Source organism: Schistocerca gregaria, unplaced genomic scaffold (assembly GCF_023897955.1).
Source record: "Schistocerca gregaria isolate iqSchGreg1 unplaced genomic scaffold, iqSchGreg1.2 ptg000240l, whole genome shotgun sequence".
Lineage (NCBI taxonomy): Eukaryota > Metazoa > Arthropoda > Insecta > Orthoptera > Acrididae > Schistocerca > Schistocerca gregaria.
The window spans coordinates 1692604-1836782 of NW_026061752.1; the positions used below are offsets into that span (position 1 = coordinate 1692604).

At 30.6% G+C, this 144179-nt stretch overlaps 3 long non-coding RNA genes across 3 annotated transcripts; 2 read left to right on the forward strand and 1 right to left on the reverse strand.

The window, feature by feature from the left end:
• Nucleotides 1-38353: 38353 nt before the first annotated feature.
• Nucleotides 38354-94498, forward strand: LOC126305058 (uncharacterized). Its single transcript, XR_007553299.1, has 2 exons — nucleotides 38354-39497; nucleotides 94348-94498. It is a non-coding gene; the product is annotated as an uncharacterized LOC126305058 (long non-coding RNA).
• LOC126305059 (uncharacterized) lies at nucleotides 59873-76987 on the forward strand. The gene is made up of 2 exons (XR_007553300.1): nucleotides 59873-60665; nucleotides 76262-76987. It is a non-coding gene; the product is annotated as an uncharacterized LOC126305059 (long non-coding RNA).
• A 23884-nt stretch (nucleotides 94499-118382) lies between the features above and the next one.
• Nucleotides 118383-134167, reverse strand: LOC126305056 (uncharacterized). The gene is made up of 2 exons (XR_007553297.1): nucleotides 134034-134167; nucleotides 118383-118428 (listed from the first exon to the last, which is right to left on the reverse strand). It is a non-coding gene; the product is annotated as an uncharacterized LOC126305056 (long non-coding RNA).
• Nucleotides 134168-144179: the final 10012 nt, after the last annotated feature.

Here is a 144179-nt window from a genome sequence, read left to right on the forward strand (position 1 = left end):
TACAGTCTACGCTTTGATCGTTCCCTGGAAGACCAGTTTTAGTTACCGATGCACATCTGGAGGCATTCTGTAATCTGTGGACTATCAGAGTGTTGATGAAACACAGAAATTGCATCGGGATTCAATACAATAGTCACCATGTGCACCTTCCTCCATGGGAGTAATGTCTCAAACAGTCTACGCTTTGATCGTTGCCTGGAACACCAGTAGTAGTTTCCGATGCACACCTGGAGGCATTCTGTAATCTGTAGAGTATCAGAGTGTTGATGAAAAACAGAAATTCCATCGGGATTCAATACAACAGTCACCATCCGCAATTTCCTCCATGGGAGTAACGTCTGAAACAGTCGACGCTTTGATCGTTCCAAGGAAGACCAGTAGTAGTTTCCGATGCACATCTGGAGGCATTCTGTAATCTGTGGAATTTCAAAGTGTTGATGAAACACAGAAATTGCATCGGGAGTGAATACAACTGTCACAATCCGCACTTTCCTCAATGGGAGTATTGTCTGGTACAGTCTACGCTTTGATCGTTCCCAGGAAGACCAGTGGTAGTTTCCGATGCACATCTGGAGACAATATATATTCTGTGGACTATCAGAGTATTGATGAAACACAGAAATTGCATCGGGATTGAATACAACAGTCACCATGCGCACTTCCCTCCATGGGAATAATGTCTCAAACAGTCTACGCTTTGATCGTTCCCTGGAAGACCAGTAGTAGTTTCCGATGCACATCTGGTATGATTCTGTAATCTGTGGACAATCAGAGTGTTGATGAAACACAGAAATTGCATCGGGATTGAATACAACAGTCACCATGCACACTTTCCTCCAAGGTAGTAATGTCTCTAACAGTCTACGTTTTGTTCGTTCCCCCGAAGGCCAGTAGTAGTTACCGATGCACATCTGGAGACATTCTGTAATCTGTGGACTATCAGAGTGTTGATGAAACACAGAAATTGCATCGGGATTCAATACAATATTCACCATGTGCACCTTCCTCCATGGGAGTAATGTCTCAAACAGTCTACGCTTTGATCGTTCCCTGGAACACCAGTGGTAGTTTCCGATGCACATCTGGAGGCATTCTGTAATCTGTGGACTAACAGAGTGTTGATGAAACACAGAAATTGCACTGGGATTGAATACAACAGTCACCATCCGCACTTTCCACCACGGGAGTAATGCCTCAAACAGTCTACGCTTTGATCGTTCCCTGGAAGACCAGTAGTAGTTTCCGATGCACATCTAGTGGTATTCTGTAATCTGTGGACTATAAGAGTGTTGATAAAACACAGAAATTGCATCGGGATTGAATACAACAGTCACCATGCGCACTTCCCTCCATGGGAGTAATGTCTCAAACAGTCTACGCTTTGATCGTTCCCTGGATGACCAGTAGTAGTTTCCGATGCACATCTGCAGGCATTCTGTAATCTGTGGACTAACAGAGTGTTGATGAAACGCAGAAGTTGCACTGGGATTGAATACAACAGTCACCATCCGCATTTTCCACCACAGGAGTAATGCCTCAAACAGTCTACGCTTTGATCGTTCCCTGGAAGACCAGTAGTAGTTTCCGATGCACATCTGGAGGCATTCTGTAATCTGTTGACCTTCAAAGTGCTGATGAAACACAGAAATTAGTTCGCGATTGAATACAACAGTCAGCATGCACACTTTCCTCCACGGAAGTAATGTCTCAAACAGTCTACGCTTTGGTCGTTCCCTGGAAGACCAGTAGTTGTTTCCGATGCACATCTGGTGGCATTCTGTAATATGCGGACTATCAGAGTGTTGATGAAACACAGAAATTGCATCGGGATTGAATACAACAGTCACCATGCGCACTTGGCTCCATTTGAGTAATGTCTCATACAGTTTACGCTTTAATCGTTCCCTGGAATACCAGTAGTAGTTTCCGATGCACATCTGGAGGCAATCTGTAATCTGTGGACTATCAGAGTGTTGATGAAACATAGAAATTGCATCGGGATTGAATACAACGTTCACCATGCCCACTTTCCTCCATGGGAATAATGTCTCAAACAGTCTGAGATTTGATCGTCCCCAGGAAGACCAGTAGTAGTTTTCGATGCACTTCTGGAGGCAATCTGTAATCTGTGGACTATCAGAGTGTTGATGAAACACAGAAATTGCATCGGGATTGAATACAACAGTCACCATGCACACTTTCCTCCAATCGAGTAATGTCTCATACAGTCTACGCTTTGATCGTTCCCTGGAAGACCAGTAGTAGTTACCGATGCACACCTGGAGGCATTCTGTAATCTGTGGACTATCAGAGTGTTGATGAAACACAGAAATTGCATCGGGATTCAATACAATAGTCACCATGTGCACCTTCCTCCATGGGAGTAATGTCTCAAACAGTCTACGCTTTGATCGTTCCCTGGAACACCAGTAGTAGTTTCCGATGCACATCTGGAGGCATTCTGCAATCTGTAGAGTATCAGAGTGTTGATGAAACACAGAAATTGCATCGGGATTGAATACAACAGTCACCATCCGCAATTTCCTCCATGGGAGTAACGTCTGAAACAGTCGACGCTTTGGTCGTTCCCAGGAAGACCAGTAGTAGTTTCCGATGCACATCTGGAGGCATTCTGTAATCTGTGGAATTTCAAAGTGTTGATGAAACACAGAAATTGCATCGGGAGTGAATACAACTGTCACAATCCGTAATTTCCTCAATGGGAGTTTTGTCTGGTACAGTCTACGCTTTGATCGTTCCCAGGAAGACCAGTAGTAGTTCCCGATGCACATCTGGAGACAATCTGTATTCTGTGGACTATCAGAGTGTTGATGAAACACAGATATTGCATCGGGATTGAATACAACAGTCACCATCCGCAATTTCCTCCATGGGAGTAACGACTGATACAGTCTAAGCTTTGATCGTTCCCAGGAAGACCACTAGTAGTTTCCGATGCACATCTGGTGGCATACTGTAATCTGTGGACTATCAGATTGTTGATGAAACACGGAAATTGCACTGGGATTGAATACAACAGTCACCTTCCGCATTTTCCACCATGGGAGTAATGGCTCAAACAGTCTACGCTTTGATCGTTCCCTGGAAGACCAGTAGTAGTTTCCGATGCACATCTGAAGGCATTCTGTAATCTGTTGACCTTCAAAGTGTTGATGAAACACAGAAATTGCATCTGGATTGAATACAACAGTCACCATGCGCATTTTGCTCCACGGTAGTAATGTCCCAAACAGTCTACGCTTTGATCGTTCCCTGGAAGACCAGTAGTAGTTTTCGATGCACATCTGGTATGATTCTGTAATCTGTGGACTATCAGAGTGTTGATGAAACACAGAAATTGCATCGGGATTGAATACAACAGTCACCATCCGCACTTTCTGCCATGGGAGTAATGTCAGAAGCAGTCCTCGCTTTAATCGTTATCTGGAATACCAGTAGTAGTTTCCGTTGCACATCTGGTGGCATTCTGTAACCTGTGAGCTATCAGAGTGTTGATGAAACACAGAAATTGCATCGGGATTGAATACAACAGTCACCATGCGCACTTTCCTCCATGGGAGTAATGTCTCAAACAGTCTACGCTTTTGATCGTTCCCTGGAGGACCAGTAGTAGTTTCTCATGCACATCTGGAAGCATTCTGTAATCTGTGGACTTTCAGAGTGTTGATGAAACACAGAAATTGCATCGGGATTGAATACAACAGTCACCATGCACACTTTCCTCCAAGGGAGTAATGTCTCTAACAGTCTACGCTTTGTTCGTTCCCCCGAAGGCCAGTAGTAGTTACCGATGCACATCTGGAGGCATTCTGTAATCTGTGGACTATCAGAGTGTTGATGAAACTTAGAAATTGCATCGGGATTGAATACAACAGTCACCATCCGCACATTCCTTCATGGGAGTAATGTCTGAAACAGTCTACTCTTTGATGGTACCCTGGCAGACCAGTAGTAGTTTCCGATGCCCATCTGGAGGCATTCTGTAATCTGTGACCTTCAAAGTGTTGAAGAAACACAGAAATTGCATCGGGAGTGAATACAACAGTCACAAGCCGCACTTCCCTCCATGGGAGTAATGTCTGAAACAGTCTACGCTTTAATCGGTCCCAGGAAGACCAGTAGTAGTTTCCGATGCACATCTAAGGACAATCTGTAATCTGTGGACTATCAGAGTGTTGATGAATCACAGAAATTGCATCGGGATTGAATACAACAGTCACCATCCACACTTTCCTCCATGGGAGTAACGTCTTAACCAGTCTACCCTTTGATCGTTCCCTGGAAGACCAGTAGTAGTTTCCGATGTATATCTGGAGGCATTCTGTAATCTGTGGACCTTCAAAGTGTTGATAAAACACAGAAATTGCATCGGGATTCAATACAACAGTCACCATGCACACTTTCCTCCATGGGAATAATGTCTCAAACAGTCTAAGCTTTGATCGTTCCCAGGAAGACCAGTAGTAGTTTCCGATGCACTTCTGGAGGCAATCAGTAATCTGTGGACTATCAGAGTGTTGATGAAACACAGAAATTGTATCGGCATTGAATACAACAGTCACCATGCACACTTTCCTCCAAGGGAGTAATGTCTCTAACAGTCTACGCTTTGATCGTTCCCTGGAAGACCAGCAGTAGTTACCGATGCACATCTGGAGGCATTCTGTAATCTGTGGACTATCAGAGTGTTGATGAAACACAGAAATTGCATCGGGATTCAATACAATAGTCACCATGTGCACCTTCCTCCATGGGAGTAATGTCTAATTCAGTCTACGCTTTGATCGTTCCCTGGAACACCAGTAGTAGTTTCCGATGCATATCTGTAGGCATTCTGTAATCTGTGGACTATCAGAGTGTTGTTGAAACACTGAAATTGCATCGGGATTGAATACAACAGTCACAATGTGCACTTTCCTTCATGGGAGTAATGTCTCAAACAGTCTACGCGTTTGATCGTTCCCTGGAAGACCAGTAGTAGTTTCCGATGCACAACTGGAGGCATTCTGTAATCTGTGGACTATCAGAGTGTTGTTGAAACACTGAAATTGCATCGGGATTGAATACAATAGTCACCATGCGCACTTTCCTAAACGGGAGTAGTGTGTCAAAAAGTCTACGCTTTGATCGTTCCCTGGAAGACCAGTAGTAGTTTCCGATTCACATCTGGAGGCATTCTGTAATCTGTGGACTATCAGAGTGTTGATGAAACACAGAAATTGCATCGGGATTGAATACTACAGGCACCATGCGTACATTTCTCCATGGGAGTAATGGCTCAAACTGTCATCGCTAAGATCGTTCCCTGTTACACCAGTAGTAGTTTCCGATGCACATCTGGAGGCATTCTGCAATCTGTGGACTATCAGAGTGTTGATGAAACACAGAAATTACATCGGGATTGAATACAACAGTCACCATCCGCATTTTCCACCACAGGAGTAATGCCTCAAACAGTCTACGCTTTGATCGTTCCCTGGAAGACCAGTAGTAGTTTCCGATGCACATCTGGAGGCATTCTGTAATCTGTTGACCTTCAAAGTGCTGATGAAACACAGAAATTAGTTCGCGATTGAATACAACAGTCAGCATGCACACTTTCCTCCACGGAAGTAATGTCTCAAACAGTCTACGCTTTGGTCGTTCCCTGGAAGACCAGTAGTTGTTTCCGATGCACATCTGGTGGCATTCTGTAATATGCGGACTATCAGAGTGTTGATGAAACACAGAAATTGCATCGGGATTGAATACAACAGTCACCATGCGCACTTGGCTCCATTTGAGTAATGTCTCATACAGTTTACGCTTTAATCGTTCCCTGGAATACCAGTAGTAGTTTCCGATGCACATCTGGAGGCAATCTGTAATCTGTGGACTATCAGAGTGTTGATGAAACATAGAAATTGCATCGGGATTGAATACAACAGTCAGAATGCCCACTTTCCTCCATGGGAATAATGTCTCAAACAGTCTGAGATTTGATCGTTCCCAGGAAGACCAATAGTAGTTTTCGATGCACTTCTGGAGGCAATCTGTAATCTGTGGACTATCAGAGTGTTGATGAAACACAGAAATTGCATCGGGATTGAATACTACAGTCACCATGCACACTTTCCTCCAATCGAGTAATGTCACATACAGTCTACGCTTTGATCGTTCCCTGGAAGACCAGTAGTAGTTACCGATGCACACCTGGAGGCATTCTGTAATCTGTGGACTATCAGAGTGTTGATGAAACACAGAAATTGCATCGGGATTCAATACAATAGTCACCATGTGCACCTTCCTCCATGGGAGTAATGTCTCAAACAGTCTACGCTTTGATCGTTCACTGGAACACCAGTAGTAGTTTCCGATGCACATCTGGAGGCATTCTGCAATCTGTAGAGTATCAGAGTGTTGATGAAACACAGAAATTGCATCGGGATTGAATAAAACAATCACCATCCGCAATTTCCTCCATGGGAGTAACGTCTGAAACAGTCGACGCTTTGATCGTTCCCAGGAAGACCAGTAGTAGTTTCCGATGCACATCTGGAGGCATTCTGTAATCTGTGGAATTTCAAAGTGTTGATGAAACACAGAAATTGCATCGGGAGTGAATACAACTGTCACAATCCGTAATTTCCTCAATGGGAGTATTGTCTGGTACAGTCTACGCTTTGATCGTTCCCAGGAAGACCAGTAGTAGTTTCCGATGCACATCTGGAGACAATCTGTATTCTGTGGACTATCAGAGTGTTGATGAAACACAGATATTGCATCGGGATTGAATACAACAGTCACCATCCGCAATTTCCTCCATGGGAGTAACGACTGATACAGTCTAAGCTTTGATCGTTCCCAGGAAGACCACTAGTAGTTTCCGATGCACATCTGGTGGCATACTGTAATCTGTGGACTATCAGATTGTTGATGAAACACGGAAATTGCACTGGGATTGAATACAACAGTCACCATCCGCATTTTCCACCATGGGAGTAATGCCTCAAACAGTCTACGCTTTGATCGGTCCCTGGAAGACCAGTAGTAGTTTCCGATGCACATCTGAAGGCATTCTGTAATCTGTTGACCTTCAAAGTGTTGATGAAACACAGAAATTGCATCGGGATTGAATACAACAGTCACCATGCGCATTTTGCTCCACGGGAGTAATGTCCCAAACAGTCTACGCTTTGATCGTTCCCTGGAAGACCAGTAGTAGTTTCCGATGCACATCTAGTGGTATTCTGTAATCTGTGAACTATCAGAGTGTTGATGAAACACAGAAATTGCATCGGGATTGAATACAACAGTCACCATGCGCACTTCCCTCCATGGGAGTAATGTCTCAAACAGTCTACGCTTTGATCGTTCCCTGGAAGACCAGTAGTAGTTTTCGATGCACATCTGGTATGATTCTGTAATCTGTGGACTATCAGAGTGTTGATGAAACACAGAAATTGCATCGGGATTGAATACAACAGTCACCATCCGCCCTTTCCGCCATGGGAGTAATGTCAGAAGCAGTCCTCGCTTTAATCGTTATCTGGAATACCAGTAGTAGTTTCCGTTGCACATCTGGTGGCATTCTGTAACCTGTGAGCTATCAGAGTGTTGATGAAACACAGAAATTGCATCGGGATTGAATACAACAGTCACCATCCGCACTTTCCTCCATGGGAGTAATGTCTCAAACAGTCTACGCTTTTGATCGTTCCCTGGAAGACCAGTAGTAGTTTCTCATGCACATCTGGAAGCATTTTGTAATCTGTGGACTTTCAGAGTGTTGATGAAACACAGAAATTGCATCGGGATTGAATACAACAGTCACCATGCACACTTTCCTCCAAGGGAGTAATGTCTCTAACAGTCTACGCTTTGTTCGTTCCCCCGAAGGCCAGTAGTAGTTACCGATGCACATCTGGAGGCATTCTGTAATCTGTGGACTATCAGAGTGTTGATGAAACACAGAAATTGCATCGGGATTCAATACAATAGTCACCATGTGCACCTTCCTCCATGGGAGTAATGTCTCAATCAGTCTACGCTTTGATCGTTCCCTGAAACACCAGTGGTAGTTTCCGATGCACATCTGGAGGCATTCTGTAATCTGTGAACTATCAGAGTGTTGATGAAACTTAGAAATTGCATCGGGATTGAATACAACAGTCACCATCCGCACATTCCTTCATGGGAGTAATGTCTGAAACAGTCTACTCTTTGATGGTACCCTGGCAGACCAGTAGTAGTTTCCGATGCCCATCTGGAGGCATTCTGTAATCTGTGACCTTCAAAGTGTTGAAGAAACACAGAAATTGCATCGGGAGTGAATACAACAGTCACAAGCCGCACTTCCCTCCATGGGAGTAATGTCTGAAACAGTCTACGCTTTAATCGGTCCCACTAAGACCAGTAGTAGTTTCCGATGCACATCTGGGGACAATCTGTAATCTGTGGACTATCAGAGTGTTGATGAATCACAGAAATTGCATCGGGATTGAATACAACAGTCACCATCCACACTTTCCTCCTTGGGAGTAACGTCTTAACCAGTCTACCCTTTGATCGTTCCCTGGAAGACCAGTAGTAGTTTCCGATGTATATCTGGAGGCATTCTGTAATCTGTGGACCTTCAAAGTGTTGATAAAACACAGAAATTGCATCGGGATTCAATACAACAGTCACCATGCACACATTCCTCCATGGGAATAATGTCTCAAACAGTCTAAGCTTTGATCGTTCCCAGGAAGACCAGTAGTAGTTTCCGATGCACTTCTGGAGGCAATCAGTAATCTGTGGACTATCAGAGTGTTGATGAAACACAGAAATTGTATCGGCATTGAATACAACAGTCACCATGCACACTTTCCTCCAAGGGAGTAATGTCTCTAACAGTCTACGCTTTGATCGTTCCCTGGAAGACCAGCAGTAGTTACCGATGCACATCTGGAGGCATTCTGTAATCTGTGGACTATCAGAGTGTTGATGAAACACAGAAATTGCATCGGGATTCAATACAATAGTCACCATGTGCACCTTCCTTTATGGGAGTAATGTCTAATTCAGTCTACGCTTTGATCGTTCCCTGGAACACCAGTAGTAGTTTCCGATGCATATCTGTCGGCATTCTGTAATCTGTGGACTATCAGAGTGTTGTTGAAACACTGAAATTGCATCGGGATTGAATACAACAGTCACAATGTGCACTTTCCTTCATGGGAGTAATGTCTCAAACAGTCTACGCGTTTGATCGTTCCCTGGAAGACCAGTAGTAGTTTCCGATGCACAACTGGAGGCATTCTGTAATCTGTGGACTATCAGAGTGTTGATGAAACACAGAAATTGCATCGGGATTGAATACTACAGGCACCATGCGTACATTTCTCCATTGGAGTAATGGCTCAAACTGTCATCGCTAAGATCGTTCCCTGTTACACCAGTAGTAGCTTCCGATGCACATCTGGAGGCATTCTGCAATCTGTGGACTATCAGAGTGTTGATGAAACACAGAAATTACATCGGGATTGAATACAACAGTCACCATGCGCACTTTCCTCCAAGGGAGTAATGTCTCTAACAGTCTACGCTTTGTTCGTTCCCCCGAAGGCCAGTAGCAGTTACCGATGCACATCTGGAGGCATTCTGTAATCTGTGGACTATCAGAGTGTTGATGAAAAACAGAAATTGCATCGGGATTCAATACAATAGTTACCATGTCCACCTCCCTCCATGGGAGTAATGTCTCAAACAGTCTACGCTTTGATCGTTCCCTGGAACACCAGTGGTAGTTTCCGATGCACATCTGGAGGCATTCTGTAATCTGTGAACTATCAGAGTGTTGATGAAACACTAAAATTGCATCGGGATTGAATACAACAGTCACCATGCGCACTTTCCTCCATGGGAGTAATATCTCAAACAGTCTACGCTTTTGATCGTTCCCTGGAATACCAGTAGTAGTTTCCGATGCACAACTGGAAGCATTCTGTAATATGTGGACTATCAGAGAGTTGATGAAACACAGAAATTACATCAGGATTGAATACTACAGTCACCATGACCATTTTCCTACATGGGAGTAATGTCTCAAACAGTCTACGCTTTGATCGTTCTCTGGAAGACCAGTAGTAGTTTCCGATGCACATCTTGAGGTATTCTGTAATCTGAGGCCTATCCGGGTGTTGATAAAAGACAGAAATTGCACCGGGATTGAATACAACAGGCACCAAGCGTACATATCTCCATGGGAGTAATGTCTCAAACTGTCATCGCTTTGATCTTTCCCTGAAGACCATTAGTAGTTTCCGATGCACATGTGGAGGCATTCAGTAATCTGTGGACTATCAGAGTGTTGTTGAAACACAGAAATTGCATAAGGATTGAATACAACAGTAACCATGCGCACTTTCCTCCATGGGAGTTATATCTCAGTCTACGCTTTGATCGTTCCCTGGAACACCAATAGTAGTTTCCAATGAACATCTTGAGGAATTCTGTAATCTGTGGACCTTCAAAGTGTTGATGAAACACAGAAATTACCACGGGATTGAATACAACATTCACAATACGCACTTTTCTCCATGGGAATAATGTCTAAAACAGTCTACGCTTTGATCGTTCCCTGGAAGACCAGTAGTAGTTTCCGATGCACATCTGGAGGCATTCTGTAATCTGTGGAGCTTCAAAGTGTTGATGAAACACAGAAATTGCATCGGGAGTGAATACAACTGTCACAGTCCGAACTTTCCTCAATGGGAGTAATGTCTGGTACAGTCTACGCTTTGATCGTTCCCTGGAAGAACAGTAGTAGTTTCCGATGCACATCTCTAGGCCTTCTGTAAGCTGTGGACTATCAGAGTGTTGATGAAACACAAAAAATTGCATCGGGATTGAATACAACAGTCACCATCCGCACATTCCTCCATTGGAGTAACGTCTGAAACAGTCTGCCCTTTGATCGTTCCCTGGAAGACCAGTAGTAGTTTCCAATGCACATCTTTAGGTACTCTAAAATCTGTGGTCTATCCGGGTATTGATAAAAGACAGAAATTGAATCGGGATTGAATACAACAGGCACCATGCGTACATTTCTTTATGGGAGTAATGTCTCAAACTGTCATCGCTAAGATCGTTCCCTGTTAGACCAGTAGTAGTTTCCGATGCACATCTGGAGGCATTCTGTAATCTGTGGACTATCAGAGTGTTGATGAAACACAGATTTTACATCGGGATTGAATACAACAGTCACCATGACCACTTTGCCCTATGGGAGTAATGTCTCAAACAGTCTACGCTTTGATCGTTCCCTGGAAGTCCAGTAGTAGTTTCCGATGCACATCTGGAGGTATTCTGTAATCTGTGGTCTATCCGGGTGTTGATAAGAGACAGAAATTGCATCGGGATTCAATACAACAGGCACCATGCGTACATTTCTCCATGTTAGTAATGTCTCAAACTGTCATCGACTTGATCGTTCCCTGAAGACCAGTAGTAGTTTCCGATGCACATCTCGAAGCATTCTGCAATCTGTGGACTATCAGAGAGTTGAAGAACATAGAAATTGCATCGTGATTGAATACAACAGTCACCATACGCACTCTCCTCCATGGGAGTAATGTCTCAAAAAGTCTACGCTTTGATCGTTCCGTGGAAGACCAGTAGTAGTTTCCGATGCACATCTGGAGGTATTCTGTAATCTGTGGTCTATCCGGTTGTTGACAAAAGACAGAAATTGCATCGGGATTGAATACAACAGTCATCATGCGCACTTTCCTCCTTGGGAGTAATGTCTCAAACAGTCTAATCTCTGATCGTTCCCTGGATGACCAGTAGTACTTTCGATTCACATCTGGAGGCATTCTGTAATCTGTGGTTCTTCAAAGTATTGATGAAACACAGAAACTGCATCGGGATTGAATACAACAATCACCATGGGCACTTTACTCCATGGGAGTAATGTCTCTAACAGTCTACGCTTTGATCGTTCCCTGGAAGACCAGTAGTAGTTTCCGATGCACATCTGGAGGTATTCTGTAATCTGTGGTCTATCCGGGTGTTGATAAGAGACAGAAATTGCATCGGGATTGAATAGAACAGGCACCATGCGTACATTTCTCCATGTTAGTAATTTCTCAAACTGTCATCGCCTTGATCGTTCCCTGAAGACCAGTAGTAGTTTCCGATGCACATCTGGAGGCATTCTGCTATCTGTGGACTATCAAAGAGTTGATGAACATAGAAATTGCATCGGAATTGAATACAACAGGCGCCATGCGTACATTTCTCCATGTTAGTAATGTCTCAAACTGTCATCGCCTTGATCGTTCCCTGAAGACCAGTAGTAGTTTCCGATGCACATCTGGAGGTATTCTGTAATCTGTGGTCTATCCTTTTGTTGATAAAAGACAAAAAATGCATCGGGATTGAATACAACAGTCACCATGCGCACTTTCCTCCATGGGAGTAATGTCTCAAACAGTCTAATCTCTGATCGTTCCCTGGAAGACCAGTAGCAGTTTCGATTCACATTTGGAGGCATTCTGTAATCTGTGGTTCTTCAATGTATTGATGAAACACATAATCTGCATCGGGATTGAATACAACAATCACCATGGGCACTTTCCTCCATGGGAGTAATGTCTCAAACAGTCTACTCTTTTATCGTTCCCTTTAAGACCAGTAGTAGTTTCCGATGCACATCTGGAGGCATTCTGTAATCTGTGGAATATCAGAGTGTTGTTGAAACACAGAACTTGCATCAGGATTGAATACAACAGTAACCATGCACACTTTCCTAAATGGGAGTTGTATCTCAGTCTACGCTATGATCGTTCGCTGGAACACCAATAGTAGATTCCAGTGAACATCTTGAGGCATTCTGTAATCTGTGGACCTTCAAAGTGTTGATGAAACACAGAAATTGCATCGGGAGTGAATACAACTGTCACAATCCGCACTTTCCTCAATGGGAGTAATGTCTGGTACAGTCTACGCTTTGATCGTACCCAGGAAGACCAGTAGTAGTTTCCGATGCACATCTGGAGACAATCTGTATTCTGTGGACTATCAGAGTGTTGGTGAAACACAGAAATTGCATCGGGATTGAATACAACAGTCACCATCCGCAATTTCCTCCAACGGAGTAACGTCTGAAACAGTCTACGCTTTGATCGTTCCCTGGAAGACCAGTAGTAGTTTCCGATGCACATCTGGTGGCATTCTGTATTCTGTGGCCTGTCAGAGTGTTCATGAAACACAGAAATTGCATCGGGATTGAATACAACAGGCACCATGCTCACTTTCCTCCACAGGATTAATGTCTCAAACAGTCTACGCTTTGATCGTTCCCTGGAAGACCAGTAGTAGTTTCCGATGCACATCTGGTGGCATTCTGTTACCTGTGGACTATCAGAGTGTTGATGAAACACAGAAATTGCATCGGAATTGAATACAACAGTCACCATCCACACTTTCCGCCGTGGGAGTAATGTCTGAAACAGTCCTTGCTTTAATCGTTTCCTGGAAGACCAGTAGTAGTTTCCGATGCACATCTGGTGGCATTCTGTAATCTGTGGTCTATCAGAGTTTTGATGAAATACAGAAATTGCATCGGGATTGAGTACAACAGTCACCATGCGCACTTTCTTCCAAGGGAGTAATGTCTCAAACAGTCTACGCTTTGATCGTTCCCTGGAAGACCAGTAGTAGTTTCCGATGCACATCTGGTTTCATTCTGTAATATGTGGACTGTCAGAGTGTTGATGAAACACAGAAATTGCATCGGGATTGAATACAATAGTCACCATGCGCACTTTCCTAAACGGTAGTAGTGTGTCAAACAGTCTACGTTTTGATCATTCCCTGGAAGACCAGTAGTAGTTCCCGATGTACATCTGGTGGGATTCTGTAATCTGTGGACTATCAGATTGTTGATGAAACACAGAAATTGCATCGGGTTTGAATACAACAGACACGATGCGCACTTTCCTCCATGGGAGTAATGTCTCAAACAGTCTACGATTTGATCGTTCCCTGGAAGACCAGTAGTAGTTTCCGATGCACATCTTAGGGCATTCTGTTATCTGGGGACTATCAGAGTGTTGATGAAACACAGAAATTGCATCATGATTGAATACAACAGTCACCATCCACACTTCCCGCCATGGGAGTAATATCTGAAACAGTCCTCGCTTTAATCGTTTCCTGGAAGACCAGTAGTAGTTTCCGATGCACATCTGGTGGCATTCTGTAATCTGTGGTCTATCAGAGTTTTGATGAAATACAGAAATTGCATCGGGATTGAGTACAACAGTCACCATGCGCACTTTCCTCCAAGGGAGTAATGTCTCAAACAGTCTACGCTTTGATCGTTCCCTGGAAGACCAGTAGTAGTTTCCGATGCACATCTGGTTTCATTCTGTAATATGTGGACTGTCAGAGTGTTGATGAAACACAGAAATTGCATCGGGATTGAATACAACAGTCACCATCCGCACTTTCCTCCATGGGAGGAATGTCTCAAACGGTCTACGCGTTGATCGGTCCCAGGAAGACCAGTAGTAGTTTTCGATGCACATCTGGAGGTATTCGGTAATCTGTGGTCTATCCGGGCGTTGATAAAAGACTGAAATTGCATCGGGATTGAATACAACAGGCACCATGCGTACATTCCTCCATGGGAGTAATGTCTCAAACTGTCATCGCTGTGATCGTTCCCTGGAAGACCAGTAGTAGTTTCCAATGCACATATGGTGGCATTCTGTAATCTGTGGACTATCAAGTGTTGATGAAACACAGAAATTGCATCGGGATTGAATACAACAGTAACAATCCGCACTTTTCTCCATGGGAATAATGTCTAAAACAGTCTACGCTTTGATCGTTCCCTGGAAGACCAGTAGTAGTTTCCAATGCACATCTGGAGACAATCTGTATTCTGTGGACTATCAGAGTGTTGATGAAACTCAGAAATTGCATCGGGATTGAATACAACAGTCACCATCCGCAATTTCATCCATGGAGTAACGTCTGAATCAGTCTACGCTTTTGATCCTTCCCAGGAAGACCAGTAGTAGTTTCCGATGCACATCTGGTGGCATTCTGTAACCTGTGGGCTATCAGATTGTTGATGAAGCACAGAAATGGCATCGGGTTTGAATACAACAGACACGATGCGCACTTTCCTCCATGGGAGTAATGTCTCAAACAGTCTACGATTTGATCGTTCCCTGGAAGACCAGTAGTAGTTTCCGATGCACATCTTAGGGCATTCTGTTATCTGGGGACTATCAGAGTGTTGATGAAACACAGAAATTGCATCATGATTGAATACAACAGTCACCATCCACACTTCCCGCCATGGGAGTAATATCTGAAACAGTCCTCGCTTTAATCGTTTCCTGGAAGACCAGTAGTAGTTTCCGATGCACATCTGGTGGCATTCTGTAATCTGTGGGCTATCAGAGTGTTGATGAACCACAGAAATTGCGTCGGGATTGAATACAACAGTTACCATGCGCACTTTCCTCCAAGGGGGTAATGTCTCAAACAGTTTACGCTTTGATCGTTCCCTGGAAGACCAGTAGTAGTTTCCGATGCACATCTGGTTTCATTCTGTAATATGTGGTCTGTCAGAGTGTTGATGAAACACAGAAATTGCATCGGGATTGAATACAATAGTCACCATCCGCACATTCCTCCATGGTAGTAACGTCTGAAACAGTCTACCCTTTGATCGTTCCCTGGAAGACCAGTAGTAGTTTCCGATGAACATCTGGAGGCATTCTGTAATCTGTGGACCTTCAAAGTGTTGATGAAACACAGAAATTGCATCGGGATTGAATACAACAGTCACCATCCGCAATTTCCGCCATGGGAGTAATGTCTGAAACAGTCCTCGCTTTAATCGTTCCCTGGAAGACCAGTAGTTGTTTCCGATGCACATCTGGTGGCATTCTGTAACCCGTGAGCTATCAGAGTGTTGATGAAACACAGAAATTACATCGGGATTGAATACAACTGTCACCATGCGCACTTTCCTCCACGGGAGTAATGTCTCAAATACTCTACGCTTTGATCGTTCCCTGGAAGACCAGTAGTAGTTCCCCATGTACATCTGGTGGCATTCTGTATTCTGTGGACTATCAGAGTGTTGATGAAACATAGAAATTGCATCGGGATTGAATACAACTTTCACCATGTGCGCTTTAGTACATGGGAGTAATGGCTCGAACAGTCTATGCTTCGATCGTTCCCAGGAAGACCAGTAGTAGTTTCCGATGCATATCTGGAGGCAATCTGTAATCTGTGGACTATCACAGTGTTGATGAAACACAGAAATTGCATTGGGATTGAATACAACAGTCACCATCCGCACTTTCCAAAACGGGAGTAATGTCTCAAAAAGTCAACGCTTTGATCGTTCTGTGGAAGACCAGTAGTAGTTTCCGATGCACATCTGGAGCCATTCTGTAATCTGCTGACCTTCAAAGTGTTGATGAAATACAGAAATTGCTTCGGGATTGAATACAACAGTCACCATCCACACTTTCCTCCACGGGAGTAATGTCTCAAACGGTCTACGATTTGATCGTTCCCTGAAGACCAGTAGTAGTTTCCGATGCACATCTGGTGGCATTCTGTATTCTGTGGACTATCAGAGTGTTGATGAAACACAGAAATTGCATCGGGATTGAATACAACAGACACCATGCTCACTTTCTTCCACAGGATTAATGTCTCAAACAGTCTACGCTTTGATCGTTCCCTGGAAGACCAGTAGTAGATTCCGATGCACATCTGGTGGCATTCTGATATCTGTGGACTATCAGAGTGTTGATGAAACACAGAAATTGCATCGGGATTGAATACAACAGTCACCATCCACACTTTCCGCCATGGGAGTAATGTCTGAAACAGTCCTCGCTTTAATCGTTTCCTGGAAGACCAGTAGTAGTTTCCGACGCACATCTGGTGGCATTCTGTAATCTGTGGGCTATCAGAGTGTTGATGAAACATAGAAATTGCATCGGGATTGAATACAACAGTCACCATGCGCACTTTCCTCCAAGGGAGTAATGTCTCAAACAGTTTACGCTTTGATCGTTCCCTGGGAGACCAGTAGTAGTTTCCGATGCACATCTGGTTTCATTCTGTAATATGTGGTCTGTCAGAGTGTTGATGAAACACAGAAATTGCATCGGGATTGAATACAATAGTCACCATCCGCACATTCCTCCATGGTAGTAACGTCTGAAACAGTCTACCCTTTGATCGTTCCCTGGAAGACCAGTAGTAGTTTCCGATGAACATCTGGAGGCATTCTGTAATCTGTGGACCTTCAAAGTGTTGATGAAACACAGAAATTGCATCGGGATTGAATACAACGTTCACCATGCACACTTTCCTCCATGGGAATAATGTCTCAAACAGTCTAAGCTTTGATCGTTCCCAGGAAGACCAGTAGTAGTTTTCGATGCACTTCTGGAGGCAATCTGTTATCTGTGGACTATCAGAGTGTTGTTGAAACACAGAAATTGCATCGGGATTGAATACAACAGTCACCATGCACACTTTCCTCCATGGGAGTAATGTGTCTAACAGTCTACGATTTGATCGTTCCCTTTAAAGCCAGTAGTAGTTTCCGATGCACATCTGGAGGCATTCTGTAATCTGTGGACCATCAGAGTGTTGATGAAACACAGAAATTGCATCGGGATTCAATACAACAGTCACCATGTGCACCTTCCTCCATGGGAGTAATGTCTCAAACAGTCTACGCTTTGACAGTTCACTGGAAGACCAGTAGTAGTTTCCGATGCACATCCGGTGGCATTCTGTAATCTGTGGACTATCAGAATGTTGTTGAAACACTGAAATTGCATCGGGATTGAATACAACAGTCACCATGCGCACTTTTCTCCATGGGAGTAATGTCTCAAACAGTCTACATTTTGATCGTCCCCTGGAAGACCAGTAGTAGTTTCCGATGCACATCTGGAGGCATTCTTTAATCTGTGGACTTTGAGAGTGTTATTGAAACACAGAAATTGCATCGGGATTGAATACAACAGTCACCATGCGCACTTTCCTACATAGTAGTAATGTCTCAAACAGTCTACGCTTTGATCGTTCCCTGGAGGACCAGTAGTAGTTTCCGATGCACATCTGGAGGTATTCGGTAATCTGTGGTCTATCCGGGTGTTGATAAATGAGAGAAATTGCATCGGGATTGAATACAACAGGCACCATGCGTACATTTCTCCATGGGAGAAATGTCTCAAACTGTCATCGCTTTGATCGTTCCCTGAAAGACCAGTAGTAGTTTCTGAAGCACATATGGTGGCATTCTGTAATCTGTGGACTATCAAGTGTTGATGAAACACAGAAATTGCATCGAGATTGAATACAACAGTCACAATCCGCACTTTTCTCCATGGGCATAATGTCTAAAACAGTCTACGCTTTGATCGTTCCCTGGAAGACCAGTAGTAGTTTCCGATGCACATCTGGTGGCATTCTGTATTCTGTGGACTATCAGAGTGTTGATGAAACACAGGAATTGCATCGGGATTGAATACAACAGTCACCATGCGCACTCTCCTCCACGGGAGTAATGTCTCAAACAGTTTACGCTTTGATCGTTCCCTGGAAGACCAGTAGTAGTTTCCGATGCACATCTGGTGGCATTCTGTAATCTGTGGACTATCAGAGTGTTGATGAAACACAGAAATTGCATCGGGATTGAATACAACAGTCACCATCCACACTTTCCTCCACGGGAGTAATGTCTCAAACGGTCTACGATTTGATCGTTCCCTGAAGACCAGTAGTAGTTTCCGATGCACATCTGGTGGCATTCTGTATTCTGTGGACTATCAGAGTGTTGATGAAACACAGAAATTGCATCGGGATTGAATACAACAGACACCATGCTCACTTTCTTCCACAGGATTAATGTCTCAAACAGTCTACATATTGATCGTTCCCTGGAAGACCAGTAGTAGATTCCGATGCACATCTGGTGGCATTCTGATATCTGTGGACTATCAGAGTGTTGATGAAACACAGAAATTGCATCGGGATTGAATACAACAGTCACCATCCACACTTTCCGCCATGGGAGTAATGTCTGAAACAGTCCTCGCTTTAATCGTTTCCTGGAAGACCAGTAGTAGTTTCCGACGCACATCTGGTGGCATTCTGTAATCTGTGGGCTATCAGAGTGTTGATGAAACATAGAAATTGCATCGGGATTGAATACAACAGTCACCATGCGCACTTTCCTCCAAGGGAGTAATGTCTCAAACAGTTTACGCTTTGATCGTTCCCTGGGAGACCAGTAGTAGTTTCCGATGCACATCTGGTTTCATTCTGTAATATGTGGTCTGTCAGAGTGTTGATGAAACACAGAAATTGCATCGGGATTGAATACAATAGTCACCATCCGCACATTCCTCCATGGTAGTAACGTCTGAAACAGTCTACCCTTTGATCGTTCCCTGGAAGACCTGTAGTAGTTTCCGATGAACATCTGGAGGCATTCTGTAATCTGTGGACCTTCAAAGTGTTGATGAAACACAGAAATTGCATCGGGATTGAATACAACGTTCGCCATGCACACTTTCCTCCATGGGAATAATGTCTCAAACAGTCTAAGCTTTGATCGTTCCCAGGAAGACCAGTAGTAGTTTTCGATGCACTTCTGGAGGCAATCTGTTATCTGTGGACTATCAGAGTGTTGATGAAACACAGAAATTTCATCGGGATTGAATACAACAGTCACCATGCACACTTTCCTCTATGGGAGTAATGTGTCTAACAGTCTACGATTTGATCGTTCCCTTTAAAGCCAGTAGTAGTTTCCGATGCACATCTGGAGGCATTCTGTAATCTGTGGCCCATCAGAGTGTTGATGAAACACAGAAATTGCATCGGGATTCAATTCAACAGTCACCATGTGCACCTTCCTCCATGGGAGTAATGTCTCAAACAGTCTACGCTTTGATAGTTCACTGGAAGACCAGTAGTAGTTTCCGAAGCACATCCGGTGGCATTCTGTAATCTGTGGACTATCAGAATGTTGTTGAAACACTGAAATTGCATCGGGATTGAATACAACAGTCACCATGCGCACTTTTCTCCATGGGAGTAATGTCTCAAACAGTCTACATTTTGATCGTCCCCTGGAAGACCAGTAGTTGTTTCCGATGCACATCTGGTGGCATTCTGTAATCTGTGGACTATCAGAGTGATGATAAAACACAGAAATTGCATCGAGATTGAATAAAACAGTCACCATCCGCACTTTCCTCCATGGGAGTAAAGTCTCAAGCAGTCTACACTTTGATCGCTCACTGGAAGACAAGTAGTAGTTTTCGATGCACATCTGGAGGCATTCTGTAATCTGTGGACCTTCAAAGTGTTGATGAAACACAGAAATTGCATCGGGTTTGATTACAACAGTGACCATGCGCACTTTCCTCCATTTGAGTAATGTCTCATACAGTCTACGCTCTAATCCTTCCCAGGAACACCAGTAGTAGTATCCGATGCACATCTGGAGGCAATCTGTAAATTGTGGACTATCAGAGTGTTGATGAAACATAGAAATTGCATCGGGATTGAATACAACAGACACCATGCTCACTTTCCTCCACAGGATTAATGTCTCAAACAGTCTACGCTTTGATCGTTCCCTGGAAGACCAGTAGTAGTTTCCGATGCACATCTGGTGGCATTCTGATATCTGTGGACTATCAGAGTGTTGATGAAACACAGATATTTCATCGGGATTGAATACAACAGTCACCATGCACACTTTCCTCCATAGGAATAATGTTTCAAACAGTCTAAGTTTTGATCGTTCCCTGGAAGACCAGTAGTAGTTTCCGATGCATTTCTGGAGGCAATCTGTAATCTGTGGACCTTCAAAGTGTTGATGAAACACAGAAATTGACTCGGGATTGAATACAACAGTCACCATGCGCACTTTCCTCCATGGAAATAATGTCTCAAACAGTCTGGAAGAAAAGTAGTAGTTTCCGATGCACATCTGGAGGCATTCTGTAAGCTGTGGACTATCAGAGTGTTGATGAAACACAGAAATTCCATCTGGATTGAATACAACAGTCACCATCCGCACATTCCTCCATGGGAGTAACGTCTGAAACAGTCTACACTTTGATCGTTCCCTGGAAGACCAGTAGTAGTTTCCGATGCTCATCTGGAGGAATTCTGTAATCTGTGGACCCTCAAAGTGTTGATGAAACACAGAAATTGCATCGGGATTGAATACAACAGTCACCATGCACACTTTCCTCCATGTGAATAATGTCTCTAACAGTCTAAGATTTGATCGTTCCCAGGAAGACCAGTAGTTGTTTTCGATGCACTTCTGGAGGCAATCTGTTATCTGTGGACTATCAGAGTGTTGATGAAACACAGAAATTGCATCGAGGTTGAATACAACAGTCACCATGCACACTTTCCTCCATGGGAGTAATGTCTCTAACAGTCTACGCTTTGATCGTTCCCTGGAAGACCAGTAGTAGTTTCCGATGCACATTTGGAGGCATTCTGTAAACTGTGGACTATCAGAGTGTTGATGAAACACAGAAATTGCATAGGGATTCAATACAACAGACACCATGTGTGCCTTCCTCCATGGGAGTAATGTCTCAAACAGTCTACGCTTTGATCGTTCGCTGGAAGACCAGCAGTAGTTTCCAATGCACATCTTTAGGCATTCTGTTATCTGTGGACTATCAGAATGTTGTTGAAAAACTGAAATTGCATCGGGATTGAATACAACAGTCACCATGCGCACTTACCTCCATGGGAGTAATGTCTCAAACAGTCTACGCTTTGATCGTTCCCTGGAAGACCAGTAGTAGTTTCCGATGCACATCTGGAGGCATTCTGTAATCTGTGGACCTTCAAAGTGTTGACGAAACACAGAAATTGCATCGGGAGTGAGTACAACTGTCACAATCCACACTTTCCTCATTGGAAGTAATGTCTGGTACAGTCTACGCTTTGATCGTACCCAAGAATACCAGTAGTAGTTTCCGCAGCACATCTGGAGACAATCTGTATTCAGTGGACTATCAGAGTGTTGATGAAACACAGAAATTGCATCGGGATTGAATACAACAGTCACCATCCGCAATTTCCTCCATGGGAGTAACGTCTGAAACACTCTACGCTTTGATCGTTATCTGCAAGACCAGTAGTAGTTTCCGATGCACATCTGGTGGCATTCTGTATTCTGTGGACTATCAGAGTGTTGATGAAACACAGAAATTGCATCGGTATTGAATACAACAGGCACCATGCTCACTTTCCTCCACAGGATTAATGTCTCAAACAGTCTACGCTTTGATCGTTCCCTGGAAGACCAGTAGTAGTTTCCGATGCACATCTGGTGGCATTCTGTTATCTGTGGACTATCTGAGTGTTGATGAAACACAGAAATTGCATCGGGATTGAATACAACAGTCACCATCCACACTTTCCGCCATGGGAGTAATGTCTGAAACAGTCCTCGCTTTAATCGTTTCCTGGAAGACCAGTAGTAGTTTCCGATGCACATCTGGTGGCATTCTGTAATCTGTGGGCTATCAGAGTGTTGATGAAACACAGAAATTGCATCGGGATTGAATACAACGTTCGCCATGCACACTTTCCTCCATGGGAATAATGTCTCAAACAGTCTAAGCTTTGATCGTTCCCAGGAAGACCAGTAGTAGTTTTCGATGCACATCTGGAGGCAATCTGTTATCTGTGGACTATCAGAGTGTTGATGAAACACAGAAATTGCATCGGGATTGAATACAACAGTCACCATGCACACTTTCCTCCATGGGAGTAATGTGTCTAACAGTCTACGATTTGATCGTTCCCTTTAAAGCCAGTAGTAGTTTCCGATGCACATCTGGAGGCATTCTGTAATCTGTGGCCCATCAGAGTGTTGATGAAACACAGAAATTGCATCGGGATTCAATTCAACAGTCACCATGTGCACCTTCCTCCATGGGAGTAATGTCTCAAACAGTCTACGCTTTGATAGTTCACTGGAAGACCAGTAGTAGTTTCCGATGCACATCCGGTGGCATTCTGTAATCTGTGGACTATCAGAATGTTGTTGAAACACTGAAATTGCATCGGGATTGAATACAACAGTCACCATGCGCACTTTTCTCCATGGGAGTAATGTCTCAAACAGTCTACATTTTGATCGTCCCCTGGAAGACCAGTAGTAGTTTCCGATGCACATCTGGAGGCATTCTGTAATCTGTGGACTATGAGAGTGTTATTGAAACACATAAATTGCATCGGGATTGAATACAACAGTCACCATGCGCACTTTCCTACATAGTAGTAATGTCTCAAACAGTCTACGCTTTGATCGTTCCCTGGAAGACCAGTAGTAGTTTCCGATGCACATCTGGAGGTATTCGGTAATCTGTGGTCTATCCGGGTGTTGATAAAAGACAGAAATTGCATCGGGATTGAATACAACAGGCACCATGCGTACATTTCTCCATGGGAGAAATGTCTCAAACTGTCATCGCTTTGATCGTTCCCTGGAAGACCAGTAGTAGTTTCCGATGCACATCTGGTATGATTCTGTAATCTGCGGACGATCAGAGTGTTGATGAAACACAGAAATTGCATCGGGATTGAATACAACAGTCACCATCCGCAATTTCCGCCATGGGAGTAATGTCTGAAACAGTCCTCGCTTTAATCGTTCCCTGGAAGACCAGTAGTAGTTTCTGATGCACATATGGTGGCATTCTGTAATCTGTGGACTATCAAGTGTTGATGAAACACAGAAATTGCATCGAGATTGAATACAACAGTCACAATCCGCACTTTTCTCCATGGGCATAATGTCTAAAACAGTCTACGCTTTGATCGTTCCCTGGAAGACCAGTAGTAGTTTCCGATGCCCATCTGGTGGCATTCTGTATTCTGTGGACTATCAGAGTGTTGATGAAACACAGAAATTGCATCGGGATTGAATACAACATTCACCATGCGCTCTTTGCTCCACAGGAGTAATGTCTCAAAGAGTCTACGCTTTGATCGTTCCCTGGAAGACCAGTAGTAGTTTTCGATGCACATCTGGTGGCATTCTGTAATCTCTGGACTATCAGAGTGTCGATGAAACACAGAAATTGCATCGGGATTGAATACAACAGTCACCATGCGCACTTCCCTCCATGGGAGTAATGTCTCAAACAGTCTACGCTTTGATCATTCCCTGGAAGACCAGTAGTAGTTTCCGATGCACATCTGGTATGATTCTGTAATCTGCGGACGATCAGAGTGTTGATGAAACACAGAAATTGCATCGGGATTGAATACAACAGTCACCATCCGTAATTTCCGCCATGGGAGTAATGTCTGAAACAGTCCTCGCTTTAATCGTTCCCTGGAAGACCAGTAGTTGTTTCCGATGCACATCTGGTGGCATTCTGTAACCTGTGAGCTATCAGAGTGTTGATGAAACACAGAAATTACATCGGGATTGAATACAACTGTCACCATGCGCCCTTTCCTCCACGGGAGTAATGTCTCAAATACTCTACGCTTTGATCGTTCCCTGGAAGTCCAGTAGTAGTTACCGATGTACATCTGGTGGCATTCTGTAATCTGTGGACTATCAGAGTGATGATAAAACACAGAAATTGCATCGAGATTGAATAAAACAGTCACCATCCGCACTTTCCTCCATGGGAGTAAAGTCTCAAGCAGTCTACACTTTGATCGCTCACTGGAAGACAAGTAGTAGTTTTCGATGCACATCTGGAGGCATTCTGTAATCTGTGGACCTTCAAAGTGTTGATGAAACACAGAAATTGCATCGGGTTTGATTACAACAGTCACCATGCGCACTTTCCTCCATTTGAGTAATGTCTCATACAGTCTACGCTCTAATCCTTCCCAGGAACACCAGTAGTAGTTTCCGATGCACATCTGGAGGCAATCTGTAAATGGTGGACTATCAGAGTGTTGATGAAACATAGAAATTGCATCGGGATTGAATACAACAGTCACCATGCGCGCTTTAGTACATGGGAGTAATGTATCGAACAGTCTATGCTTCGATCGTTCCCAGGAAGACCAGTAGTAGTTTCCGATGCATATCTGGAGGCAATCTGTAATCTGTGGACTATCACAGTGTTGATGAAACACAGAAATTGCATTGGGATTGAATACAACAGTCACCATCCGCACTTTCCACCACGGGAGTAATGTCTCAAAAAGTCAACGCTTTGATCGTTCTGTGGAAGACCAGTAGTAGTTTCCGATGCACATCTGGAGGCATTCTGTAATCTGTTGACCTTCAAAGTGTTGATGAAATACAGAAATTGCTTCGGCATTGAATACAACAGTCACCATGCACACTTTCCACCACGGGAGTAATGTCTCAAACGGTCTACGATTTGATCGTTCCCTGGAAGACCAGTAGTAGTTTCCGATGCACATCTGGTGGCATTCCGTATTCTGTGGACTATCAGAGTGTTGATGAAACACAGAAATTGCATCGGGATTGAATACAACAGACACCATGCTCACTTTCCTAGACAGGATTAATGTCTCAAACAGTCTACGCTTTGATCGTTCCCTGGAAGACCAGTAGTAGTTTCCGATGCACATCTGGTGGCATTCTGATATCTGTGGACTATCAGAGTGTTGATGAAACACAGATATTTCATCGGGATTGAATACAACAGTCACCATGCACACTTTCCTCCATAGGAATAATGTTTCAAACAGTCTAAGTTTTGATCGTTCCCTGGAAGACCAGTAGTAGTTTCCGATGCACTTCTGGAGGCAATCTGTAATCTGTGGACCTTCAAAGTGTTGATGAAACACAGAAATTGCCTCGGGATTGAATACAACAGTCACCATGCGCACTTTCCTCCATGGAAATAATGTCTCAAACAGTCTGGAAGAAAAGTAGTAGTTTCCGATGCACATCTGGAGGCATTCTGTAAGCTGTGGACTATCAGAGTGTTGATGAAACACAGAAATTCCATCTGGATTGAATACAACAGTCACCATCCGCACATTCCTCCATGGGAGTAACGTCTGAAACAGTCTACACTTTGATCGTTCCCTGGAAGACCAGTAGTAGTTTCCGATGCTCATCTGGAGGAATTCTGTAATCTGTGGACCCTCAAAGTGTTGATGAAACACAGAAATTGCATCGGGATTGAATACAACAGTCACCATGCACACTTTCCTCCATGTGAATAATGTCTCTAACAGTCTAAGATTTGATCGTTCCCAGGAAGACCAGTAGTTGTTTTCGATGCACTTCTGGAGGCAATCTGTTATCTGTGGACTATCAGAGTGTTGATGAAACACAGAAATTGCATCGAGGTTGAATACAACAGTCACCATGCACACTTTCCTCCATGGGAGTAATGTCTCTAACAGTCTACGCTTTGATCGTTCCCTGGAAGACCAGTAGTAGTTTCCGATGCACATTTGGAGGCATTCTGTAAACTGTGGACTATCAGAGTGTTGATGAAACACAGAAATTGCATAGGGATTCAATACAACAGACACCATGTGTGCCTTCCTCCATGGGAGTAATGTCTCAAACAGTCTACGCTTTGATCGTTCGCTGGAAGACCAGCAGTAGTTTCCAATGCACATCTTTAGGCATTCTGTTATCTGTGGACTATCAGAATGTTGTTGAAAAACTGAAATTGCATCGGGATTGAATACAACAGTCACCATGCGCACTTACCTCCATGGGAGTAATGTCTCAAACAGTCTACGCTTTGATCGTTCCCTGGAAGACCAGTAGTAGTTTCCGATGCAAATCTGGAGGCATTCTGTAATCTGTGGACCTTCAAAGTGTTGACGAAACACAGAAATTGCATCGGGAGTGAGTACAACTGTCACAATCCACACTTTCCTCATTGGAGGTAATGTCTGGTACAGTCTACGCTTTGATCGTACCCAAGAATACCAGTAGTAGTTTCCGATGCACATCTGGAGACAATCTGTATTCAGTGGACTATCAGAGTGTTGATGAAACACAGAAATTGCATCGGGATTGAATACAACAGTCACCATCCGCAATTTCCTCCATGGGAGTAACGTCTGAAACACTCTACGCTTTGATCGTTATCTGCAAGACCAGTAGTAGTTTCCGATGCACATCTGGTGGCATTCTGTATTCTGTGGACTATCAGAGTGTTGATGAAACACAGAAATTGCATCGGTATTGAATACAACAGGCACCATGCTCACTTTCCTCCACAAGATTAATGTCTCAAACGGTCTACGCTTTGATCGTTCCCTGGAAGACCAGTAGTAGTTTCCGATGCACATCTGGTGGCATTCTGTTATCTGTGGACTATCTGAGTGTTGATGAAACACAGAAATTGCATCGGGATTGAATACAACAGTCACCATCCACACTTTCCGCCATGGGAGTAATGTCTGAAACAGTCCTCGCTTTAATCGTTTCCTGGAAGACCAGTAGTAGTTTCCGATGCACATCTGGTGGCATTCTGTAATCTGTGGGCTATCAGAGTGTTGATGAAACACAGAAATTGCATCGGGATTGAAAACAACAGTCACCATGAGCACTTTCCTCCAAGGGAGTAATGTCTCAAACAATTTACGCTTTGATCGTTCCCTGGAAGACCAGTAGTAGTTTCCGATGCACATCTGGTTTCATTCTGTAATATGTGGACTGTCAGAGTGTTGATGAAACACAGAAATTGCATCGGGATTGAAAACAGTCGCCATCCGCACTTTCCTACATGGGAGGAATGTCTCAAACGGTCTACGCGTTGATCGGTCCCAGGAAGACCAGTAGTACATACCGATGCACATCTGGAGACAATCTGTAATCTGTGGACTATCTGAGTGTTGATGAAACACAGAAATTGCATCGGGATTGAATACAACAATTACCATGGTCACTTTCGTCAATGCGAGTAATGTCTCAAACAGTCTACTCTTTTTTCGATCCCTGGAAGACCTGTAGTAGTTTCCGATGCACATCTGGAGGCATTCTGTAATCTGTGGACTATCAGAGTGTTGTTGAAACACAGAAATTGCATCAGGATTGAATACAACAGTCACCATCCGCACATTCCTCCATGGGAGTAACGTCTGAAACAGTCTACCCTTTGATCGTTCCCTGGAAGACCAGTAGTAGTTACTGATGCTCATCTGGAGGCATTCTGTAATCTGTGGACCCTCAAAGTGTTGATGAAACACAGAAATTGCATCGGGATTGAATACAACAGTCACCATGCACACTTTCCTCCACGTGAATAATGTCTCAAACATTCTAAGATTTGATCGTTCCCAGGAAGACCAGTACTAGTTTTCGAAGCACTTATGGAGGCAATCTGTTATCTGTTTACTATCAGAGTGTTGATGAAACACAGAAATTGCATCGAGGTTGAATACAACAGTCACCATGCACACTCTCCTCCATGGGAGTAATGTCTCTAACAGTCTACGCTTTGATCGTTCCCTGGAAGACCAGTAGTAGTTTCCGATGCACATCTGGAGGCATTCTGTAATCTGTGGACTATCAGAGTGTTGATGAAACACAGAAATTGCATAGGGATTCAATACAACAGTCACCATGTGCGCCTTCCTCCATGGGAGTAATGTCTCAAACAGTCTACGCTTTGATCGTTCGCTGGAAGACCAGCAGTAGTTTCCAATGTACATCTTTAGACATTCTGTTAACTGTGGTCTATCAGAATGTTGTTGAAACACTGAAATTGCATCGGGATTTAATACAACAGTCACCATGCGCACTTTCCTCCATGGGAGTAATGTCTCAAACAGTCTACGCTTTGATCGTTCCCTGGAAGACCAGTAGTAGTTTCGATTCACATCTGGAGGCATTCTGTAATCTGTGGTTCTTCAAAGTGTTGATGAAACACAGAAATTGCATCGGGATTGAATACAATAGTCACCATGGGCACTTTCCTCCATGGGAGTAATGTCTGAAACAGTCTACACTTTTATCGTTCCCTGGAAGACCAGTAGTAGTTTCCATTGCACATCTGGTGGCATTCTGTAATCTGTGGACTATCAGAGAGTTGATGAAACACAGAAATTGCATCGGGATTAAATACAACAGTCACATCCCGCACTTTTCTCCATGGGAATAATGTCTAAAACAGTCTACGCTTTGATCGTTCCCTGGAAGACCAGTAGTAGTTTCCGATGCACATCTGGAGGCATTCTGTAATCTGTGGACCTTCAAAGTGTTGATGAAACACAGAAATTGCATCGGGAGTGAATACAACTGTCACAATCCGCACTTTCCTCAATGGGAGTAATGTCTGGTACAGTCTACGCTTTGATCGTACCCAAGAAGACCAGTAGTAGTTTCCGATGCACATCTGGAGACAATCTGTATTCTGTGGACTATCAGAGTGTTGATGAAACACAGAAATTGCATCGGGATTGAATACAACAGTCACCATCCGCACTTTCCTCCATGGGAGGAATGTCTCAAACGGTCTACGCGTTGATCGGTCCCAGGAAGACCAGTAGTACATTCCGATGCACATCTGGAGACAATCTGTAATCTGTGGACTATCAGAGTGTTGATGAAACACAGAAATTGCATCGGGATTGAATACAACAGTCATCATCCGCACATTCCTCCATGGGAGTAATGTCTCAAACAGTCAACGCTTTGATCGTTCCCAGGAAGGCCAAGAGTAGTTTTCGATGCACTTCTGGAGGCAATCTGTTATCTGTGGACTATCAGAGTGTTGATGAAACACAGAAATTGCATCGGGCTTGAATACAACAGTCACCATGCACACTTTCTTCCATGGGAGTAATGTCTCTAACAGTCTACGCTTTGATAGTTCGCTTTAACACCAGTAGTAGTTTCCGATGCACATCTGGAGGCATTCTGTAATCTGTGGACTATCAGAGTGTTGATGAAACACAGAAATTGCATCGGGATTCAATACAACTGTCACCATGTGCACCTTCCTCCATGGGAATAATGTCTCAAACAGTCTACGCTTTGATCGTTCCCTGGAAGACCAGTAGTAGTTTCGATTCGCATCTGGAGGCATTCTGTAATCTGTGGTTCTTCAAAGTGTTGATGGAACACAGAAATTGCATCGGGATTAAATACAACAGTCACCATGGGCACTTTCCTCCATGGGAGTTATGTCTCAAACAGTGTACTCTTTTATCGTTCCCTGGAAGACCAGTAGCAGTTTCCGATGCACATCTGGAGGCATTCTGTAATCTGTGGACTATCAGAGAGTTGATGAAACACAGAAATTGCATCGGGATTAAATACAACAGTCACAATCCGCACTTTTCTCCATGGGAATAATGTCTAAAACAGTCTACGCTTTGATCGTTCCCTGGAAGACCAGTAGTAGTTTCCGATGCACATCTGGAGGCATTCCGTAATCTGTGGACCTTCAAAGTGTTGATGAAACACAGAAATTGCATCGGGAGTGAATACAACTGTCACAATCCGCACTTTTCTCAATTGGAGTAATGTCTGGTACAGTCTACGCTTTGATCGTACCCAAGAAGACCAGTAGTAGTTTCCGATGCACATCTGGAGACAATCTGTATTCTGTGGACTATCAGAGTGTTGATGAAACACAGAAATTGCATCGGGATTGAATACAACAGTCACCATCCGCAATTTCCTCCATGGGAGTAACGTCTGAAACAGTCTACGCTTTGATCGTTCCATGGAAGACCAGTAGTAGTTTCCGATGCACATCTGGAGGCATTCTGTAATCTGTGGACTATCAGAGTGTTGATGAAACACAGAAATTGCATCGGGAATGAATACAACAGTCACCATGCGCACTTTGCTCCACGGGAGTAATGTCTCAAACAGTCAATGCTTTGATCGTTCCCTGGAAGACCAGTAGTAGTTTCCGATGCACATCAGGTGGCATTCTGTTATCTGTGGACTATCTGAGTGTTGATGAAATACAGAAATTGCATCGGGATTGAATACAACAGTCACCATCCACAATTTCCGCCATGGGAGTAATGTCTGAAACAGTCCTCGCTTTAATCGTTTCCTGGAAGACCAGTAGTAGTTTCCGATGCACATCTGGTGGCATTCTGTAATCTGTGGGCTATCAGAGTGTTGATGAAACACACAAATTGCATCGGGATTGAATACAACAGTCACCATGAGCACTTTCCTCCAAGGGAGTAATGTCTCAAACAGTCTACGCTTTGATCGTTCCCTGGATGACCAGTAGTAGTTTCCGATCCACATCTGGAGACAATCTGTATTCTGTGGACAATCAGAGTGTTGATGAAACACAGAAATTGCATCGGGATTGAATACAACAGTCACCATCAGCAATTTCCTCCATGGGAGTAACGTCTGAATAATCTACGCTTTGATCGTTCCCTGCATGACCAGTAGTAGTTTCCGATGCACATCTGGAGGCATTCTGTAATCTGTGGATCATCAGAGTGTTGTTGAAACACAGAAATTGCATCTGGATTGAATACAACAGTCACCATGCGCACTTTCCTACATGGGAGTAATGTCTCAAACAGTCTATGCTTTGACCGTTCATAGGAAGACCAGTAGTAGTTTCCGATGCATATCTGGAGGAAATCTGTAATCTGTGGACTATCAGAGTGTTGATGAAACACAGAAATTGCATTGGGATTGAATACAACAGTCACCATCCGCAGTTTCCACCACGGGAGTAATGTCACAAACAGTCTACGCTTTGATCGTTCCCTGGAAGACCAGTAGTAGTTTCCGATGCACATCTGGAGGCATTCTGTAATCTGTTGACCTTCAAAGTGTTGATGAAACGCAGAAATTGCATAGGGATTGAATACAACAGTCACCATCCGCAATTTCCGCCATGGGAGTAATGTCTAAAGCAATTAATATAGTAATGAGCTTTATTTCAAAAGAATTAGAAATAAAATCATAATAATAAATATAATTTCAACCACCAAAATTTAACATTCATGCAATAGAAATTAAAATAGCAACATCACCAATACGATTAGAAAGTGCAGTTAATATACCAGCACTATAAGATTTTACATTTTGATAATAAATAACTAAACAATAAGAAACTAAACCTAAACCATCTCAACCTAATAAAATTCTAATTAAATTAGGACTAATAATTAAAGGGGATATTTGAGGGATTTGGATATAATTTCCCCATCAGAAGTAGTCGTTAATTTACTATTATTTGGTTTAAGAGACCATTACTTACTTTCAGTCATCTGATGAATTTCAAGGTGTACTAATTTTTTTTAGTTACTTTAGATTGACACTCTAATGTTATTTATTTTAACTAACTCCTTAAATTATCTTAGATAATCACTTAATAAATAAATTTACTGAAGTTCTTTCAATTACAATTGGTATAAATCTGTGGTTTGCTCCACAGATTTCTGAGCATTGTCCAAAGAATAATCCAGGTCGATTTATTGTGAATGTTCCTTGATTTAACCGACCTGGCGTTGCATCAATTTTAACCCCTAATGCAGGAACTGCTCATGAGTGTAGAACATCTGATGCTCTTGTTAATACTCGTACTTCTGTATTTATTGGTAGGATTGTTCGGTTATCTACATCTAGTAGTCGGAATCCATCATTTTCTAGGTCTTGTTCTGGTGTTATATAAGTGTCAAATTCTACGTCTATGAAGTCTGAATATTCATATCTTCAATATCATTGTCGTCCAATGGTTTTAATTGTAATTATTGCATCTACTGAATCATCAAGTAAATATAATAGTCGTAATGATGGAAGGGCAATAAAAATTAATGTAATTGCTGGTAAAGCTGTTCAGATTGTTTCAATTAAATGTCCATGAAGTATATTACGGTTAGTATAGGCAATAAATAATATATAACTTAGGGCATAACCTACAATTACTGTAATTAATAATAATACGACCATAGTATGATCATGAAAGAATGATAATTGCTCCTTTTAATGGTGAAGCTCCATCTTGAAGAGATAAATTTGATCATGTTGCCATTAATAAATATTTTCTAATAAAAGGTCAAACCTTTATTTGTAGAGCTTAAATCTACTGCACTAATCTGCCATATTAGAATCTAGAGATTAATGGTAATTCTGAGTAACTATGTTCTGCAGGAGGGTTATTTTGTAGTCATTCTGTTGATCTTCTTATGTTAGCTCTAAATATAATTGCTCGGTTTGTAATCATTCTTTCTCATATAATTACAATGAATATAATGATTCCTACAATAGAAATTGTAGACCCAATTCTTGATACTACGTTTCATGATGTATATGCGTCTGGGTAGTCAGAGTATCGTCGAGGTATTCCTGCTAATCCTAGGAAGTGTTGAGGAAAGAATGTTAAATTTACTCCAATGAATATAATTGTAAATTGGATTTTTAATCATGTATTATTTATAGTTAATCCTGTAAATAGTGGATATCATTGAATGACACCTCCTATAATTGCAAATACTGCTCCTATAGATAATACATAATGAAAGTGGGCTACTACATAATATGTATCATGTAATACAATATCAAGTGATGAATTTGCTAATACTAATCCTGTTAATCCACCAATTGTAAATAGGAAAATAAATCCTAGAGCTCATAATAATGGTGGATTGAACTTGAATTTAGTTCCATATAATGTAGCTAATCATCTAAATACCTTAAGTCCTGTAGGTACAGCAATAAATATTGTTGCTGATGTAAAATATGCTCGTGTGTCAACATCCATTCCTACTGTAAATATATGATGTGCTCATACAATAAATCCTATTAGTCCAATTGATAGTATAGCATAAATTATACCTAATGTTCCAAATGATTCAATTTTTCCTCTTTCTTGACATACAATATGTGAAATAATTCCGAACCCCGGTAGAATTAAAATATAAACTTCTGGGTGTCCAAAGAATCAAAATAGATGTTGATATAGAATTGGGTCACCCCCTCCTGCAGGGTCAATGAATGATGTATTTAAATTTCGATCTGTTAATAATATAGTAATAGCTCCTGCTAAAACTGGAAGTGAAAGAAGGAGAAGTAATGCTGTAATAGCTACAGATCATACAAATAAAGGTGTTTGATCTAAAGTTATACTTTCTGATCGTATATTAATTGCTGTTGTAATGAAATTCACTGCACCAAGAATAGATGATACACCTGCTAAGTGCAGTGAAAAAATAGCTAGATCTACAGATGCACCCCCGTGTGCAATAGCTCCTGCTAGAGGAGGGTAAACTGTTCATCCTGTACCAGCACCATTATCTACTATAGAAGATGTAAGAAGAAGGGTTAGTGAAGGTGGTAGTAATCAAAAACTTATATTATTTATTCGTGGAAATGCTATATCTGGTGCACCAATTATTAGTGGAACAAGTCAATTACCAAATCCACCAATTATAATAGGTATTACTATAAAGAAAATTATTACGAATGCGTGAGCTGTAATTATAACATTATAAATCTGGTCATCCCCAATTAGAGATCCGGGTTGGCCAAGTTCAGCACGAATAAGTATTCTTATTGATGTTCCTACTATTCCTGCTCATGCTCCAAATATGAAGTATAAAGTACCAATGTCCTTATGGTTTGTTGAGAATAATCATTTTTGCGGTAAGATGGCTGAATTTTAGGTGGTAGACTGTAAATCTACTTATGAGATGTTTTCTCTCTTATCATATTTAGGTCTTATATTCAATTATGATTCTAGACTGCAATTCTAGAGGTGTAAAATTTTACTAAGGCCTAAAAGATTATTCTTTTAATTATAACTTTGAAGGTTATTAGTTTGATTAACTTAAGTCCTTAGTATAATGAAATTAAGGTTGATGTTGAAATCAATCCTATTGTTGAAATTATTACTGTTATAGGAAGAATGATTCTTGATTTTTGGGACTTTATCTTTATAGATCACGAATTTTCTGTGTATGATATAATTAGAGCTGAGAATCTAATACGTATATAGTAGTAGAGTGTAATTGTCGTTAATACAACTATAATAGTTATAATAGTTGTTATATTGTTTTCTATTAATGATTGTATTACATTTCATTTTGGTAAGAATCTAAAAGAAGATCAAGATATAATTCTATTTAATAATCTAATTTCACCTACCAAATTTAAAGATGGAGGAGCAGCCATATTTGATGATCTTAAAAGAAATCATCATAAAGCCATTCTTGGCATCAAATTAATTATACCCTTGTTAATTAATAATCTTCGTCTACCTAAACGTTCATAAATAATATTAGATAAACAAAATAAACCAGAAGAACATAAACCATGACCAACCATTAGAGAAAGAGAACCTACACAACCTCATCAATTCATAGTCATCAATCCACCAATAACCATTCTTATATGAGCAACAGAAGAATATGCAATTAAAGACTTTAAATCAACCTGACGAAAACAAATAAATCTTACAATAACACCCCCAGATAAACCTAAAGACAATCAAAAATAATTAAACTTTAAACCCAAATAAGAAATAACCTTTATAAAACGAAAAATACCATAACCACCTAACTTTAATAAAACACCAGCAAGAATTATTCTACCTGAATCTAATACGTATATAGTAGTAGAGTGTAATTGTAGTTAATACAACTATAATAGTTATAATAGTTGTTATATTGTTTTCTATTAATGATTGTATTACAATTCATTTTGGTAAGAATCCAAGGAATGGTGGTAGTCCACCTAAAGATAATAAAGATAAGAATATTATGAATTTAATTTCGGTTTTTATATTTCTGGCTGAATAAATTTGATTTATGAAAAATAAAGTTATTTGCTTAAATAATAAAACTATTATTAATCTTAATAGTGAGTAAATAATGAAGTATAGTTCTCAGATGTTTTCTCTGACTGTTAATGATCTAATTATTCAACCTAGATGTCTGATTGATGAATATGCTAAAAGTTGTCGTAAGGATGTTTGATTTAAACCTCCTATTGCCCCAATAATAATTCTTAAGATAATAATTGTTCAAATAAAAGTTCTTAATTGAATACAATAAGATAAGACCATTATTGGGGCGATTTTTTGTCATGTTATTAATGTTAAACAATTATTTCATCTTCATGCTCCTATAACTTCTGGAAATCAGAAATGGAAAGGTGCAGCTCCAATCTTTAATAATAGTCTAGATCTAATTATTATTGAAGGGATAAATACTGTTTCCCATCCCATGGGATATTTTATTTGAATCAGCAAAATTGAAAATAATAATATTGTCGATGCTATTGCTTGGACAATAAAATATTTAATTGATGATTCATTTATTATTATATTTTTATTTCTTGTTAGGAGCGGAATAAATGAAAGTAAGTTGATCTCAAGTCCTATTCAAACCCCAAATCAGGAATTTGATGAAATGGACAGGATCGTTCCTATCATTAATGTTGATAGGAAGAGAAGTTTTGTAGAGTTGTTGGTCATTAAAAAGGAGAGGATTGATACCTCTATAAATGGGGTATGAACCCATTAGCTTGTTTAGCTTACCTTTTTACATTAAGGTGTATGATGCACGTTAGTTTTTGATACTAAAGGAGGTAGTTTAATTGTATCTTATGTAATTTTAATGAAGGTAATTTTATTTACTTTATTTACCCTATCAAGGTAACCCTTTAATCAGGCACTTCATTTATTTAATATATAAATCGAAAGTTTTTTTTTGAAATTCTTTTATGTATTATTTTGTTTAATTAGGATTAATTTATCCTGCTCATTTTATTTTTATATATATATATATATATATATATAATAAATAATTTATATTAATATATTACATTTAATTGAAATTAAAGTATTATAAGTTCATCTTACCATTATCAATTGATTATTTTAATGCAATTATTTACCTAGGATTATAGCTACTTATGTTTTTAGCTTAAAATAGGTTATTATAATATAATATATATAATAATATGTAATTTAATATTTAATATTATTATAATTGGATATAATAAATAAAATTATTAATTTAAATATAAAATATTATAATTAATATAAATAATTATATTAATTATAAAAATATAATTATGTAAATTATCTATAATTAGATTATTTAACTAATATATATGAAAGTTAACTTAATATAAAAAAAGAATTCATATTAATAACATATTATATTAAATTACATAATTGTATAAAATATATTTATTATATTATTTAATCTTTCTTTATTTATTAGTGAAAAGAAAGATTAAATAAGAAAGAATATAATACATTTATTGCTATACATGTTCCATATTAATCTTTAATTATATATAATAGAGAAGTTGTTGTGGTCATACATAGGGGCGTTTCTTTTTTTTTTGTTAATGTTTGTGGTTTTTTTCTTTTTTTTCTTTAAATATTTGAATCTTTTATTTTTTCCTGAATTAATAGATTTAAAATTTTCTTATTTTTTATTTTTAAAAATTTTATTCTTGCTTGTTTATTCACTTTTTCTTTGTATTATATGTAAGTTTTGTTAGACTAAATGTTCTTTTTGCAGTAATTTGATTTAATTATCAAGTGATTTTGGATTTAGCAATTGATTTAGTATCGGCATAATTCGTGCCAGCAGCCGCGGTTATACGATTGATACCAGTGAATATTATTGGTTAAAACAGTTATTTATATTATTAGGGTTGAAATATAAATTTGTAAGGTGAAATGTTAAAATTTATTTGTGGCCCTTTTTATGAATCTGTGAAATTTAAATAATAAACTAGGATTAGATACCCTATCATTTTAAATGTTAATTATATTTACCAGGGTACTATTAGTTAAGGTCTTTAAACCCAAAGAATTTGGCGGTATCTCATTCCATTCAGAGGAACCTACCCCATGATTGATAATACACGATTTACTCCACTTAATTTATTTGTTTGTATATCTCCGTTATCAGAGAATCTTTTTAGAGTTATAATTCTCAAGATTTATAATTATAAAATATTTCAGGTCAAGGTGCAGCTTATAGTTAAGAGGAGGTGGGTTACAATAGATTTTTGTTTATAACGGATTTGATAGTGAAATACTGTTAATGAAGGTGGATTTGATAGTAATTTAATTTATTTAATTTAACTGATATTGGCTCTGAGATGTGTACACATCGCCCGTCGCTCTCATTATTGATTATTCTATTTTATTTTAAAGTAGCTTCAATTTAGATGAGATAAGTCGTAACATAGTAGATGTACTGGAAAGTGTATCTAGGAAGAGTTTCAAGATATAACTTATTAGTAAAGTGTTTCATTTACACTGAAAATTTTTCTGTGCAAATCAGGATATCTTGATTATTTATTTTATTATATTTATTTTTTGTTTATTTAATTATTTAATATAAATAATTTTATTGTATTTTTGTCTTAGTATATTTTATAGAATTGATTTTTTAAATTATAGTTTATTGGTAATGTAAGTGTTTTATGAAATATTATTTTAAATTTTTTTAAGTAGATTTTATTTATTGTACCTTTTGTATCAGGGTTTATCAAAATTTTAGTATTTATTTTACTTGTCTCGATTTGGGTTGATTTATAAATAATTTATAGTTAATGTATCATAATTATTATTAAATTATTTATAGAAATGAGATGTTAATCGTTTCCCAAGATATCTAGTTTCTTAAGAAAAAATTTAATTTTTTAAAGTTATTTGTTTTTATTTAATTTTTTAAGTAAAAATATTAACTTATTTATTCTTTAAGGGATAAGCTTTGAAGTTAATAACCTATAATTTATTTTATAGAAATATAATAGTAAGCTTTAAACCAGCTATCTTTAAGATTACGTTTTAGTTCATTATTTTTTATTTTGATTTTTAAATATTTTAGGTTTTTTATTAAGATTATTAATTTAATTTTAAAATTTTTGTAATAATGACAGAATTAGTATATTTATTTGTATGAAATTTTTACCTTGTGAACTTATTATAAGGAACTAGGCAAAATTGATTTCCGCCTGTTTATCAAAAACATGTCCTCTTGTTTATATTTTGAGGTCTGGCCTGCTCACTGAGCGTATTTTTAAAGAGCCGCGGTATTTTGACCGTGCAAAGGTAGCATAATCATTAGTCTCTTAATTAGTGGCTGGAATGAATGGCTTGACGAGAAATCAACTGTCTCTTAATAAATTTTTGAATTTAACTTTTGAGTCAAAAGGCTTAAATTCTTACTTAGGACGAGAAGACCCTATAGAGCTTGACATTTTACTTTTATATAGTTTTTTGTTTGTCTTTCTATATTTAATGATGATGTTTTGTTGGGGTGACATGAAGAATAGATAAACTCTTCATTATTATATCATTTATTTATGTTTGTTATTTTGATCCATAATTTATGATCATAAGATTAAGTTACCTTAGGGATTACAGCGTAATTGTTTTTGAGAGCTCATATCGACAAAGCAGATTGCGACCTCGATGTTGGATTAAGAAAAATTTTGGGTGCAGGAGCCCAATGATTAGGTCTGTTCGACCTTTAAATTCTTACATGAACTGACTTCAGACCGGCGTGAGCCAGGTCGGTTTCTATCCTAAGATTGTTAATCCATATTAGTACGAAAGGACGATATGGTTAAAATATTTTTTGTTATATTGATTAATATTAATTTATTTACTATTTTGACAGATTAATGTGTTGAATTTAGAATTCATTTATGTAGATTTTTTCTACAAATAGTATTGATACTTTATGATTTATTTATATTTATTTTGAATTTTCTTTTATTGGTTATTTGTGTTTTAATTAGTGTTGCCTTTTTAACTTTATTAGAGCGTAAGGTTTTAGGTTATATTCAGATTCGAAAGGGTCCAAATAAGGTAGGTTTTGTTGGAATTCCTCAGCCATTTAGAGATGCTATTAAGTTAATTTGTAAGGAGCAGCCAATTCCTATTATATTTAATTACCTACTTTATTATTTTCCCCTGTTTTTAATTTAATGATTTCTTTAGCCGTTTGAGTAATTTTTCCTTATTTAACTTATATGTGTTCTTTTTCTTATGGATTTTTATTTTTTTATGTTGTACTAGATTAGGTGTTTATACTGTTATAATTGCTGGTTGATCTTCTAATTCAAATTATTCATTATTAGGTTCTCTTCGTTCTGTTGCTCAAACAATTTCTTATGAAGTTAGTTTAGCTTTAATTTTATTGTCTTTAATTATTTTAATTGGTAGTTTTAATATGTTTGATTTTATAAACTATCAGCTTTATTGTTGATTTATTATTATTTCTTTTCCTTTAGCTTTAGCTTGTTTTGCTTCTTGCTTAGCTGAAACTAATCGTACTCCTTTTGATTTTGCTGAAGGGGAATCTGAGTTAGTTTCAGGATTTAATATTGAGTATGGTGCGGGTGGTTTTACTTTAATTTTTTTAGCTGAATATACTAGAATTGTCTTCATAAGAATGTTATTGGCTTTAATTTTTTTGGGCGGTGATTTTTATTCTTTTATATTTTTTATTAAGCTTGCTATTATATCTTTTGGTTTTATTTGGGTTCGTGGAACATTACCATGGTTCCGTTATGATAAATTAATGTACTTAGCTTGAAAAAGTTTTTTACCTTTATCTTTGAATTTTTTTATTTTCTTTGTTGGTTTAAAGATTTTATTTATCTCATTTGTTTAGTGAAATTTTTTGAGAAAAGTTAATAGAAGATTTAAACTTCTAATTTTATGTTTTCAAAACATATGCTTTTCCTAAGCTAATTAACTTTATTCCTTAATTAATTTATCTCATGCGTTTGCGACATGGACATTAATTAAGAAATATGTGAAGTAAATAATTGTTAAGATTTGACCTGTTATAATATAAGGTTCTTCAACAGGTCGTTTACCAATTCACGTTAGTAAGCATACAACAACTACTATAATTCAGAATAAAATTTGATTAATAGGGAAAATTGAATGCCTCGGAATGGTGTTTTATTATAAAATGGTAAAATTATTAAGTTCTAATTGATAAAAATAATGCAATAACACCTCCTAACTTATTAGGGATAGATCGTAGAATTGCATATGCAAATAGGAAATATCATTCTGGTTGAATGTGAACTGGTGTTACTAATGGGTTGGCAGGTACAAAGTTATCTGGATCTCCTAATAGGTAAGGATTAATTAAACATAGTATAATTAATAATGATGTTATTATTACAAATGTAATAGAATCCTTAAAGGTAAAGTATGGATGGAATGGAATTTTTTCAATATCTCCATTTAGTCCAAGAGGATTATTAGATCCTGTTTGGTGAAGAAAAAATAAATGAATTGCTGCTATAGCAGCAATAATAAATGGTAATACAAAATGGAATGTGAAGAATCGATTTAATGTTGCATTATCAACAGCGAATCCTCCTCATACTCATTGGACTAAATCTGTTCCTAAGTATGGGATTGCTGATAATAAATTAGTAATTACTGTTGTACCTCAAAAAGATATTTGGCCTCAAGGTAAGACATATCCTATAAATGCAGTTGCTATAACTAAAAATAAAATCACTGTACCAATTATTCAGGTATGTATATATATATATATAAGATCCATAGTAAATTCCCCGTCCTACATGTAAGTAAATACAAATAAAAAATATAGATGCTCCATTTGCGTGTAAGGTTCGGATAATTCAACCATTATTTACGTCTCGGCAGATGTGTACTACACTACTGAATGCTATTTCAATATTTGATGTATAATGTATAGCTAAAAATAGTCCAGTTACGATTTGAATTACCAAACATAACCCTAATAGGGATCCAAAATTTCATCAAAATGAAATATTTGTTGGGGCAGGTAAGTCAATTAAAGAGTTATTAATAATTTTAATTAAAGGATGTCTTAATCGTAAGGGTTTATTCATTAGTAATTATCTTATTTTACGAATAGGTCCCTGATTAATATTGGTGATTTTAACAACTGCTAGTAGTGCTAAAAATAAATAAGTTATTATTATTATTGTAATAATGAATGTTGGTCTATTAAATAATTTTTCTAAAGATATTGTTATTTCTTGATAATTGATTGAATTATCAATATTTATAGTTTCGGTGTTTTTGAAAAAGTCTATAAATATAGATATATCTAGAATAATTAATATTAATATGATAAATACTCACATTATTAATGTAATAATTATAGTGATTGATTTAGGCTGAAATATTTCGTTTGATGCAATTCTTGTAATGTAAATAAATAATACTAGTATACCACCAAGAAATGTTAAAAATGAAATATATGATAATCAATATCTTTCTATTATTGTTCCTGTTATTAATCCAACTAGGAAGGTTTGAAGGATAATAAAAAGCATTATTGATATTGGGTGTCGTAATTTAATAAAATTAATATTTATTACATTTGATAATGATAATAATTATTGTTTTGATCATTTCAGGGGTTAGTTTATTTAAAATACCGGTTTTGGGGACCGATGATGGAAGCTTTTCCACCTCTGAAGTTTTAAAAGTGGGGGCTGGACTTATTTCCGGTTTACAAGACCGGCGTTTTTTTTAAACTATTAAAACTAATGTTTATATTCTCTATTTTTACTTCTTTATTGATTTATTTTGCTGGTGTTTATGTTTTTTCTTCTAAACGTAAACATTTATTAATGGTTCTTTTGAGATTAGAATATATTGTTCTTTCTTTATTTATGTTAGTTATTGTTTTTCTTATTGAGTTTGATTATGATTATTTTTTTCCTGTTATTTTTTTAGTTTTTTCTGTTTGTGAGGGTGCTTTAGGTCTTTCTATTTTAGTTTCAATAATTCGTTCTCATGGTAATGATTTTTTTAATTCTTTTGGTTTATCTTTATGTTAAAGTATTTATTTATAACTATTTTTTGATCCCTCTTTGTTTATTAAATAATTGTTGATGGTTGGTTCATTCTTTAATGTTTCTGTCGGGTTTTGTTTTTATAATTTGTGTTTATTCATATGCTGATTTGAATATAATTAGATATTATTTTGGTATTGATTATTTTTCTTTTAGTTTAATTTTACTTAGTTTTTGGATTTGTTCTTTAATAATCACTGCTAGAGGTTCAGTTTATTTAAGTTCATATCATTCTAATTTTTTTGTTTTTATGGTTTTGATTTTAATAATTATGCTTTATTGTTCATTTGCTAGATTAAGTCTTCTTTCTTTTTATATTTTTTTTGAGGCTAGATTAGTTCCTACTTTACTTTTAATTTTGGGTTGGGGTTATCAACCTGAGCGTTTGCAGGCTGGTGTTTATTTAATTTTTTATACTTTGGTTGCTAGATTACCTTTATTATTAGTTTTATTTAAGGTTTATGATTTTTCTAATACTTTATATTTTCCTTTATTGGTTGATTTTGGTTCTTATTATTTTATGTTTTATGTATTTATAATTTTGGCTTTTTTAGTTAAGATAATATGTTTTTGGTTCATTTATGACTTCCTAAGGCTCATGTAGAGGCCCCTATTTCAGGTAGAATAATTCTTGCTGGTGTTTTATTAAAGTTAGGTGGTTATGGTATTTTTCGTGTTATAAAGGTTATTTCTTATTTGGGTTTAAAGTTTAATTATTTTTGATTGTCTTTAGGTTTATCTGGGGGTGTTATTGTAAGATTTATTTGTTTTCGTCAGGTTGATTTAAAGTCTTTAATTGCATATTCTTCTGTTGCTCATATAAGAATGGTTATTGGTGGATTGATGACTATGAATTGATGAGGTTGTGTAGGTTCTCTTTCTCTAATGGTTGGTCATGGTTTATGTTCTTCTGGTTTATTTTGTTTATCTAATATTATTTATGAACGTATAGGTAGACAAAGAATATTAATTAACAAGGGTATAATTAATTTGATGCCAAGAATGGCTTTATGATGATTTCTTTTAAGATCATCAAATATGGCTGCTCCTCCTTCTTTAAATTTGGTAGGTGAAATTAGATTATTAAATAGAATTATATCTTGATCTTCTTTTAGATTCTTTGCTTTGATTTTTTTATCTTTTTTTAGAGCTGTTTATACTTTGTATATATATTCTTATTCTCAGCATGGGAATTATTATTCTGGTGTTTATACTTGTTCTCTTGGTTATTTTCGTGAATATCATCTTTTACTTTTACATTGATTGCCTTTAAATATTCTCTGTTTAAAGGGTGAATATTTCTTTGTTTAGTTTGCTTAAGTATTTTAATTAAAAATATTGTTTTGTGGAATCAATGATATGAAGTGTTTCATCTTAGGCCGTGAATTTATTTTCTATTTGTTCTTTGAGTTTTTTTTCTTTGTTTATTTCGAGAACTATAATTTTTATTTTAGGTATTTATTATTTAATAATTGATTATAGAGTTTTTGTTGAGTGAGAGCTTTTCAATTTAAATGGTTCTATAGTTGTTATAACTTTAATTTTGGATTGAATATCTCTTATTTTTATATCTTTTGTTATATATATTTCTTCTTTGGTTATTTATTATAGAGAGGATTATATATCTGGTGAAAAGAATATAAATCGTTTTATTATTATTGTTTTAATATTTATTCTTTCTATAGGTTTTTTAATTATTAGTCCTAATTTAATTAGAATTTTATTAGGTTGAGATGGTTTAGGTTTAGTTTCTTATTGTTTAGTTATTTATTATCAAAATGTAAAATCTTATAGTGCTGGTATATTAACTGCACTTTCTAATCGTGTTGGTGATGTTGCTATTTTAATTTCTATTGCATGAATGTTAAATTTTGGTGGTTGAAATTATATTCATTATTATGATTTTATTTCTAATTCTTTTGAAATAAAGCTCATTACTGTATTAATTGGTTGTATAACTATATTTATATAACTATATTTATGGCTGGATTGGGCGCTAATTTTGAGTTTGATTTAAAGAAGATTATTGCTCTTTCTACTTTAAGACAACTTGGTTTAATAATAAGAAATTCGGCTATAGGTTATCCAAAGCTTGCATTTTTTCATTTATTGGCTCATGCTTTATTTAAGGCATTATTATTTATATGTGCAGGTTCAATAATTCATAATTTGAAGGATTCTCAGGATATTCGTTTTATAGGATCAATTGTTAATTTCATACCTTTAACTTCAGTTTGTTTTAATGTTTCTAGTTTATCTTTGTGTGGAATACCTTTTTTAGCGGGATTTTATTCAAAGGATTTAATTCTTGAGATGGTTTGTTTAAGATGAATTAATTGTTTAATTTTTTTTCTTTATTTTTTTTCTACTGGTTTAACTGCTTCTTATTCTTTTCGTTTGTTTTATTATTCAATATCTGGTGATAATAATTTTTATTCTAGATTTTCTTTTGATGATAAGGGTTATTATATTTCATTTGGAATAATTGGTCTATTGTTTGTTGCTGTTTTTGGTGGTAGTCTTTTATCTTGATTAATTTTTCCTATTCCTCATGTGATTGCTTTACCTTATTATTTAAAGTTTTTAACTATTACAGTTGTTATTTTAGGTGCTTATTTAGGTTATCTTATTTCTAATTTTGATTTTTCTCATAATTTATTTTCTTTAAGTATACTTTCTTTTGTTAGATTTGCTGGTTCTATATGATTTATACCTTTTCTTTCAACTAAGTTTATTAGATATATTCCTTTAAAAATAGGTTATTATTCATCTAAGTCATTTGATTATGGTTGAGGTGAATTACTTGGTGGTCAAGGTTTATATAGATTATTTATTTATTTAATTGGTTATATTCAAGGTTGATATGATTCTAATTTCAAGATTTATCTTTTAACTTTTATTTTTTGAATATTTATTTTGGTAATATTGTTTTTCGTTTACTTAAATAGCTTATAATTAGAGCGTGACACTGAAGATGTTAAGGAAGTATTTTTACTTTTAAGTATTTATAAATATAGATATATTATTTTTACAGTGAAAATGTAATGTTTTATTTAAACTATATAAATTTTAGAAATGTTAACGGAGTTTAACCGCTAATATAAAAAGTTAGCAGCTTTCATATTGGCTTTACATTTCCTTAATTGGAACTATTATAGTTCAATTATATTATTAACAGTAATACGCCTCTTTTTGGCTTCAATTAATAAGAATAAGGGTAGTACATACCAATCTTCCAGGTCGAAACTGACTGCAATATTTCGCTTCTTATTCTATTTAAGGTTGATTGATAATATCAATACTTTTTGAATGCAACCCAAATGTTATATTTAACTACAACCCTTTATTCTGCTCATTGTAATGCTCCTTGGTTTCATTCATGGTATAGTCCTCCTAATAGAACTAGAATAAAAAATATTGTTGATACTGTTCAGATTATAATGTCTGAAGTTTTAAAAATAATTACAATTGGTAGAATTAGTGCAATTTCTACATCAAAAATTAAAAAGATTACTGCGATTAGGAAGAATCGTATTGAGAATGGTATTCGTGCTGATCTTTTTGGATCAAACCCACATTCAAATGGTGTTTTTTTTCTCTATCATTAATTAATTTTTTTGATAGTGTTGTTGCCAGGATTATAACAATTATTGGAATAATAAATCTAATGAAAACTCTTGTTGATAGAATTAGAATTGTTTTTCTTGATTTATATCAAGCTTTCTGATTGGAAGTCAAATGTACTATTTATACTAGAAAAACAATTATCTACCTCATCAATAAATAGAGATATATAAGAATAATCATACTACGTCTACGAAGTGTCAGTATCATGCTGCTGCTTCAAATCCAAAGTGATGTCTTGGTGAAAATTGATTTATTGAGTGTCGAAGTAGACATGTTGATAAAAAGATTGTTCCAATAATTACGTGTAAACCATGGAATCCTGTTGCAACAAAGAATGTTGATCCATAAACTGCATCTGCAATGGTAAAAGGTGCTTCTCAATATTCATATGCTTGAAGTGTTGTAAAGTATAGTCCTAATAACACTGTGAAGAATAATCCTTGTAGTGCTTGAGTATGATTAGATTCCATTAAACTATGATGTGCTCATGTTACTGTTACTCCTGATGCTAAAAGAATAGCTGTATTAAGTAATGGAATTTGTATAGGGTTAAAGGGTTGAATTCCTATTGGAGGTCATAGTATTCCTAGTTCAATTGTTGGTGCTAATCTTCTTCTAAAGAATGCTCAAAAAAAAGAAACGAAAAATAATACCTCTGATGCAATTAATAAAATTATTCCTCATCGTAATCCAATTGATACAAATCCTGTATGTAATCCTTGATATGTTCCTTCTCGTACTACATCTCGTCATCATTGAATTATAGTTAGTAGGGTAATTCCAAATCCAATTATGAATAAGTTAATATTAAATAGGTGGAATCATTTTGCTAGTCCTGATACTAGGACTATTGCTCCAATTGCTCCTGTTAATGGTCAAGGTCTATAGTCTACTAAGTGGAATGGGTGGTTTGAGTGAGTTGTTAACATAGGTTTAATATACTTCTCTAGAATATAGAGTTCTTAGAATTGAGAAAACATAGGCTTGAATTATTGCTACTGCTGATTCTAGAATTAATAGAAGTATTTGTCCAATAATTAGTAATGAGATTAAGTTTATTGCTATAGATGGTCCTGTGTTTCCTAATAAGGTTAATAATAAGTGTCCTGCAATTATATTTGCTGCCAACCGTACTGCTAATGTACCTGGTCGAATAACATTACTAATTGTTTCAATTAGTACTATAAATGATATTAATGCAGGCGGTGTACCTTGTGGTACAAGGTGTGTAAATATATGATTAGTACGGTTAATTCATCCAAATAATATAAATCTTAGCCATATAGGTAGGGCAATTGCAAATGTTAATGCTAAATGTCTTGTTCTAGTAAAAATATAAGGGAATAATCCTATGAAATTGTTAAATAATATTATAATAAAAATTGAGATGAAAATGAATGTTGTTCCATTAAATGATTTTGGTCCAAGAAGTGTTTTAAATTCATTATGTAAGGTTAAATTTAGTTTATTTCAGATAATGTTAATTCGTGATGGTGTAAGTCAAAATAGTGATGGGATTAATAATAGTCCTAGAAATGTTCTAGTTCAATTTAATGATAAATTAAAGATGTTAGTTGATGGGTCAAATGTTGAGAATAGATTTGTTATCATTTTCAATTTAAGTTTTTTATTTCAATTGTTCCTTTTTCTGCTCTTTTAATAAGGTTAGGTTTAAATGAGAAGAAGTTTATTTGATTAAACAAGATTAATGTAGCTGAAAATATAATGAATAGTGAGAATCATATAAGAGGGGATATTTGAGGGATTTGGATATAATTTCCCCATCAGAAGTAGTCGTTAATTTACTATTATTTGGTTTAAGAGACCATTACTTACTTTCAGTCATCTGATGAATTTCAAGGTGTACTAATTTTTTTTAGTTACTTTAGATTGACACTCTAATGTTATTTATTTTAACTAACTCCTTAAATTATCTTAGATAATCACTTAATAAATAAATTTACTGAAGTTCTTTCAATTACAATTGGTATAAATCTGTGGTTTGCTCCACAGATTTCTGAGCATTGTCCAAAGAATAATCCAGGTCGATTTATTGTGAATGTTCCTTGATTTAACCGACCTGGCGTTGCATCAATTTTAACCCCTAATGCAGGAACTGCTCATGAGTGTAGAACATCTGATGCTCTTGTTAATACTCGTACTTCTGTATTTATTGGTAGGATTGTTCGGTTATCTACATCTAGTAGTCGGACCCATCATTTTCTAGGTCTTGTTCTGGTGTTATATAAGTGTCAAATTCTACGTCTATGAAGTCTGAATATTCATATCTTCAATATCATTGTCGTCCAATGGTTTTAATTGTAATTATTGCATCTACTGAATCATCAAGTAAATATAATAGTCTTAATGATGGAAGGGCAATAAAAATTAATGTAATTGCTGGTAAAGATGTTCAGATTGTTTCAATTAAATGTCCAAGAAGTATATTACGGTTAGTATAGGCAATAAATAATATATAACTTAGGGCATAACCTACAATTACTGTAATTAATAATAATACGACCATAGTATAATCATGAAAGAATGATAATTGCTCCATTAATGGTGAAGCTCCATCTTGAAGAGATAAATTTGATCATGTTGCCATTAATAAAAATATTCTAATAAAAGGTCAAACCTTTATTTGTAGAGCTTAAATCTACTGCACTAATCTGCCATATTAGAATCTAGAGATTAATGGTAATTCTGAGTAACTATGTTCTGCAGGAGGGTTATTTTGTAGTCATTGTGTTGATCTTCTTATGTTAGCTCTAAATATAATTGCTCGGTTTGTAATCATTCTTTCTCATATAATTACAATGAATATAATGATTCCTACAATAGAAATTGTAGACCCAATTCTTGATACTACGTTTCATGATGTATATGCGTCTGGGTAGTCAGAGTATCGTCGAGGTATTCCTGCTAATCCTAGGAAGTGTTGAGGAAAGAATGTTAAATTTACTCCAATGAATATAATTGTAAATTGGATTTTTAATCATGTATTATTTATAGTTAATCCTGTAAATAGTGGATATCATTGAATGACACCTCCTATAATTGCAAATACTGCTCCTATAGATAATACATAATGAAAGTGGGCTACTACATAATATGTATCATGTAATACAATATCAAGTGATGAATTTGCTAATACTAATCCTGTTAATCCACCAATTGTAAATAGGAAAATAAATCCTAGAGCTCATAATAATGGTGGATTGAACTTGAATTTAGTTCCATATAATGTAGCTAATCATCTAAATACCTTAATTCCTGTAGGTACAGCAATAATTATTGTTGCTGATGTAAAATATGCTCGTGTGTCAACATCCATTCCTACTGTAAATATATGATGTGCTCATACAATAAATCCTATTAGTCCAATTGATAGTATAGCATAAATTATACCTAATGTTCCAAATGATTCAATTTTTCCTCTTTCTTGACATACAATATGTGAAATAATTCCGAACCCTGGTAGAATTAAAATATAAACTTCTGGGTGTCCAAAGAATCAAAATAGATGTTGATATAGAATTGGGTCACCCCCTCCTGCAGGGTCAAAGAATGATGTATTTAAATTTCGATCTGTTAATAATATAGTAATAGCTCCTGCTAAAACTGGAAGTGAAAGAAGGAGAAGTAATGCTGTAATAGCTACAGATCATACAAATAAAGGTGTTTGATCTAAAGTTATACTTTCTGATCGTATATTAATTGCTGTTGTAATGAAATTCACTGCACCAAGAATAGATGATACACCTGCTAAGTGCAGTGAAAAAATAGCTAGATCTACAGATGCACCCCCGTGTGCAATAGCTCCTGCTAGAGGAGGGTAAACTGTTCATCCTGTACCAGCACCATTATCTACTATAGAAGATGTAAGAAGAAGGGTTAGTGAAGGTGGTAGTAATCAAAAACTTATATTATTTATTCGTGGAAATGCTATATCTGGTGCACCAATTATTAGTGGAACAAGTCAATTACCAAATCCACCAATTATAATAGGTATTACTATAAAGAAAATTATTACGAATGCATGAGCTGTAATTATAACATTATAAATCTGGTCATCCCCAATTAGAGATCCGGGTTGGCCAAGTTCAGCACGAATAAGTATTCTTATTGATGTTCCTACTATTCCTGCTCATGCTCCAAATATGAAGTATAAAGTACCAATGTCCTTATGGTTTGTTGAGAATAATCATTTTTGCGGTAAGATGGCTGAATTTTAGGTGGTAGACTGTAAATCTACTTATGAGATGTTTTCTCTCTTATCATATTTAGGTCTTATATTCAATTATGATTCTAGACTGCAATTCTAGAGGTGTAAAATTTTACTAAGGCCTAAAAGATTATTCTTTTAATTATAACTTTGAAGGTTATTAGTTTGATTAACTTAAGTCCTTAGTATAATGAAATTAAGGTTGATGTTGAAATCAATCCTATTGTTGAAATTATTACTGTTATAGGAAGAATGATTCTTGATTTTTGGGACTTTATCTTTATAGATCACGAATTTTCTGTGTATGATATAATTAGAGCTGAGAATCTAATACATATATAGTAGTAGAGTGTAATTGTCGTTAATACAACTATAATAGTTATAATAGTTGTTATATTGTTTTCTATCAATGATTGTATTACAATTCATTTTGGTAAGAATCTAAAAGAAGATCAAGATATAATTCTATTTAATAATCTAATTTCACCTACCAAATTTAAAGAAGGAGGAGCAGCCATATTTGATGACCTTAAAAGAAATCATCATAAAGCCATTCTTGGCATCAAATTAATTATACCCTTGTTAATTAATAATCTTCGTCTACCTAAACGTTCATAAATAATATTAGATAAACAAAATAAACCAGAAGAACATAAACCATGACCAACCATTAGAGAAAGAGAACCTACACAACCTCATCAATTCATAGTCATCAATCCACCAATAACCATTCTTATATGAGCAACAGAAGAATATGCAATTAAAGACTTTAAATCAACCTGACGAAAACAAATAAATCTTACAATAACACCCCCAGATAAACCTAAAGACAATCAAAAATAATTAAACTTTAAACCCAAATAAGAAATAACCTTTATAACACGAAAAATACCATAACCACCTAACTTTAATAAAACACCAGCAAGAATTATTCTACCTGAAATAGGGGCCTCTACATGAGCCTTAGGAAGTTATAAATGAACCAAAAACATAGGTATCTTAACTAAAAAAGCCAAAATTATAAATACATAAAACATAAAATAATAAGAACCAAAATCAACCAATAAAGGAAAATATAAAGTATTAGAAAAATCATAAACCTTAAATAAAACTAATAATAAAGGTAATCTAGCAACCAAAGTATAAAAAATTAAATAAACACCAGCCTGCACACGCTCAGGTTTATAACCCCAACCCAAAATTAAAAGTAAAGTAGGAACTAATCTAGCCTCAAAAAAAATATAAAAAGAAAGAAGACTTAATCTAGCAAATGAACAATAAAGCATAATTATTAAAATCAAAACCATAAAAACAAAAAAATTAGAATGATATGAACTTAAATAAACTGAACCTCTAGCAGTGATTATTAAAGAACAAATCCAAAAACTAAGTAAAATTAAACTAAAAGAAGAATAATCAATACCAAAATAATATCTAATTATATTCAAATCAGCATATGAATAAACACAAATTATAAAAACAAAACCCGACAGAAACATTAAAGAATGAACCAACCATCAACAATTATTTAATAAACAAAGAGGGATCAAAAAAATAGTTATAAATAAATACTTTAACATAAAGATAAACCAAAAGAATTAAAAAAATCATTACCATGAGAACGAATTATTGAAACTAAAATAGAAAGATCTAAAGCACCCTCACAAACAGAAAAAACTAAAAAAATAACAGGTAAAAAATAATCATAATCAAACTCAATAAGAAAAACAATAACTAACATAAATAAAGAAAGAACAATATATTCTAATCTCAAAAGAACCATTAATAAATGTTTACGTTTAGAAGAAAAAACATAAACACCAGCAAAATAAATCAATAAAGAAGTAAAAATAGAGAATATAAACATTAGTTTTAATAGTTTAAAAAAAACGCCGGTCTTGTAAACCGGAAATAAGTCCAGCCCCCACTTTTAAAACTTCAGAGGTGGAAAAGCTTCCATCATCGGTCTCCAAAACCGGTATTTTAAATAAACTAACCCCTGAAATGATCAAAATAATAATTATATCATTATCAAATGTAATAAATATTAATTTTATTAAATTAAGACACCCAATATCAATAATGCTTTTTATTATCCTTCAAACCTTCCTAGTTGGATTAATAACAGGAACAATAATAGAAAGATATTGATTATCATATATTTTATTTTTAACATTTCTTGGTGGTATACTAGTATTATTTATTTACATTACAAGAATTGCATCAAACGAAATATTTCAGCCTAAATCAATCACTATAATTATTACATTAATAATGTGAGTATTTATCATATTAATATTAATTATTCTAGATATATCTATATTTATAGACTTTTTCAAAAACACCGAAACTATAAATATTGATAATTCAATCAATTATCAAGAAATAACAATATCTTTAGAAAAATTATTTAATAGACCAACATTCATTATTACAATAATAATAATAATTTATTTATTTTTAGCACTACTAGCAGTTGTTAAAATCACCAATATTAATCAGGGACCTATTCGTAAAATAAGATAATTACTAATGTATAAACCCTTACGATTAAGACATCCTTTAATTAAAATTATTAATAACTCTTTAATTGACTTACCTGCCCCAACAAATATTTCATTTTGATGAAATTTTGGATCCCTATTAGGGTTATGTTTGGTAATTCAAATCGTAACTGGACTATTTTTAGCTATACATTATACATCAAATATTGAAATAGCATTCAGTAGTGTAGTACACATCTGCCGAGACGTAAATAATGGTTGAATTATCCGAACCTTACACGCAAATGGAGCATCTATATTTTTTATTTGTATTTACTTACATGTAGGACGGGGAATTTACTATGGATCTTATATATATATACATACCTGAATAATTGGTACAGTGATTTTATTTTTAGTTATAGCAACTGCATTTATAGGATATGTCTTACCCTGAGGCCAAATATCTTTTTGAGGTGCAACAGTAATTACTAATTTATTATCAGCAATCCCATACTTAAGAACAGATTTAGTCCAATGAGTATGAGGAGGATTCGCTGTTGATAATGCAACATTAAATCGATTCTTCACATTCCATTTTGTATTACCATTTATTATTGCTGCTATAGCAGCAATTCATTTATTTTTTCTTCACCAAACAGGATCTAATAATCCTCTTGGACTAAATGGAGATATTGAAAAAATTCCATTCCATCCATACTTTACCTTTAAGGATTCTATTACATTTGTAATAATAACATCATTATTAGTTCTACTATGTTTAATTAATCCTTACCTATTAGGAGATCCAGATAACTTTGTACCTGCCAACCCATTAGTAACACCAGTTCACATTCAACCAGAATGATATTTCCTATTTGCATATGCAATTCTACGATCTATCCCTAATAAGTTAGGAGGTGTTATTGCATTATTTTTATCAATTAGAATCTTAATAATTTTACCATTTTATAATAAAACACCATTCCGAGGGATTCAATTTTACCCTATTAATCAAATTTTATTCTGAATTATAGTAGTTGTTGTATGCTTACTAACGTGAATTGGTAAACGACCTGTTGAAGAACCTTATATTATAACAGGTCAAATCTTAACAATTATTTACTTCACATATTTCTTAATTAATGTCCATGTCGCAAACACATGAGATATTTTAATTAAGGAATAAAGTTAATTAGCTTAGGAAAAGCATATGTTTTGAAAACATAAAATTAGAAGTTTACCTCTTCTATTAACTTTTCTCAAAAAATTTCACTAAACAAATGAGATAAATAAAATCTTTAAACCAACAAAGAAAATAAAAAAATTCAAAGATAAAGGTAAAAAACTTTTTCAAGCTAAGTACATTAATTTATCATAACGGAACCGTGGTAATGTTCCACGAACCCAAATAAAACCAAAAGATATAATAGCAAGCTTATTAAAAAATATAAAAGAATAAAAATCACCGCCCAAAAAAATTAAAGCCAATAACATTCTTATGAAGACAATTCTAGTATATTCAGCTAAAAAAATTAAAGTAAAACCACCCGCACCATACTCAATATTAAATCCTGAAACTAACTCAGATTCCCCTTCAGCAAAATCAAAAGGAGTACGATTAGTTTCAGCTAAGCAAGAAGCAAAACAAGCTAAAGCTAAAGGAAAAGAAATAATAATAAATCAACAATAAAGCTGATAGTTTATAAAATCAAACATATTAAAACTACCAATTAAAATAATTAAAGACAATAAAATTAAAGCTAAACTAACTTCATAAGAAATTGTTTGAGCAACAGAACGAAGAGAACCTAATAATGAATAATTTGAATTAGAAGATCAACCAGCAATTATAACAGTATAAACACCTAATCTAGTACAACATAAAAAAAATAAAAATCCATAAGAAAAAGAACACATATAAGTTAAATAAGGAAAAATTACTCAAACGGCTAAAGAAATCATTAAATTAAAAACAGGGGAAAAATAATAAAGTAGGTAATTAGATATAATAGGAATTGGCTGCTCCTTACAAATTAACTTAATAGCATCTCTAAATGGCTGAGGAATTCCAACAAAACCTACCTTATTTGGCCCTTTCGAATCTGAATATAACCTAAAACCTTACGCTCTAATAAAGTTAAAAAGGCAACACTAATTAAAACACAAATAACCAATAAAAGAAAATTCAAAATAAATATAAATAAATCATAAAGTATCAATACTATTTGTAGAAAAAATCTACATAAATGAATTCTAAATTCAACACATTAATCTGTCAAAATAGTAAATAAATTAATATTAATCAATATAACAAAAGATATTTTAACCATATGGTCCTTTCGTACTAATATGGATTAACAACCTTAGGATAGAAACCGACCTGGCTCACGCCGGTCTGAACTCAGATCATGTAAGAATTTAAAGGTCGAACAGACCTAATCATTGGGCTCCTGCACCCAAAATTTTTCTTAATCCAACATCGAGGTCGCAATCTGCTTTGTCGATATGAGCTCTCAAAAACAATTACGCTGTTATCCCTAAGGTAACTTAATCTTATGATCATAAATTATGGATCAAAATAACAAACATAAATAAATGATATAATAATGAAGAGTTTATCTATTCTTCATGTCACCCCAACAAAACATCATCATTAAATATAGAAAGACAAACAAAAAACTATATAAAAGTAAAATGTCAAGCTCTATAGGGTCTTCTCGTCCTAAAGAAGAATTTAAGCCTTTTGACTCAAAAGTTAAATTCAAAAATTTATTAAGAGACAGTTGATTTCTCGTCAAGCCATTCATTCCAGCCACTAATTAAGAGACTAATGATTATGCTACCTTTGCACGGTCAAAATACCGCGGCTCTTTAAAAATACGCTCAGTGAGCAGGCCAGACCTCAAAATATAAACAAGAGGACATGTTTTTGATAAACAGGCGGAAATCAATTTTGCCTAGTTCCTTATAATAAGTTCACAAGGTAAAAATTTCATACAAATAAATATACTAATTCTATCATTATTACAAAAATTTTAAAATTAAATTAATAATCTTAATAAAAAACCTAAAATATTTATAAAATCAAAATAAAAAATAATGAACTAAAACGTAATCTTAAAGATAGCTGGTTTAAAGCTTACTATTATATTTCTATAAAATAAATTATAGGTTATTAACTTCAAAGCTTATCCCTTAAAGAATAAATAAGTTAATATTTTTACTTAAAAAATTAAATAAAAACAAATAACTTTAAAAAATTAAATTTTTTCTTAAGAAACTAGATATCTTGGGAAACGATTAACATCTCATTTCTATAAATAATTTAATAATAATTATGATACATTAACTATAAATTATTTATAAATCAACCCAAATCGAGACAAGTAAAATAAATACTAAAATTTTGATAAACCCTGATACAAAAGGTACAATAAATAAAATCTACTTAAAAAAATTTAAAATAATATTTCATAAAACACTTACATTACCAATAAACTATAATTTAAAAAATCAATTCTATAAAATATACTAAGACAAAAATACAATAAAATTATTTATATTAAATAATTAAATAAACAAAAAATAAATATAATAAAATAAATAATCAAGATATCCTGATTTGCACAGAAAAATTTTCAGTGTAAATGAAACACTTTACTAATAAGTTATATCTTGAAACTCTTCCTAGATACACTTTCCAGTACATCTACTATGTTACGACTTATCTCATCTAAATTGAAGCTACTTTAAAATAAAATAGAATAATCAATAATGAGAGCGACGGGCGATGTGTACACATCTCAGAGCCAATATCAGTTAAATTAAATAAATTAAATTACTATCAAATCCACCTTCATTAACAGTATTTCACTATCAAATCCGTTATAAACAAAAATCTATTGTAACCCACCTCTTAACTATAAGCTGCACCTTGACGTGAAATATTTTATAATTATAAATCTTGAGAATTATAACTCTAAAAAGATTCTCTGATAACGGAGATATACAAACAAATAAATTAAGTAGAGTAAATCGTGTATTATCAATCATGGGGTAGGTTCCTCTGAATGGAATGAGATACCGCCAAATTCTTTGGGTTTAAAGACCTTAACTAATAGTACCCTGGTAAATATAATTAACATTTCAAATAATAGGGTATCTAATCCTAGTTTATTATTTAAATTTCACAGATTCATAAAAAGGGCCACAAATAAATTTTAACATTTCACCTTACAAATTTATATTTCAACCCTAATAATATAAACAACTGTTTTAACCAATAATATTCACTTGTATCAATCGTATAACCGCGGCTGCTGGCACGAATTATGCCGATACTAAATCAATTGCTAAATCCAAAATCACCTGATAATTAAATCAAATTACTGCAAAAAGAACATTTAGTCTAACAAAACTTACATATAATACAAAGAAAAAGTGAATAAACAAGCAAGAATAAAACTTTTAAAAATAAAAAATAAGAAAATTTTAAATCTATTAATTCAGGAAAAAATAAAAGATTCAAATATTTAAAGAAAAAAAAGAAAAAAACCACAAACATTAACAAAAAAAAAAGAAACGCCCCTATGTATGACCACAACAACTTCTCTATTATATATAATTAAAGATTAATATGGAACATGTATAGCAATAAATGTATTATATTCTTTCTTATTTAATCTTTCTTTTCACTAATAAATAAAGAAAGATTAAATAATATAATAAATATATTTTATACAATTATGTAATTTAATATAATATGTTATTAATATGAATTCTTTTTTTATATTAAGTTAACTTTCATATATATTAGTTAAATAATCTAATTATAGATAATTTACATAATTATATTATTATAATTAATATAATTATATATATTAATTATAATATTTTATATTTAAATTAATAATTTTATTTATTATATCCAATTATAATAATATTAAATATTAAATTACATATTATTATATATATTATATTATAATAACCTATTTTAAGCTAAAAACATAAGTAGCTATAATCCTAGGTAAATAATTGCATTAAAATAATCAATTGATAATGGTAAGATGAACTTATAATACTTTAATTTCAATTAAATGTAATATATTAATATAAATTATTTATTATATATATATATAAAAAAAAATAAAATGAGCAGGATAAATTAATCCTAATTAAACAAAATAATACATAAAAGAATTTCAAAAAAAAACTTTCGATTTATATATTAAATAAATGAAGTGCCTGATTAAAGGGTTACCTTGATAGGGTAAATAAAGTAAATAAAATTACCTTAATTAAAATTACATAAGATAGAATTAAACTACCTCCTTTAGTATCAAAAACTAACGTGCATCATACACCTTAATGTAAAAAGGTAAGCTAAACAAGCTAATGGGTTCATACCCCATTTATAGAGGTATCAATCCTCTCCTTTTTAATGACCAACAATTCTACAAAACTTCTCTTCCTATCAACATTAATGATAGGAACGATCCTGTCCATTTCATCAAATTCCTGATTTGGGGTTTGAATAGGACTTGATATCAACTTACTTTCATTTATTCCGCTCCTAACAAGAAATAAAAATATAATAATAAATCAATCATCAATTAAATATTTTATTGTCCAAGCAATAGCATTGACAATATTATTATTTTCAATTTTGCTGATTCAAATAAAATATCCCATGGGATGGGAAACAGAATTTATCCCATCAATAATAATTAGATCTAGACTATTATTAAAGATTGGAGCTGCACCTTTCCATTTCTGATTTCCAGAAGTTATAGGAGCATCAAGATGAAATAATTGTTTAACATTAATAACATGACAAAAAATCGCCCCAATAATGGTCTTATCTTATTGTATTCAATTAAGAACTTTTATTTGAACAATTATTATCTTAAGAATTATTATTGGGGCAATAGGAGGTTTAAATCAAACATCCTTACGACAACTTTTAGCATATTCATCAATCAGACATCTAGGTTGAATAATTAGATCATTAACAGTCAGAGAAAACATCTGAGAACTATACTTCATTATTTACTCACTATTAAGATTAATTATAGTTTTATTATTTAAGCAAATAAATTTATTTTTCATAAATCAAATTTATTCAGCCAGAAATATAAAAACCGAAATTAAATTCATAATATTCTTATCTTTATTATCTTTAGGTGGACTACCACCATTCCTTGGATTCTTACCAAAATGAATTGTAATACAATCATTAATAGAAAACAATATAACAACTATTATAACTATTATAGTTGTATTAACTACAATTACACTCTACTACTTTATACGTATTAGATTCTCAGCTCTAATTATATCATACACAGAAAATTCGTGATCTATAAAGATAAAGTCCCAAAAATCAAGAATCATTCTTCCTATAACAGTAATAATTTCAACAATAGGATTGATTTCAACATCAACCTTAATTTCATTATACTAAGGACTTAAGTTAATCAAACTAATAACCTTCAAAGTTATAATTAAAAGAATAATCTTTTAGGCCTTAGTAAAATTTTACACCTCTAGAATTGCAGTCTAGAATCATAATTGAATATAAGACCTAAATATGATAAGAGAGAAAACATCTCATAAGTAGATTTACAGTCTACCACCTAAAATTCAGCCATCTTACCGCAAAAATGATTATTCTCAACAAACCATAAGGACATTGGTACTTTATACTTCATATTTGGAGCATGAGCAGGAATAGTAGGAACATCAATAAGAATACTTATTCGTGCTGAACTTGGCCAACCCGGATCTCTAATTGGGGATGACCAGATTTATAATGTTATTATTACAGCTCACGCATTCGTAATAATTTTCTTTATAGTAATACCTATTATAATTGGTGGATTTGGTAATTGACTTGTTCCACTAATAATTGGTGCACCAGATATAGCATTTCCACGAATAAATAATATAAGTTTTTGATTACTACCACCTTCACTAACCCTTCTTCTTACATCTTCTATAGTAGATAATGGTGCTGGTACAGGATGAACAGTTTACCCTCCTCTAGCAGGAGCTATTGCACACGGGGGTGCATCTGTAGATCTAGCTATTTTTTCACTGCACTTAGCAGGTGTATCATCTATTCTTGGTGCAGTGAATTTCATTACAACAGCAATTAATATACGATCAGAAAGTATAACTTTAGATCAAACACCTTTATTTGTATGATCTGTAGCTATTACAGCATTACTTCTCCTTCTTTCACTTCCAGTTTTAGCAGGAGCTATTACTATATTATTAACAGATCGAAATTTAAATACATCATTCTTTGACCCTGCAGGAGGGGGTGACCCAATTCTATATCAACATCTATTTTGATTCTTTGGACACCCAGAAGTTTATATTTTAATTCTACCGGGGTTCGGAATTATTTCACATATTGTATGTCAAGAAAGAGGAAAAATTGAATCATTTGGAACATTAGGTATAATTTATGCTATACTATCAATTGGACTAATAGGATTTATTGTATGAGCACATCATATATTTACAGTAGGAATGGATGTTGACACACGAGCATATTTTACATCAGCAACAATAATTATTGCTGTACCTACAGGAATTAAGGTATTTAGATGATTAGCTACATTATATGGAACTAAATTCAAGTTCAATCCACCATTATTATGAGCTCTAGGATTTATTTTCCTATTTACAATTGGTGGATTAACAGGATTAGTATTAGCAAATTCATCACTTGATATTGTATTACATGATACATATTATGTAGTAGCCCACTTTCATTATGTATTATCTATAGGAGCAGTATTTGCAATTATAGGAGGTGTCATTCAATGATATCCACTATTTACAGGATTAACTATAAATAATACATGATTAAAAATCCAATTTACAATTATATTCATTGGAGTAAATTTAACATTCTTTCCTCAACACTTCCTAGGATTAGCAGGAATACCTCGACGATACTCTGACTACCCAGACGCATATACATCATGAAACGTAGTATCAAGAATTGGGTCTACAATTTCTATTGTAGGAATCATTATATTCATTGTAATTATATGAGAAAGAATGATTACAAACCGAGCAATTATATTTAGAGCTAACATAAGAAGATCAACAGAATGACTACAAAATAACCCTCCTGCAGAACATAGTTACTCAGAATTACCATTAATCTCTAGATTCTAATATGGCAGATTAGTGCAGTAGATTTAAGCTCTACAAATAAAGGTTTGACCTTTTATTAGAAAATATTTATTAATGGCAACATGATCAAATTTATCTCTTCAAGATGGAGCTTCACCATTAATGGAGCAATTATCATTCTTTCATGATCATACTATGGTCGTATTATTATTAATTACAGTAATTGTAGGTTATGCCCTAAGTTATATATTATTTATTGCCTATACTAACCGTAATATACTTCATGGACATTTAATTGAAACAATCTGAACAGCTTTACCAGCAATTACATTAATTTTTATTGCCCTTCCATCATTACGACTATTATATTTACTTGATGATTCAGTAGATGCAATAATTACAATTAAAACCATTGGACGACAATGATATTGAAGATATGAATATTCAGACTTCATAGACGTAGAATTTGACACTTATATAACACCAGAACAAGACCTAGAAAATGATGGATTCCAACTACTAGATGTAGATAACCGAACAATCCTACCAATAAATACAGAAGTACGAGTATTAACAAGAGCATCAGATGTTCTACACTCATGAGCAGTTCCTGCATTAGGGGTTAAAATTGATGCAACGCCAGGTCGGTTAAATCAAGGAACATTCACAATAAAACGACCTGGATTATTCTTTGGACAATGCTCAGAAATCTGTGGAGCAAACCACAGATTTATACCAATTGTAATTGAAAGAACTTCAGTAAATTTATTTATTAAGTGATTACCTAAGATAATTTAAGGAGTTAGTTAAAATAAATAACATTAGAGTGTCAATCTAAAGTAACTAAAAAAAATTAGTACACCTTGAAATTCATCAGATGACTGAAAGTAAGTAATGGTCTCTTAAACCAAATAATAGTAAATTAACGACTACTTCTGATGGGGAAATTATATCCAAATCCCTCAAATATCCCCTCTTATATGATTCTCACTATTCATTATATTTTCAGCTACATTAATCTTGTTTAATCAAATAAACTTCTTCTCATTTAAACCTAACCTTATTAAAGGAGCAGAAAAAGGAACAATTGAAATAAAAAACTTAAATTGAAAATGATAACAAATCTATTCTCAACATTTGACCCATCAACTAACATCTTTAATTTATCATTAAATTGAACTAGAACATTTCTAGGACTATTATTAATCCCATCACTATTTTGACTTACACCATCACGAATTAACATTATCTGAAATAAACTAAATTTAACCTTACATAATGAATTTAAAACACTTCTTGGACCAAAATCATTTAATGGAACAACATTCATTTTCATCTCAACTTTTATTATAATATTATTTAACAATTTCATAGGATTATTCCCTTATATTTTTACTAGAACAAGACATTTAGCATTAACATTTGCAATTGCCCTACCTATATGGCTAAGATTTATATTATTTGGATGAATTAACCATACTAATCATATATTTACACACTTTGTACCACAAGGTACACCGCCTGCATTAATATCATTTATAGTACTAATTGAAACAGTTAGTAATGTTATTCGACCAGGTACATTAGCAGTACGGTTGGCAGCAAATATAATTGCAGGACACTTATTATTAACCTTATTAGGAAACACAGGACCATCTATAGCAATAAACTTAATCTCATTACTAATTATTGGACAAATACTTCTATTAATTCTAGAATCAGCAGTAGCAATAATTCAAGCCTATGTTTTCTCAATTCTAAGAACTCTATATTCTAGAGAAGTATATTAAACCTATGTTAACAACTCACTCAAACCACCCATTCCACTTAGTAGACTATAGACCTTGACCATTAACAGGAGCAATTGGAGCAATAGTCCTAGTATCAGGACTAGCAAAATGATTCCACCTATTTAATATTAACTTATTCATAATTGGATTTGGAATTACCCTACTAACTATAATTCAATGATGACGAGATGTAGTACGAGAAGGAACATATCAAGGATTACATACAGGATTTGTATCAATTGGATTACGATGAGGAATAATTTTATTTATTGCATCAGAGGTATTATTTTTCGTTTCTTTTTTTGAGCATTCTTTAGAAGAAGATTAGCACCAACAATTGAACTAGGAATACTATGACCTCCAATAGGAATTCAACCCTTTAACCCTATACAAATTCCATTACTTAATACAGCTATTCTTTTAGCATCAGGAGTAACAGTAACATGAGCACATCATAGTTTAATGGAATCTAATCATACTCAAGCACTACAAGGATTATTCTTCACAGTGTTATTAGGACTATACTTTACAATACTTCAAGCATATGAATATTGAGAAGCACCTTTTACCATTGCAGATGCAGTTTATGGATCAACATTCTTTGTTGCAACAGGATTCCATGGTTTACACGTAATTATTGGAACAATCTTTTTATCAACATGTCTACTTCGACACTCAATAAATCAATTTTCACCAAGACATCACTTTGGATTTGAAGCAGCAGCATGATACTGACACTTCGTAGACGTAGTATGATTATTCTTATATATCTCTATTTATTGATGAGGTAGATAATTGTTTTTCTAGTATAAATAGTACATTTGACTTCCAATCAGAAAGCTTGATATAAATCAAGAAAAACAATTCTAATTCTATCAACAAGAGTTTTCATTAGATTTATTATTCCAATAATTGTTATAATCCTGGCAACAACACTATCAAAAAAATTAATTAATGATCGAGAAAAAAGATCACCATTTGAATGTGGGTTTGATCCAAAAAGATCAGCACGAATACCATTCTCAATACGATTCTTCCTAATCGCAGTAATCTTTTTAATTTTTGATGTAGAAATTGCACTAATTCTACCAATTGTAATTATTTTTAAAACTTCAGACATTATAATCTGAACAGTATCAACAATATTTTTTATTCTAGTTCTATTAGGAGGACTATACCATGAATGAAACCAAGGAGCATTACAATGAGCAGAATGAAGGGTTGTAGTTAAATATAACATTTGGGTTGCATTCAAAAAGTATTGATATTATCAATCAACCTTAAATAGAATAAGAAGCGAAATATTGCAGTCAGTTTCGACCTGGAAGATTGGTATGTACTACCCTTATTCATATTAATTGAAGCCAAAAAGAGGCGTATTACTGTTAATAATATAATTGAACTATAATAGTTCCAATTAAGGAAATGTAAAGCCAATATGAAAGCTGCTAACTTTTTATATTAGCGGTTAAACTCCGTTAACATTTCTAAAATCTATATAGTTTAAATAAAACATTACATTTTCACTGTAAAAATAATATATCTATATTTAAAAATACTTAAAAGTAAAAATACTTCCTTAACATCTTCAGTGTCACGCTCTAATTATAAGCTATTTAAGTAAACGAAAAACAATATTACCAAAATAAATATTCAAAAAATAAAAGTTAAAAGATAAATCTTGAAATTAGAATCATATCAACCTTGAATATAACCAATTAAATAAATAAATAATCTATATAAACCTTGACCACCAAGTAATTCACCTCAACCATAATCAAATGACTTAGATGAATAATAACCTATTTTTAAAGGAATATATCTAATAAACTTAGTTGAAAGAAAAGGTATAAATCATATAGAACCAGCAAATCTAACAAAAGAAAGTATACTTAAAGAAAATAAATTATGAGAAAAATCAAAATTAGAAATAAGATAACCTAAATAAGCACCTAAAATAACAACTGTAATAGTTAAAAACTTTAAATAATAAGGTAAAGCAATCACATGAGGAATAGGAAAAATTAATCAAGATAAAAGACTACCACCAAAAACAGCAACAAACAATAGACCAATTATTCCAAATGAAATATAATAACCCTTATCATCAAAAGAAAATCTAGAATAAAAATTATTATCACCAGATATTGAATAATAAAACAAACGAAAAGAATAAGAAGCAGTTAAACCAGTAGAAAAAAATAAAGAAAAAAAATTAAACAATTAATTCATCTTAAACAAACCATCTCAAGAATTAAATCCTTTGAATAAAATCCCGCTAAAAAAGGTATTCCACACAAAGATAAACTAGAAACATTAAAACAAACTGAAGTTAAAGGTATGAAATTAACAATTGATCCTATAAAACGAATATCCTGAGAATCCTTCAATTATGAATTATTGAACCTGCACATATAAATAATAATGCCTTAAATAAAGCATGAGCCAATAAATGAAAAAATGCAAGCTTTGGATAACCTATAGCCAAAATTCTTATTATTAAACCAAGTTGTCTTAAAGTAGAAAGAGCAATAATCTTCTTTAAATCAAACTCAAAATTAGCGCCCAATCCAGCCATAAATATAGTTATACAACCAATTAAAAGTAAAAATCAACCACAATTATAAGTATCCAATATTGGTCTAAAACGAATTAATAAATAAACACCAGCAGTAACAAGAGTAGAAGAATGAACTAAAGCAGAAACAGGAGTAGGAGCTGCTATAGCAGCAGGAAGTCATGAAGAGAAAGGAATCTGAGCTCTCTTAGTTATAGCTGCTAAAGCAATTAATATAGTAATGAGCTTTATTTCAAAAGAATTAGAAATAAAATCATAATAATAAATATAATTTCAACCACCAAAATTTAACATTCATGCAATAGAAATTAAAATAGCAACATCACCAATACGAATAGAAAGTGCAGTTATTATACCAGCACTATAAGATTTTACATTTTGATAATAAATAACTAAACAATAAGAAACTAAACCTAAACCATCTCAACCTAATAAAATTCTAATTAAATTAGGACTAATAATTAAAAAACCTATAGAAAGAATAAATATTAAAACAATAATAATAAAACGATTTATATTCTTTTCACCAGATATATAATCCTCTCTATAATAAATAACCAAAGAAGAAATATATATAACAAAAGATATAAAAATAAGAGATATTCAATCCAAAATTAAAGTTATAACAACTATAGAACCATTTAAATTGAAAAGCTCTCACTCAACAAAAACTCTATAATCAATTATTGAATAATAAATACCTAAAATAAAAATTATAGTTCTCGAAATAAACAAAGAAAAAAAACTCAAAGAACAAATAGAAAATAAATTCACGGCCTAAGATGAAAAACTTCATATCATTGATTCCACAAAACAATATTTTTAATTAAAATACTGAAGCAAACTAAACGAAGAAATATTCACCCTTTAAACAGAGAATATTTAAAGGCAATCAATGTAAAAGTAAAAGATGATATTCACGAAAATAACCAAGAGAACAAGTATAAACACCAGAATAATAATTCCCATGCTGAGAATAAGAATATATATACAAAGTATAAACAGCTCTAAAAAAAGATAAAAAAATCAAAGCAAAGAATCTAAAAGAAGATCAAGATATAATTCTATTTAATAATCTAATTTCACCTACCAAATTTAAAGAAGGAGGAGCAGCCATATTTGATGATCTTAAAAGAAATCATCATAAAGCCATTCTTGGCATCAAATTAATTATACCCTTGTTAATTAATAATCTTCGTCTACCTAAACGTTCATAAATAATATTAGATAAACAAAATAAACCAGAAGAACATAAACCATGACCAACCATTAGAGAAAGAGAACCTACACAACCTCATCAATTCATAGTCATCAATCCACCAATAACCATTCTTATAGGAGCAACAGAAGAATATGCAATTAAAGACTTTAAATCAACCTGACGAAAACAAATAAATCTTACAATAACACCCCCAGATAAACCTAAAGACAATCAAAAATAATTAAACTTTAAACCCAAATAAGAAATAACCTTTATAACACGAAAAATACCATAACCACCTAACTTTAATAAAACACCAGCAAGAATTATTCTACCTGAAATAGGGGCCTCTACATGAGCCTTAGGAAGTCATAAATGAACCAAAAACATATTATCTTAACTAAAAAAGCCAAAATTATAAATACATAAAACATAAAATAATAAGAACCAAAATCAACCAATAAAGGAAAATATAAATTATTAGAAAAATCATAAACCTTAAATAAAACTAATAATAAAGGTAATCTAGCAACCAAAGTATAAAAAATTAAATAAACACCAGCCTGCAAACGCTCAGGTTGATAACCCCAACCCAAAATTAAAAGTAAAGTAGGAACTAATCTAGCCTCAAAAAAATATAAAAAGAAAGAAGACTTAATCTAGCAAATGAACAATAAAGCATAATTATTAAAATCAAAACCATAAAAACAAAAAAATTAGAATGATATGAACTTAAATAACCTGAACCTCTAGCAGTGATTATTAAAGAACAAATCCAAAAACTAAGTAAAATTAAACTAAAAGAAAAATAATCAATACCAAAATAATATCTAATTATATTCAAATCAGCATATGAATAAACACAAATTATAAAAACAAAACCCGACAGAAACATTAAAGAATGAACCAACCATCAACAATTATTTAATAAACAAAGAGGGATCAAAAAAATAGTTATAAATAAATACTTTAACATAAAGATAAACCAAAAGAATTAAAAAAATCATTACCATGAGAACGAATTATTGAAACTAAAATAGAAAGACCTAAAGCCCCCTCACAAACAGAAAAAACTAAAAAAATAACAGGAAAAAAATAATCATAATCAAACTCAATAAGAAAAACAATAACTAACATAAATAAAGAAAGAACAATATATTCTAATCTCAAAAGAACCATTAATAAATGTTTACATTTAGAAGAAAAAACATAAACACCAGCAAAATAAATCAATAAAGAAGTAAAAATAAAGAATATAAACATTAGTTTTAATAGTTTAAATCGGTCTTGTAAACCGGAAATAAGTCCAGCCCCCACTTTTAAAACTTCAGAGGTGGAAAAGCTTCCATAATCGGTCCCCGAAACCGGTATTTTAAATAAACTAACCCCTGAAATGATCAAAATAATAATTATATCATTATCAAATGTAATAAATATTAATTTTATTAAATTAAGACACCCAATACCAATAATGCTTTTTATTATCCTTCAAACCTTCCTAGTTGGATTAATAACAGGAACAATAATAGAAAGATATTGATTATCATATATTTTATTTTTAACATTTCTTGGTGGTATACTAGTATTATTTATTTACATTACAAGAATTGCATCAAACGAAATATTTCAGCCTAAATCAATCACTATAATTATTACATTAATAATGTGAGTATTTATCATATTAATATTAATTATTCTAGATATATCTATATTTATAGACTTTTTCAAAAACACCGAAACTATAAATATTGATAATTCAATCAATTATCAAGAAATAACAATATCTTTAGAAAAATTATATAATAGACCAACATTCATTACTACAATAATAATAATAATTTATTTATTTTTAGCACTACTAGCAGTTGTTAAAATCACCAATATTAATCAGGGACCTATTCGTAAAATAAGATAATTACTAATGAATAAACCCTTACGATTAAGACATCCTTTAATTAAAATTATTAATAACTCTTTAATTGACTTACCTGCCCCAACAAATATTTCATTTTGATGAAATTTTGGATCCCTATTAGGGTTATGTTTGGTAATTCAAATCGTAACTGGACTATTTTTAGCTATACATCATACATCGAATATTGAAATAGCATTCAGTAGTGTAGTACACATCTGCCGAGACGTAAATAATGGTTGAATTATCCGAACCTTACACGCAAATGGAGCATCTATATTTTTTATTTGTATTTACTTACATGTAGGACGGGGAATTTACTATGGATCTTATATATATATACATACCTGAATAATTGGTACAGTGATTTTATTTTTAGTTATAGCAACTGCATTTATAGGATATGTCTTACCCTGAGGCCAAATATCTTTTTGAGGTACAACAGTAATTACTAATTTATTATCAGCAATCCCATACTTAGGAACAGATTTAGTCCAATGAGTATGAGGAGGATTCGCTGTTGATAATGCAACATTAAATCGATTCTTCACATTCCATTTTGTATTACCATTTATTATTGCTGCTATAGCAGCAATTCATTTATTTTTTCTTCACCAAACAGGATCTAATAATCCTCTTGGACTAAATGGAGATATTGAAAAAATTCCATTCCATCCATACTTTACCTTTAAGGATTCTATTACATTTGTAATAATAACATCATTATTAATTATACTATGTTTAATTAATCCTTACCTATTAGGAGATCCAGATAACTTTGTACCTGCCAACCCATTAGTAACACCAGTTCACATTCAACCAGAATGATATTTCCTATTTGCATATGCAATTCTACGATCTATCCCTAATAAGTTAGGAGGTGTTATTGCATTATTTTTATCAATTAGAATCTTAATAATTTTACCATTTTATAATAAAACACCATTCCGAGGCATTCAATTTTACCCTATTAATCAAATTTTATTCTGAATTATAGTAGTTGTTGTATGCTTACTAACGTGAATTGGTAAACGACCTGTTGAAGAACCTTATATTATAACAGGTCAAATCTTAACAATTATTTACTTCACATATTTCTTAATTAATGTCCATGTCGCAAACGCATGAGATAAATTAATTAAGGAATAAAGTTAATTAGCTTAGGAAAAGCATATGTTTTGAAAACATAAAATTAGAAGGTTAACTCTTCTATTAACTTTTCTCAAAAAATTTCACTAAACAAATGAGATAAATAAAATCTTTAAACCAACAAAGAAAATAAAAAAATTCAAAGATAAAGGTAAAAAACTTTTTCAAGCTAAGTACATTAATTTATCATAACGGAACCGTGGTAATGTTCCACGAACCCAAATAAAACCAAAAGATATAATAGCAAGCTTAATAAAAAATATAAAAGAATAAAAATCACCGCCCAAAAAAATTAAAGCCAATAACATTCTTATGAAGACAATTCTAGTATATTCAGCTAAAAAATTAAAGTAAAACCACCCGCACCATACTCAATATTAAATCCTGAAACTAACTCAGATTCCCCTTCAGCAAAATCAAAAGGAGTACGATTAGTTTCAGCTAAGCAAGAAGCAAAACAAGCTAAAGCTAAAGGAAAAGAAATAATAATAAATCAACAATAAAGCTGATAGTTTATAAAATCAAACATATTAAAACTACCAATTAAAATAATTAAAGACAATAAAATTAAAGCTAAACTAACTTCATAAGAAATTGTTTGAGCAACAGAACGAAGAGAACCTAATAATGAATAATTTGAATTAGAAGATCAACCAGCAATTATAACAGTATAAACACCTAATCTAGTACAACATAAAAAAATAAAAATCCATAAGAAAAAGAACACATATAAGTTAAATAAGGAAAAATTACTCAAACGGCTAAAGAAATCATTAAATTAAAAACAGGGGAAAAATAATAAAGTAGGTAATTAGATATAATAGGAATTGGCTGCTCCTTAAAAATTAACTTAATAGCATCTCTAAATGGCTGAGGAATTCCAACAAAACCTACCTTATTTGGACCCTTTCGAATCTGAATATAACCTAAAACCTTACGCTCTAATAAAGTTAAAAAGGCAACACTAATTAAAACACAAATAACCAATAAAAGAAAATTCAAAATAAATATAAATAAATCATAAAGTATCAATTCTATTTGTAGAAAAAATCTACATAAATGAATTCTAAATTCAACACATTAATCTGTCAAAATAGTAAATAAATTAATATTAATCAATATAACAAAAAATATTTTAACCATATGGTCCTTTCGTACTAATATGGATTAACAATCTTAGGATAGAAACCGACCTGGCTCACGCCGGTCTGAACTCAGATCATGTAAGAATTTAAAGGTCGAACAGACCTAATCATTGGGCTCCTGCACCCAAAATTTTTCTTAATCCAACATCGAGGTCGCAATCTGCTTTGTCGATATGAGCTCTCAAAAACAATTACGCTGTTATCCCTAAGGTAACTTCATCTTATGATCATAAATTATGGATCAAAATAACAAACATAAATAAATGATATAATAATGAAGAGTTTATCTATTCTTCATGTCACCCCAACAAAACATCATCATTAAATATAGAAAGACAAACAAAAAACTATATAAAAGTAAAATGTCAAGCTCTATAGGGTCTTCTCGTCCTAAAGAAGAATTTAAGCCTTTTGACTCAAAAGTTAAATTCAAAAATTTATTAAGAGACAGTTGATTTCTCGTCAAGCCATTCATTCCAGCCACTAATTAAGAGACTAATGATTATGCTACCTTTGCACGGTCAAAATACCGCGGCTCTTTAAAAATACGCTCAGTGAGCAGGCCAGACCTCAAAATATAAACAAGAGGACATGTTTTTGATAAACAGGCGGAAATCAATTTTGCCTAGTTCCTTATAATAAGTTCACAAGGTAAAAATTTCATACAAATAAATATACTAATTCTATCATTATTACAAAAATTTTAAAATTAAATTAATAATCTTAATAAAAAACCAAAAATATTTATAAAATCAAAATAAAAAATAATGAACTAAAACGTAATCTTAAAGATAGCTGGTTTAAAGCTTACTATTATATTTCTATAAAATAAATTATAGGTTATTAACTTCAAAGCTTATCCCTTAAAGAATAAATAAGTTAATATTTTTACTTAAAAAATTAAATAAAAACAAATAACTTTAAAAAATTAAATTTTTTCTTAAGAAACTAGATATCTTGGGAAACGATTAACATCTCATTTCTATAAATAATTTAATAATAATTATGATACATTAACTATAAATTATTTATAAATCAACCCAAATCGAGACAAGTAAAATAAATACTAAAATTTTGATAAACCCTGATACAAAAGGTACAATAAATAAAATCTACTTAAAAAAATTTAAAATAATATTTCATAAAACACTTACATTACCAATAAACTATAATTTAAAAAATCAATTCTGTAAAATATACTAAGACAAAAATACAATAAAATTATTTATATTAAATAATTAAATAAACAAAAAATAAATATAATAAAATAAATAATCAAGATATCCTGATTTGCACAGAAAAATTTTCAGTGTAAATGAAACACTTTACTAATAAGTTATATCTTGAAACTCTTCCTAGATACACTTTCCAGTACATCTACTATGTTACGACTTATCTCATCTAAATTGAAGCTACTTTAAAATAAAATAGAATAATCAATAATGAGAGCGACGGGCGATGTGTACACATCTCAGAGCCAATATCAGTTAAATTAAATAAATTAAATTACTATCAAATCCACCTTCATTAACAGTATTTCACTATCAAATCCGTTATAAACAAAAATCTATTGTAACCCACCTCTTAACTATAAGCTGCACCTTGACGTGAAATATTTTATAATTATAAATCTTGAGAATTATAACTCTAAAAAGATTCTCTGATAACGGAGATATACAAACAAATAAATTAAGTAGAGTAAATCGTGTATTATCAATCATGGGGTAGGTTCCTCTGAATGGAATGAGATACCGCCAAATTCTTTGGGTTTAAAGACCTTAACTAATAGTACCCTGGTAAATATAATTAACATTTAAAATAATAGGGTATCTAATCCTAGTTTATTATTTAAATTTCACAGATTCATAAAAAGGGCCACAAATAAATTTTAACATTTCACCTTACAAATTTATATTTCAACCCTAATAATATAAACGACTGTTTTAACCAATAATATTCACTTGTATCAATCGTATAACCGCGGCTGCTGGCACGAATTATGCCGATACTAAATCAATTGCTAAATCCAAAATCACTTGATAATTAAATCAAATTACTGCAAAAAGAACATTTAGTCTAACAAAACTTACATATAATACAAAGAAAAAGTGAATAAACAAGCAAGAATAAAACTTTTAAAAATAAAAAATAAGAAAATTTTAAATCTATTAATTCAGGAAAAAATAAAAGATTCAAATATTTAAAGAAAAAAAAAGAAAAAAACCACAAACATTAACAAAAAAAAAAGAAACGCCCCTATGTATGACCACAACAACTTCTCTATTATATATAATTAAAGATTAATATGGAACATGTATAGCAATAAATGTATTATATTCTTTCTTATTTAATCTTTCTTTTCACTAATAAATAAAGAAAGATTAAATAATATAATAAATATATTTTATACAATTATGTAATTTAATATAATATGTTATTAATATGAATTCTTTTTTTATATTAAGTTAACTTTCATATATATTAGTTAAATAATCTAATTATAGATAATTTACATAATTATATTATTATAATTAATATAATTATATATATTAATTATAATATTTTATATTTAAATTAATAATTTTATTTATTATATCCAATTATAATAATATTAAATATTAAATTACATATTATTATATATATTATATTATAATAACCTATTTTAAGCTAAAAACATAAGTAGCTATAATCCTAGGTAAATAATTGCATTAAAATAATCAATTGATAATGGTAAGATGAACTTATAATACTTTAATTTCAATTAAATGTAATATATTAATATAAATTATTTATTATATATATATATATAAAAAAAATAAAATGAGCAGGATAAATTAATCCTAATTAAACAAAATAATACATAAAAGAATTTCAAAAAAAAACTTTCGATTTATATATTAAATAAATGAAGTGCCTGATTAAAGGGTTACCTTGATAGGGTAAATAAAGTAAATAAAATTACCTTAATTAAAATTACATAAGATAGAATTAAACTACCTCCTTTAGTATCAAAAACTAACGTGCATCATACACCTTAATGTAAAAAGGTAAGCTAAACAAGCTAATGGGTTCATACCCCATTTATAGAGGTATCAATCCTCTCCTTTTTAATGACCAACAATTCTACAAAACTTCTCTTCCTATCAACATTAATGATAGGAACGATCCTGTCCATTTCATCAAATTCCTGATTTGGGGTTTGAATAGGACTTGATATCAACTTACTTTCATTTATTCCGCTCCTAACAAGAAATAAAAATATAATAATAAATCAATCATCAATTAAATATTTTATTGTCCAAGCAATAGCATTGACAATATTATTATTTTCAATTTTGCTGATTCAAATAAAATATCCCATGGGATGGGAAACAGAATTTATCCCATCAATAATAATTAGATCTAGACTATTATTAAAGATTGGAGCTGCACCTTTCCATTTCTGATTTCCAGAAGTTATAGGAGCATCAAGATGAAATAATTGTTTAACATTAATAACATGACAAAAAATCGCCCCAATAATGGTCTTATCTTATTGTATTCAATTAAGAACTTTTATTTGAACAATTATTATCTTAAGAATTATTATTGGGGCAATAGGAGGTTTAAATCAAACATCCTTACGACAACTTTTAGCATATTCATCAATCAGACATCTAGGTTGAATAATTAGATCATTAACAGTCAGAGAAAACATCTGAGAACTATACTTCATTATTTACTCACTATTAAGATTAATTATAGTTTTATTATTTAAGCAAATAAATTTATTTTTCATAAATCAAATTTATTCAGCCAGAAATATAAAAACCGAAATTAAATTCATAATATTCTTATCTTTATTATCTTTAGGTGGACTACCACCATTCCTTGGATTCTTACCAAAATGAATTGTAATACAATCATTAATAGAAAACAATATAACAACTATTATAACTATTATAGTTGTATTAACTACAATTACACTCTACTACTTTATACGTATTAGATTCTCAGCTCTAATTATATCATACACAGAAAATTCGTGATCTATAAAGATAAAGTCCCAAAAATCAAGAATCATTCTTCCTATAACAGTAATAATTTCAACAATAGGATTGATTTCAACATCAACCTTAATTTCATTATACTAAGGACTTAAGTTAATCAAACTAATAACCTTCAAAGTTATAATTAAAAGAATAATCTTTTAGGCCTTAGTAAAATTTTACACCTCTAGAATTGCAGTCTAGAATCATAATTGAATATAAGACCTAAATATGATAAGAGAGAAAACATCTCATAAGTAGATTTACAGTCTACCACCTAAAATTCAGCCATCTTACCGCAAAAATGATTATTCTCAACAAACCATAAGGACATTGGTACTTTATACTTCATATTTGGAGCATGAGCAGGAATAGTAGGAACATCAATAAGAATACTTATTCGTGCTGAACTTGGCCAACCCGGATCTCTAATTGGGGATGACCAGATTTATAATGTTATAATTACAGCTCACGCATTCGTAATAATTTTCTTTATAGTAATACCTATTATAATTGGTGGATTTGGTAATTGACTTGTTCCACTAATAATTGGTGCACCAGATATAGCATTTCCACGAATAAATAATATAAGTTTTTGATTACTACCACCTTCACTAACCCTTCTTCTTACATCTTCTATAGTAGATAATGGTGCTGGTACAGGATGAACAGTTTACCCTCCTCTAGCAGGAGCTATTGCACACGGGGGTGCATCTGTAGATCTAGCTATTTTTTCACTGCACTTAGCAGGTGTATCATCTATTCTTGGTGCAGTGAATTTCATTACAACAGCAATTAATATACGATCAGAAAGTATAACTTTAGATCAAACACCTTTATTTGTATGATCTGTAGCTATTACAGCATTACTTCTCCTTCTTTCACTTCCAGTTTTAGCAGGAGCTATTACTATATTATTAACAGATCGAAATTTAAATACATCATTCTTTGACCCTGCAGGAGGGGGTGACCCAATTCTATATCAACATCTATTTTGATTCTTTGGACACCCAGAAGTTTATATTTTAATTCTACCGGGGTTCGGAATTATTTCACATATTGTATTTCAAGAAAGAGGAAAAATTGAATCATTTGGAACATTAGGTATAATTTATGCTATACTATCAATTGGACTAATAGGATTTACTGTATGAGCACATCATATGTTTACAGTAGGAATGGATGTTGACACACGAGCATATTTTACATCAGCAACAATAATTATTGCTGTACCTACAGGAATTAAGGTATTTAGATGATTAGCTACATTATATGGAACTAAATTCAAGTTCAATCCACCATTATTATGAGCTCTAGGATTTATTTTCCTATTTACAATTGGTGGATTAACAGGATTAGTATTAGCAAATTCATCACTTGATATTGTATTACATGATACATATTATGTAGTAGCCCACTTTCATTATGTATTATCTATAGGAGCAGTATTTGCAATTATAGGAGGTGTCATTCAATGATATCCACTATTTACAGGATTAACTATAAATAATACATGATTAAAAATCCAATTTACAATTATATTCATTGGAGTAAATTTAACATTCTTTCCTCAACACTTCCTAGGATTAGCAGGAATACCTCGACGATACTCTGACTACCCAGACGCATATACATCATGAAACGTAGTATCAAGAATTGGGTCTACAATTTCTATTGTAGGAATCATTATATTCATTGTAATTATATGAGAAAGAATGATTACAAACCGAGCAATTATATTTAGAGCTAACATAAGAAGATCAACAGAATGACTACAAAATAACCCTCCTGCAGAACATAGTTACTCAGAATTACCATTAATCTCTAGATTCTAATATGGCAGATTAGTGCAGTAGATTTAAGCTCTACAAATAAAGGTTTGACCTTTTATTAGAAAATATTTATTAATGGCAACATGATCAAATTTATCTCTTCAAGATGGAGCTTCACCATTAATGGAGCAATTATCATTCTTTCATGATCATACTATGGTCGTATTATTATTAATTACAGTAATTGTAGGTTATGCCCTAAGTTATATATTATTTATTGCCTATACTAACCGTAATATACTTCATGGACATTTAATTGAAACAATCTGAACAGCTTTACCAGCAATTACATTAATTTTTATTGCCCTTCCATCATTACGACTATTATATTTACTTGATGATTCAGTAGATGCAATAATTACAATTAAAACCATTGGACGACAATGATATTGAAGATATGAATATTCAGACTTCATAGACGTAGAATTTGACACTTATATAACACCAGAACAAGACCTAGAAAATGATGGATTCCGACTACTAGATGTAGATAACCGAACAATCCTACCAATAAATACAGATGTACGAGTATTAACAAGAGCATCAGATGTTCTACACTCATGAGCAGTTCCTGCATTAGGGGTTAAAATTGATGCAACGCCAGGTCGGTTAAATCAAGGAACATTCACAATAAATCGACCTGGATTATTCTTTGGACAATGCTCAGAAATCTGTGGAGCAAACCACAGATTTATACCAATTGTAATTGAAAGAACTTCAGTAAATTTATTTATTAAGTGATTATCTAAGATAATTTAAGGAGTTAGTTAAAATAAATAACATTAGAGTGTCAATCTAAAGTAACTAAAAAAAATTAGTACACCTTGAAATTCATCAGATGACTGAAAGTAAGTAATGGTCTCTTAAACCAAATAATAGTAAATTAACGACTACTTCTGATGGGGAAATTATATCCAAATCCCTCAAATATCCCCTCTTATATGATTCTCACTATTCATTATATTTTCAGCTACATTAATCTTGTTTAATCAAATAAATTTCTTCTCATTTAAACCTAACCTTATTAAAAGAGCAGAAAAAGGAACAATTGTTATTGTTATTGTTTAGTTATTTATTATCAAAATGTAAAATCTTATAGTGCTGGTATATTAACTGCACTTTCTAATCGTATTGGTGATGTTGCTATTTTAATTTCTATTGCATGAATTTTAATCATGATTTTTAATCATGTATAGTTGAAATCAATCCTATTGTTGAAATTATTACTGTTATAGGAAGAATGATTCTTGATTTTTGGGACTTTATCTTTATAGATCCCGAATTTTCTGTGTATGATATAATTAGAGCTGAGAATCTAATACGTATATAGTAGTAGAGTGTAATTGTAGTTAATACAACTATAATAGTTATTGTTTTTATTTAATTTTTTAAGTAAAAATATTAACTTATTTATTCTTTAAGGGATAAGCTTTGAAGTTAATAACCTATAATTTATTTTATAGAAATATTCTTTAGGACGAGAAGACCCTATAGAGCTTGACATTTTACTTTTATATAGTTTTTTGTTTGTCTTTCTATATTTAATGATGATGTTTTGTTGGGGTGACATGAAGAATAGATAAACTCTTCATTATTATATCATTTATTTATGTTTGTTATTTTGATCCATAATTTATGATCATAAGATTAAGTTACCTTAGGGATAACAGCGTAATTGTTTTTGAGAGCTCATATCGACAAAGCAGATTGCGACCTCGATGTTGGATTAAGAAAAATTTTGGGTGCAGGAGCCCAATGATTAGGTCTGTTCGACCTTTAAATTCTTACATGATCTGAGTTCAGACCGGCGTGAGCCAGGTCGGTTTCTATCCAAAGATTGTTAATCCATATTAGTACGAAAGGACCATATGGTTAAAATATTTTTTGTTATATTGATTAATATTAATTTATTTACTATTTTGACAGATTAATGTGTTGAATATAGAATTCATTTATGTAGATTTTTTCTACAAATAGTATTGATACTTTATGATTTATTTATATTTATTTTGAAATTTCTTTTATTGGTTATTTGTGTTTTAATTAGTGTTGCCTTTTTAACTTTATTAGAGCATAAGGTTTTAGGTTATATTCAGATTCGAAAGGGTCCAAATAAGGTAGGTTTTGTTGGAATTCCTCAGCCATTTAGAGATGCTATTAAGTTAATTTGTAAGGAGCAGCCAATTCCTATTATATCTAATTACCTACTTTATTATTTTTCCCCTGTTTTTAATTTAATGATTTCTTTAGCCGTTTGAGTAATTTTTCCATATTTAACTTATATGTGTTCTTTTTCTTATGGATTTTTATTTTTTTTATGTTGTACTAGATTAGGTGTTTATACTGTTATAATTGCTGGTTGATCTTCTAATTCAAATTATTCATTATTAGGTTCTCTTCGTTCTGTTGCTCAAACAATTTCTTATGAAGTTAGTTTAGCTTTAATTTTATTGTCTTTAATTATTTTAATTGGTAGTTTTAATATGTTTGATTTTATAAACTATCAGCTTTATTGTTGATTTACTATTATTTCTTTTCCTTTAGCTTTAGCTTGTTTTGCTTCTTGCTTAGCTGAAACTAATCGTACTCCTTTTGATTTTGCTGAAGGGGAATCTGAGTTAGTTTCAGGATTTAATATTGAGTATGGTGCGGGTGGTTTTACTTTAATTTTTTTAGCTGAATATACTAGAATTGTCTTCATAAGAATGTTATTGGCTTTAATTTTTTTGGGCGGTGATTTTTATTCTTTTATACTTTTTATTAAGCTTGCTATTATATCTTTTGGTTTTTTTGGGTTCGTGGAACATTACCACGGTTCCGTTATGATAAATTAATGTACTTAGCTTGAAAAAGTTTTTTACCTTTATCTTTGAATTTTTTTGTTTTCTTTGTTGGTTTAAAGATTTTATTTATCTCATTTGTTTAGTGAAATTTTTTGAGAAAAGTTAATAGAAGAGTTAAACTTCTAATTTTATGTTTTCAAAACATATGCTTTTCCTAAGCTAATTAACTTTATTCCTTAATTAATTTATCTCATGCGTTTGCGACATGGACATTAATTAAGAAATATGTGAAGTAAATAATTGTTAAGATTTGACCTGTTATAATATATGGTTCTTCAACAGGTCGTTTACCAATTCACGTTAGTAAGCATACAACAACTACTATAATTCAGAATAAAATTTGATTAATAGGGTAAAATTGAATGCCTCGGAATGGTGTTTTATTATAAAATGGTAAAATTATTAAGTTCTAATTGATAAAAATAATGCAATAACACCTCCTAACTAATTAGGGATAGATCGTAGAATTGCATATGCAAATAGGAAATATCATTCTGGTTGAATGTGAACTGGTGTTACTAATGGGTTGGCAGGTACAAAGTTATCTGGATCTCCTAATAGGTAAGGATTAATTAAACATAGTATAATTAATAATGATGTTATTATTACAAATGTAATAGAATCCTTAAAGGTAAAGTATGGATGGAATGGAATTTTTTCAATATCTCCATTTAGTCCAAGAGGATTATTAGATCCTGTTTGGTGAAGAAAAAATAAATGAATTGCTGCTATAGCAGCAATAATAAATGGTAATACAAAATGGAATGTGAAGAATCGATTTAATGTTGCATTATCAACAGCGAATCCTCCTCATACTCATTGGACTAAATCTGTTCCTAAGTATGGGATTGCTGATAATAAATTAGTAATTACTGTTGCACCTCAAAAAGATATTTGGCCTCAGGGTAAGACATATCCTATAAATGCAGTTGCTATAACTAAAAATAAAATCACTGTACCAATTATTCAGGTATGTATATATATATAAGATCCATAGTAAATTCCCCGTCCTACATGTAAGTAAATACAAATAAAAAATATAGATGCTCCATTTGCGTGTAAGGTTCGGATAATTCAACCATTATTTACGTCTCGGCAGATGTGTACTACACTACTGAATGCTATTTCAATATTCGATGTATAATGTATAGCTAAAAATAGTCCAGTTACGATTTGAATTACCAAACATAACCCTAATAGGGATCCAAAATTTCATCAAAATGAAATATTTGTTGGGGCAGGTAAGTCAATTAAAGAGTTATTAATAATTTTAATTAAAGGATGTCTTAATCGTAAGGGTTTATTCATTAGTAATTATCTTATTTTACGAATAGGTCCCTGATTAATATAGGTGATTTTAACAACTGCTAGTAGTGCTAAAAATAAATAAATTATTATTATTATTGTAATAATGAATGTTGGTCTATTATATAATTTTTCTAAAGATATTGTTATTTCTTGATAATTGATTGAATTATCAATATTTATAGTTTCGGTGTTTTTGAAAAAGTCTATAAATATAGATATATCTAGAATAATTAATATTAATATGATAAATACTCACATTATTAATGTAATAATTATAGTGATTGATTTAGGCTGAAATATTTCATTTGATGCAATTCTTGTAATGTAAATAAATAATACTAGTATACCACCAAGAAATGTTAAAAATAAAATATATGATAATCAATATCTTTCTATTATTGTTCCTGTTATTAATCCAACTAGGAAGGTTTGAAGGATAATAAAAAGCATTATTGATATTGGGTGTCTTAATTTAATAAAATTAATATTTATTACATTTGATAATGATATAATTATTATTTTGATCATTTCAGGGGTTAGTTTATTTAAAATACCGGTTTTGGGGACCGATGATGGAAGCTTTTCCACCTCTGAAGTTTTAAAAGTGGGGGCTGGACTTATTTCCGGTTTACAAGACCGGCGTTTTTTTTAAACTATTAAAACTAATGTTTATATTCTCTATTTTTACTTCTTTATTGATTTATTTTGCTGGTGTTTATGTTTTTTCTTCTAAACGTAAACATTTATTAATGGTTCATTTGAGATTAGAATATATTGTTCTTTCTTTATTTATGTTAGTTATTGTTTTTCTTATTGAGTTTGATTATGATTATTTTTTTCCTGTTATTTTTTTAGTTTTTTCTGTTTGTGAGGGTGCTTTAGGTCTTTCTATTTTAGTTTCAATAATTCGTTCTCATGGTAATGATTTTTTTAATTCTTTTGGTTTATCTTTATGTTAAAGTATTTATTTATAACTATTTTTTTGATCCCTCTTTGTTTATTAAATAATTGTTGATGGTTGGTTCATTCTTTAATGTTTCTGTCGGGTTTTGTTTTTATAATTTGTGTTTATTCATATGCTGATTTGAATAGATATTATTTTGGTATTGATTATTTTTCTTTTAGTTTAATTTTACTTAGTTTTTGGATTTGTTCTTTAATAATCACTGCTAGAGGTTCAGGTTATTTAAGTTCATATCATTCTAATTTTTTTGTTTTTATGGTTTTGATTTTAATAATTATGCTTTATTGTTCATTTGCTAGATTAAGTCTTCTTTCTTTTTATATTTTTTTTGAGGCTAGATTAGTTCCTACTTTACTTTTAATTTTGGGTTGGGGTTATCAACCTGAGCGTTTGCAGGCTGGTGTTTATTTAATTTTTTATACTTTGGTTGCTAGATTACCTTTATTATTAGTTTTATTTAAGGTTAATGATTTTTCTAATACTTTATATTTTCCTTTATTGGTTGATTTTGGTTCTTATTATTTTATGTTTTATGTATTTATAATTTTGGCTTTTTTAGTTAAGATACCTATGTTTTTGGTTCATTTATGACTTCCTAAGGCTCATGTAGAGGCCCCTATTTCAGGTAGAATAATTCTTGCTGGTGTTTTATTAAAGTTAGGTGGTTATGGTATTTTTCGTGTTATAAAGGTTATTTCTTATTTGGGTTTAAAGTTTAATTATTTTTGATTGTCTTTAGGTTTATCTGGGGGTGTTATTGTAAGATTTATTTGTTTTCGTCAGGTTGATTTAAAGTCTTTAATTGCATATTCTTCTGTTGCTCATATAAGAATGGTTATTGGTGGATTGATGACTATGAATTGATGAGGTTGTGTAGGTTCTCTTTCTCTAATGGTTGGTCATGGTTTATGTTCTTCTGGTTTATTTTGTTTATCTAATATTATTTATGAACGTTTAGGTAGACGAAGATTATTAATTAACAAGGGTATAATTAATTTGATGCCAGGAATGGCTTTATGATGATTTCTTTTAAGATCATCAAATATGGCTGCTCCTCCTTCTTTAAATTTGGTAGGTGAAATTAGATTATTAAATAGAATTATATCTTGATCTTCTTTTAGATTCTTTGCTTTGATTTTTTTATCTTTTTTTTAGAGCTGTTTATACTTTGTATATATATTCTTATTCTCAGCATGGGAATTATTATTCTGGTGTTTATACTTGTTCTCTTGGTTATTTTCGTGAATATCATCTTTTACTTTTACATTGATTGCCTTTAAATATTCTCTGTTTAAAGGGTGAATATTTCTTTGTTTAGTTTGCTTAAGTATTTTAATTAAAAATATTGTTTTGTGGAATCAATGATATGAAGTTTTTCATCTTAGGCCGTGAATTTATTTTCTATTTGTTCTTTGAGTTTTTTTTCTTTGTTTATTTCGAGAACTATAATTTTTATTTTAGGTATTTATTATTTAATAATTGATTATAGAGTTTTTGTTGAGTGAGAGCTTTTCAATTTAAATGGTTCTATAGTTGTTATAACTTTAATTTTGGATTCAATATCTCTTATTTTTATATCTTTTGTTATATATATTTCTTCTTTGGTTATTTATTATAGAGAGGATTATATATCTGGTGAAAAGAATATAAATCGTTTTATTATTATTGTTTTAATATTTATTCTTTCTATAGGTTTTTTAATTATTAGTCCTAATTTAATTAGAATTTTATTAGGTTGAGATGGTTTAGGTTTAGTTTCTTATTGTTTAGTTATTTATTATCAAAATGTAAAATCTTATAGTGCTGGTATATTAACTGCACTTTCTAATCGTATTGGTGATGTTGCTATTTTAATTTCTATTGCATGAATGTTAAATTTTGGTGGTTGAAATTATATTTATTATTATGATTTTATTTCTAATTCTTTTGAAATAAAGCTCATTACTATAATAATTGTTTTAGCAGCTATAACTAAGAGAGCTCAGATTCCTTTCTCTTCATGACTTCCTGCTGCTATAGCAGCTCCTACTCCTGTTTCTGCTTTAGTTCATTCTTCTACTCTTGTTACTGCTGGTGTTTATTTATTAATTCGTTTTAGACCAATATTGGATACTTATAATTGTGGTTGATTTTTACTTTTAATTGGTTGTATATCTATATTTATGGCTGGATTGGGCGCTAATTTTGAGTTTGATTTAAAGAGGATTATTGCTCTTTCTACTATAAGACAACTTGGTTTAATAATAAGAATTTTGGCTATAGGTTATCCAAAGCTTGCATTTTTTCATTTATTGGCTCATGCTTTATTTAAGGCATTATTATTTATATGTGCAGGTTCAATAATTCATAATTTGAAGGATTCTCAGGATATTCGTTTTATAGGATCAATTGTTAATTTCATACCTTTAACTTCAGTTTGTTTTAATGTTTCTAGTTTATCTTTGTGTGGAATACCTTTTTTAGCGGGATTTTATTCAAAGGATTTAATTCTTGAGATGGTTTGTTTAAGATGAATTAATTGTTTAATTTTTTTTCTTTATTTTTTTTCTACTGGTTTAACTGCTTCTTATTCTTTTCGTTTGTTTTATTATTCAATATCTGGTGATAATAATTTTTATTCTAGATTTTCTTTTGATGATAAGGGTTATTATATTTCATTTGGAATAATTGGTCTATTGTTTGTTGCTGTTTTTGGTGGTAGTCTTTTATCTTGATTAATTTTTCCTATTCCTCATGTGATTGCTTTACCTTATTATTTAAAGTTTTTAACTATTACAGTTGTTATTTTAGGTGCTTATTTAGGTTATCTTATTTCTAATTTTGATTTTTCTCATAATTTATTTTCTTTAAGTATACTTTCTTTTGTTAGATTTGCTGGTTCTATATGATTTATACCTTTTCTTTCAACTAAGTTTATTAGATATATTCCTTTAAAAATAGGTTATTATTCATCTAAGTCATTTGATTATGGTTGAGGCGAATTACTTGGTGGTCAAGGATTATATAGATTATTTATTTATTTAATTGGTTATATTCAAGGTTGATATGATTCTAATTTCAAGATTTATCTTTTAACTTTTATTTTTTGAATATTTATTTTGGTAATATAGTTTTTCGTTTACTTAAATAGCTTATAATTAGAGCGTGACACTGAAGATGTTAAGGAAGTATTTTTACTTTTAAGTATTTATAAATATAGATATATTATTTTTACAGTGAAAATGTAATGTTTTATTTAAACTATATAAATTTTAGAAATGTTAACGGAGTTTAACCGCTAATATAAAAAGTTAGCAGCTTTCATATTGGCTTTACATTTCCTTAATTGGAACTATTATAGTTCAATTATATTATTAACAGTAATACGCCTCTTTTTGGCTTCAATTAATAAGAATAAGGGTAGTACATACCAATCTTCCAGGTCGAAACTGACTGCAATATTTCGCTTCTTATTCTATTTAAGGTTGATTGATAATATCAATACTTTTTGAATGCAACCCAAATGTTATATTTAACTACAACCCTTCATTCTGCTCATTGTAATGCTCCTTGGTTTCATTCATGGTATAGTCCTCCTAATAGAACTAGAATAAAAAATATTGTTGATACTGTTCAGATTATAATGTCTGAAGTTTTAAAAATAATTACAATTGGTAGAATTAGTGCAATTTCTACATCAAAAATTAAAAAGATTACTGCGATTAGGAAGAATCGTATTGAGAATGGTATTCGTGCTGATCTTTTTGGATCAAACCCACATTCAAATGGTGATCTTTTTTCTCGATCATTAATTAATTTTTTTGATAGTGTTGTTGCCAGGATTATAACAATTATTGGAATAATAAATCTAATGAAAACTCTTGTTGATAGAATTAGAATTGTTTTTCTTGATTTATATCAAGCTTTCTGATTGGAAGTCAAATGTACTATTTATACTAGAAAAACAATTATCTACCTCATCAATAAATAGAGATATATAAGAATAATCATACTACATCTACGAAGTGTCAGTATCATGCTGCTGCTTCAAATCCAAAGTGATGTCTTGGTGAAAATTGATTTATTGAGTGTCGAAGTAGACATGTTGATAAAAAGATTGTTCCAATAATTACGTGTAAACCATGGAATCCTGTTGCAACAAAGAATGTTGATCCATAAACTGCATCTGCAATGGTAAAAGGTGCTTCTCAGTATTCATATGCTTGAAGTATTGTAAAGTATAGTCCTAATAACACTGTGAAGAATAATCCTTGTAGTGCTTGAGTATGATTAGATTCCATTAAACTATGATGTGCTCAAGTTACTGTTACTCCTGATGCTAAAAGAATAGCTGTATTAAGTAATGGAATTTGTATAGGGTTAAAGGGTTGAATTCCTATTGGAGGTCATAGTATTCCTAGTTCAATTGTTGGTGCTAATCTTCTTCTAAAGAATGCTCAAAAAAAAGAAACGAAAAATAATACCTCTGATGCAATAAATAAAATTATTCCTCATCGTAATCCAATTGATACAAATCCTGTATGTAATCCTTGATATGTTCCTTCTCGTACTACATCTCGTCATCATTGAATTATAGTTAGTAGGGTAATTCCAAATCCAATTATGAATAAGTTAATATTAAATAGGTGGAATCATTTTGCTAGTCCTGATACTAGGACTATTGCTCCAATTGCTCCTGTTAATGGTCAAGGTCTATAGTCTACTAAGTGGAATGGGTGGTTTGAGTGAGTTGTTAACATAGGTTTAATATACTTCTCTAGAATATAGAGTTCTTAGAATTGAGAAAACATAGGCTTGAATTATTGCTACTGCTGATTCTAGAATTAATAGAAGTATTTGTCCAATAATTAGTAATGAGATTAAGTTTATTGCTATAGATGGTCCTGTGTTTCCTAATAAGGTTAATAATAAGTGTCCTGCAATTATATTTGCTGCCAACCGTACTGCTAATGTACCTGGTCGAATAACATTACTAATTGTTTCAATTAGTACTATAAATGATATTAATGCAGGCGGTGTACCTTGTGGTACAAGGTGTGTAAATATATGATTAGTATGGTTAATTCATCCAAATAATATAAATCTTAGCCATATAGGTAGGGCAATTGCAAATGTTAATGCTAAATGTCTTGTTCTAGTAAAAATATAAGGGAATAATCCTATGAAATTGTTAAATAATATTATAATAAAAATTGAGATGAAAATGAATGTTGTTCCATTAAATGATTTTGGTCCAAGAAGTGTTTTAAATTCATTATGTAAGGTTAAATTTAGTTTATTTCAGATAATGTTAATTCGTGATGGTGTAAGTCAAAATAGTGATGGGATTAATAATAGTCCTAGAAATGTTCTAGTTCAATTTAATGATAAATTAAAGATGTTAGTTGATGGGTCAAATGTTGAGAATAGATTTGTTATCATTTTCAATTTAAGTTTTTTATTTCAATTGTTCCTTTTTCTGCTCTTTTAATAAGGTTAGGTTTAAATGAGAAGAAGTTTATTTGATTAAACAAGATTAATGTAGCTGAAAATATAATGAATAGTGAGAATCATATAAGAGGGGATATTTGAGGGATTTGGATATAATTTCCCCATCAGAAGTAGTCGTTAATTTACTATTATTTGGTTTAAGAGACCATTACTTACTTTCAGTCATCTGATGAATTTCAAGGTGTACTAATTTTTTTAGTTACTTTAGATTGACACTCTAATGTTATTTATTTTAACTAACTCCTTAAATTATCTTAGATAATCACTTAATAAATAAATTTACTGAAGTTCTTTCAATTACAATTGGTATAAATCTGTGGTTTGCTCCACAGATTTCTGAGCATTGTCCAAAGAATAATCCAGGTCGATTTATTGTGAATGTTCCTTGATTTAACCGACCTGGCGTTGCATCAATTTTAACCCCTAATGCAGGAACTGCTCATGAGTGTAGAACATCTGATGCTCTTGTTAATACTCGTACTTCTGTATTTATTGGTAGGATTGTTCGGTTATCTACATCTAGTAGTCGGAATCCATCATTTTCTAGGTCTTGTTCTGGTGTTATATAAGTGTCAAATTCTACGTCTATGAAGTCTGAATATTCATATCTTCAATATCATTGTCGTCCAATGGTTTTAATTGTAATTATTGCATCTACTGAATCATCAAGTAAATATAATAGTCGTAATGATGGAAGGGCAATAAAAATTAATGCAATTGCTGGTAAAGCTGTTCAGATTGTTTCAATTAAATGTCCATGAAGTATATTACGGTTAGTATAGGCAATAAATAATATATAACTTAGGGCATAACCTACAATTACTGTAATTAATAATAATACGGCCATAGTATGATCATGAAAGAATGATAATTGCTCCATTAATGGTGAAGCTCCATCTTGAAGAGATAAATTTGATCATGTTGCCATTAATAAATATTTTCTAATAAAAGGTCAAACCTTTATTTGTAGAGCTTAAATCTACTGCACTAATCTGCCATATTAGAATCTAGAGATTAATGGTAATTCTGAGTAACTATGTTCTGCAGGAGGGTTATTTTGTAGTCATTCTGTTGATCTTCTTATGTTAGCTCTAAATATAATTGCTCGGTTTGTAATCATTCTTTCTCATATAATTACAATGAATATAATGATTCCTACAATAGAAATTGTAGACCCAATTCTTGATACTACGTTTCATGATGTATATGCGTCTGGGTAGTCAGAGTATCGTCGAGGTATTCCTGCTAATCCTAGGAAGTGTTGAGGAAAGAATGTTAAATTTACTCCAATGAATATAATTGTAAATTGGATTTTTAATCATGTATTATTTATAGTTAATCCTGTAAATAGTGGATATCATTGAATGACACCTCCTATAATTGCAAATACTGCTCCTATAGATAATACATAATGAAAGTGGGCTACTACATAATATGTATCATGTAATACAATATCAAGTGATGAATTTGCTAATACTAATCCTGTTAATCCACCAATTGTAAATAGGAAAATAAATCCTAGAGCTCATAATAATGGTGGATTGAACTTGAATTTAGTTCCATATAATGTAGCTAATCATCTAAATACCTTAATTCCTGTAGGTACAGCAATAATTATTGTTGCTGATGTAAAATATGCTCGTGTGTCAACATCCATTCCTACTGTAAATATATGATGTGCTCATACAATAAATCCTATTAGTCCAATTGATAGTATAGCATAAATTATACCTAATGTTCCAAATGATTCAATTTTTCCTCTTTCTTGAAATACAATATGTGAAATAATTCCGAACCCTGGTAGAATTAAAATATAAACTTCTGGGTGTCCAAAGAATCAAAATAGATGTTGATATAGAATTGGGTCACCCCCTCCTGCAGGGTCAAAGAATGATGTATTTAAATTTCGATCTGTTAATAATATAGTAATAGCTCCTGCTAAAACTGGAAGTGAAAGAAGGAGAAGTAATGCTGTAATAGCTACAGATCATACAAATAAAGGTGTTTGATCTAAAGTTATACTTTCTGATCGTATATTAATTGCTGTTGTAATGAAATTCACTGCACCAAGAATAGATGATAACCTGCTAAGTGCAGTGAAAAAATAGCTAGATCTACAGATGCACCCCGTGTGCAATAGCTCCTGCTAGAGGAGGGTAAACTGTTCATCCTGTACCAGCACCATTATCTACTATAGAAGATGTAAGAAGAAGGGTTAGTGAAGGTGGTAGTAATCAAAAACTTATATTATTTATTCGTGGAAATGCTATATCTGGTGCACCAATTATTAGTGGAACAAGTCAATTACCAAATCCACCAATTATAATAGGTATTACTATAAAGAAAATTATTACGAATGCGTGAGCTGTAATAATAACATTATAAATCTGGTCATCCCCAATTAGAGATCCGGGTTGGCCAAGTTCAGCACGAATAAGTATTCTTATTGATGTTCCTACTATTCCTGCTCATGCTCCAAATATGAAGTATAAAGTACCAATGTCCTTATGGTTTGTTGAGAATAATCATTTTTGCGGTAAGATGGTTGAATTTTAGGTGATAGACTGTAAATCTACTTATGAGATGTTTTCTCTCTTATCATATTTAGGTCTTATATTCAATTATGATTCGAGACTGAAATTCTAGAGGTGTAAAATTTTACTAAGGCCTAAAAGATTATTCTTTTAATTATAACTTTGAAAGTTATTAGTTTGATTAACTTAAGTCCTTAGTATAATGAAATTAAGGTTGATGTTGAAATCAATCCTATTGTTGAAATTATTACTGTTATAGGAAGAATGATTCTTGATTTTTGGGACTTTATCTTTATAGATCACGAATTTTCTGTGTATGATATAATTAGAGCTGAGAATCTAATACGTATATAGTAGTAGAGTGTAATTGTAGTTAATACAACTATAATAGTTATAATAGTTGTTATATTGTTTTCTATTAATGATTGTATTACAATTAATTTGGTAAGAATCCAAGGAATGGTGGTAGTCCACCTAAAGATAATAAAGATAAGAATATTATGAATTTAATTTCGGTTTTTATATTTCTGGCTGAATAAATTTGATTTATGAAAAATAAATTTATTTGCTTAAATAATAAAACTATAATTAATCTTAATAGTGAGTAAATAATGAAGTATAGTTCTCAGATGTTTTCTCTGACTGTTAATGATCTAATTATTCAACCTAGATGTCTGATTGATGAATATGCTAAAAGTTGTCGTAAGGATGTTTGATTTAAACCTCCTATTGCCCCAATAATAATTCTTAAGATAATAATTGTTCAAATAAAAGTTCTTAATTGAATACAATAAGATAAGACCATTATTGGGGCGATTTTTTGTCATGTTATTAATGTTAAACAATTATTTCATCTTGATGCTCCTATAACTTCTGGAAATCAGAAATGGAAAGGTGCAGCTCCAATCTTTAATAATAGTCTAGATCTAATTATTATTGATGGGATAAATTCTGTTTCCCATCCCATGGGATATTTTATTTGAATCAGCAAAATTGAAAATAATAATATTGTCGATGCTATTGCTTGGACAATAAAATATTTAATTGATGATTCATTTATTATTATATTTTTATTTCTTGTTAGGAGCAGAATAAATGAAAGTAAGTTGATCTCAAGTCCTATTCAAACCCCAAATCAGGAATTTGATGAAATGGACAGGATCGTTCCTATCATTAATGTTGATAGGAAGAGAAGTTTTGTAGAGTTGTTGGTCATTAAAAAGGAGAGGATTGATACCTCTATAAATGGGGTATGAACCCATTAGCTTGTTTAGCTTACCTTTTTACATTAAGGTGTATGATGCACGTTAGTTTTTGATACTAAAGGAGGTAGTTTAATTCTATCTTATGTAATTTTAATTAAGGTAATTTTATTTACTTTATTTACCCTCTCAAGGTAACCCTTTAATCAGGCACTTCATTTATTTAATATATAAATCGAAAGTTTTTTTTTGAAATTCTTTTATGTATTATTTTGTTTAATTAGGATTAATTTATCCTGCTCATTTTATTTTATATATATATATATATATATATAATAAATAATTTATATTAATATATTACATTTAATTGAAATTAAAGTATTATAAGTTCATCTTACCATTATCAATTGATTATTTTAATGCAATTATTTACCTAGGATTATAGCTACTTATGTTTTTAGCTTAAAATAGGTTATTATAATATAATATATATAATAATATGTAATTTAATATTTAATATTATTATAATTGGATATAATAAATAAAATTATTAATTTAAATATAAAATATTATAATTAATATAAATAATTATATTAATTATAAAAATATAATTATGTAAATTATCTATAATTAGATTATTTAACTAATATATATGAAAGTTAACTTAATATAAAAAAAGAATTCATATTAATAACATATTATATTAAATTACATAATTGTATAAAATATATTTATTATATTATTTAATCTTTCTTTATTTATTAGTGAAAAGAAAGATTAAATAAGAAAGAATATAATACATTTATTGCTATACATGTTCCATATTAATCTTTAATTATATATAATAGAGAAGTTGTTGTGGTCATACATAGGGGCGTTTCTTTTTTTTTTGTTAATGTTTGTGGTTTTTTTCTTTTTTTTTCTTTAAATATTTGAATCTTTTATTTTTTCCTGAATTAATAGATTTAAAATTTTCTTATTTTTTATTTTTAAAAGTTTTATTCTTGCTTGTTTATTCACTTTTTCTTTGTATTATATGTAAGTTTTGTTAGACTAAATGTTCTTTTTGCAGTAATTTGATTTAATTATCAAGTGATTTTGGATTTAGCAATTGATTTAGTATTGGCATAATTCGTGCCAGCAGCCGCGGTTATACGATTGATACAAGTGAATATTATTGGTTAAAACAGTTGTTTATATTATTAGGGTTGAAATATAAATTTGTAAGGTGAAATGTTAAAATTTATTTGTGGCCCTTTTTATGAATCTGTGAAATTTAAATAATAAACTAGGATTAGATACCCTATTATTTTAAATGTTAATTATATTTACCAGGGTACTATTAGTTAAGGTCTTTAAACCCAAAGAATTTGGCGGTATCTCATTCCATTCAGAGGAACCTACCCCATGATTGATAATACACGATTTACTCTACTTAATTTATTTGTTTGTATATCTCCGTTATCAGAGAATCTTTTTAGAGTTATAATTCTCAAGATTTATAATTATAAAATATTTCAGGTCAAGGTGCAGCTTATAGTTAAGAGGAGGTGGGTTACAATAGATTTTTGTTTATAACGGATTTGATAGTGAAATACTGTTAATGAAGGTGGATTTGATAGTAATTTAATTTATTTAATTTAACTGATATTGGCTCTGAGATGTGTACACATCGCCCGTCGCTCTCATTATTGATTATTCTATTTTATTTTAAAGTAGCTTCAATTTAGATGAGATAAGTCGTAACATAGTAGATGTACTGGAAAGTGTATCTAGGAAGAGTTTCAAGATATAACTTATTAGTAAAGTGTTTCATTTACACTGAAAATTTTTCTGTGCAAATCAGGATATCTTGATTATTTATTTTATTATATTTATTTTTTGTTTATTTAATTATTTAATATAAATAATTATATTGTATTTTTGTCTTATTATATTTTATAGAATTGATTTTTTAAATTATAGTTTATTGGTAATGTAAGTGTTTTATGAAATATTATTTTAAATTTTTTTAAGTAGATTTTATTTATTGTACCTTTTGTATCAGGGTTTATCAAAATTTTAGTATTTATTTTACTTGTCTCGATTTGGGTTGATTTATAAATAATTTATAGTTAATGTATCATAATTATTATTAAATTATTTATAGAAATGAGATGTTAATCGTTTCCCAAGATATCTAGTTTCTTAAGAAAAAATTTAATTTTTTAAAGTTATTTGTTTTTATTTAATTTTTTAAGTAAAAATATTAACTTATTTATTCTTTAAGGGATAAGCTTTGAAGTTAATAACCTATAATTTATTTTATAGAAATATAATAGTAAGCTTTAAACCAGCTATCTTTAAGATTACGTTTTAGTTCATTATTTTTTATTTTGATTTTATAAATATTTTTGGTTTTTTATTAAGATTATTAATTTAATTTTAAAATTTTTGTAATAATGATAGAATTAGTATATTTATTTGTATGAAATTTTTACCTTGTGAACTTATTATAAGGAACTAGGCAAAATTGATTTCCGCCTGTTTATCAAAAACATGTCCTCTTGTTTATATTTTGAGGTCTGGCCTGCTCACTGAGCGTATTTTTAAAGAGCCGCGGTATTTTGACCGTGCAAAGGTAGCATAATCATTAGTCTCTTAATTAGTGGCTGGAATGAATGGCTTGACGAGAAATCAACTGTCTCTTAATAAATTTTTGAATTTAACTTTTGAGTCAAAAGGCTTAAATTCTTCTTTAGGACGAGAAGACCCTATAGAGCTTGACATTTTACTTTTATATAGTTTTTTGTTTGTCTTTCTATATTTAATGATGATGTTTTGTTGGGGTGACATGAACTCTTCATTATTATATCATTTATTTATGTTTGTTATTTTGATCCATAATTTATGATCATAAGATTAAGTTACCTTAGGGATAACAGCGTAATTGTTTTTGAGAGCTCATATCGACAAAGTAGATTGCGACCTCGATGTTGGATTATGAAAAATTTTGGGTGCAGGAGCCCAATGATTAGGTCTGTTCGACCTTTAAATTCTTACATGATCTGAGTTCAGACCGGCGTGAGCCAGGTCGGTTTCTATCCTAAGATTGTTAATCCATATTAGTACTAAAGGACCATATGGTTAAAATATTTTTTGTTATATTGATTAATATTAATTTATTTACTATTTTGACAGATTAATGTGTTGAATTTAGAATTCATTTATGTAGATTTTTTCTACAAATAGTATTGATACTTTATGATTTATTTATATTTATTTTGAATTTTCTTTTATTGGTTATTTGTGTTTTAATTAGTGTTCCTTTTTAACTTTATTAGAGCGTAAGGTTTTAGGTTATATTCAGATTCGAAAGGGTCCAAATAAGGTAGGTTTTGTTGGAATTCCTCAGCCATTTAGAGATGCTATTAAGTTAATTTGTAAGGAGCAGACAATTCCTATTATATCTAATTACCTACTTTATTATTTTTCCCCTGTTTTTAATTTAATGATTTCTTTAGCCGTTTGAGTAATTTTTCCTTATTTAACTTATATGTGTTCTTTTTCTTATGGATTTTTATTTTTTTTATGTTGTGCTAGATTAGGTGTTTATACTGTTATAATTGCTGGTTGATCTTCTAATTCAAATTATTCATTATTAGGTTCTCTTCGTTCTGTTGCTCAAACAATTTCTTATGAAGTTAGTTTAGCTTTAATTTTATTGTCTTTAATTATTTTAATTGGTAGTTTTAATATGTTTGATTTTATAAACTATCAGCTTTATTGTTGATTTATTATTATTTCTTTTCCTTTAGCTTTAGCTTGTTTTGCTTCTTGCTTAGCTGAAACTAATCGTACTCCTTTTGATTTTGCTGAAGGGGAATCTGAGTTAGTTTCAGGATTTAATATTGAGTATGGTGCGGGTGGTTTTACTTTAATTTTTTTAGCTGAATATACTAGAATTGTCTTCATAAGAATGTTATTGGCTTTAATTTTTTTGGGCGGTGATTTTTATTCTTTTATATTTTTTATTAAGCTTGCTATTATATCTTTTGGTTTTATTTGGGTTCGTGGAACATTACCACGGTTCCGTTATGATAAATTAATGTACTTAGCTTGAAAAAGTGTTTTACCTTTATCTTTGAATTTTTTTATTATCTTTGTTGGTTTAAAGATTTTATTTATCTCATTTGTTTATAGAAATTTTTTGAGAAAAGTTAATAGAAGAGTTAAACTTCTAATTTTATGTTTTCAAAACATATGCTTTTCCTAAGCTAATTAACTTTATTCCTTAATTAATTTATCTCGTGCGTTTGCGACATGGACATTAATTAAGAAATATGTGAAGTAAATAATTGTTAAGATTTGACCTGTTATAATATAAGGTTCTTCAACAGGTCGTTTACCAATTCACGTTAGTAAGCATACAACAACTACTATAATTCAGAATAAAATTTGATTAATAGGGTAAAATTGAATGCCTCGGAATGGTGTTTTATTATAAAATGGTAAAATTATTAAGATTCTAATTGATAAAAATAATGCAATAACACCTCCTAACTTATTAGGGATAGATCGTAGAATTGCATATGCAAATAGGAAATATCATTCTGGTTGAATGTGAACTGGTGTTACTAATGGGTTGGCAGGTACAAAGTTATCTGGATCTCCTAATAGGTAAGGATTAATTAAACATAGTATAATTAATAATGATGTTATTATTACAAATGTAATAGAATCCTTAAAGGTAAAGTATGGATGGAATGGAATTTTTTCAAAATCTCCATTTAGTCCAAGAGGATTATTAGATCCTGTTTGGTGAAGAAAAAATAAATGAATTGCTTCTATAGCAGCAATAATAAATGGTAATACAAAATGGAATGTGAAGAATCGATTTAATGTTGCATTATCAACAGCGAATCCTCCTCATACTCATTGGACTAAATCTGTTCCTAAGTATGGGATTGCTGATAATAAATTAGTAATTACTGTTGCACCTCAAAAAGATATTTGGCCTCAGGGTAAGACATATCCTATAAATGCAGTTGCTATAACTAAAAATAAAATCACTGTACCAATTATTCAGGTATGTATATATATATATAAGGTCCATAGTAAATTCCCCGTCCTACATGTAAGTAAATACAAATAAAAAATATATATGCTCCATTTGCGTGTAAGGTTCGGATAATTCAACCATTATTTACGTCTCGGCAGATGTGTACTACACTACTGAATGCTATTTCAATATTTGATGTATAATGTATAGCTAAAAATAGTCCAGTTACAATTTGAATTACCAAACATAACCCTAATAGGGATCCAAAATTTCATCAAAATGAAATATTTGTTGGGGCAGTTAAGTCAATTAAAGAGTTATTAATAATTTTAATTAAAGGATGTCTTAATCGTAAGTGTTTATTCATTAGTAATTATCTTATTTTACGAATAGGTCCCTGATTAATATTGGTGATTTTAACAACTGCTAGTAGTGCTAAAAATAAATAAATTATTATTATTATTGTAATAATGAATGTTGGTCTATTATATAATTTTTCTAAAGATATTGTTATTTCTTGATAATTGATTGAATTATCAATATTTATAGTTTCGGTGTTTTTGAAAAAGTCTATAAATATAGATATATCTAGAATAATTAATATTAATATGATAAATACTCACATTATTAATGTAATAATTATAGTGATTGATTTAGGCTGAAATATTTCATTTGATGCAATTCTTGTAATGTAAATAAATAATACTAGTATACCACCAAGAAATGTTAAAAATAAAATATATGATAATCAATATCTTTCTATTATTGTTCCTGTTATTAATCCAACTAGGAAGGTTTGAAGGATAATAAAAAGCATTATTGATATTGGGTGTCTTAATTTAATAAAATTAATATTTATTACATTTGATAATGATATAATTATTATTTTGATCATTTCAGGGGTTAGTTTATTTAAAATACCGGTTTTGGGGACCGATGATGGAAGCTTTTCCACCTCTGAAGTTTTAAAAGTGGGGGCTGGACTTATTTCCGGTTTACAAGACCGGCGTTTTTTTTAAACTATTAAAACTAATGTTTATATTCTCTATTTTTACTTCTTTATTGATTTATTTTGCTGGTGTTTATGTTTTTTCTTCTAAACGTAAACATTTATTAATGGTTCTTTTGAGATTAGAATATATTGTTCTTTCTTTATTTATGTTAGTTATTGTTTTTCTTATTGAGTTTGATTATGATTATTTTTTTCCTGTTATTTTTTTAGTTTTTTCTGTTTGTGAGGGTGCTTTAGGTCTTTCTATTTTAGTTTCAATAATTCGTTCTCATGGTAATGATTTTTTAAATTCTTTTGGTTTATCTTTATGTTAAAGTATTTATTTATAACTATTTTTTTGATCCCTCTTTGTTTATTAAATAATTGTTGATGGTTGGTTCATTCTTTAATGTTTCTGTCGGGTTTTGTTTTTATAATTTGTGTTTATTCATATGCTGATTTGAATATAATTAGATATTATTTTGGTATTGATTATTTTTCTTTTAGTTTAATTTTACTTAGTTTTTGGATTTGTTCTTTAATAATCACTGCTAGAGGTTCAGTTTATTTAAGTTCATATCATTCAAATTTTTTTGTTTTTATGGTTTTGATTTTAATAATTATGCTTTATTGTTCATTTGCTAGATTAAGTCTTCTTTCTTTTTATATTTTTTTTTGAGGCTAGATTAGTTCCTACTTTACTTTTAATTTTGGGTTGGGGTTATCAACCTGAGCGTTTGCAGGCTGGTGTTTATTTAATTTTTTATACTTTGGTTGCTAGATTACCTTTATTATTAGTTTTATTTAAGGTTTATGATTTTTCTAATACTTTATATTTTCCTTTATTGGTTGATTTTGGTTCTTATTATTTTATGTTTTATGTATTTATAATTTTGGCTTTTTTAGTTAAGATACCTATGTTTTTGGTTCATTTATGACTTCCTAAGGCTCATGTAGAGGCCCCTATTTCAGGTAGAATAATTCTTGCTGGTGTTTTATTAAAGTTAGGTGGTTATGGTATTTTTCGTGTTATAAAGGTTATTTCTTATTTGGGTTTAAAGTTTAATTATTTTTGATTGTCTTTAGGTTTATCTGGGGGTGTTATTGTAAGATTTATTTGTTTTCGTCAGGTTGATTTGAAGTCTTTAATTGCATATTCTTCTGTTGCTCATATAAGAATGGTTATTGGTGGATTGATGACTATGAATTGATGAGGTTGTGTAGGTTCTCTTTCTCTAATGGTTGGTCATGGTTTATGTTCTTCTGGTTTATTTTGTTTATGTAATATTATTTATGAACGTATAGGTAGACAAAGAATATTAATTAACAAGGGTATAATTAATTTGATGCCAAGAATGGCTTTATGATGATTTCTTTTAAGATCATCAAATATGGCTGCTCCTCCTTCTTTAAATTTGGTAGGTGAAATTAGATTATTAAATAGAATTATATCTTGATCTTCTTTTAGATTCTTTGCTTTGATTTTTTTATCTTTTTTTAGAGCTGTTTATACTTTGTATATATATTCTTATTCTCAGCATGGGAATTATTATTCTGGTGTTTATACTTGTTCTCTTGGTTATTTTCGTGAATATCATCTTTTACTTTTACATTGATTGCCTTTAAATATTCTCTGTTTAAAGGGTGAATATTTCTTTGTTTAGTTTGCTTAAGTATTTTAATTAAAAATATTGTTTTGTGGAATCAATGATATGAAGTTTTTCATCTTAGGCCGTGAATTTATTTTCTATTTGTTCTTTGAGTTTTTTTCTTTGTTTATTTCGAGAACTATAATTTTTATTTTAGGTATTTATTATTTAATAATTGATTATAGAGTTTTTGTTGAGTGAGAGCTTTTCAATTTAAATGGTTCTATAGTTGTTATAACTTTAATTTTGGATTGAATATCTCTTATTTTTATATCTTTTGTTATATATATTTCTTCTTTGGTTATTTATTATAAAGAGGATTATATATCTGGTGAAAAGAATATAAATCGTTTTATTATTATTGTTTTAATATTTATTCTTTCTATAGGTTTTTTAATTATTAGTCCTAATTTAATTAGAATTTAATTAGGTTGAGATGGTTTAGGTTTAGTTTCTTATTGTTTAGTTATTTATTATCAAAATGTAAAATCTTATAGTGCTGGTATATTAACTGCACTTTCTAATCGTATTGGTGATGTTGCTATTTTAATTTCTATTGCATGAATGTTAAATTTTGGTGGTTGAAATTATATTTATTATTATGATTTTATTTCTAATTCCTTTGAAATAAAGCTCATTACTATATTAATTGTTTTAGCAGCTATAACTAAGAGAGCTCAGATTCCTTTCTCTTCATGACTTCCTGCTGCTATAGCAGCTCCTACTCCTGTTTCTGCTTTAGTTCATTCTTCTACTCTTGTTACTGCTGGTGTTTATTTATTAATTCGTTTTAGACCAATATTGGATACTTATAATTGTGGTTGATTTTTTCTTTTAATTGGTTGTATAACTATATTTATGGCTGGATTGGGCGCTAATTTTGAGTTTGATTTAAAGAAGATTATTGCTCTTTCTACTTTAAGACAACTTGGTTTAATAATAAGAATTTTGGCTATAGGTTATCCAAAGCTTGCATTTTTTCATTTATTGGCTCATGCTTTATTTAAGGCATTATTATTTATATGTGCAGGTTCAATAATTCATAATTTGAAGGATTCTCAGGATATTCGTTTTATAGGATCAATTGTTAATTTCATACCTTTAACTTCAGTTTGTTTTAATGTTTCTAGTTTATCTTTGTGTGGAATACCTTTTTTAGCGGGATTTTATTCAAAGGATTTAATTCTTGAGATGGTTTGTTTAAGATGAATTAATTGTTTAATTTTTTTTCTTTATTTTTTTTCTACTGGTTTAACTGCTTCTTATTCTTTTCGTTTGTTTTATTATTCAATATCTGGTGATAATAATTTTTATTCTAGATTTTCTTTTGATGATAAGGGTTATTATATTTCAATTGGAATAATTGGTCTATTGTTTGTTGCTGTTTTTGGTGGTAGTCTTTTATCTTGATTAATTTTTCCAATTCCTCATGTGATTGCTTTACCTTATTATTTAAAGTTTTTAACTATTACAGTTGTTATTTTAGGTGCTTATTTAGGTTATCTTATTTCTAATTTTGATTTTTCTCATAATTTATTTTCTTTAAGTATACTTTCTTTTGTTAGATTTGCTGGTTCTATATGATTTATACCTTTTCTTTCAACTAAGTTTATTAGATATATTCCTTTAAAAATAGGTTATTATTCATCTAAGTCATTTGATTATGGTTGAGGTGAATTACTTGGTGGTCAAGGTTTATATAGATTATTTATTTATTTAATTGGTTATATTCAAGGTTGATATGATTCTAATTTCAAGATTTATCTTTTAACTTTTATTTTTTGAATATTTATTTTGGTAATATTGTTTTTCGTTTACTTAAATAGCTTATAATTAGAGCGTGACACTGAAGATGTTAAGGAAGTATTTTTACTTTTAAGTATTTATAAATATAGATATATTATTTTTACAGTGAAAATGTAATGTTTTATTTAAACTATATAGATTTTAGAAATGTTAACGGAGTTTAACCGCTAATATAAAAAGTTAGCAGCTTTCATATTGGCTTTACATTTCCTTAATAGGAACTATTATAGTTCAATTATATTATTAACAGTAATACGCCTCTTTTTGGCTTCAATTAATATGAATAAGGGTAGTACATACCAATCTTCCAGGTCGAAACTGACTGCAATATTTCGCTTCTTATTCTATTTAAGGTTGATTGATAATATCAATACTTTTTGAATGCAACCCAAATGTTATATTTAACTACAACCCTTCATTCTGCTCATTGTAATGCTCCTTGGTTTCATTCATGGTATAGTCCTCCTAATAGAACTAGAATAAAAAATATTGTTGATACTGTTCAGATTATAATGTCTGAAGTTTTAAAAATAATTACAATTGGTAGAATTAGTGCAATTTCTACATCAAAAATTAAAAAGATTACTGCGATTAGGAAGAATCGTATTGAGAATGGTATTCGTGCTGATCTTTTTGGATCAAACCCACATTCAAATGGTGATCTTTTTTCTCGATCATTAATTAATTTTTTTGATAGTGTTGTTGCCAGGATTATAACAATTATTGGAATAATAAATCTAATGAAAACTCTTGTTGATAGAATTAGAATTGTTTTTCTTGATTTATATCAAGCTTTCTGATTGGAAGTCAAATGTACTATTTATACTAGAAAAACAATTATCTACCTCATAATAAATAGAGATATATAAGAATAATCATACTACGTCTACGAAGTGTCAGTATCATGCTGCTGCTTCAAATCCAAAGTGATGTCTTGGTGAAAATTGATTTATTGAGTGTCGAAGTAGACATGTTGATAAAAAGATTGTTCCAATAATTACGTGTAAACCATGGAATCCTGTTGCAACAAAGAATGTTGATCCATAAACTGCATCTGCAATGGTAAAAGGTGCTTCTCAATATTCATATGCTTGAAGTATTGTAAAGTATAGTCCTAATAACACTGTGAAGAATAATCCTTGTAGTGCTTGAGTATGATTAGATTCCATTAAACTATGATGTGCTCATGTTACTGTTACTCCTGATGCTAAAAGAATAGCTGTATTAAGTAATGGAATTTGTATAGGGTTAAAGGGTTGAATTCCTATTGGAGGTCATAGTATTCCTAGTTCAATTGTTGGTGCTAATCTTCTTCTAAAGAATGCTCAAAAAAAAGAAACGAAAAATAATACCTCTGATGCAATAAATAAAATTATTCCTCATCGTAATCCAATTGATACAAATCCTGTATGTAATCCTTGATATGTTCCTTCTCGTACTACATCTCGTCATCATTGAATTATAGTTAGTAGGGTAATTCCAAATCCAATTATGAATAAGTTAATATTAAATAGGTGGAATCATTTTGCTAGTCCTGATACTAGGACTATTGCTCCAATTGCTCCTGTTAATGGTCAAGGTCTATAGTCTACTAAGTGGAATGGGTGGTTTGAGTGAGTTGTTAACATAGGTTTAATATACTTCTCTAGAATATAGAGTTCTTAGAATTGAGAAAACATAGGCTTGAATTATTGCTACTGCTGATTCTAGAATTAATAGAAGTATTTGTCCAATAATTAGTAATGAGATTAAGTTTATTGCTATAGATGGTCCTGTGTTTCCTAATAAGGTTAATAATAAGTGTCCTGCAATTATATTTGCTGCCAACCGTACTGCTAATGTACCTGGTCGAATAACATTACTAATTGTTTCAATTAGTACTATAAATGATATTAATGCAGGCGGTGTACCTTGTGGTACAAGGTGTGTAAATATATGATTAGTATGGTTAATTCATCCAAATAATATAAATCTTAGCCATATAGGTAGGGCAATTGCAAATGTTAATGCTAAATGTCTTGTTCTAGTAAAAATATAAGGGAATAATCCTATGAAATTATTAAATAATATTATAATAAAAGTTGAGATGAAAATGAATGTTGTTCCATTAAATGATTTTGGTCCAAGAAGTGTTTTAAATTCATTATGTAAGGTTAAATTTAGTTTATTTCAGATAATGTTAATTCGTGATGGTGTAAGTCAAAATAGTGATGGGATTAATAATAGTCCTAGAAATGTTCTAGTTCAATTTAATGATAAATTAAAGATGTTAGTTGATGGGTCAAATGTTGAGAATAGATTTGTTATCATTTTCAATTTAAGTTTTTTATTTCAATTGTTCCTTTTTCTGCTCTTTTAATAAGGTTAGGTTTAAATGAGAAGAAGTTTATTTGATTAAACAAGATTAATGGAGCTGAAAATATAATGAATAGTGAGAATCATATAAGAGGGGATATTTGAGGGATTTGGATATAATTTCCCCATCAGAAGTAGTCGTTAATTTACTATTATTTGGTTTAAGAGACCATTACTTACTTTCAGTCATCTGATGAATTTCAAGGTGTACTAATTTTTTTTAGTTACTTTAGATTGACACTCTAATGTTATTTATTTTAACTAACTCCTTAAATTATCTTAGATAATCACTTAATAAATAAATTTACTGAAGTTCTTTCAATTACAATTGGTATAAATCTGTCGTTTGCTCCACAGATTTCTGAGCATTGTCCAAAGAATAATCCAGGTCGTTTTATTGTGAATGTTCCTTGATTTAACCGACCTGGCGTTGCATCAATTTTAACCCCTAATGCAGGAACTGCTCATGAGTGTAGAACATCTGATGCTCTTGTTAATACTCGTACTTCTGTATTTATTGGTAGGATTGTTCGGTTATCTACATCTAGTAGTCGGAATCCATCATTTTCTAGGTCTTGTTCTGGTGTTATATAAGTGTCAAATTCTACGTCTATGAAGTCTGAATATTCATATCTTCAATATCATTGTCGTCCAATGGTTTTAATTGTAATTATTGCATCTACTGAATCATCAAGTAAATATAATAGTCGTAATGATGGAAGGGCAATAAAAATTAATGTAATTGCTGGTAAAGCTGTTCAGATTGTTTCAATTAAATGTCCATGAAGTATATTACGGTTAGTATAGGCAATAAATAATATATAACTTAGGGCATAACCTACAATTACTGTAATTAATAATAATACGACCATAGTATGATCATGAAAGAATGATAATTGCTCCATTAATGGTGAAGCTCCATCTTGAAGAGATAAATTTGATCATGTTGCCATTAATAAATATTTTCTAATAAAAGGTCAAACCTTTATTTGTAGAGCTTAAATCTACTGCACTAATCTGCCATATTAGAATCTAGAGATTAATGGTAATTCTGAGTAACTATGTTCTGCAGGAGGGTTATTTTGTAGTCATTCTGTTGATCTTCTTATGTTAGCTCTAAATATAATTGCTCGGTTTGTAATCATTCTTTCTCATATAATTACAATGAATATAATGATTCCTACAATAGAAATTGTAGACCCAATTCTTGATACTACGTTTCATGATGTATATGCGTCTGGGTAGTCAGAGTATCGTCGAGGTATTCCTGCTAATCCTAGGAAGTGTTGAGGAAAGAATGTTAAATTTACTCCAATGAATATAATTGTAAATTGGATTTTTAATCATGTATTATTTATAGTTAATCCTGTAAATAGTGGATATCATTGAATGACACCTCCTATAATTGCAAATACTGCTCCTATAGATAATACATAATATTAGATAAACAAAATAAACCAGAAGAACATAAACCATGACCAACCATTAGAGAAAGAGAACCTACACAACCTCATCAATTCATAGTCATCAATCCACCAATAACCATTCTTATATGAGCAACAGAAGAATATGCAATTAAAGACTTTAAATCAACCTGACGAAAACAAATAAATCTTACAATAACACCCCCAAATAAACCTAAAGACAATCAAAAATAATTAAACTTTAAACCCAAATAAGAAATAACCTTTATAACACGAAAAATACCATAACCACCTAACTTTAATAAAACACCAGCAAGAATTATTCTACCTGAAATAGGGGCCTCTACATGAGCCTTAGGAAGTCATAAATGAACCAAAAACATAGGTATCTTAACTAAAAAAGCCAAAATTATAAATACATAAAACATAAAATAATAAGAACCAAAATCAACCAATAAAGGAAAATATAAAGTATTAGAAAAATCATAAACCTTAAATAAAACTAATAATAAAGGTAATCTAGCAACCAAAGTATAAAAAATTAAATAAACACCAGCCTGCAAACGCTCAGGTTGATAACCCCAACCCAAAATTAAAAGTAAAGTAGGAACTAATCTAGCCTCAAAAAAAATATAAAAAGAAAGAAGACTTAATCTAGCAAATGAACAATAAAGCATAATTATTAAAATCAAAACCATAAAAACAAAAAAATTTGAATGATATGAACTTAAATAAACTGAACCTCTAGCAGTGATTATTAAAGAACAAATCCAAAAACTAAGTAAAATTAAACTAAAAGAAAAATAATCAATACCAAAATAATATCTAATTATATTCAAATCAGCATATGAATAAACACAAATTATAAAAACAAAACCCGACAGAAACATTAAAGAATGAACCAACCATCAACAATTATTTAATAAACAAAGAGGGATCAAAAAAATAGTTATAAATAAATACTTTAACATAAAGATAAACCAAAAGAATTAAAAAAATCATTACCATGAGAACGAATTATTGAAACTAAAATAGAAAGACCTAAAGCACCCTCACAAACAGAAAAAACTAAAAAAATAACAGGAAAAAAATAATCATAATCAAACTCAATAAGAAAAACAATAACTAACATAAAGAAAGAAAGAACAATATATTCTAATCTCAAAAGAACCATTAATAAATGTTTACGTTTAGAAGAAAAAACATAAACACCAGCAAAATAAATCAATAAAGAAGTAAAAATAGAGAATATAAACATTAGTTTTAATAGTTTAAAAAAAACGCCGGTCTTGTAAACCGGAAATAAGTCCAGCCCCCACTTTTAAAACTTCAGAGGTGGAAAAGCTTCCATCATCGGTCCCCAAAACCGGTATTTTAAATAAACTAACCCCTGAAATGATCAAAATAATAATTATATCATTATCAAATGTAATTAATATTAATTTTATTAAATTAAGACACCCAATATCAATAATGCTTTTTATTATCCTTCAAACCTTCCTAGTTGGATTAATAACAGGAACAATAATAGAAAGATATTGATTATCATATATTTTATTTTTAACATTTCTTGGTGGTATACTAGTATTATTTATTTACATTACAAGAATTGCATCAAACGAAATATTTCAGCCTAAATCAATCACTATAATTATTACATTAATAATGTGAGTATTTATCATATTAATATTAATTATTCTAGATATATCTATATTTATAGACTTTTTCAAAAACACCGAAACTATAAATATTGATAATTCAATCAATTATCAAGAAATAACAATATCTTTAGAAAAATTATATAATAGACCAACATTCATTATTACAATAATAATAATAATTTATTTATTTTTAGCACTACTAGCAGTTGTTAAAATCACCAATATTAATCAGGGACCTATTCGTAAAATAAGATAATTAATAATGAATAAACCCTTACGATTAAGACATCCTTTCATTAAAATTATTAATAACTCTTTAATTGACTTACCTGCCCCAACAAATATTTCATTTTGATGAAATTTTGGATCCCTATTAGGGTTATGTTTGGTAATTCAAATCGTAACTGGACTATTTTTAGCTATACATTATACATCAAATATTGAAATAGCATTCAGTAGTGTAGTACACATCTGCCGAGACGTAAATAATGGTTGAATTATCCGAACCTTACACGCAAATGGAGCATCTATATTTTTTATTTGTATTTACTTACATGTAGGACGGGGAATTTACCATGGATCTTATATATATATATACATACCTGAATAATTGGTACAGTGATTATATTTTTAGTTATAGCAACTGCATTTATAGGATATGTCTTACCCTGAGGCCAAATATCTTTTTGAGGTACAACAGTAATTACTAATTTATTATCAGCAATCCCATACTTAGGAACAGATTTAGTCCAATGAGTATGAGGAGGATTCGCTGTTGATAATGCAACATTAAATCGATTCTTCACATTCCATTTTGTATTACCATTTATTATTGCTGCTATAGCAGCAATTCATTTATTTTTTCTTCACCAAACAGGATCTAATAATCCTCTTGGACTAAATGGAGATATTGAAAAAATTCCATTCCATCCATACTTTACCTTTAAGGATTCTATTACATTTGTAATAATAACATCATTATTAATTATACTATGTTTAATTAATCCTTACCTATTAGGAGATCCAGATAACTTTGTACCTGCCAACCCATTAGTAACACCAGTTCACATTCAACCAGAATGATATTTCCTATTTGCATATGCAATTCTACGATCTATCCCTAATAAGTTAGGAGGTGTTATTGCATTATTTTTATCAATTAGAATCTTAATAATTTTACCATTTTATAATAAAACACCATTCCGAGGCATTCAATTTTACCCTATTAATCAAATTTTATTCTGAATTATAGTAGTTGTTGTATGCTTACTAACGTGAATTGGTAAACGACCTGTTGAAGAACCTTATATTATAACAGGTCAAATCTTAACAATTATTTACTTCACATATTTCTTAATTAATGTCCATGTCGCAAACGCATGAGATAAATTAATTAAGGAATAAAGTTAATTAGCTTAGGAAAAGCATATGTTTTGAAAACATAAAATTAGAAGTTTAACTCTTCTATTAACTTTTCTCAAAAAATTTTTATAAACAAATGAGATAAATAAAATCTTTAAACCAACAAAGATAATAAAAAAATTCAAAGATAAAGGTAAAAAACTTTTTCAAGCTAAGTACATTAATTTATCATAACGGAACCGTGGTAATGTTCCACGAACCCAAATAAAACCAAAAGATATAATAGCAAGCTTAATAAAAAATATAAAAGAATAAAAATCACCGCCCAAAAAAATTAAAGCCAATAACATTCTTATGAAGACAATTCTAGTATATTCAGCTAAAAAAATTAAAGTAAAACCACCCGCACCATACTCAATATTAAATCCTGAAACTAACTCAGATTCCCCTTCAGCAAAATCAAAAGGAGTACGATTAGTTTCAGCTAAGCAAGAAGCAAAACAAGCTAAAGCTAAAGGAAAAGAAATAATAATAAATCAACAATAAAGCTGATAGTTTATAAAATCAAACATATTAAAACTACCAATTAAAATAATTAAAGACAATAAAATTAAAGCTAAACTAACTTCATAAGAAATTGTTTGAGCAACAGAACGAAGAGAACCTAATAATGAATAATTTGAATTAGAAGATCAACCAGCAATTATAACAGTATAAACACCTAATCTAGTACAACATAAAAAAAATAAAAATCCATAAGAAAAAGAACACATATAAGTTAAATAAGGAAAAATTACTCAAACGGCTAAAGAAATCATTAAATTAAAAACAGGGGAAAAATAATAAAGTAGGTAATTAGATATAATAGGAATTGGCTGCTCCTTACAAATTAACTTAATAGCATCTCTAAATGGCTGAGGAATTCCAACAAAACCTACCTTATTTGGACCCTTTCGAATCTGAATATAACCTAAAACCTTACGCTCTAATAAAGTTAAAAAGGCAACACTAATTAAAACATAAATAACCAATAAAAGAAAATTCAAAATAAATATAAATAAATCATAAAGTATCAATACTATTTGTAGAAAAAATCTACATAAATGAATTCTAAATTCAACACATTAATCTGTCAAAATAGTAAATAAATTAATATTAATCAATATAACAAAAAATATTTTAACCATATGGTCCTTTCGTACTAATATGGATTAACAATCTTAGGATAGAAACCGACCTGGCTCACGCCGGTCTGAACTCAGATCATGTAAGAATTTAAAGGTCGAACAGACCTAATCATTGGGCTCCTGCACCCAAAATTTTTCTTAATCCAACATCGAGGTCGCAATCTGCTTTGTCGATATGAGCTCTCAAAAACAATTACGCTGTTATCCCTAAGGTAACTTAATCTTATGATCATAAATTATGGATCAAAATAACAAACATAAATAAATGATATAATAATGAAGAGTTTATCTATTCTTCATGTCACCCCAACAAAACATCATCATTAAATATAGAAAGACAAACAAAAAACTATATAAAAGTAAAATGTCAAGCTCTATAGGGTCTTCTCGTCCTAAAGAAGAATTTAAGCTTTTTGACTCAAAAGTTAAATTCAAAAATTTATTAAGAGACAGTTGATTTCTCGTCAAGCCATTCATTCCAGCCACTAATTAAGAGACTAATGATTATGCTACCTTTGCACGGTCAAAATACCGCGGCTCTTTAAAAATACGCTCAGTGAGCAGGCCAGACCTCAAAATATAAACAAGAGGACATGTTTTTGATAAACAGGTGGAAATCAATTTTGCCTAGTTCCTTATAATAAGTTCACAAGGTAAAAATTTCATACAAATAAATATACTAATTCTATCATTATTACAAAAATTTTAAAATTAAATTAATAATCTTAATAAAAAACCTAAAATATTTATAAAATCAAAATAAAAAATAATGAACTAAAACGTAATCTTAAAGATAGCTGGTTTAAAGCTTACTATTATATTTCTATAAAATAAATTATAGGTTATTAACTTCAAAGCTTATCCCTTAAAGAATAAATAAGTTAATACTTTTACTTAAAAAATTAAATAAAAACAAATAACTTTAAAAAATTAAATTTTTTCTTAAGAAACTAGATATCTTGGGAAACGATTAACATCTCATTTCTATAAATAATTTAATAATAATTATGATACATTAACTATAAATTATTTATAAATCAACCCAAATCGAGACAAGTAAAATAAATACTAAAATTTTGATAAACCCTGATACAAAAGGTACAATAAATAAAATCTACTTAAAAAAATTTAAAATAATATTTCATAAAACACTTACATTACCAATAAACTATAATTTAAAAAATTAATTCTATAAAATATACTAAGACAAAAATACAATAAAATTATTTATATTAAATAATTAAATAAACAAAAAATAAATATAATAAAATAAATAATCAAGATATCCTGATTTGCACAGAAAAATTTTCAGTGTAAATGAAACACTTTACTAATAAGTTATATCTTGAAACTCTTCCTAGATACACTTTCCAGTACATCTACTATGTTACGACTTATCTCATCTAAATTGAAGCTACTTTAAAATAAAATAGAATAATCAATAATGAGAGCGACGGGCGATGTGTACACCTCTCAGAGCCAATATCAGTTAAATTAAATAAATTAAATTACTATCAAATCCACCTTCATTAACAGTATTTCACTATCAAATCCGTTATAAACAAAAATCTATTGTAACCCACCTCCTCTTAACTATAAGCTGCACCTTGACCTGTAATATTTTATAATTATAAATCTTGAGAATTATAACTCTAAAAAGATTCTCTGATAACGGAGATATACAAACAAATAAATTAAGTAGAGTAAATCGTGTATTATCAATCATGGGGTAGGTTCCTCTGAATGGAATGAGATACCGCCAAATTCTTTGGGTTTAAAGACCTTAACTAATAGTACCCTGGTAAATATAATTAACATTTAAAATAATAGGGTATCTAATCCTAGTTTATTATTTAAATTTCACAGATTCATAAAAAGGGCCACAAATAAATTTTAACATTTCACCTTACAAATTTATATTTCAACCCTAATAATATAAACAACTGTTTTAACCAATAATATTCACTTGTATCAATCGTATAACCGCGGCTGCTGGCACGAATTATGCCGATACTAAATCAATTGCTAAATCCAAAATCACTTGATAATTAAATCAAATTACTGCAAAAAGAACATTTAGTCTAACAAAACTTACATATAATACAAAGAAAAAGTGTATAAACAAGCAAGAATAAAACTTTTAAAAATAAAAAATAAGAAAATTTTAAATCTATTAATTGAGGAAAAAATAAAAGATTCAAATATTTAAAGAAAAAAAAAGAAAAAAACCACAAACATTAACAAAAAAAAAAAGAAACGCTCCTATGTATGACCACAACAACTTCTCTATTATATATAATTAAAGATTAATATGGAACATGTATAGCAATAAATGTATTATATTCTTTCTTATTTAATCTTTCTTTTCACTAATAAATAAAGAAAGATTAAATAATATAATAAATATATTTTATACAATTATGTAATTTAATATAATATGTTATTAATATGAATTCTTTTTTTATATTAAGTTAACTTTCATATATATTAGTTAAATAATCTAATTATAGATAATTTACATAATTATATTATTATAATTAATATAATTATTTATATTAATTATAATATTTTATATTTAAATTAATAATTTTATTTATTATATGCAATTATAGTAATATTAAATATTAAATTACATATTATTATATATATTATATTATAATAACCTATTTAAAGCTAAAAACATAAGTAGCTATAATCCTAGGTAAATAATTGCATTAAAATAATCAATTGATAATGGTAAGATGAACTTATAATACTTTAATTTCAATTAAATGTAATACATTAATATAAATTATTTATTATATATATATATAAAAAAATAAAATAAGCAGGATAAATTAATCCTAATTAAACAAAATAATACATAAAAGAATTTCAAAAAAAAACTTTCGATTTATATATTAAATAAATGAAGTGCCTGATTAAAGGGTTACCTTGAGAGGGTAAATAAAGTAAATAAAATTACCTTCATTAAAATTACATAAGATAGAATTAAACTACCTCCTTTAGTATCAAAAACTAACGTGCATCATACACCTTAATGTAAAAAGGTAAGCTAAACAAGCTAATGGGTTCATACCCCATTTATAGAGGTATCAATCCTCTCCTTTTTAATGACCAACAACTCTACAAAACTTCTCTTCCTATCAACATTAATGATAGGAACGATCCTGTCCATTTCATCAAATTCCTGATTTGGGGTTTGAATAGGACTTGAGATCAACTTACTTTCATTTATTCCGCTCCTAACAAGAAATAAAAATATAATAATAAATGAATCATCAATTAAATATTTTATTGTCCAAGCAATAGCATCGACAATATTATTATTTTCAATTTTGCTGATTCAAATAAAATATCCCATGGGATGGGAAACAGAATTTATCCCATCAATAATAATTAGATCTAGACTATTATTAAAGATTGGAGCTGCACCTTTCCATTTCTGATTTCCAGAAGTTATAGGAGCATCAAGATGAAATAATTGTTTAACATTAATAACATGACAAAAAATCGCCCCAATAATGGTCTTATCTTATTGTATTCAATTAAGAACTTTTATTTGACCATTATTATCTTAAGAATTATTATTGGGGCAATAGGAGGTTTAAATCAAACATCCTTACGACAACTTTTAGCTTATTCATCAATCAGACATCTAGGTTGAATAATTAGATCATTAACAGTCAGAGAAAACATCTGAGAACTATACTTCATTATTTACTCACTATTAAGATTAATTATAGTTTTATTATTTAAGCAAATAAATTTATTTTTCATAAATCAAATTTATTCAGCCAGAAATATAAAAACCGAAATTAAATTCATAATATTCTTATCTTTATTATCTTTAGGTGGACTACCACCATTCCTTGGATTCTTACCAAAATGAATTGTAATACAATCATTAATAGAAAACAATATAACAACTATTATAACTATTATAGTTGTATTAACTACAATTACACTCTACTACTATATACATATTAGATTCTCAGCTCTAATTATATCATACACAGAAAATTCGTGATCTATAAAGATAAAGTCCCAAAAATCAAGAATCATTCTTCCTATAACAGTAATAATTTCAACAATAGGATTGATTTCAACATCAACCTTAATTTCATTATACTAAGGACTTATGTTAATCAAACTAATAACCTTCAAAGTTATAATTAAAAGAATAATCTTTTAGGCCTTAGTAAAATTTTACACCTCTAGAATTGCAGTCTAGAATCTTAATTGAATATAAGACCTAAATATGATAAGAGAGAAAACATCTCATAAGTAGATTTACAGTCTACCACCTAAAATTCAGCCATCTTACCGCAAAAATGATTATTCTCAACAAACCATAAGGACATTGGTACTTTATACTTCATATTTGGAGCATGAGCAGGAATAGTAGGAACATCAATAAGAATACTTATTCGTGCTGAACTTGGCCAACCCGGATCTCTAATTGGGGATGACCAGATTTATAATGTTATTATTACAGCTCACGCATTCGTAATAATTTTCTTTATAGTAATACCTATTATAATTGGTGGATTTGGTAATTGACTTGTTCCACTAATAATTGGTGCACCAGATATAGCATTTCCACGAATAAATAATATAAGTTTTTGATTACTACCACCTTCACTAACCCTTCTTCTTACATCTTCTATAGTAGATAATGGTGCTGGTACAGGATGAACAGTTTACCCTCGTCTAGCAGGAGCTATTGCACACGGGGGTGCATCTGTAGATCTAGCTATTTTTTCACTGCACTTAGCAGGTGTATCATCTATTCTTGGTGCAGTGAATTTCATTACAACAGCAATTAATATACGATCAGAAAGTATAACTTTAGATCAAACACCTTTATTTGTATGATCTGTAGCTATTACAGCACTACTTCTCCTTCTTTCACTTCCAGTTTTAGCAGGAGCTATTACTATATTATTAACAGATCGAAATTTAAATACATCATTCTTTGACCCTGCAGGAGGGGGTGACCCAATTCTATATCAACATCTATTTTGATTCTTTGGACACCCAGAAGTTTATATTTTAATTCTACCGGGGTTCGGAATTATTTCACATATTGTATGTCAAGAAAGAGGAAAAATTGAATCATTTTTAACATTAGGTATAATTTATGCTATACTATCAATTGGACTAATAGGATTTATTGTATGAGCACATCATATATTTACAGTAGGAATGGATGTTGACACACGAGCATATTTTACATCAGCAACAATAATTATTGCTGTACCTACAGGAATTAAGGTATTTAGATGATTAGCTACATTATATGGAACTAAATTCAAGTTCAATCCACCATTATTATGAGCTCTAGGATTTATTTTCCTATTTACAATTGGTGGATTAACAGGATTAGTATTAGCAAATTCATCACTTGATATTGTATTACATGATACATATTATGTAGTAGCCCACTTTCATTATGTATTATCTACAGGAGCAGTATTTGCAATTATAGGAGGTGTCATTCAATGATATCCACTATTTACAGGATTAACTATAAATAATACATGATTAAAAATCCAATTTACAATTATATTCATTGGAGTAAATTTAACATTCTTTCCTCAACACTTCCTAGGATTAGCAGGAATACCTCGACGATACTCTGACTACCCTGACGCATATACATCATGAAACGTAGTATCAAGAATTGGGTCTACAATTTCTATTGTAGGAATCATTATATTCATTGTAATTTTATGAGAAAGAATGATTACAAACCGAGCAATTATATTTAGAGCTAACATAAGAAGATCAACAGAATGACTACAAAATAACCCTCCTGCAGAACATAGTTACTCAGAATTACCATTAATCTCTAGATTCTAATATGGCAGATTAGTGCAGTAGATTTAAGCTCTACAAATAAAGGTTTGACCTTTTATTAGAAAATATTTATTAATGGCAACATGATCAAATTTATCTCTTCAAGATGGAGCTTCACCATTAATGGAGCAATTATCATTCTTTCATGATCATACTATGGTCGTATTATTATTAATTACAGTAATTGTAGGTTATGCCCTAAGTTATATATTATTTATTGCCTATACTAACCGTAATATACTTCATGGACATTTAATTGAAACAATCTGAACAGCTTTACCAGCAATTACATTAATTTTTATTGCCCTTCCATCATTACGACTATTATATTTCCTTGATGATTCAGTAGATGCAATAATTACAATTAAAACCATTGGACGACAATGATATTGAAGATATGAATATTCAGACTTCATAGACGTAGAATTTGACACTTATATAACACCAGAACAAGACCTAGAAAATGATGGATTCCGACTACTAGATGTAGATAACCGAACAATCCTACCAATAAATACAGAAGTACGAGTATTAACAAGAGCATCAGATGTTCTACACTCATGAGCAGTTCCTGCATTAGGGGTTAAAATTGATGCAACGCCAGGTCGGTTAAATCAAGGAACATTCACAATAAATCGACCTGGATTATTCTTTGGACAATGCTCAGAAATCTGTGGAGCAAACCACAGATTTATACCAATTGTAATTGAAAGAACTTCAGTAAATTTATTTATTAAGTGATTATCTAAGATAATTTAAGGAGTTAGTTAAAATAAATAACATTAGAGTGTCAATCTAAAGTAACTAAAAAAAAATTAGTACACCTTGAAATTCATCAGATGACTGAAAGTAAGTAATGGTCTCTTAAACCAAATAATAGTAAATTAACGACTACTTCTGATGGGGAAATTATATCCAAATCCCTCAAATATCCCCTCTTATATGATTCTCACTATTCATTATATTTTCAGCTACATTAATCTTGTTTAATCAAATAAACTTCTTCTCATTTAAACCTAACCTTATTAAAAGAGCAGAAAAAGGAACAATTGAAATAAAAAACTTAAATTGAAAATGATAACAAATCTATTCTCAACATTTGACCCATCAACTAACATCTTTAATTTATCATTAAATTGAACTAGAACATTTCTAGGACTATTATTAATCCCATCACTATTTTGACTTACACCATCATGAATTAACATTATCTGAAATAAACTAAATTTAACCTTACATAATGAATTTAAAACACTTCTTGGACCAAAATCATTTAATGGAACAACATTCATTTTCATCTCAACTTTTATTATAATATTATTTAACAATTTCATAGGATTATTCCCTTATATTTTTACTAGAACAAGACATTTAGCATTAACATTTGCAATTGCCCTACCTATATGGCTAAGATTTATATTATTTGGATGAATTAACCATACTAATCATATATTTATTATATTATTTAATCTTTCTTTATTTATTAGTGAAAAGAAAGATTAAATAAGAAGGAATATAATACATTTATTGCTATACATGTTCCATATTAATCTTTAATTATATATAATAGAGAAGTTGTTGTGGTCATACATAAGGGCGTTTCTTTTTTTTTGTTAATGTTTGTGGTTTTTTCTTCTTTTTTCTTTAAATATTTGAATCTTTTATTTTTTCCTGAATTAATAGATTTAAAATTTTCATATTTTTTATTTTTAAAAGTTTTATTCTTGCTTGTTTATTCACTTTTTCTTTGTATTATATGTAAGTTTTGTTAGACTAAATGTTCTTTTTGCAGTAATTTGATTTAATTATCAAGTGATTTCGGATTTAGCAATTGATTTAGTATCGGCATAATTCGTGCCAGCAGCCGCGGTTATACGATTGATACAAGTGAATATTATTGGTTAAAACAGTTGTTTATATTATTAGGGTTGAAATATAAATTTGTAAGGTGAAATGTTAAAATTTATTTGTGGCCCTTTTTATGAATCTGTGAAATTTAAATAATAAACTAGGATTAGATACCCTATTATTTTAAATGTTAATTATATTTACCAGGGCACTATTAGTTAAGGTCTTTAAACCCAAAGAATTTGGCGGTATCTCATTCCATTCAGAGGAACCTACCCCATGATTGATAATACACGATTTACTCTACTTAATTTATTTGTTTGTATATCTCCGTTATCAGAGAATCTTTTTAGAGTTATAATTCTCAAGATTTATAATTATAAAATATTTCAGGTCAAGGTGCAGCTTATAGTTAAGAGGAGGTGGGTTACAATAGATTTTTGTTTATAACGGATTTGATAGTGAAATACTGTTAATGAAGGTGGATTTGATAGTAATTTAATTTATTTAATTTAACTGATATTGGCTCTGAGATGTGTACACATCGCCCGTCGCTCTCATTATTGATTATTCTATTTTATTTTAAAGTAGCTTCAATATAGATGAGATAAGTCGTAACATAGTAGATGTACTGGAAAGTGTATCTAGGAAGAGTTTCAAGATATAACTTATTAGTAAAGTGTTTCATTTACACTGAAAATTTTTCTGTGCAAATCAGGATATCTTGATTATTTATTTTATTATATTTATTTTTTGTTTATTTAATTATTTAATATAAATAATTTTATTGTATTTTTGTCTTAGTATATTTTATAGAATTGATTTTTTAAATTATAGTTTATTGGTAATGTAAGTGTTTTATGAAATATTATTTTACATTTTTTTAAGTAGATTTTATTTATTGTACCTTTTGTATCAGGGTTTATCAAAATTTTAGTATTTATTTTACTTGTCTCGATTTGGTTTGATTTATAAATAATTTATAGTTAATGTATCATAATTATTATTAAATTATTTATAGAAATGAGATGTTAATCGTTTCCCAAGATATCTAGTTTCTTAAGAAAAAATTTAATTTTTTAAAAGTTATTTGTTTTTATTTAATTTTTTAAGTAAAAATATTAACTTATTTATTCTTTAAGGGATAAGCTTTGAAGTTAATAACCTATAATTTATTTTATAGAAATATAATAGTAAGCTTTAAACCAGCTATCTTTAAGATTACGTTTTAGTTCATTATTTTTTATTTTGATTTTATAAATATTTTAGGTTTTTTATTATGATTATTAATTTAATCTTAAAATTTTTGTAATAATGATAGAATTAGTATATTTATTTGTATGAAATTTTTACCTTGTGAACTTATTATAAGGAACTAGGCAAAATTGATTTCCGCCTGTTTATCAAAAACATGTCCTCTTGTTTATATTTTGTGGTCTGGCCTGCTCACTGAGCGTATTTTTAAAGAGCCGCAGTATTTTGACCGTGCAAAGGTAGCATAATCATTAGTCTCTTAATTAGTGGCTGGAATGAATGGCTTGACGAGAAATCAACTGTCTCTTAATAAATTTTTGAATTTAACTTTTGAGTCAAAAGGCTTAAATTCTTCTTTAGGACGAGAAGACCCTATAGAGCTTGACATTTTACTTTTATATAGTTTTTTGTTTGTCTTTCTATATTTAATGATGATGTTTTGTTGGGGTGACATGAAGAATAGATAAACTCTTCATTATTATATCATTTATTTATGTTTGTTATTTTGATCCATAATTTATGATCATAAGATTAAGTTACCTTAGGGATTACAGCGTAATTGTTTTTGAGAGCTCATATCGACAAAGCAGATTGCGACCTCGATGTTGGATTAAGAAAAATTTTGGGTGCAGGAGCCCAATGATTAGGTCTGTTCGACCTTTAAATTCTTGCATGATCTGAGTTCAGACCGGCGTGAGCCAGGTCGGTTTCTATCCTAAGATTGTTAATCCATATTAGTACGAAAGGACCATATGGTTAAAATATTTTTTGTTATATTGATTAATATTAATTTATTTACTATTTTGACAGATTAATGTGTTGAATTTAGAATTCATTTATGTAGATTTTTTCTACAAATAGTATTGATACTTTATGATTTATTTATATTTATTTTGAATTTTCTTTTATTGGTTATTTGTGTTTTAATTAGTGTTGCCTTTTTAACTTTATTAGAGCGTAAGGTTTTAGGTTATATTCAGATTCGAAAGGGTCCAAATAAGGTAGGTTTTGTTGGAATTCCTCAGCCATTTAGAGATGCTATTAAGTTAATTTGTAAGGAGCAGCCAATTCCTATTATATCTAATTACCTACTTTATTATTTTTCCCCTGTTTTTAATTTAATGATTTCTTTAGCCGTTTGAGTAATTTTTCCTTATTTAACTTATATGTGTTCTTTTTCTTATGGATTTTTATTTTTTTTATGTTGTACTAGATTAGGTGTTTATACTGTTATAATTGCTGGTTGATCTTCTAATTCAAATTATTCATTATTAGGTTCTCTTCGTTCTGTTGCTCAAACAATTTCTTATGAAGTTAGTTTAGCTTTAATTTTATTGTCTTTAATTATTTTAATTGGTAGTTTTAATATGTTTGATTTTATAAACTATCAGCTTTATTGTTGATTTATTATTATTTCTTTTCCTTTAGCTTTAGCTTGTTTTGCTTCTTGCTTAGCTGAAACTAATCGTACTCCTTTTGATTTTGCTGAATTGGAATCTGAGTTAGTTTCAGGATTTAATATTGAGTATGGTGCGGGTGGTTTTACTTTAATTTTTTTAGCTGAATATACTAGAATTGTCTTCATAAGAATGTTATTGGCTTTAATTTTTTTGGGCGGTGATTTTTATTCTTTTATATTTTTTATTAAGCTTGCTATTATATCTTTTGGTTTTATTTGGGTTCGTGGAACATTACCACGGTTCCGTTATGATAAATTAATGTACTTAGCTTGAAAAAGTTTTTTACCTTTATCTTTGAATTTTTTTATTTTCTTTGTTGGTTTAAAGATTTTATTTATCTCATTTGTTTAGTGAAATTTTTTGAGAAAAGTTAATAGAAGAGTTAAACTTCTAATTTTATGTTTTCAAAACATATGCTTTTCCTAAGCTAATTAACTTTATTCCTTAATTAATTTATCTCATGCGTTTGCGACATGGACATTAATTAAGAAATATGTGAAGTAAATAATTGTTAAGATTTGACCTGTTATAATATAAGGTTCTTCAACAGGTCGTTTACCAATTCACGTTAGTAAGCATACAACAACTACTATAATTCAGAATAAAATTTGATTAATAGGGTAAAATTGAATGCCTCGGAATGGTGTTTTATTATAAAATGGTAAAATTATTAAGATTCTAATTGATAAAAATAATGCAATAACACCTCCTAACTTATTAGGGATAGATCGTAGAATTGCATATGCAAATAGGAAATATCATTCTGGTTGAATGTGAACTGGTGTTACTAATGGGTTGGCAGGTACAAAGTTATCTGGATCTCCTAATAGGTAAGGATTAATTAAACATAGTATAATTAATAATGATGTTATTATTACAAATGTAATAGAATCCTTAAAGGTAAAGTATGGATGGAATGGAATTTTTTCAAAATCTCCATTTAGTCCAAGAGGATTATTAGATCCTGTTTGGTGAAGAAAAAATAAATGAATTGCTGCTATAGCAGCAATAATAAATGGTAATACAAAATGGAATGTGAAGAATCGATTTAATGTTGCATTATCAACAGCGAATCCTCCTCATACTCATTGGACTAAATCTGTTCCTAAGTATGGGATTGCTGATAATAAATTAGTAATTACTGTTGCACCTCAAAAAGATATTTGGCCTCAGGGTAAGACATATCCTATAAATGCAGTTGCTATAACTAAAAATAAAATCACTGTACCAATTATTCAGGTATGTATATATATATAAGATCCATAGTAAATTCCCCGTCCTACATGTAAGTAAATACAAATAAAAAATATAGATGCTCCATTTGCGTGTAAGGTTCGGATAATTCAACCATTACTTACGTCTCGGCAGATGTGTACTACACTACTGAATGCTATTTCAATATTTGATGTATAATGTATAGCTAAAAATAGTCCAGTTACGATTTGAATTACCAAACATAACCCTAATAGGGATCCAAAATTTCATCAAAATGAAATATTTGTTGGGGCAGGTAAGTCAATTAAAGAGTTATTAATAATTTTAATTAAAGGATGTCTTAATCGTAAGGGTTTATTCATTAGTAATTATCTTATTTTACGAATAGGTCCCTGATTAATATTGGTGATTTTAACAACTGCTAGTAGTGCTAAAAATAAATAAATTATTATTATTATTGTAATAATGAATGTTGGTCTATTATATAATTTTTCTAAAGATATTGTTATTTCTTGATAATTGATTGAATTATCAATATATATAGTTTCGGTGTTTTTGAAAAAGTCTATAAATATAGATATATCTAGAATAATTAATATTAATATGATAAATACTCACATTATTAATGTAATAATTATAGTGATTGATTTAGGCTGAAATATTTCGTTTGATGCAATTCTTGTAATGTAAATAAATAATACTAGTATACCACCAAGAAATGTTAAAAATAAAATATATGATAATCAATATCTTTCTATTATTGTTCCTGTTATTAATCCAACTAGGAAGGTTTGAAGGATAATAAAAAGCATTATTGATATTGGGTGTCTTAATTTAATAAAATTAATATTTATTACATTTGATAATGATATAATTATTATTTTGATCATTTCAGGGGTTAGTTTATTTAAAATACCGGTTTTGGGGACCGATGATGGAAGCTTTTCCACCTCTGAAGTTTTAAAAGTGGGGGCTGGACTTATTTCCGGTTTACAAGACCGGCGTTTTTTTTAAACTATTAAAACTAATGTTTATATTCTCTATTTTTACTTCTTTATTGATTTATTTTGCTGGTGTTTATGTTTTTTCTTCTAAACATAAACATTTATTAATGGTTCTTTTGAGATTAGAATATATTGTTCTTTCTTTCTTTATGTTAGTTATTGTTTTTCTTATTGAGTTTGATTATGATTATTTTTTTCCTGTTATTTTTTTAGTTTTTTCTGTTTGTGAGGGTGCTTTAGGTCTTTCTATTTTAGTTTCAATAATTCGTTCTCATGGTAATGATTTTTTTAATTCTTTTGGTTTATCTTTATGTTAAAGTATTTATTTATAACTATTTTTTTGATCCCTCTTTGTTTATTAAATAATTGTTGATGGTTGGTTCATTCTTTAATGTTTCTGTCGGGTTTTGTTTTTATAATTTGTGTTTATTCATATGCTGATTTGAATATAATTAGATATTATTTTGGTATTGATTATTTTTCTTTTAGTTTAATTTTACTTAGTTTTTGGATTTGTTCTTTAATAATCACAGCTAGAGGTTCAGTTTATTTAAGTTCATATCATTCTAATTTTTTTTATGGTTTTTGATTTTAATAATTATGCTTTATTGTTCATTTGCTAGATTAAGTCTTCTTTCTTTTTATATTGTTTTTGAGGCTAGATTAGTTCCTACTTTACTTTTAATTTTGGGTTGGGTTTATCAACCTGAGCGTTTGCAGGCTGGTGTTTATTTAATTTTTTATACTTTGGTTGCTAGATTACCTTTATTATTAGTTTTATTTAAGGTTTATGATTTTTCTAATACTTTATATTTTCCTTTATTGGTTGATTTTGGTTCTTATTATTTTATGTTTTATGTATTTATAATTTTGGCTTTTTTAGTTAAGATACCTATGTTTTTGGTTCATTTATGACTTCCTAAGGCTCATGTAGAGGCCCCTATTTCAGGTAGAATAATTCTTGCTGGTGTTTTATTAAAGTTAGTTGGTTATGGTATTTTTCGTGTTATAAAGGTTATTTCTTATTTGGGTTTAAAGTTTAATTATTTTTGATTGTCTTTAGGTTTATCTGGGGGTGTTATTGTAAGATTTATTTGTTTTCGTCAGGTTGATTTAAAGTCTTTAATTGCATATTCTTCTGTTGCTCATATAAGAATGGTTATTGGTGGATTGATGACTATGAATTGATGAGGTTGTGTAGGTTCTCTTTCTCTAATGGTTGGTCATGGTTTATGTTCTTCTGGTTTATTTTGTTTATCTAATATTATTTATGAACGTTTAGGTAGACGAAGATTATTAATTAACAAGGGTATAATTAATTTTATGCCAAGAATGGCTTTATGATGATTTCTTTTAAGATCATCAAATATGGCTGCTCCTCCTCCTTTAAATTTGGTAGGTGAAATTAGATTATTAAATAGAATTATATCTTGATCTTCTTTTAGATTCTTTGCTTTGATTTTTTTATCTTTTTTTAGAGCTGTTTATACTTTGTATATATATTCTTATTCTCAGCATGGGAATTATTATTCTGGTGTTTATACTTGTTCTCTTGGTTATTTTCGTGAATATCATCTTTTACTTTTACATTGATTGCCTTTAAATATTCTCTGTTTAAAGGGTGAATATTTCTTTGTTTAGTTTGCTTAAGTATTTTAATTAAAAATATTGTTTTGTGGAATCAATTATATGAAGTTTTTCATCTTAGGCCGTGAATTTATTTTCTATTTGTTCTTTGAGTTTTTTTTCTTTGTTTATTTCGAGAACTATAATTTTTATTTTAGGTATTTATTATTTAATAATTGATTATAGAGTTTTTGTTGAGTGAGAGCTTTTCAATTTAAATGGTTCTATAGTTGTTATAACTTTAATTTTGGATTGAATATCTCTTATTTTTATATCTTTTGTTATATATATTTCTTCTTTGGTTATTTATTATAGAGAGGATTATATATCTGGTGAAAAGAATATAAATCGTTTTATTATTATTGTTTTAATATTTATTCTTTCTATAGGTTTTTTAATTATTAGTCCTAATTTAATTAGAATTTTATTAGGTTGAGATGGTTTAGGTTTAGTTTCTTATTGTTTAGTTATTTATTATCAAAATGTAAAATCTTATAGTGCTGGTATATTAACTGCACTTTCTAATCGTATTGGTGATGTTGCTATTTTAATTTCTATTGCATGAATGTTAAATTTTGGTGGTTGAAATTATATTTATTATTATGATTTTATTTCTAATTCTTTTGAAATAAAGCTCATTACTATATTAATTGTTTTAGCAGCTATAACTAAGAGAGCTCAGATTCCTTTCTCTTCATGACTTCCTGCTGCTATAGCAGCTCCTACTCCTGTTTCTGCTTTAGTTCATTCTTCTACTCTTGTTACTGCTGGTGTTTATTTATTAATTCGTTTTAGACCAATATTGGATACTTATAATTGTGGTTGATTTTTACTTTTAATTGGTTGTATAACTATATTTATGGCTGGATTGGGCGCTAATTTTGAGTTTGATTTAAAGAAGATTATTGCTCTTTCTACTTTAAGACAACTTGGTTTAATAATAAGAATTTTGGCTATAGGTTATCCAAAGCTTGCATTTTTTCATTTATTGGCTCATGCTTTATTTAAGGCATTATTATTTATATGTGCAGGTTCAATAATTCATAATTTGAAGGATTCTCAGGATATTCGTTTTATAGGATCAATTGTTAATTTCATACCTTTAACTTCAGTTTGTTTTAATGTTTCTAGTTTATCTTTGTGTGGAATACCTTTTTTAGCGGGATTTTATTCAAAGGATTTAATTCTTGAGATGGTTTGTTTAAGATGAATTAATTGTTTAATTTTTTTTCTTTATTTTTTTTCTACTGGTTTAACTGCTTCTTATTCTTTTCGTTTGTTTTATTATTCAATATCTGGTGATAATAATTTTTATTCTAGATTTTCTTTTGATGTTAAGGGTTATTATATTTCATTTGGAATAATTGGTCTATTGTTTGTTGCTGTTTTTGGTGGTAGTCTTTTATCTGGATTAATTTTTCCTATTCCTCATGTGATTGCTTTACCTTATTATTTAAAGTTTTTAACTATTACAGTTGTTATTTTAGGTGCTTATTTAGGTTATCTTATTTCTAATTTTGATTTTTCTCATAATTTATTTTCTTTAAGTATACTTTCTTTTGTTAGATTTGCTGGTTCTATATGATTTATACCTTTTCTTTCAACTAAGTTTATTAGATATATTCCTTTAAAAATAGGTTATTATTCATCTAAGTCATTTGATTATGGTTGAGGTGAATTACTTTGTGGTCAAGGTTTATATAGATTATTTATTTATTTAATTGGTTATATTCAAGGTTGATATGATTCTAATTTCAAGATTTATCTTTTAACTTTTATTTTTTGAATATATATATTGGTAATATTGTTTTTCGTTTACTTAAATAGCTTATAATTAGAGCGTGACACTGAAGATGTTAAGGAAGTATTATTACTTTTAAGTATTTATAAATATAGATATATTATTTTTACAGTGAAAATGTAATGTTTTATTTAAACTACATAAATTTTAGAAATGTTAACGGAGTTTAACCGCTAATATAAAAAGTTAGCAGCTTTCATATTGGCTTTACATTTCCTTAATTGGAACTATTATAGTTCAATTATAATATTAACAGTAATACGCCTCTTTTTGGCTTCAATTAATAAGAATAAGGGTAGTACATACCAATCTTCCAGGTCCAAACTGACTGCAATATTTCGCTTCTTATTCTATTTAAGGTTGATTGATGATATCAATACTTTTTGAATGCAACCCAAATGTTATATTTAACTACAACCCTTTATTCTGCTCATTGTAATGCTCCTTGGTTTCATTCATGGTATAGTCCTCCTAATAGAACTAGAATAAAAAATATTGTTGATACTGTTCAGATTATAATGTCTTAAGTTTTAAAAATAATTACAATTGGTAGAATTAGTGCAATTTCTACATCAAAAATTAAAAAGATTACTGCGATTAGGAAGAATCGTATTGAGAATGGTATTCGTGCTGATCTTTTTGGATCAAACCCACATTCAAATGGTGATCTTTTTTCTCGATCATTAATTAATTTTTTTGATAGTGTTGTTGCCAGGATTATAACAATTATTGGAATAATAAATCTAATGAAAACTCTTGTTGATAGAATTAGAATTGTTTTTCTTGATTTATATCAAGCTTTCTGATTGGAAGTCAAATGTACTATTTATACTAGAAAAACAATTATCTACCTCATCAATAAATAGAGATATATAAGAATAATCATACTACGTCTACGAAGTGTCAGTATCATGCTGCTGCTTCAAATCCAAAGTGATGTCTTGGTGAAAATTGATTTATTGAGTGTCGAAGTAGACATGTTGATAAAAAGATTGTTCCAATAATTACTTGTAAACCATGGAATCCTGTTGCAACAAAGAATGTTGATCCATAAACTGCATCTGCAATGGTAAAAGGTGCTTCTCAGTATTCATATGCTTGAAGTATTGTAAAGTATAGTCCTAATAACACTGTGAAGAATAATCCTTGTAGTGCTTGAGTATGATTAGATTCCATTAAACTATGATGTGCTCAAGTTACTGTTACTCCTGATGCTAAAAGAATAGCTGTATTAAGTAATGGAATTTGTATAGGGTTAAAGGGTTGAATTCCTATTGGAGGTCATAGTATTCCTAGTTCAATTGTTGGTGCTAATCTTCTTCTAAAGAATGCTCAAAAAAAAGAAACGAAAAATAATACCTCTGATGCAATAAATAAAATTATTCCTCATCGTAATCCAATTGATACAAATCCTGTATGTAATCCTAGATATGTTCCTTCTCGTACTACATCTCGTCATCATTGAATTATAGTTAGTAGGGTAATTCCAAATCCAATTATGAATAAGTTAATATTAAATAGGTGGAATCATTTTGCTAGTCCTGATACTAGGACTATTGCTCCAATTGCTCCTGTTAATGGTCAAGGTCTATAGTCTACTAAGTGGAATGGGTGGTTTGAGTGAGTTGTTAACATAGGTTTAATATACTTCTCTAGAATATAGAGTTCTTAGAATTGAGAAAACATAGGCTTGAATTATTGCTACTGCTGATTCTAGAATTAATAGAAGTATTTGTCCAATAATTAGTAATGAGATTAAGTTTATTGCTATAGATGGTCCTGTGTTTCCTAATAAGGTTAATAATAAGTGTCCTGCAATTATATTTGCTGCCAACCGTACTGCTAATGTACCTGGTCGAATAACATTACTAATTGTTTCAATTAGTACTATAAATGATATTAATGCAGGCGGTGTACCTTGTGGTACAAGGTGTGTAAATATATGATTAGTATGGTTAATTCATCCAAATAATATAAATCTTAGCCATATAGGTAGGGCAATTGCAAATGTTAATGCTAAATGTCTTGTTCTAGTAAAAATATAAGGGAATAATCCTATGAAATTGTTAAATAATATTATAATAAAAATTGAGATGAAAATGAATGTTGTTCCATTAAATGATTTTGGTCCAAGAAGTGTTTTAAATTCATTATGTAAGGTTAAATTTAGTTTATTTCAGATAATGTTAATTCGTGATGGTGTAAGTCAAAATAGTGATGGGATTAATAATAGTCCTAGAAATGTTCTAGTTCAATTTAATGATAAATTAAAGATGTTAGTTGATGGGTCAAATGTTGAGAATAGATTTGTTATCATTTTCAATTTAAGTTTTTTATTTCAATTGTTCCTTTTTCTGCTCTTTTAATAAGGTTAGGTTTAAATGAGAAGAAGTTTATTTGATTAAACAAGATTAATGTAGCTGAAAATATAATGAATAGTGAGAATCATATAAGAGGGGATATTTGAGGGATTTGGATATAATTTCCCCATCAGAAGTAGTCGTTAATTTACTATTATTTGGTTTAGGAGACCATTACTTACTTTCAGTCATCTGATGAATTTCAAGGTGTACAAATTTTTTTTAGTTACTTTAGATTGACACTCTAATGTTATTTATTTTAACTAACTCCTTAAATTATCTTAGATAATCACTTAATAAATAAATTTACTGAAGTTCTTTCAATTACAATTGGTATAAATCTGTGGTTTGCTCCACAGATTTCTGAGCATTGTCCAAAGAATAATCCAGGTCGATTTATTGTGAATGTTCCTTGATTTAACCGACCTGGCGTTGCATCAATTTTAACCCCTAATGCAGGAACTGCTCATGAGTGTAGAACATCTGATGCTCTTGTTAATACTCGTACTTCTGTATTTATTGGTAGGATTGTTCGGTTATCTACATCTAGTAGTCGGAATCCATCATTTTCTAGGTCTTGTTCTGGTGTTATATAAGTGTCAAATTCTAAGTCTATGAAGTCTGAATATTCATATCTTCAATATCATTGTCGTCCAATGGTTTTAATTGTAATTATTGCATCTACTGAATCATCAAGTAAATATAATAGTCGTAATGATGGAAGGGCAATAAAAATTAATGTAATTGCTGGTAAAGCTGTTCAGATTGTTTCAATTAAATGTCCATGAAGTATATTACGGTTAGTATAGGCAATAAATAATATATAACTTAGGGCATAACCTACAATTACTGTAATTAATAATAATACGACCATAGTATGATCATGAAAGAATGATAATTGCTCCATTAATGGTGAAGCTCCATCTTGAAGAGATAAATTTGATCATGTTGCCATTAATAAATATTTTCTAATAAAAGGTCAAACCTTTATTTGTAGAGCTTAAATCTACTGCACTAATCTGCCATATTAGAATCTAGAGATTAATGGTAATTCTGAGTAACTATGTTCTGCAGGAGGGTTATTTTGTAGTCATTCTGTTGATCTTCTTATGTTAGCTCTAAATATAATTGCTCGGTTTGTAATCATTCTTTCTCATATAATTACAATGAATATAATGATTCCTACAATAGAAATTGTAGACCCAATTCTTGATACTACGTTTCATGATGTATATGCGTCTGGGTAGTCAGAGTATCGTCGAGGTATTCCTGCTAATCCTAGGAAGTGTTGAGGAAAGAATGTTAAATTTACTCCAATGAATATAATTGTAAATTGGATTTTTAATCATGTATTATTTATAGTTAATCCTGTAAATAGTGGATATCATTGAATGACACCTCCTATAATTGCAAATACTGCTCCTATAGATAATACATAATGAAAGTGGGCTACTACATAATATGTATCATGTAATACAATATCAAGTGATGAATTTGCTAATACTAATCCTGTTAATCCACCAATTGTAAATAGGAAAATAAATCCTAGAGCTCATAATAATGGTGGATTGAACTTGAATTTAGTTCCATATAATGTAGCTAATCATCTAAATACCTTAATTCCTGTAGGTACAGCAATAATTATTGTTGCTGATGTAAAATATGCTCGTGTGTCAACATCCATTCCTACTGTAAATATATGATGTGCTCATACAATAAATCCTATTAGTCCAATTGATAGTATAGCATAAATTATACCTAATGTTCCAAATGATTCAATTTTTCCTCTTTCTTGACATACAATATGTGAAATAATTCCGAACCCCGGTAGAATTAAAATATAAACTTCTGGGTGTCCAAAGAATCAAAATAGATGTTGATATAGAATTGGGTCACCCCCTCCTGCAGGGTCAAAGAATGATGTATTTAAATTTCGATCTGTTAATAATATAGTAATAGCTCCTGCTAAAACTGGAAGTGAAAGAAGGAGAAGTAATGCTGTAATAGCTACAGATCATACAAATAAAGGTGTTTGATCTAAAGTTATACTTTCTGATCGTATATTAATTGCTGTTGTAATGAAATTCACTGCACCAAGAATAGATGATACACCTGCTAAGTGCAGTGAAAAAATAGCTAGATCTACAGATGCACCCCCGTGTGCAATAGCTCCTGCTAGAGGAGGGTAAACTGTTCATCCTGTACCAGCACCATTATCTACTATAGAAGATGTAAGAAGAAGGGTTAGTGAAGGTGGTAGTAATCAAAAACTTATATTATTTATTCGTGGAAATGCTATATCTGGTGCACCAATTATTAGTGGAACAAGTCAATTACCAAATCCACCAATTATAATAGGTATTACTATAAAGAAAATTATTACGAATGCGTGAGCTGTAATAATAACATTATAAATCTGGTCATCCCCAATTAGAGATCCGGGTTGGCCAAGTTCAGCACGAATAAGTATTCTTATTGATGTTCCTACTATTCCTGCTCATGCTCCAAATATGAAGTATAAAGTACCAATGTCCTTATGGTTTGTTGAGAATAATCATTTTTGCGGTAAGATGGCTGAATTTTAGGTGGTAGACTGTAAATCTACTTATGAGATGTTTTCTCTCTTATCATATTTAGGTCTTATATTCAATTATGATTCTAGACTGCAATTCTAGAGGTGTAAAATTTTACTAAAGCCTAAAAGATTATTCTTTTAATTATAACTTTGAAGGTTATTAGTTTGATTAACTTAAGTCCTTAGTATAATGAAATTAAGGTTGATGTTGAAATCAATCCTATTGTTGAAATTATTACTGTTATAGGAAGAATGATTGTTGATTTTTGGGACTTTATCTTTATAGATCACGAATTTTCTGTGTATGATATAATTAGAGCTGAGAATCGAATACGTATATAGTAGTAGAGTGTAATTGTAGTTAATACAACTATAATAGTTATAATAGTTGTTATATTGTTTTCTATTAATGATTGTATTACAATTCATTTTGGTAAGAATCCAAGGAATGGTGGTAGTCCACCTAAAGATAATAAAGATAAGAATATTATGAATTTAATTTCGGTTTTTATATTTCTGGCTGAATAAATTTGATTTATGAAAAATAAATTTATTTGCTTAAATAATAAAACTATAATTAATCTTAATAGTGAGTAAATAATGAAGTATAGTTCTCAGATGTTTTCTCTGACTGTTAATGATCTAATTATTCAACCTAGATGTCTGATTGATGAATATGCTAAAAGTTGTCGTAAGGATGTTTGATTTAAACCTCCTATTGCCCCAATAATAATTCTTAAGATAATAATTGTTCAAATAAAAGTTCTTAATTGAATACAATAAGATAAGACCATTATTGGGGCGATTTTTTGTCATGTTATTAATGTTAAACAATTATTTCATCTTGATGCTCCTATAACTTCTGGAAATCAGAAATGGAAAGGTGCAGCTCCAATCTTTAATAATAGTCTAGATCTAATTATTATTGATGGGATAAATTCTGTTTCCCATCCCATGGGATATTTTATTTGAATCAGCAAAATTGAAAATAATAATATTGTCGATGCTATTGCTTGGACAATAAAATATTTAATTGATGATTCATTTATTATTATATTTTTATTTCTTGTTAGGAGCGGAATAAATGAAAGTAAGTTGATATCAAGTCCTATTCAAACCCCAAATCAGGAATTTGATGAAATGGACAGGATCGTTCCTATCATTATGTTGATAGGAAGAGAAGTTTTGTAGAGTTGTTGGTCATTAAAAAGGAGAGGATTGATACCTCTATAAATGGGGTATGAACCCATTAGCTTGTTTAGCTTACCTTTTTACATTAAGGTGTATGATGCACGTTAGTTTTTGATACTAAAGGAGGTAGTTTAATTCTATCTTATGTAATTTTAATGAAGGTAATTTTATTTACTTTATTTACCCTATCAAGGTAACCCTTTAATCAGGCACTTCATTTATTTAATATATAATTGGAAAGTTTTTTTTGAAATTCTTTTATGTATTATTTTGTTTAATTAGGATTAATTTATCCTGCTCATTTTATTTTTTTTATATATATATATAATAAATAATTTATATTAATATATTACATTTAATTGAAATTAAAGTATTATAAGTTCATCTTACCATTATCAATTGATTATTTTAATGCAATTATTTACCTAGGATTATAGCTACTTATGTTTTTAGCTTAAAATAGGTTATTATAATATAATATATATAATAATATGTAATTTAATATTTAATATTATTATAATTGGATATAATAAATAAAATTATTAATTTAAATATAAAATATTATAATTAATATAAATAATTATATTAATTATAATAATATAATTATGTAAATTATCTATAATTAGATTATTTAACTAATATATATGAAAGTTAACTTAATATAAAAAAGAATTCATATTAATAACATATTATATTAAATTACATATTTGTATAAAATATATTTATTATATTATTTAATCTTTCTTTATTTATTAGTGAAAAGAAAGATTAAATAAGAAAGAATATAATACATTTATTGCTATACATGTTCCATATTAATCTTTAATTATATATAATAGAGAAGTTGTTGTGGTCATACATAGGGGCGTTTCTTTTTTTTTTTGTTAATGTTTGTGGTTTTTTTCTTTTTTTTTCTTTAAATATTTGAATCTTTTATTTTTTCCTGAATTAATAGATTTAAAATTTTCTTATTTTTTATTTTTAAAAGTTTTATTCTTGCTTGTTTATTCACTTTTTCTTTGTATTATATGTAAGTTTTGTTAGACTAAATGTTCTTTTTGCAGTGATTTTATTTAATTATCAAGTGATTTTGGATTTAGCAATTGATTTAGTATCGGCATAATTCGTGCCAGCAGCCGCGGTTATACGATTGATACAAGTGAATATTATTGGTTAAAACAGTTGTTTATATTATTAGGGTTGAAATATAAATTTGTAAGGTGAAATGTTAAAATTTATTTGTGGCCCTTTTTATGAATCTGTGAAATTTAAATAATAAACTAGGATTAGATACCCTATTATTTTAAATGTTAATTATATTTACCAGGGTACTATAAGTTAAGGTCTTTAAACCCAAAGAATTTGGCGGTATCTCATTCCATTCAGAGGAACCTACCCCATGATTGATAATACACGATTTACTCTACTTAATTTATTTGTTTGTATATCTCCGTTATCAGAGAATCTTTTTAGAGTTATAATTCTCAAGATTTATAATTATAAAATATTTCAGGTCAAGGTGCAGCTTATAGTTAAGAGGAGGTGGGTTACAATAGATTTTTGTTTATAACGGATTTGATAGTGAAATACTGTTAATGAAGGTGGATTTGATAGTAATTTAATTTATTTAATTTAACTGATATTGGCTCTGAGATGTGTACACATCGCCCGTCGCTCTCATTATTGATTATTGTATTTTATTTTAAAGTAGCTTCAATTTAGATGAGATAAGTCGTAACATAGTAGATGTACTGGAAAGTGTATCTAGGAAGAGTTTCAAGATATAACTTATTAGTAAAGTGTTTCATTTACACTGAAAATTTTTCTGTGCAAATCAGGATATCTTGATTATTTATTTTATTATATTTATTTTTTGTTTATTTAATTATTTAATATAAATAATTTTATTGTATTTTTGTCTTAGTATATTTTATAGAATTGATTTTTTAAATTATAGTTTATTGGTAATGTAAGTGTTTTATGAAATATTATTTTACATTTTTTTAAGTAGATTTTATTTATTGTACCTTTTGTATCAGGGTTTATCAAAATTTTAGTATTTATTTTACTTGTCTCGATTTGGGTTGATTTATAAATAATTTATAGTTAATGTATCATAATTATTATTAAATTATTTATAGAAATGAGATGTTAATCGTTTCCCAAGATATCTAGTTTCTTAAGAAAAAATTTAATTTTTTAAAGTTATTTGTTTTTATTTAATTTTTTAAGTAAAAATATTAACTTATTTATTCTTTAAGGGATAAGCTTTGAAGTTAATAACCTATAATTTATTTTATAGAAATATAATAGTAAGCTTTAAACCAGCTATCTTTAAGATTACGTTTTAGTTCATTATTTTTTATTTTGATTTTATAAATATTTTAGGTTTTTTATTAAGATTATTAATTTAATTTTAAAATTTTTGTAATAATGATAGAATTAGTATATTTATTTGTATGAATTTTTTACCTTGTGAACTTATTATAAGGAACTAGGCAAAATTGATTTCCGCCTGTTTATCAAAAACATGTCCTCTTGTTTATATTTTGAGGTCTGGCCTGCTCACTGAGCGTATTTTTAAAGAGCCGCAGTATTTTGACCGTGCAAAGGTAGCATAATCATTAGTCTCTTAATTAGTGGCTGGAATGAATGGCTTGACGAGAAATCAACTGTCTCTTAATAAATTTTTGAATTTAACTTTTGAGTCAAAAGGCTTAAATTCTTCTTTAGGACGAGAAGACCCTATAGAGCTTGACATTTTACTTTTATATAGTTTTTTGTTTGTCTTTCTATATTTAATGATGATGTTTTGTTGGGGTGACATGAAGAATAGATAAACTCTTCATTATTATATCATTTATTTATGTTTGTTATTTTGATCCATAATTTATGATCATAAGATTAAGTTACCTTAGGGATAACAGCGTAATTGTTTTTGAGAGCTCATATCGACAAAGCAGATTGCGACCTCGATGTTGGATTAAGAAAAATTTTGGGTGCAGGAGCCCAATGATTTGGTCTGTTCGACCTTTAAATTCTTACATGATCTGAGTTCAGACCGGCGTGAGCCAGGTCGGTTTCTATCCTAAGATTGTTAATCCATATTAGTACGAAAGGACCATATGGTTAAAATATTTTTTGTTATATTGATTAATATTAATTTATTTACTATTTTGACAGATTAATGTGTTGAATTTAGAATTCATTTATGTAGATTTTTTCTACAAATAGTATTGATACTTTATGATTTATTTATATTTATTTTGAATTTTCTTTTATTGGTTATTTGTGTTTTAATTAGTGTTGCCTTTTTAACTTTATTAGAGCGTAAGGTTTTAGGTTATATTCAGATTCGAAAGGGTCCAAATAAGGTAGGTTTTGTTGGAATTCCTCAGCCATTTAGAGATGCTATTAAGTTAATTTGTAAGGAGCAGCCAATTCCTATTATATCTAATTACCTACTTTATTATTTTTCCCCTGTTTTTAATTTAATGATTTCTTTAGCCGTTTGAGTAATTTTTCCTTATTTAACTTATATGTGTTCTTTTTCTTATGGATTTTTATTTTTTTTATGTTGTACTAGATTAGGTGTTTATACTGTTATAATTGCTGGTTGATCTTCTAATTCAAATTATTCATTATTAGGTTCTCTTCGTTCTGTTGCTCAAACAATTTCTTATGAAGTTAGTTTAGCTTTAATTTTATTGTCTTTAATTATTTTAATTGGTAGTTTTAATATGTTTGATTTTATAAACTATCAGCTTTATTGTTGATTTATTATTATTTCTTTTCCTTTAGCTTTAGCTTGTTTTGCTTCTTGCTTAGCTGAAACTAATCGTACTCCTTTTGATTTTGCTGAAGGGGAATCTGAGTTAGTTTCAGGATTTAATATTGAGTATGGTGCGGGTGGTTTTACTTTAATTTTTTTAGCTGAATATACTAGAATTGTCTTCATAAGAATGTTATTGGCTTTAATTTTTTTGGGCGGTGATTTTTATTCTTTTATATTTTTTATTAAGCTTGCTATTATATCCTTTGGTTTTATTTGGGTTCGTGGAACATTACCACGGTTCTGTTATGATAAATTAATGTACTTAGCTTGAAAAAGTTTTTTACCTTTATCTTTGAATTTTTTTATTTTCTTTGTTGGTTTAAAGATTTTATTTATCTCATTTGTTTAGTGAAATTTTTTGAGAAAAGTTAATAGAAGAGTAAAACTTCTAATTTTATGTTTTCAAAACATATGCTTTTCCTAAGCTAATTAACTTTATTCCTTAATTAATTTATCTCATGCGTTTGCGACATGGACATTAATTAAGAAATATGTGAAGTAAATAATTGTTAAGATTTGACCTGTTATAATATAAGGTTCTTCAACAGGTCGTTTACCAATTCACGTTAGTAAGCATACAACAACTACTATAATTCAGAATAAAATTTGATTAATAGGGTAAAATTGAATGCCTCGGAATGGTGTTTTATTATAAAATGGTAAAATTATTAAGTTCTAATTGATAAAAATAATGCAATAACACCTCCTAACTTATTAGGGATAGATCGTAGAATTGCATATGCAAATAGGAAATATCATTCTGGTTGAATGTGAACTGGTGTTACTAATGGGTTGGCAGGAACAAAGTTATCTGGATCTCCTAATAGGTAAGGATTAATAAAACATAGTATAATTAATAATGATGTTATTATTACAAATGTAATAGAATCCTTAAAGGTAAAGTATGGGTGGAATGGAATTTTTTCAATATCTCCATTTAGTCCAAGAGGATTATTAGATCCTGTTTGGTGAAGAAAAAATAAATGATTTGCTGCTATAGCAGCAATAATAAATGGTAATACAAAATGGAATGTGAAGAATCGATTTAATGTTGCATTATCAACAGCGAATCCTCCTCATACTCATTGGACTAAATCTGTTCCTAAGTATGGGATTGCTGATAATAAATTAGTAATTACTGTTGTACCTCAAAAAGATATTTGGCCTCAGGGTAAGACATATCCTATAAATGCAGTTGCTATAACTAAAAATAAAATCACTGTACCAATTATTCAGGTATGTATATATATATAAGATCCATAGTAAATTCCCCGTCCTACATGTAAGTAAATACAAATAAAAAATATAGATGCTCCATTTGCGTGTAAGGTTCGGATAATTCAACCATTATTTACGTCTCGGCAGATGTGTACTACACTACTGTATGCTATTTCAATATTTGATGTATAATGTATAGCTAAAAATAGTCCAGTTACGATTTGAATTACCAAACATAACCCTAATAGGGATCCAAAATCCATCAAAATGAAATATTTGTTGGGGCAGGTAAGTCAATTAAAGAGTTATTAATAATTTTAATTAAAGGATGTCTTAATCGTAAGGGTTTATTCATTAGTAATTATCTTATTTTACGAATAGGTCCCTGATTAATATTGGTGATTTTAACAACTGCTAGTAGTGCTAAAAATAAATAAATTATTATTATTATTGTAATAATGAATGTTGGTCTATTATATAATTTTTCTAAAGATATTGTTATTTCTTGATAATTGATTGAATTATCAATATTTATAGTTTCGGTGTTTTTGAAAAAGTCTATAAATATAGATATATCTAGAATAATTAATATTAATATGATAAATACTCACATTATTAATGTAATAATTATAGTGATTGATTTAGGCTGAAATATTTCGTTTGATGCAATTCTTGTAATGTAAATAAATAATACTAGTATACCACCAAGAAATGTTAAAAATAAAATATATGATAATCAATATCTTTCTATTATTGTTCCTGTTATTAATCCAACTAGGAAGGTTTGAAGGATAATAAAAAGCATTATTGATATTGGGTGTCTTAATTTAATAAAATTAATATTTATTACATTTGATAATGATATAATTATTATTTTGATCATTTCAGGGGTTAGTTTATTTAAAATACCGGTTTTGGGGACCGATGATGGAAGCTTTTCCACCTCTGAAGTTTTAAAAGTGGGGGCTGGACTTATTTCCGGTTTACAAGACCCGCGTTTTTTTTAAACTATTAAAACTAATGTTTATATTCTCTATTTTTACTTCTTTATTGATTTATTTTGCTGGTGTTTATGTTTTTTCTTCTAAACGTAAACATTTATTAATGGTTCTTTTGAGATTAGAATATATTGTTCTTTCTTTATTTATGTTAGTTATTGTTTTTCTTATTGAGTTTGATTATGATTATTTTTTTCCTGTTATTTTTTTAGTTTTTTCTGTTTGTGAGGGTGCTTTAGGTCTTTCTATTTTAGTTTCAATAATTCGTTCTCATGGTAATGATTTTTTTAATTCTTTTGGTTTATCTTTATGTTAAAGTATTTATTTATAACTATTTTTTGATCCCTCTTTGTTTATTAAATAATTGTTGATGGTTGGTTCATTCTTTAATGTTTCTGTCGGGTTTTGTTTTTATAATTTGTGTTTATTCATATGCTGATTTGAATATAATTAGATATTATTTTGGTATTGATTATTTTTCTTTTAGTTTAATTTTACTTAGTTTTTGGATTTGTTCTTTAATAATCACTGCTAGAGGTTCAGTTTATTTAAGTTCATATCATTCTAATTTTTTGTTTTTATGGTTTTGATTTTAATAATTATGCTTTATTGTTCATTTGCTAGATTAAGTCTTCTTTCTTTTTATATTTTTTTGAGGCTAGATTAGTTCCTACTTTACTTTTAATTTTGGGTTGGGGTTATCAACCTGAGCGTTTGCAGGCTGCTGTTTATTTAATTTTTTATACTTTGGTTGCTAGATTACCTTTATTATTAGTTTTATTTAAGGTTTATGATTTTTCTAATACTTTATATTTTCCTTTATTGGTTGATTTTGGTTCTTATTATTTTATGTTTTATGTATTTATAATTTTGGCTTTTTTAGTTAAGATACCTATGTTTTTGGTTCATTTATGACTTCCTAAGGCTCATGTAGAGGCCCCTATTTCAGGTAGAATAATTCTTGCTGGTGTTTTATTAAAGTTAGGTGGTTATGGTATTTTTCGTGTTATAAAGGTTATTTCTTATTTGGGTTTAAAGTTTAATTATTTTTGATTGTCTTTAGGTTTATCTGGGGGTGTTATTGTAAGATTTATTTGTTTTCGTCAGGTTGATTTAAAGTCTTTAATTGCATATTCTTCTGTTGCTCATATAAGAATGGTTATTGGTGGATTGATGACTATGAATTGATGAGGTTGTGTAGGTTCTCTTTCTCTAATGGTTGGTCATGGTTTATGTTCTTCTGGTTTATTTTGTTTATCTAATATTATTTATGAACGTTTAGGTAGACGAAGATTATTAATTAACAAGGGTATAATTAATTTTATGCCAAGAATGGCTTTATGATGATTTCTTTTAAGATCATCAAATATGGCTGCTCCTCCTCCTTTAAATTTGGTAGGTGAAATTAGATTATTAAATAGAATTATTTCTTGATCTTCTTTTAGATTCTTTGCTTTGATTTTTTTATCTTTTTTTAGAGCTGTTTATACTTTGTATATATATTCTTATTCTCAGCATGGGAATTATTATTCTGGTGTTTATACTTGTTCTCTTGGTTATTTTCGTGAATATCATCTTTTACTTTTACATTGATTGCCTTTAAATATTCTCTGTTTAAAGGGTGAATATTTCTTTGTTTAGTTTGCTTAAGTATTTTAATTAAAAATATTGTTTTGTGGAATCAATGATATAAAGTTTTTCATCTTAGGCCGTGAATTTATTTTCTATTTGTTCTTTGAGTTTTTTTTCTTTGTTTATTTCGAGAACTATAATTTTTATTTTAGGTATTTATTATTTAATAATTGATTATAGAGTTTTTGTTGAGTGAGAGCTTTTCAATTTAAATGGTTCTATAGTTGTTATAACTTTAATTTTGGATTGAATATCTCTTATTTTTATATCTTTTGTTATATATATTTCTTCTTTGGTTATTTATTATAGAGAGGATTATATATCTGGTGAAAAGAATATAAATCGTTTTATTATTATTGTTTTAATATTTATTCTTTCTATAGGTTTTTTAATTATTAGTCCTAATTTAATTAGAATTTTATTAGGTTGAGATGGTTTAGGTTTAGTTTCTTATTGTTTAGTTATTTATTATCAAAATGTAAAATCTTATAGTGCTGGTATATTAACTGCACTTTCTAATCGTATTGGTGATGTTGCTATTTTAATTTCTATTGCATGAATGTTAAATTTTGGTGGTTGAAATTATATTTATTATTATGATTTTATTTCTAATTCTTTTGAAATAAAGCTCATTACTATATTAATTGTTTTAGCAGCTATAACTAAGAGAGCTCAGATTCCTTTCTCTTCATGACTTCCTGCTGCTATAGCAGCTCCTACTCCTGTTTCTGCTTTAGTTCATTCTTCTACTCTTGTTACTGCTGGTGTTTATTTATTAATTCGTTTTAGACCAATATTGGATACTTATAATTGTGGTTGATTTTTACTTTTAATTGGTTGTATAACTATATTTATGGCTGGATTGGGCGCTAATTTTGAGTTTGATTTAAAGAAGATTATTGCTCTTTCTACTTTAAGACAACTTGGTTTAATAATAAGAATTTTGGCTATAGGTTATCCAAAGCTTGCATTTTTTCATTTATTGGCTCATGCTTTATTTAAGGCATTATTATTTATATGTGCAGGTTCAATAATTCATAATTTGAAGGATTCTCAGGATATTCGTTTTATAGGATCAATTGTTAATTTCATACCTTTAACTTCCGTTTGTTTTAATGTTTCTAGTTTATCTTTGTGTGGAATACCTTTTTTAGCGGGATTTTATTCAAAGGATTTAATTCTTGAGATGGTTTGTTTAAGATGAATTAATTGTTTAATTTTTTTTCTTTATTTTTTTTCTACTGGTTTAACTGCTTCTTATTCTTTTCGTTTGTTTTATTATTCAATATCTGGTGATAATAATTTTTATTCTAGATTTTCTTTTGATGTTAAGGGTTATTATATTTCATTTGGAATAATTGGTCTATTGTTTGTTGCTGTTTTTGGTGGTAGTCTTTTATCTGGATTAATTTTTCCTATTCCTCATGTGATTGCTTTACCTTATTATTTAAAGTTTTTAACTATTACAGTTGTTATTTTAGGTGCTTATTTAGGTTATCTTATTTCTAATTTTGATTTTTCTCATAATTTATTTTCTTTAAGTATACTTTCTTTTGTTAGATTTGCTGGTTCTATATGATTTATACCTTTTCTTTCAACTAAGTTTATTAGATATATTCCTTTAAAAATAGGTTATTATTCATCTAAGTCATTTGATTATGGTTGAGGTGAATTACTTGGTGGTCAAGGTTTATATAGATTATTTATTTATTTAATTGGTTATATTCAAGGTTGATATGATTCTAATTTCAAGATTTATCTTTTAACTTTTATTTTTTGAATATTTATTTTGGTAATATTGTTTTTCGTTTACTTAAATAGCTTATAATTAGAGCGTGACACTGAAGATGTTAAGGAAGTATTTTTACTTTTAAGTATTTATAAATATAGATATATTATTTTTACAGTGAAAATGTAATGTTTTATTTAAACTATATAAATTTTAGAAATGTTAACGGAGTTTAACCGCTAATATAAAAAGTTAGCAGCTTTCATATTGGCTTTAAATTTCCTTATTTGGAACTATTATAGTTCAATTATAATATTAACAGTAATACGCCTCTTTTTGGCTTCAATTAATAAGAATAAGGGTAGTACATACCAATCTTCCAGGTCGAAACTGACTGCAATATTTCGCTTCTTATTCTATTTAAGGTTGATTGATAATATCAATACTTTTTGAATGCAACCCAAATGTTATATTTAACTACAACCCTTTATTCTGCTCATTGTAATGCTCCTTGGTTTCATTCATGGTATAGTCCTCCTAATAGAACTAGAATAAAAAATATTGTTGATACTGTTCAGATTATAATGTCTGAAGTTTTAAAAATAATTACAATTGGTAGAATTAGTGCAATTTCTACATCAAAAATTAAAAAGATTACTGCGATTAGGAAGAATCGTATTGAGAATGGTATTCGTGCTGATCTTTTTGGATCAAACCCACATTCAAATGGTGATCTTTTTTCTCGATCATTAATTAATTTTTTTGATAGTGTTGTTGCCAGGATTATAACAATTATTGGAATAATAAATCTAATGAAAACTCTTGTTGATAGAATTAGAATTGTTTTTCTTGATTTATATCAAGCTTTCTGATTGGAAGTCAAATGTACTATTTATACTAGAAAAACAATTATCTACCTCATCAATAAATAGAGATATATAAGAATAATCATACTACGTCTACGAAGTGTCAGTATCATGCTGCTGCTTCAAATCCAAAGTGATGTCTTGGTGAAAATTGATTTATTGAGTGTCGAAGTAGACATGTTGATAAAAAGATTGTTCCAATAATTACGTGTAAACCATGGAATCCTGTTGCAACAAAGAATGTTGATCCATAAACTGCATCTGCAATGGTAAAAGGTGCTTCTCAATATTCATATGCTTGAAGTATTGTAAAGTATAGTCCTAATAACACTGTGAAGAATAATCCTTGTAGTGCTTGAGTATGATTAGATTCCATTAAACTATGATGTGCTCATGTTACTGTTACTCCTGATGCTAAAAGAATAGCTGTATTAAGTAATGGAATTTGTATAGGGTTAAAGGGTTGAATTCCTATTGGAGGTCATAGTATTCCTAGTTCAATTGTTGGTGCTAATCTTCTTCTAAAGAATGCTCAAAAAAAAGAAACGAAAAATAATACCTCTGATGCAATAAATAAAATTATTCCTCATCGTAATCCAATTGATACAAATCCTGTATGTAATCCTTGATATGTTCCTTCTCGTACTACATCTCGTCATCATTGAATTATAGTTAGTAGGGTAATTCCAAATCCAATTATGAATAAGTTAATATTAAATAGGTGGAATCATTTTGCTAGTCCTGATACTAGGACTATTGCTCCAATTGCTCCTGTTAATGGTCAAGGTCTATAGTCTACTAAGTGGAATGGGTGGTTTGAGTGAGTTGTTAACATAGGTTTAATATACTTCTCTAGAATATAGAGTTCTTAGAATTGAGAAAACATAGGCTTGAATTATTGCTACTGCTGATTCTAGAATTAATAGAAGTATTTGTCCAATAATTAGTAATGAGATTAAGTTTATTGCTATAGATGGTCCTGTGTTTCCTAATAAGGTTAATAATAAGTGTCCTGCAATTATATTTGCTGCCAACCGTACTGCTAATGTACCTGGTCGAATAACATTACTAATTGTTTCAATTAGTACTATAAATGATATTAATGCAGGCGGTGTACCTTGTGGTACAAGGTGTGTAAATATATGATTAGTATGGTTAATTCATCCAAATAATATAAATCTTAGCCATATAGGTAGGGCAATTGCAAATGTTAATGCTAAATGTCTTGTTCTAGTAAAAATATAAGGGAATAATCCTATGAAATTGTTAAATAATATTATAATAAAAATTGAGATGAAAATGAATGTTGTTCCATTAAATGATTTTGGTCCAAGAAGTGTTTTAAATTCATTATGTAAGGTTAAATTTAGTTTATTTCAGATAATGTTAATTCGTGATGGTGTAAGTCAAAATAGTGATGGGATTAATAATAGTCCTAGAAATGTTCTAGTTCAATTTAATGATAAATTAAAGATGTTAGTTGATGGGTCAAATGTTGAGAATAGATTTGTTATCATTTTCAATTTAAGTTTTGTATTTCAATTGTTCCTTTTTCTGCTCTTTTAATAAGGTTAGGTTTAAATGAGAAGAAGTTTATTTGATTAAACAAGATTAATGTAGCTGAAAATATAATGAATAGTGAGAATCATATAAGAGGGGATATTTGAGGGATTTGGATATAATTTCCCCATCAGAAGTAGTCGTTAATTTACTATTATTTGGTTTAGGAGACCATTACTTACTTTCAGTCATCTGATGAATTTCAAGGTGTACTAATTTTTTTTAGTTACTTTAGATTGACACTCTAATGTTATTTATTTTAACTAACTCCTTAAATTATCTTAGATAATCACTTAATAAATAAATTTACTGAAGTTCTTTCAATTACAATTGGTATAAATCTGTGGTTTGCTCCACAGATTTCTGAGCATTGTCCAAAGAATAATCCAGGTCGATTTATTGTGAATGTTCCTTGATTTAACCGACCTGGCGTTGCATCAATTTTAACCCCTAATGCAGGAACTGCTCATGAGTGTAGAACATCTGATGCTCTTGTTAATACTCGTACTTCTGTATTTATTGGTAGGATTGTTCGGTTATCTACATCTAGTAGTCGGAATCCATCATTTTCTAGGTCTTGTTCTGGTGTTATATAAGTGTCAAATTATAAGTCTATGAAGTCTGAATATTCATATCTTCAATATCATTGTCGTCCAATGGTTTTAATTGTAATTATTGCATCTACTGAATCATCAAGTAAATATAATAGTCGTAATGATGGAAGGGCAATAAAAATTAATGTAATTGCTGGTAAAGCTGTTCAGATTGTTTCAATTAAATGTCCATGAAGTATATTACGGTTAGTATAGGCAATAAATAATATATAACTTAGGGCATAACCTACAATTACTGTAATTAATAATAATACGACCATAGTATGATCATGAAAGAATGATAATTGCTCCATTAATGGTGAAGCTCCATCTTGAAGAGATAAATTTGATCATGTTGCCATTAATAAATATTTTCTAATAAAAGGTCAAACCTTTATTTGTAGAGCTTAAATCTACTGCACTAATCTGCCATATTAGAATCTAGAGATTAATGGTAATTCTGAGTAACTATGTTCTGCAGGAGGGTTATTTTGTAGTCATTCTGTTGATCTTCTTATGTTAGCTCTAAATATAATTGCTCGGTTTGTAATCATTCTTTCTCATATAATTACAATGAATATAATGATTCCTACAATAGAAATTGTAGACCCAATTCTTGATACTACGTTTCATGATGTATATGCGTCTGGGTAGTCAGAGTATCGTCGAGGTATTCCTGCTAATCCTAGGAAGTGTTGAGGAAAGAATGTTAAATTTACTCCAATGAATATAATTGTAAATTGGAT